The sequence below is a fragment of the Sinohyriopsis cumingii genome, chromosome 1 (genome assembly GCF_028554795.1).
Source record: "Sinohyriopsis cumingii isolate HCF-2022 chromosome 1, ASM2855479v2, whole genome shotgun sequence".
Lineage (NCBI taxonomy): Eukaryota > Metazoa > Mollusca > Bivalvia > Unionida > Unionidae > Sinohyriopsis > Sinohyriopsis cumingii.
Genome location: NC_142961.1, coordinates 75,918,761 through 76,062,939, shown reverse-complemented (window position 1 = coordinate 76,062,939; position 144,179 = coordinate 75,918,761). Strand labels below are relative to the sequence as shown.

Below are 144,179 nucleotides of genomic sequence, written 5' to 3'. Positions count from 1 at the left end.
TGTAAGTCTACAATCTTTAACAAAAATATGTCACACACAACCTCCCAAAAATAAAACATAAACAGCTTCAGTGTTGGTAGCAAGCTCAGCCTATTCAAAACCAGGTTATCTCATTAATATGCTGGAATGTTGCTCAACTCTGAAGTTGACTAAGATCTTGATGGTGTAAGCCAATATACAAAGTTTGATCATAATCTGATTAAAAAATAAAGCCTCTATTATAGAAACAAGCACAGCCTGTCAAAGGCCAGATAAATTCATTAATATGTCTTGATGTTGCACATGATTGACTTTATCTGAGATCTTGACAATACTTGCTTATATTTTAAGTTTGACCAAAATTCTATTTGTGAAAAAAGATACTTTAAGGTGGTAGCAAGGAACTGGTGACAGAAAATGGATGCAGGGCCATACCATATGCTCACCCAGTGATCTAAAAATAATAGTTACAATTAATTTATGCTTCAGACCTCCCTTTGGATAACTTTGATGGGAAATGTGTCTTAGCTTTCTACAGAATGATTATGGAAATACAAACAATATACAGAGAGAAGTTCTAACTTAAAGTTTAGATCAGCAATTTAAAACCTTCCTCACTTGACAATATTATTGGTAACTTTGAGGCAACTGAAAAATATGTTCAATGGATTGGGCCTAGTTTTATTTCTACAAGTGATTCAACTACTATATTCACATCATTATTAGTTGCCTTTTCTGCTGTTATCATTGTTATCTCCCTTTGATTTATTTGCCAATTTGTACCTGCAACAAATTTTAATTATTTTTCTCTGTGAATGTTACATCATAAATATCTGCATTATTTCAACTCATGAATATTTTGAGTTACCACTAACTACATTATTAAAAGTCAATATAAAATTTATTTAATACCAAAATTCACATCTTTCAAGTACTTTATGGATAGTTGTCTGTAAGACATCCACACCCTTTTCCATCAGAAACACCTGCACTTTGTTAACACACACTGGTTTTCCTTGTATGCAGATGTCATGGACTGTTTCAGTCACAAGATCCTCATCAAAGTCATCTAGTTTCCTCTGTACTTCTTGCTTTGTTAAGCTGGTGCACTGAATTACAACATTTTGGACTGCTAGGTTATCATCATATTGCTTGAGGTGGTAAAGAAAAGTTGGGCCAATAGAAGAAAAAGGTAATTATATACTTGTAAGAATTTTTACCTCACCTGACCATAGGATCAGTTTTTACCTCACCTGTCCATTGTGTCAGTTAATTCATGGTTTAGTCCTGCATCTGTCATGTGTAGTGACTCGTATGTTGTCCATCCATCAACAGTTACTATTTATATCCACATATTATATTACTTTCTTCAACCAATTGATATTCCACAGTCCCTAATGTACATACTGTACTATATAGTTCACTATGAAAAACCAGAAACATGTTGTTATGTTCTTTATAACTGAAAATTTGTTTTTTTCAGACATAGTGGAAATAGTGTGTGTGATGAACATACCATAAAGATGAAGACACCATCACCATACTTATGCATTTTTGAGAGAATCCTAAAGAAAGATGATTCATGTTGGGCATTGTTAAGTTTGTCATATTACATACCTTTACATTTAATCTAATTAGAGTTTCATTTACCTTAGAATGTAGTTTACCTGGAAAGTGGTGATATTTAATGTAGTCATCCTTTTCATTGTCAGAATCAGATATTTTACCTGTAAAATAATGTATACTGCATCTTCAAACATTACATTTAATATAGATGAAAAATAAATATGTAATAAATCTCTCATCCTTATCTGATAAAACCATCTTTTTATCTTTTTGCATCATCATGATGGATTTTCTTCAGGTACAAACATTGTAGTCTTTCAGGGGTATTTGGTAAATAAATTTCATGCCATTCTTCTGTAATTATGTTTTAATTATAAGGTGAGTTATATGTATAAAAAAAACTTCTTAACATTTATATACACCCCTAGTATACAAAAAGGCATTTCTAAGGTTAAAGAAATCCTGAAACAACCTTCACAGTCTTTGGCTAAATGAACATAAACCCCCACTTCTGTTAATTTTTTTTGCACCAAATACAAATGTATAAATTGCACTAAGACACTGATGCACTTTCATTACCTACAGAATGTATTGAATGTGTCTCTGTTCCCTCCAAATTGTTTATTTCTTTTTTATTTTTTATCCATGTTTGTGTGTGTGTGTATGTGTGTGTTGCATGTGTAGACAGTATTTACTATTGTTACATTTCCTGTTGTCAAGGTGTATTTTGCTATCATTGAAGATTGTATTGTCATATTTGTAAACGGAAAATCTGTTGACCCATTGTCCAAGAAATACATGATAGTAAAGCACCTATGTTTTACTAATCATTTTTCAACTGATGTTTGTTTTCTTATTGTCACCATTGTTTACACAATTGTTTGCTGTGAGTCTTATACAAGTATTATGTCTGCGTACTCATTATGTGCTGGTGTATATATTTTAGTTACACAATTAACCATGTGACAAGTTAGAGCAATCTATACCAAAAGCTAGAGAAAACTTATATTTGCATTTTTACAAGGATAAAAGTATAAACAAATAATGATTGTGCCATGTACTTCAAGCCATTATTTCTTTTGCAATGAAGGTCCTTATAAAAAGTGTTATTATTATTATTATTATTACTATTATGTTTAAGTTATTATAATTTTCTGTTACCTGTTTTAAAACACTCAGTATATAGAATAATTCTTGTAACTGTGTGTGTGGGTGGGGGTAAGTATATAGTAGTGATCAGTTTTGAAAACCACCAAAACTGATGAAGTTTGTGGGAAGCATTAGATTTCCTCATGAGTTATCCAAATCCCCATTTTACCTTTCTCTCTGCCTTCATTTTCACCTGCTTACAGTTTAATTGACTGGTTTCTTGATGTTACATTTTTTTTAAAGTTCCGTAAGTAAGTATATTCTATGCACCAGTCAGTTATTATGGTGATTGGTTACTTTTTCCCTACCTTTCTCCACAGTCCACACAAAAACTCATCTTTCAAAGATTATCCTCAGACAATTTATTTTCCATATGATTTGGGATCTGGATTTTTCACTAACATTCATAAGGATTTGGCAAAATTCTAAATCATTAGTACTTCTATTGTCAGATGCTATATTGTCTTGTTTATATACATAATCTGATTTTTTTAAAAATTAGGCCAGTTGGGACATTAACAAACATAGCTTAATATGATGCCAGATCACCTCATTAATATGTTCAGATGTCACTCATAAATCACACCTGCCTGAGATCGTAATTATATGTACATCATTCGTCATATTTGATTGAAATCTGAACACACCTCTGGTGTAGTAACAAGCTCAGTTAATAAAACGTTAGATCTCCTCTTTAAAATGTTTCAAATCATTCAAACTCAAAATTATGCAAGGTCTTAATTATATAAACCTATATACCAAGTCTGATCAAAATCTAATCTGAAAAAAAAGCACTGTGCCAATCAAAGGCCTGGTCACTTCATTGATCTGCAATAATGCCATTTAAAATCAGTCATCTGATATCTTGAAGATGTAAATCTATATATCAAAATCTGGTTTTAAAAAACATCTAGAGAGGAGGTAATGAGGTCAGTCGCTCATGGCAACCAGATTACCTGATTGATATATATATATATATATATATATATATATATATATATATATATATATATATATATATATATATATATATATATATATATATATATATATATGTGTGTGTGTGTGTGTGTGTGTGTGTGTGTGCAAATCTGGCTCATTATCAAACTTGCCAGAGAGACCTGGATGATATAAGTCACTATTTCAAATTGCAGGACAACCTCATCAATATGCCTAGGTCTAGCTCATTACAGAACTCATCAGAGACTTTGATAGCTAGTCAATATTGCCAATGTGGTCAGTACTTAATTGTAAATATGGCCCCCACTGGTCCCAAGCAACTGTTGATGGACACATGAAGCACAGCAAGCAATGGATGCAGGACAATACAATAATATCACTAGGCCCTATGGCCAGTTAAGCTAACAATATGGATAACAATAAATCATCTCCAAAGGAAGTGAATGCTTCATTTTTTCAAATGATATACTATATATGTGTGAAAAGCTAATTCTATTGCTATGGGAATGCAATTCATCAATATTCATGCAACTTCAGGTATGATCAATAAATCATTTTTATGACATATAATGTGACCATCAGGTTTAAAACATTGTTTTCTTATTAAAATTTGGAATTCATTTTGGCAAAGATGCTAACACACTTCCTACATTTTATCTGCCACAACTTATGAAAAACTGAGCACTTCAACAAAGCCATATTGTATTGAACTTTAAAATCAAGACAGTATTTGCAAGTGTTTATGTAAGCAGTAGGATATAATCTCAGCAAACCAAGACAAGAGAGCAAATGTTGTAGTGAAAGGAGCACTACAGTTTGTTATTTAAGTAGCATGCTATTCACATATAGGTTATATTGGGTTATCAAAACTTTTTACAATAAAAATAGACCTTATGTAAACATGTGAATCTTTACCTTTATTATTTATTGTCTATCCTTTCATCAGCTATTGAAAATCTATTTTGTCTCTCTACCTGCATATATGTGTATAAGGAAAATAAACCACATAATTCTATATATATAAAATAAACCACATAATTCTATATATGCTTACTGTATGGTATGTGCCTTACATTGTGTTGCTGCCATTACTAACAAGCAACTCAGCAGGTTTCTGTTTAGAATATCTCCATCACTGTATTTGACAAATAATATGTACTGCTACTTCTCAGTCTAATTTCTACTTACCAGTCTAATTGCTATTTACCAGTCTGATTGCTACTTACCAGCCTAATTCCTACTTACCAGTCTGATTGCAACTTACCAATTTAATTGCTACTTACCAGTCTGATTGTTACTTACCAGTCTGATTGTAACTTATCAGTCTGATTGCTACTTACCAGTCTAATTGCTGCTTACCAGTCTGATTACAACTTACCAATCTGATTACAATTTACCAGTCTGATTGCTACTTATCAGTCCAGTTGCTACTTACCAGTCTATTTGCTACATACCAGTCTAATTGCTATGTACCAGTCTAATTGCTACTTACCAGTCTCATTGCTATGTACCAGTCTGATTGCTACTTACCAGTCTGATTGCTTACTATCAGTATGATTGCTACTTACCAGTCAGATTGCTGTTTTTCTAGACTTACCTATACAGCTTTAAAGTAATTGCCAAAAAATCCTCAGGAAAGCTGGCCGATGCTTTAAGTGCAAAGTCTTAAAGTCAGAGTCTGTGACTCTGAATATTAGTCAAAACTGAAGTACTTAGAATTTTATAATATCAAGCTAAATACCATATTTACCAAATTTAGTCTAATATGTTCTTCGAAAATAATCAGATAGGTAGAGATCCCTATACTCACAGACCAGAGTCCACATGTTGCACTGTATTTAAATAAATAACACAAACCTTGAAGAAACATTCTTAGCAAGGCAGTCAATTAGTGGCGTATGTAACTTTATTTTGGTATTTACATTTAGTTTCCAGATTTTAGCAAAATTCAAAGAAAACATTAAGTTTTCTTTGAATAAGTCTGTATCAAATATTACAGTGATACCTGCATGTAGTAAAATGAATGGTTTCAAGTACAAATCGGTGTTGGAACCTTCTGATCCATATGCAGTTCCTGTACAATCATTCTCTTGTACAATATACTCCATGCAGTTCAGAAACAGTCAAAATAGTTTTGGCAAAACAGTAACACCTTGCCTAACACCACTAAGAATTTGATGAAGGGCCATTGTTCCACGAACATCACACACCATCTGATATTTTTATAAAAAATGAGAATAAGTCTAATAAAAACTTACCATTTAAATTGTTTTTCAATATCTTTCTACAAAGACGAGTCTGCCAAACCAAATCAAAATTTTCTCTAAAATCACTAAAGGAGAGATTTTGTTCCCTTTGTGTTTGAAGACTTGTGATCTATTGTTCAGTAACCAGCATGAAATCCAGCTTGGTTTCCTGATGATATGTTCTGATGGTTGAAAAAAACGTTTGACCCATGAGTTTAAAAAGGCGGTAAATAATGAACTGAAACAGCCAAGGATGTTAATTGGTCCTTAATTTTTGGGTTTGTTGGGATCTCTGCTCTGCTTTGTTATGACTCAAGGGTCTTCAACAAATAGTTTATTTCCCTAGAGATTAGTGTTCCAAGTAAGTTCAAGTATTTAATGTGTTGATGTGCCTATAATCTTGAATGTATTGATGTTCCAATGGCCTGGAATGTGTAATGTATTAACAGTCTTTTGATGTATCACAATTATAAAATCCCAAATTAATGTTTTAGTTTGAGAATATTGTTGAGCACTTTATACTGCAGTAATATAATTTCAGTAAATAAATCCAACCAAATTACAAACTGAACACAACAATAAGACTGATTCCACTTTGGATGTTAAGGCAAGAAAGAATAATTCTTGGTTTAAAAAAAGATTATTTTCTCCTGTACCTGATCTAGGTTGCAAGTACCATCAGGCTGGCTGGGTATTTTTATGTGGAATACCATTGTCCTTGAATAAACATGTCTGCCTTTATTGATAATTGATCTTAATATTTAACCCTCATTCCTAGGTAAATATTAACTATGTATTATTTGTTTACAGAATGATGGGCTTTAGTTAGGTACACAATGAATTTGATTTTGGACAAGGTCATGTCCAACATACAATTATATATACCATATAATCTTGGAGAGAAAAAAAACATAAGAAGAATACAAATTAAATGTATATAACAATGAATATGTATAGATAAGTTTATTCTTGTAAGTATGTGTAATACGTTACAAATATTATTTTTCATAATGTACTATTTACGTTGTGCAATACAGTAATCTAACACAAATGTGTACTATTTAATAAAAAACAGAAACAAAATAATTTTAGTGATGCATATTGTACAGTGATCTTCTGTATCAGTATTGAAGAGAAAGGATGAAAGAAACAAGTATGTATTTTTGTGAACAGAGGCATTTTCTTGTAAAAGATAGATGTTTATGAACAGAGCCAGTTTGTTGTAAAACATGTTTTCATAAGCACTGTTTGTTGTGGATAGCAAGACAAGACTGCGTGCTCAATGCATTTCCTCAGTAAGAGGAGTCCGTTGTTATTTGCCAATACTATTTTTGCCAGTGACACGCGGCCATATCTGGTAATCTATGCCAGCTCTAGCAGCAAAGTCACCAAGGATGATGAGCTTGTCTGTCTTTGACACCTTTGCAATAAGAGACTCTCGGTCTTCATAAGACTTATCTTTGATCTCCTATGGGTTGGTTATGGTGGGTGCACAGGCGCTGATGATATTCGCATGTAATTTTATAGTATGAGTCTCATTTGCATGAGCGTGTCATTCATGCCCATTTGGGAGATTTGTGAGCTTGCTGACCAGTTCTGATTTGATGGCAAACCTAATACCCAGCTTTACATCTCTCTTCTCTACGTCGGTTACTCCAGAAGAAGATGTTACTGGCTCCTATTTTAGTGAGTTGTCTTTTCTCAGCTAGGCAAGTTTCACTGACGGCTACAATTTGGATGTTGAATCTGGTCTTTACCAATTTAAGCATTTCATCTTTCTGGTCCATCTGCTAATGTACTGTTCATTAGTCTGTGTATGTCCCAGTCACCGATGGTGAGTTGCGTCATTTCTGTATTCTTGCTTGGTGTTCTACCGCTAAGGTGAGATTACCAGTACCCACATTATGCTGACCATGGTTAAAATGAAACAGGCAATGTTTAGAGAACCGCCCCTTCCTAACCCTATGGAAGGAAACAGTGTGATCCAAAATGGGGATGCTCTGGTGGCTGCAGAGTTCATTGCAGCTTTGATCCAACGAAAATAAGTCAAAAACACTGTACCGCCTGTCTGCAGCTACAGCTCCCAAGTATCCACATCTTCTTGTTTGCCATTCTCTCATAGCTACATTACAGGAAGGAATCTGTTTGAGGTGGGGAATAGTGTCATGACTTGTGCACGAGTTGAATTTAAATGAGGGAAACGTTGCACAGAGTCACTCTCACTCTCTCGTCCAGGCCTGTCTAAATCCAGTGGCATAACAATGTCGAGACATCTGGAGACCAGTCCGAATGCAGTCGATGGCCATCAGTTCTTACTACACATGAGCTGATACCTTGTGCTTCCCACACAGCTCTTGTCATCTTCCTTCATAACCAGGATAATGAGCATATCTTTTCGGCCACCTGATCTACAAGAAAGGATTTTCAGAGAGAACCAGGTGCAGCCATCCACTCTGGGCTAACAGTCACAGATAGTTAACTACTGTTGCTTACGGATATCAGGAGATGTCTGACCTGACACCTGTACGTGTACTAACTGGGTGCAGTCAACCTATCATTGCTTGAAAAGATACCACTGTGCAGACAATGCCTTTAATATGGAATTGTTTATTAGATACCTGCAAAAAGCAAGAGCAACCGTATCAAAATATTTGCATCTTGTGGACCAAAGGAGGTAAAACTCCTGCTACCATGCAACTGATTGGTGCATCACAAACCCTGGTCCTCGTGTAAAAGGAATCTCTGAAAGCCAAGTAATGCACTGGATGTACTGCCTGGGCATGTGGTGTATAAAATCAAGAACATATAGTAGAATAAGCAGATGATCGTAGTTTGAAAAAATAAAGATGACAAGATCAAATATTCATCAAAATTATTGCTGCATTTATTTCCCTGCTGAGAATCATTACTCAAGAATGATGATTTTAAATTCTGGTACGACATGTCTTTGGTTGGGGAAGATATTGTTGATATGTGTTTGAATGTGATTCAGTAGGTAAGAAACAGGTAAGAATATGGGTGACTCCAGTAGTTTTCCTAATGATTAGCCTAATGACCCCACTATTGGATTCAGTAGGGGCCCTTTCCATTCCGGGGATGAACAAAGGATACGTTTGGACATGCTACAATAACTAAGAATCTGCAGTGGCTTACAACCTTGAAGCTGTGATTGTATCAAATAAAATGCTTCTACCAAAGGTTCTGTCAATGAAGATGTTTGTCACAGATGAAAAATGTAGCTTAAAGAAATATATTTCGTTAGCATTATCTGTAAATTAACCTGTTGTGTATTATGCGATGCAACCAAAGTCTTAGTGATACCTCCTTTTATGCGAAATGTAGCCATACTTTATAAAAAAGAATTAACAGAAAAATCCAACTAAAATGCCCTTTTCTGGAGACATAAGATTTAATCGAAATAGGTAGATCCTGCATCGATGGCAGCCTTCTTAACGTTCATCTACACTGTTACCGAATTTAGCAACATTTACTGGTAATAAACTATACTAAGGTGTTTACATAATGTAAGCAGTGTATCCTGTTAAGATAAATCATAGGCCCCTATGCTTTGCATACTCTTGCTGTATGATTGCTAGGCCATGGAATCTATCAAATATTTGATTTCATGATAAGCAGGATAGAGTACTTTAAAGCCGTTTGTCATCCACTTGTCATATTTGTTTATTTTTACTAGGTTGGGTCTACTTCAAAACAAAATTTTTTCGTAACTTACATGATGTTCAAGAAAATTAGTCTGAGGTCAGGAAATTTAAAATTAAGATATTTTTCAGTGGTACATATCGGCAATTTCACTATGGTCCAGTTCTGAAATTTGAAAAAATAAAACAAAATATTCAATGATCTAGTGGCATTCTTGTACTTCTGTACAGCATGTGAGAAATACATAATTGTGAGTGGCATAGAGTATATGGTTCATTTCGAGTGGCATAGAGTATATGGTTTATTTTCTTCAGATTTAGCCCTAGATGACTTGCATTTTAGGTATTTGTCTCCTGAATTGTTTCATGTTATTTTTTCTTTTTAATGGTAGCATGAATCTATTACGCACACATGTACATTCAAGTACGAGAAAAATAATAAAGCAGTTATTATTTCATATTACGAAAGTTGTGCTTGGATGCCTGGAATGACTATTCATAGACCCTTTTCAAATGAATAAGAGATCTCTGTAGCTGAAGAGGTCTCTAGTTCTTTTGAAGATCTCCTTAATTCATTTAAAGAATTTTTTTGATCCTATGCAAATTGGAGAGGTTTCAAATTCTATTAGAATTATTGATCCCTTTTATTCATTTGGAGAGGTATCAAATTGAATTAGAAAGGTCTACAATTCAATTATAAAGATTAATAAACATCAAGAAATATTAATTGAGGGCAATAATTGCATTAGAGAGGTTTCTTATTGATTATTAGAGCTATCTAATTGACATATATGGTTCTCTAGTTCAAAGCCACCATCCAATGTCGAACAGGGAAAAGTGATTTTACATGTTACTTCGTACCAGATAGAACCAATATGTTACACTGTTGCATTTCTAACCATACACTAATGTAACATCTGTGAACGATTTTAGACATTACATCTTCAAGTCACAAAGCCATAGATGGCGGCCTAATGTTAAATTTCCATTAGAGGATATAGTAATTGTACCCTGTTTAACATAGGATGGCCATCTTGAGGCTATATAGCCACATTATTATACTACTCATGGGGAGTGCACAAACTCCCAACAAGTACAGCTTACCTCATAATGTTTTTTGTTTGACTAGTGTGAGTGTGTCCCATATGTAGGCCTTCTTGCATGCTATCAATTAATCAATCAATCAATCAATTAATCAATCAATCAATCAATCTAGTTTGAAATATTACTTAACTTGGTCTTTTACTTGTCTACAAGATTCAAAAGATTCAGGTTCCACTACCGCATTCATCCATGTTTCAGGACTTAAAAATCAGTTTAACGTAATACTTGTTCTGTATTTTCTTTCTTCCATCCTAAGTCGCTAGTAGAAATTTCAATAAAAACCTATCAGTTTTCCTGTATAATCAGTAACAATATAGATTAGTGTTATGTACATTTGATTTAATTTGTATTTGATTTAATTTAATTGTTTGTTTGAAAATTTTAATTTTATTTTTACTCCATTACATGTTAAAGTAATGTAATATTGTTTATTGGAATTAACATTTTTCAGAAATCAGTTTCACCTGACTGTTTTGTCGTCAACACCTAAAAATAGAACTTTGCATCTTTATGCTGACCTAGTTCTTGGCCTTGATTCAGAATTAGTAACAGCTGGTGTAAACAACTTCATTTTTATTCATTTTTATCTTATTTAAAGAGTAAAATCGATGCTGTACTCGCGTATGTGATGCAAAGCTTCCACCTTCTTCTGGAAAGTGCTCACGTGACCCTCATATGGGAATCTGTTTTGCACAGTAGATAGGTTTACTGCCAATGTTTTGAGAAATAATCTCAGTGGGGCTTCTAAACATTTAGACATCAAGGTGGGTTTTTTCTATTGTGACCAGTTGGAGTTACATTTTAATTTTTCTTCACATTTTCAGGATTCTAAGAGATTAATTCTTTTCCCTGGATAATATTTTAGTGCTCATACAGAATTCTTGGACAAAGACATTTACTGAAATTTTATTCGGAATACAAATACCGGAGTATTATTTTCCATGGTAAAACAAAGAACTGTAGACATAAGTATTACACTGGCTATAGCATATATCATCACCTTTCTATTTTGGATTGTTTGTTGGGACTCGAACTCAAATTCATTGGAACATTTTATTACTAGGACTTTTAATTTTTAATTCTTGGATTATTCTTGGATTGATTTGATTCTTAAAGCCGTAAGTTCCTTTTTCCATTTTCATCTTGGTTTTTTAGAGAAATTAATCCTGTGTTAAATTTTACCAAGCTTGTTGTCTTCACTTTTTTCTTGTTGCAATTATTAAGAACCTAAATGTAACAAAAAATGTGGTTGGCTTGTCCTTGGTAATATGAATTTTGGCTAAAATATTTCAGAAAACTTGGTTTTTTGAAATTTGAATTCCTTTGATTTTTTTAATCCATAGTATTATTTTACAATTTTAAAATCTTTAGTGAAATCAATGTCATCAAAAGTGGAAATCTTTCAAATCCTACCGATTAACAATTAGACCTTTTTAAAAAAGATGATTCGATTCATCTTGCTAGAAAATATGATCTTTCTGAGGCAAAAGCTTCCTTAACGAAATCAAGAAATAAAAAATAGTTTGGTTCAGTATTTGGTAGAAAAGAATGTTTTAAATTAAAGTGATTTGCTTTCGATTAGTAATTCTGTATCAGACTCTGACATAAAAGTAAAGGAATTAGAATTAAAATACAAGATGGAATTAGTGTTAAGGAAGCTGGAACTTTAAAAAGATAAAGAAGAAAAACAAATGCAAATGCAATCAGATAAAAAAGACAAATAGAAAGAAAGACAAACGTAGTTATAATAAAAACAAATGCAGTTACACTTTGAGAAAGAGGAGAAAGAGGGACAGAAAAGAGAGAAAGAAAAACAGATCCAAATGCAGTTAGATTGGAAAGAAAGAGAGAAAGAAAGACAAAAATAACAAATCCAGTTACAGAAAGAGATGGAAGTAATGCAAATGCAAAAGGAAAAGGATGAAAGAGAATTCCAAATTAGGATAAAAGAAATGAAGCTGGCAAGTGAAAAGCACATTCCCACTTCAAAAGCAAATTTAAGTTTTGATGTTGCAAAGAATATTAGGTTAGTGCCCTCTTTCAGAGAAAGAGAAGTATTTTACCCATTTTGATAACGTTGCTGAAAATTTGAAGGGAGTATTAAACTCAGTTATTACAATGTGTACTCATTGGTAAAGCTAGCGATATTTACTATTCAATGTCAGTTCACCAAAGTGGTGACTGTGATGCAGTTAAGGAATGCATCTTAAGGGGTTATGAGTTAGTCCCTGAAGCTTATCGTCAAAAAATTCAGAAACTATAAAAGATGAAGCTGGACAAACTCATGTCGAATTTGCTACAGAAAAAAGAGCAGTTATTTGATGGATGGTGCTTAGCCAAGAAAGTTGAACAAGATTATGAAAGTCTCAAACAACTTGCAATGCTTGAAGAGTTCAAGAATTTTGTCCACAGAGACATTAAGACTTAACTTGACGAGCATCAGATCAAAACCCTGGAAAATGCTGCTCGTGCTGTTCATGAATATTCTTTAACTCATAAAGTTCATTTTGTAAGTAAGATTTCCACTCAACACTATTCTGACAGAAAAGTATTTCAGCCTAATAAAAGAAGAAAGGACACATTATTTATGATTGTGCGAATAAGCTTCAGATCAGTTTGGTCAAAGATCCTTGTCTTTTCCTTCATGTACCTATTGCAAAAAGAAAGGGCACGTTATTTCTGATTGCTACGAATTGAAAAATAGGCATATGAATCAAGACAAACATATTCTAAATGCATTTGTTGAGACTAATAAACCCCAGTCTGATTTTATTTTCGAGAATTATGAACCATTCATATCAAAGTGTTCAATATCACTATTGGATGGATCGGCCAATCTTTTGTTGTCAGGTACATTGCCTTTTTCTGAGAAATCTTCTTCCAATGAAAGTGTTCTTATGGAGAATTATTAACCATTCATGCCGAAAGGCTCTATCTCACCCTTGGGTGATTTGGCCAATCCTATCCCTATTAAAATTTTAAGGGATACAGGAGCTTCTCTGAGTCTTTTATTGTTAGGTACTTTGCTTTTTTCTGAGAAGTCTTCTTCTAATGAAAGTGTTCTTATTCAGGGAGTAGAGTGAGGTTTTGTTAATGTTCCTCTCCATTGTGTAAATTTGTCATCAGACTTAGTCTCGGGACCCATGACAGTCGGCACAGTGTCTGTTTTACCCGTTGATGGCATTCCTTTATTACTAGGCAACAGCCGAGCTGGAGAGAGGTTGAGGTTAATCCACTTGTAACTGACAAGCCTTGCTTGGATCAGAAAGTCGATTCAATTGAAAACGAATTCCCTGATTTATTCCCAGCTTGTACAGTTACCAGAGCTATTGCAAGAAAGCTCTTGAGAATGATGTTGATAAGGAGAGTATTACTTTAGCTGACACATTTATTGGTCAGGCTTTCAATGAGGTCACTTTCACTTCTTGTTTGGATCAATCAAAATATATTGATCAAAGTGATCCTCTTTTAACTACTCATTCTCTTTATTCTAATCAGGGAGAACGACAATCACTTGCCGTCGAACAGGAAAAAGATCCTGAGATATCCTGTTTGTTTCAAAGGGCCATTAGTGAAACTGAAGCCACTGAAGTTCCTGTGTGTTATTTCATTAAAAATGGAATTCTTATGATAAAATGGAGATCTCACGATTACCTGTTGGTGACGAGTGGTCAGTGAACTATCAACTTGTAGTTCAAAAATCTTACAGACAGGAAAAATTTAGTCTGGCCCATGAAACTCATTTGGCTGGTCATTTAGGGATTAATAAGTTTAAATACTGTAGATCTTGTCATACTTGTCAAATGGTAGGAAAATCTAATCAAAAGATACATAAGGCCCATCTGCAACCTATTCCTGCATTTGACGAACCATTTATAACAATTATGGCAGATTGTGTTGGTCCCTTACCGAAGACCAAGTCAGGTAACCAATACTTGTTGACCATAATGTGTGCATAAACAAGCTTTCCAGGGGCAATTCCTTTAAGGAATATTAAATCTAAAACAATAGTAAAAGCTTTAATAAAGTTTTTTTTTAAACTCAGTTTGGACTTCCCAAATTTCTCCAATCTGATCAAGGCTCAAATTTCATGTCTGGAATTTTCCAGCAAGTTAGGTACGAATTAGGCATCCAACAATTCAAATCTTCTGCTTATTACCCTGAGAGCCAATTTTTCATTAGAAAGATTTCATCAGACTTTGAAAAATATGATTTAATCATACTGTTTCGATTAACGTTAAAGATACGGATGAAGGCATTCATTTGCTTTTGTTAGCTTTTAGGGAGTCAGTTCAAAAATCTTTAGACTTCAGTCCCTTAGAACTGGTTTTTGGACATTGTGCATGGACCATTGAAGTTTTTGAAAGAGGAACTCCTTTCTAATGAAGATACTGAAATTAATCTTATTTATTATGATTCCAATTTTAAGTATGAGTTGTCAGAGGCTTGTGAGGTTGTAAGAGCAAATCAGGACTCTACTTAATCAAAAATGAAGTTAAGAAATGATAAAAACTCAAAGGAAAGGAGTTTTCAGCCTGGTGATAGACTTCATGCTCTCTTCTCCATACCACAAAATCCTCTTCAGGCCAAGTAGTATGGTCCCTACACAGTTGACAGGGAAGTAAATAATTTAAATTACATCATAAATACTCCTGGGAGGCCTAAACAAAACATGCAATTAATTTAGTTGTACATGTCCCACTCGGTGAAGAATTAAGTAAAAGAATATCATCGGATTCTACTGATATTGGAGTGACTAATCTTCGGAATTCAGAAATTTTGAAAGATCTTGATCTTAAACTTTCGCATTTGCAACAGCAAGAAAGAAATGAGCTTAAACAATTATTATCTGAATATGAGCACTTATTTCCAGATGTTCCTACAAGAACTAATACAATTTTCATGACGTTGAAATCGTAAATTCCAAACCTGTGAAAAAGACAGCTGTACATGATGAACCTTTTCAAACAGGAATACTTGAGAAAAGAAATTCAGCATTTGCTGGAGAATTATTTCATGGAGCCCAGTAAAAGTGATTGGAGTTCACCATGTATACTTGTTCCGAAACCAGATAAAACTTTATGTATGTGCACTGATTATAGGAAGGTGAACAGTGTGACAAAACAGATTCATTTCCATTAACAAGAATCGATGAATGTATTGTTAAGATCGGAAATGCCAAGTATTTCACCAAATTTTACCTTCAGAAAGGATTTATATTGAAAAATTCCATCCGGAGTCACGAATGCCGAAATTTCCTTTGCTCTTTCCGTTAGTAGAATTTGCCAAAAAGTGATGCCGTTTGGGATGAAAGGGTCGCCAAGTACTTTTCAACGTCCCATGAACATGATCACCTCTGTTCTAGATAATTGTAATGCTTACATCGATGATGTCATCATCTACAACGACACCTGGAAAGAACATCCAGCAACAATTCGGAAATTCTTAGACAGACTCACAGATGCAAGTTTGACAATTAATTTATCCAAGAGTGAGTTCTGTCTTGCTAGTGTAACTTCTCTATGACATATCGTGTGACATAGATTAGTTAAAAATAAAGATGCTAAGGTCAAGGCTATCTCCGAATTACATATGCCTGTTAGTAAAAAGCAACTTATGGACACTATCGGAAATGTTGTTCCAATTTTGCTATAATTGCTGAACCTCTAACAAGTTTATTGAGTAAAAAATCAAGTTCCTTTGAACTGAAAAATGTTAGAAGGCTTTTGACAAGTTGAAAGCCATAGTTAAAAGCGCGCCACTTCTTACAGCTCCAAATTTTAGCCAATCATTTAAACTGTCTGTTGATGCAAGTGATGTTGGGGTTGGAGTGGTATTGATTCAAGAAGACGTGTGCTATTTTGTCTAAGAAATTAAAAGACGCCAAAGAAATTATTCAACAATAGAGAATGGATGTTTGGCTTTGTTACTGGCATTACAACACTTTGAAGTTTTCATTAGTTCAGCTCCTTCGATTATTGTCTTTAGTCACCACAACCCCCTTAATTTCATCGGCAAGACAAATAAAAATCATAAACTATAAAGATGGAGTTTGTTGTTACAGGAATATGATATTGACATCAGGTACATCAAAGGAAAAGATAATCTAATAGCAGATGCGCTTTCCCGTGTATAAAAATATATTATTTCATGTATTCTGTGTTTAATTCATAAGAGTTCTTGTGGGGTTTTTTTTACCTCCTGTGTAATTACTCTATGGTAAAAAGAAAGCTTATATAAATCTTTAATTTTCTTTATGGGGGAATCGTTATGTATATTTGATTTGATTTATTTGTTTGTTTGAAAGTTTTAATTCTTTTCAGTCCATTACATGTTAAAATAATTTAATTTTTTGTTCACTGGAATTTTACATTTTTCAGAAATTCTTTTGACCTGACTGTTTTGTCGTCAACACCTAAAAATAGAACTTTGTGTTTTTATGCTGACCTAGTTCCTGACCCTGATTCAGAATTAGTAACAGTTGGTGTAAACAACTTCTGTTTTTTATTCATTCTTAATGTGTTTTTAAAGAGTGAAATCTATGCTTTACTGGAGTACGTGATGCAAAGTTCACCTTTTTCTGGAAAGTGATCACATGACACTCATACAGACATGTTCTGCGGCGTAGATAGGTTTAATACTGCTGTTTTGAGAAATAATCTCAGTGGGGCTCCTAAACACTGCGATATCAAATTGTTTTTATCTGTTGTGACCAGTTGAAGTTACATTTTAATTTTTCTTCAAATTATTTGGATTCTAAGAGATTAATTCTTTTCCCTGGAGAATATTTAAGTGCTCATACAGAATTCTTGGACAAAGATATTTATTAAACTTTTATTCGGAATTCAAAACACTAGAATATTATTTTCCGTGGTACAACAAAGAACTGTAACATATCAGTACTACACTGGCTATATCATACGTCATCGCCTTCCATTTTGGATTTTTTGTTGGGACTGGAACTCAAATTCATGAAAACATTTTATTATTAGGACTTTTAATTTTTGATTCTTGAATTATTCTTGGATTATTTTGGGATTTGATTCTTAAAACCGTAAGTTCCTTTTTCCATTTTTACCTTGGTTTTCTAGAGAAATTAATTTTTTGTTAAATTTTACCAAGCTTGTTGCCTTCACTCTTTTCTTGTTGCGTTTATTAAGAATAAACTTAGAAATTCAGAACGGGAAGCCTTTAAGTTAATATAAAAATATTTGTTATCGAGCAGTAAATACGATACAAATCTAGTCTTATAAGCAAATATGGCTGTGATAACGGAAAACAGGAAAAGTATGAAGAGAAATTACAATCTTTTTAATAAGGATCAGAATTATTTGAAAAGATCTTATTCTTTTGTTCTATTCCCATGCCATTGAAATTTTGAAGGGTGTCAGATAAATCGATAAACAATCTAATACATTTCGAAAATTATTTTTCGCAATGTTCGTGCATCAATGTTTGCGACATAAGGCCAGGAATAGAGATGAACAGTGACAGAGAAAAAAAGTATGGCCTTTAAGGTCACACATTGGCAGAGAGAGAGGCAACATCCTAGCCATGTCATTTGTCAATATGTGTCAAATACGTCCAGTAATCGATTACTCATCAGTATTGTAGTTCACAGGATTTATCTTAGCTATACGAATGAGACAAACCTGTGCAGTTTAATGAAAACATAGATGGACTTTATTCTACCGTTATACCCATATGTAACACTTAACCATCCATTTCTGTAAACTATACACTATGCTGCTTATTTTGTTTGCCGTACTCGTCTGATCTTAGGAGTCCAGTTGGTATGCAGCAAAAATTGCATTTGACACACGAAATTAATGATGTTAATATATTTTTGGATTTCTCTAGCGATCTAGTGTACATGGACTGAATTAATAATCTCTTATCATACAGATTGATGTATTGACCTATTGAAAACGTCAGTCGATATTTATTGTTTAGTGTTTCTCTTTGTTCTCATTTGCGCTTCAGAGACCCCACATTTTTCATATCATTCCCAATTTTGATACCAAAATTAGTTATTTTACTCAGTCTGACCCCCAGTTTTGACACCAAAGAGATTTTTGACTCTCAGTCTTGCACCCCTAGGGGATACACACTTGCGTGTAAATAGATTTTTTCAGTCAAGCTATCAAAGATGGTCTTTCACTATATGGAATAAGACTAAATTGTTATGAATATTTAGATGTGTGCTTAACGTTTAACCATGATTGAAAGTTGTACTTTTGATAATCTAAACAGAATGTTTAAATAGCTTACTTTTGTCCATGATTGCAAGTTGTAAATGGAATGTTTACCTACCATTGTATCCAGTCTTATTTATAATTAGATTGGAAGTTTACGTTAGAATGATTCACATCTCGATCAATTGAAAATGTGAAAAATAGGAATATGATAAACACAAAATTAATTCCTGTTTTAGGTCAGTCTGGTGGAATCTATTCGTGATCATCATTTACAGTTGTGTTCAGAATGATGTATTGGATTTACTAAAGAAAAACTTTGATTCTATTGTTATTTAATTAGATTTCATACATATTATTAGCTGCTTATATTTGATATACATTTAATTATTTAACCCTGCATGATAATATCCAACCCGTTAGTCAGTATTGAAACCAAAGTAGTATACTTGGATTGAAACGTAGTTTTAAATGTAAACATCGTGTTCAATAATTTAAAATATCCAGTTTTCGTGAAACAAATGACGTTCTCTTAGGGCTTGATGTATGATAAACACATCTTCCATCTATCGCCCTTTAGTATTTATACATCTGTCTGAAACATTCATATTAACAAAAACGTCATCCCTACCAATTTTGCAACAGGCAAATCCAATCTGAAAGCAGATACAACAAAGCTTTCGAAAACGTTGTGTTGTGGGTGTGTTATCCATGGGTACTGAAAACTCATATTGGAAAGCCTTTATGTTAAGCACACATCCATGAGAAAACAAAGCTTCGAATGAGCTGTGTGGATCATGGCTACATTCAAGACGAGTTCTCTTAGTAAACAAAGCTTTCGAATAAAATGTGTGTTTGTGATTCATGGGTACATTCAAGTCGAAATGCATAAAACACCCAAATCTTTCTAATGAGATATGTTGTGTGTGTGACTCATGGGTGCATTAATTAAACTCGAAATCCGTTTGGCTTTATTATTTTCAACCACTCTCCTGATTGAATAGCGTAAGTGGCAGGACAATGTGACAATCCATATATCCATGACGAAAAAAAAACAGATATCGCTGTGTAGTACACAATATCGATGAGGGCAAAGATGAGAACAATCACGAGATGGATTCGTCGCACCTTCCGCGTGGTAATCCCTTCAATGTTTTTACATAAATACTCACTAGACATCTGTGCACACTATGCTCTTATTCGATTAATCTTCATTTCTAAGAAAAAGTTATTTAAATCTCCGCAAGACCAATAGCTTCGTAACTCTTCATTTAAACTTTGTGCGCCCTACATGTGCATCAATGCTAAGGTGGACGTACATTTCCTACATACGGTATGTCGTTGAAAGGTGAATATTATTTTACGTGCCTGCGACAAACCTAGTAACGTTATTATACACATCAAAGCAAGATGATCTCTTTGTGACTCCCTTGGACCGCACGCAATGATATAGGGATCTCTGCTGAGAAGTATGTACTTTTCTATTTCTATAAATAATTGTGAATAATTATTTGAAAGGTATTTATAAGATATGTATGTTAGTTAATTACATTTACCTTCAGGTGCAAAAATATTCACAGCATGATTTAGATAAATTGGAAAAGATTAAGCATATATTTAGAGTTTTTAGTTAACTATGCATGCTTCTTGTTGTAATACGTTTAAGAATGTCAGGTTTAATAATAATAATGGAGAAGAAAGTCATGATAATGAGATAGCAATTATAACAACAAAAACGCAACAATACAACAAAGATGGTGTAGATGATGATACAAGAAGAATACTAAGAAATAGAAAAACGATTAAAAGAAAGAAAAATTTAGCACCATTGTCATTTTTATCGTACATGAGAGGGACATTTAAAAAGTTACTATATCTAGTAATAATAATTCACTTGATCACTAGGTATACCGTTTACAATTTTGATACTGCTAGTTACGTGAATAAATTAATATGTATTCGAAGTTCTTGGGAGAAAGGTTTTGTAGCAAAATTGACATAAAAATTTTCATTCTTAAACCTGTGTCAAGGTGCAGTATATGACCGCTATTATATTTAACATCACGTGACACAAAGGTTTATAATAAAATACAACTTTAACATCACTGACCTCCGTGAGGTAGTAGGGAATTCGACCCTAATCCCCCGCATAATGTAATTCTTGGTTGGAACCGCTCCCTATGTGAAAACAAAATTTGCTTGATGGAAATTGGGAAATTTCGGTTCCCCACTTCCCCTGGTCCCACCCCCACCCTCACTCCACCCCATTCCCAACAATGGTGGGGGATGCTTGTGCGGTTCCTATGCCACTGATTGACCTGCTTTTGATGTTAGCCAGTTTCATCATGTTAGTATTATTCATTAACATTTTTTCTGAACAAGGTTTCATCACAACAAAACTCACATAGAAATGTTTCGAAACGAGCAAAGAGGTTTTTATTATACAAGTATGGAATATCTATGCTCGGGTCCCTTGATGACCGAGTGATCTAAAGCTATCGCCGTTACCTATCGTTGCCGTCTCACCTCTATCGGCGTCGGTTCGAGTCTCGGGCTCGGCGAAGGTGAGTGTGTGAGAAAGCTGCCAGAAAATTCCCATGGGTCGGTGGTTCCCAACGGGTTTAACAGGGTTCTTCCTCCACCAGTTGTACTGGCTGCCATATAGAGCACATCCTGCGCTGAAAAATTGCGTTAAACCAAATACAACAACATCAGTTACTTTCACGGCTGAATAAAATTAAAATATATCCACATTTTAATAGCATGACTCGTTTTAACACACACACACACACACACACGCACGCACACGCACACGCACACACATTTATTTCAAGGGCCCCAATTGACAGGGTGGTCTAAAGTACTCTCCTTTACCAATCACCGCCATTTCATCTCTGCGTGGGTTCAAGTCTCAGGCTCGGCCAATTTGGGAAAGCTTGCCAGTATCTTCCCGTAGATCGGTGGTTCTTTCTGATATTTTCCCGGGTTCATGACAGCCTATCGTGGTGTGTTGAAAAGTGGCGTGAAACCCACAACAACAACAAAAAAAAAATATTTCTTGATCGTGTTAATATGCTTCAGATGCTTGTCATGTTCTTGTGATAGTTAAAATTACTATATAAAAAAAACAACAGCATGAGCGGTTTGGTTACGGTATTTTTTAGTAATTTTAAATATTCTCAGCATGTTTCTTTTTTCTTTCTAATTTCATGGTGTTTGTTTTTGTAATCATTAATTTTAAATATTGTTTTTGTAATCAGTAATTTTAAATATTCTCAGCATGTTTTTTTGTTTTCTAATTTCATGGTGTTTGTTTTTGTAATCATATCATTATATGTTTTTTATCTTATAAGTGTTGTCTAACGTTGTAAAGCGCTTAGAGCTTCTAAAGATTGGGCGCTATACAAAGTCCTCATTATTATTATTATTATTATTATAGTAATTATAGTGGACGAGAAAAAGTTTCCCTAAACCATTTAGCGAGCAATTTTATTTAGATTAAAAAACTACAAAATGTTCCAACAATTGTTGATGTTTAATCTTCTTTTCTTATTCTTCCATATCTGGAAACCCCGTATAAGTGTTTATAATAAATTAATATTACATCGTTTACGAATAATTGTGTTAAAAGATGCAGCCCTCACAAAAAAATGACGTATGTATTAGTATCTATATTTGGATATGACGAAACAGTTAACAACGCACTGACTATTGTATAGATTATACAATGTATGGAATATGCGATAGGTTATTAAATGAACAGTGATCCTGTAGAAATATTTAGAAATTACAGCGACTAAAAGTAGTCAGGATCAATATAGTCAGCGATAGAAAAAGAAATGAAAACAAAGAAAACTAATAATGAAACCTGTTAGATGACTTCTTGAAGAAGAAAAAAAATGCATTCAAACGCAGAGATAAATTTCGACGTACTTTTTATTTTACTTTTCTAATATGTCAGAGAAAATAAATTTACAAAATTTACGTGCTTTTTTTAGCTACAAAATTATCAGCATTAAACTCCTTAAAAATACATTGCAGGTCTTTATGCACTGGAAACCCGACCCTTATCTCCCTGTGTAATACACCGCCATTGATATGTACTGCTTGTATTTCTCTGTGATAAATATATAAAGGAAAAGGTTTTATGGAATAGAACCACTTAGTTTTAAATACTCGTCTTCTTCTTCTCTTCTTCTCGATCTCTTTTTGTCGCCGGCTGTCTCGCTTTCTCTAGTTGTTTGCCGATATGATATGCTAACTCCTTTTTACTGCGTTTAGGATTTGTGGTGATTAATAGACTTGGTGAAGAAAAAAACAGCATAAGCGGTTTACATCACCATTATACAAAATCTGTTTTAAATTCTTTTTATACTAAAAATACCGTAACCATACAATCGGCACTCTTTTACATTAGTGGATGGTCTGGTTGTTCAAGTGTAACGTGTCACATAACGGCAAACTGAGTCGTGAAGGTAATGCAGTCAGTAATTTTTGACAATCTAACTCGTCATTCACTTTAATGTTGAATCGGGGCGACTTGTTGTAATAAATTTTGCTGAATCTACACGAATTGTTCTTAAAAGAGAAAAAACATTAATTTTCTCCGCAACTGACCTTTAAGAAATACCTATACTGAGAGTTATCTTCTTAACTTTGAAGACATAATGGCACAGTTTATATCACTTCTAAGAATAGAAACGAAGATATTTTAAAAGAATCGGAGAGAACCTGTAGTTTGGTGATGTTTATGAAATCCAAGATGAAATTCGTGTTTCTATAAATTATTGCTCATATGGACACGTGAGTATGCCGAACATTAGTATGTTCAAAACATTGAATGTTTTCTAGGTTATCGACGATTAAAAAATTTATTGAAAAAATGTTGAGATTTTTTCCCAGAAAGACTACAATTTTTTCATGTCTTTTACGATCAAAATTGGTAATTTTACAAAGGATAATGGTTACAACCTGTAGATGTGAAACACAACTTACATTATATTTATTCAGTATATTCACAAACTATTGAACGTTCCAATCCTCAGAGTACTAGCTTGGAAAGACATTAAAATAAATGTCGTTGCCACTGACAATAGAACGCAAATATTGTATATAAAGACAACCTATTAACTCTTGCTTTAAATATTCTTATTTATTTATAGTTAATTACTAATCATGGAATTCTAATATCATTTATGTAGTTAGAAAGATTTCACAAATAGGTCTCGCTAGCTTGCCCCTTTAGATGAGCCAACACTATAGTGTGAAGATAAAACCAATGTGACCTATTTCTGAGCAGTGTGGAGTACTTATAATGAAATGTGCACACTTTCAATCAATATGAATGTTGTATAAGCATCCCGAATCTGAACTTATTATAAAATATTTCTGTAGTCATTATTTTTTGGCGCTTAATCACCTTAGTGACCTACATTAGATATCAGTGAGTGTTTCGGTAAATGTAATGCTAAATATTCTCACGTTTTACGGCGCAAGTATAGGTGATGCTTTAGGATTTGGGAAGTAGATGCTCAGGCAAAAAAAAAAAAAATATAAAAAACAGCCAAGGTAAATAAATTCGGCTTCATTATCTTTGGTGTACAACAACCTTATTGCAAATCCCCCCGCTCCCCCCCCCCCACCAAAAACTGCTTACAGTAAACTTTGGGCAAACACTTGCTTCGAATCGTATTCTACCATCTTGGAAAACATTATACAAAGTAAGCTTTGCTTCAAAATTTGCTATAAGCAATGTTTTGTGTAAAACGATGCTAAATTTGTACACTATATTTGAAATAAATGCAAGCTTTGTTTTGTGACCAAAAATTCACAGACGGAGAAAACTACCTTAATGACCATATGACAAACAAGATCTGTTCATTTTTGTTTCTTTTGCTAACATATTCTTCCTAATAACAGAATAAATCAACATTTTACTGATTTGTAACGAAATACCATTGAAGTGAACACAGCTTAATGGATATATCCATACAATAAAAGGACCAATTTCTATTTTCTGAACAGCGAAACAGCTGTATTATCCTAATAATTTTGTATCAGAGATCTCACTATCTTTGTGATGTCCTTTAGAAATATTTTTGTTTTCAGTGGATTTTAAAGCTCTGGGGTAGGGTGATATCGGTTGGGACTAGTAATAATTAAAAAGAGGAACAGCATGGAGTGAGGGTGACATCGGTTATGATTAGAAACAATGAAAAAGATGAATGGCATGGGGTGGGGTAACATCGGTTAGGACTAGTAATAATTTAAAAAAAATCAATGGCATAGGGTGGGGGCGACATCGGTTGGGACTAGCAATAATGAAACACATGGATGGCATGGGGAGCCAGTGATGGCGGTTGGAACTGATAATAATTAAAAAGATGAATGGCATGGAGGTTGGTGAGGGGTCTAGTTACAATTTAAAAGTTGAATGGCATGTGGGCTGGTGTGGGGGTAGTTATAATTGAAAAGATGAATGGCATGGAGTGGGGTGGGGCTAGTAATAATTTAAAAGGGGTATATGTCATTACAAATAACGTTATGTTAATTATAAAATGAATCGTTGGAAATAAATTAAATATAATTCAACTATATACAAAATATAACTATGCAACAAGACAAAGAATACCGAGTTAGCTACGTAAAACAACAGACTCACACACACACACACACACACACACACACACATACTTGTTGGAATTAATATTCCGTTTGTAAAGGGTCATTAATAAGGTGAGAGTCCTGGTATGCGCGAAAAGGAAAAATAAAGGAGCAAAAACAACTCTGAACAACGTATATTAACATGATCGATCGAACCTAATACAATAAAAAATGTAGATAATGACTGATGTGTTGATTGGTACTGGCTACATGTGTTCCTTTGTGTTCCCTACACGTGAGTCATACTATAAGTACATACACGTATGCCTCAAGAAAGCTTTCTAGTGCTGTAACCAACATGACTAATTTCAGACGAAAAATACGCACGTACTTCTAAGGGGTTAATGGCACTCTAAGAAGTCATAACTCTAAACTATGGATGAACATGATACAAAATGAATAAAAGTAAAACGATGATAGGTCACCTAAAGCCTTTAGGCACATTCTTGCTTGGTCATACTGTTTTTTCTCATTTCCAGTCTTGTGCCCTGAATAATAAGTGATCATATATTCTCTCTATACTATGATCAAAGATCGTCCCTGTTTTAATTGGACAGCAACTTTTGATTGAAAAAAGGAGGAATAAAAGACATAGAAAACGACAAAAAAGAGCTAAAGAAAAATTAGACTGACATACATTAGAAACACTTAGTAACTATTTCCATTATGAAAATTTGACGATTCACGTGACTTCTAACAACTGCTGATGTTACTTTTCATGCCATTATTCCTTTTACGTATGTTATTGCACTCATCATCCGTACAACTACTACTTTTGTTGCTACTACTACTACTACTAGAACTAGTACTACAACTACTATTACTGATGATCATGATGATGATGATGATGATGATGCTAATTATGGTGCTTGTTTCTGAAAGTTTGTCGCACGGCTGAAAAATATGCGAGAGAAAAAAATAGAAAAAATATGTTGCTTACCTTTTTCTATAGAATAGTTTATTTATCGCGTTTTATGTGAGAAACTATGATTTTATAATCAATTGTCTTCGACAGCAGCAAACTCTGAGATAATATTTCAATTTGACTGAAAAGCCAGACAAAAATTTTAGTTATTAAAGCAAACTGGTCATGGCTATTTTAAAATTACGTATGTTCTTGTTATTATCCAGACTAATAGTCTTTTTTTTAAAAACGTTTTTCCTTTCCACTACTTGTATCTATGTGTTTTATGTAGAAAAGTTGCAAGGGGTTTTCTTGAAAGTAAATACTCTAGCATGGTATTCCAATATTTTTTTTTTGTGTTGTTGTTGACTTTTTTAAAAAATTTCTTAAAGGGAAATGAAAACAAGAAAAGACCAGACAAAATAAGAAAAGACGGGGCAAGAAAAAGCAGATTGAATATTCTGGCACGTGTATCCAATACGAAATATATCGTAGCTAACATTGCATTTTCATGGATCATTGAGCTATAGATAACGAATGTTGTACAGACATTAACCCTGACACACAGAATACTAAGATATGATAATACGAAAGCAATTTCCGGTCTATAATGAAATTTGGTGCATCTTGACATGGCGTGCTCGCCCTGTAATATTTCAACTAAACTGAATGCCTCTTCGTGCAATGCAGATGAATCAGCAGCATACTTAATCTTTGTGTACAACAACTTGTTTAAACTCATTGAAAAAGGAAATCATTCCCTTAAGCTTCCTTTGTATCAGGAAGAACAATTCACTGATGTGAATTGATGAATGCTGAATCAAGTGTCTCTTATGAGCGGGATCGTATGTGACACGCATGTGTCAAGTGCTTGCATTTGTTTGCTCATTAAAACAATTAAAAATATCTGAGCAGTAAGTGTCCAACTTTGACATATGATACGATGGACTGATGTACTCTTTTTTAGTACCCACATTCCTCAATATACAATGTGTACCTGGGTCGAATTATTTACACTGTGGACCCAGAGCTGCCAAAAACTAGAAGTAGAATCTGGGCCTCATCTAAAGACATCGTTTAGTATTGTTACGGGAAAGCGTAAATATATAGGCTACAGATTTGTGCAACGGAATGTGCCGTGTAGACCATAAGGTCTAAACCCAAGAAACTCCTGCATTACAGGCGTTTCCTTGGCATAATTTTAACATTCTAACTGTAAGTTGCTACAACGTTCTGGCTGTTTCGGGCTCATTTGTATTTGTGGATCCGCGATAAATACCGATCGATACATATGCAATCAAGAGAGGTCCACTTTCAAATCATATGTGCCTGTTTCAGTGTCAGAATATTTTCACCTTTTCCTGTGGGTGACAGAGATAAGTTCATAATGCTTGTTGCTGTGATATAACCTGTTGTCGAGAAGTTACCAAGCCTTCATTGTCAGAGAGAGAGAGAGAGAGAGAGAGAGAGAGAGCAAAATAAATTCGCTGGTAACAAATGCTATTCACAAAATGATGAAACGACGGTGTAAAACGATATGACTATTGGATTAAGAAATATAATTATATTTACTTTACATACTTAGGGAACATAACAATCGTTGTGTGAAAAAATAATGAACCTTTCAAATGATTGCTTCAAACGCTAAAAGTACAAGAAATAATGCTGTAGTGACTCAAAAAGGTAAGTAACAATAAAGATTCTCAACAACTCACTAGTATGCTATGGATCCATTCTTTCCAACGAGTGTTGTTTTGACCATGAATGATATTTTAATTTGTGGATCTTGAAAATAACTGATTCGTATTTCTAGTTATCCATTTGATTGACACAGGTAGACTAATCATGAGTCTATTTTTGCATGCAGCGGTGCTTTGTTATTCCGTTTTCATTCCTCTGTGTGTGTGTGTGTGTGTGTGTGGTAACTTCAACAATTTTAGTCATATCGCAACAATGTCTGAACTGTAGCAGTTTATAATGATGTATGGCATTGGGGGCGTCATGTCAGGACACATTACCCTAATACCAGTCCTACCAGTCCTAACACTGACCTCTTAATGTTCATCGACAATCGAGGCAGATGTTAGGATCATTTTTGGGTACGACTCGGCAGTGTTCGAACCCGCGACTTCCCACATCAGAGGCGGACGCTCTAATCACTTAGGCCACCTGAGCGGTTCATTCTATATAGAAAGGAATAGTGTAAAATAGTGAATTAGCCCACGCCCTCGAAAAAAACAACTTTTTTTGTTTAAAGAAAACAACAACAACAATGATAAGAAAGGGAATAAAAATTAAATGGTTGCGAGGCTAACAAATTGTCAAGATACATTTTGTTTGGAGTTATATTATCATTCTATATCATCTATAATGTATCGTGGCGCGTCCTATTTTCATGCCCCTCCTTGATTCGTTTCTCGCGACCTCATTCGCATATTTCGAGATCATGATGTCATCAGCTGGGTCAATACCTTTCGTCGACAGTGACAGTATGTGCTGATTAAGAAATGTTTGACAAAAATAGAAACCACAGTGGAAATGTCAACTGTTAATAATGCCATATTTGTCACAAGTTTGTGACCCCAGAGTGAATATTGGATAACCAAGACAGAGACACTGTTCACATGTTGGTTTTCTTTATCTTTTTACTAGCGGGAAACCCACGACAGAAGCTTGTATGACGGCAAAGACAATGCAAAACTTGGTTACCATAACATGCACATCTTTGATATAAACTAAGAAGAACAAAATCTGTTAAAAATGCAATGGATGTATAAACATGATAATTTGATCTAGAGTTTGAAAGAAAACATTAAAAATTAACTCCTATTTTGGGAGGGGGATATTTTTGTCATCATTATTTATAACTGTTTTTTGCAGCTAATATGCGTTTGAAAGAACTGAAATATATTACAGTTGCATATATTACTAATACACTGACATCCTAAACAATTGATGTATATACCGTTGCCTAATTGTCAAATTCCAATCGTAGATGACGTGCATTTATATCGGGGGCACGAACCATAGACGTACATCCGAATATATACAATTTTGACACGCTTGGTAAAATTGCAGCTGGCAAAGAATTTAGATTTTTTTTAAAAAAAAATCAGCCATGAATAAATTAAGTACATATAATTCAACACTTTCTATGTCGATTTTACTAGTTTCACACAATATTAAAATATGAGCGTTACAATTCAAGCTAAGGTTACGAACCACTGCAGGTCGAGGACACGGTAATACTAAATTAAAGGGTATGATCATGTTACTAGTTACTTAACTTTCTTTACTTACCTTTTCAGACAACTGAGGTCAGAAATCGGAATTCTATGATATGTACACAACGCTGAGCCTGACAGTTATTTTTTGTGCCATCCGATGTAGAAACGTGCTGGGTTACGGCACGGGTGCCCCGACCACGGCATGCCGAGATATGTTTCCCCGACACGGAGTACTGGCGCAGGATATACCAGTACCCTTTCTCGTGGAGGTCTCGAAAACCCGATACTCACCGAATGAGAGGCTTTTCGGTCACTAATTTTTAACATATTCGTTTTTTTAAAACTTCTCGTACAAATGTTTTACAGTGTCAAACACGCTCGATCCTAGCTAAATATTCTAGAACACTAACTTTGATACATATGGCTGTGATCCTGTAATAATTTGAAAATATGACTTAGTAATCTAATGAAGTATCTTTGGTTTTGCTTTTTTAAGAGAACGTAAGAACATAAGCTGTGTAGAAATATAGTTTTTAACACTGATCCTCCTTGAGTTGCTGTGGCCTGTAGGTACGTCAGACCACATGCTAAAAACCTCGATGGTTGTTCCACAAAACCCTTGTTTTAATATATAGGTATACAAAATAAATAGATTGTTATGCGTGCTTAATTTTACTCCTTAGTATTACTCTGAAATACCTTGATGATGTTTAGGTGCATCTTTTGTATCGTCTTTGAGTACTAAATTTGCATTCAGCCAAGGTTTAATAACTGAATACCATCATGCACTATTCTTTTATTAAGAATCTATGATCTTTAACTAAGTAACAACAAGAGTTTTGTAAAATTCAAAATGTAATTTATTTCCCTAAAATACAGGTGAAAATAAAAAAATAATTTACAGTATGGTGAAATAAATCCTCAGTAGTTCTAAATATTCTATCACAAGTCCAAAAGTATAGAAGAATCCAAATGAGTTCCAGTGGTACTCCGAATTAAGTTCACACTATTGTATTGATGCGCCAACAGTAGTGATGAATCACAATGCTATTATCCAATTATGTCTTTAAATGACTTCACAGTAATTCCAAAACAGCCATTAAATCCAAACAGTCTAAACACTTTATAAGTCCAATGAATGGTTGAATTAAATAAATAAAATCCTCTCAAATAATTACAAATAAATGTCTTCTGAGACTATTAATAATGCTAGGAACATGAAACTTTCTGTAAATAATCTCTAAGTAGGAATCTAAAACAAAAAAGGGATATATAACTCATTTACAGTGCACTCAAACTTGCAAACAAGGTCAACCACTTTATCAGCCAGATAATCAGGAATCAGGTCAGCTTTACTTTTCAAGAAAGTATGTGGCCGGAAGAAAAAGATAATATGAACATGTTTACGTGAATACGAGTACAACTCAATCTTGAAACCACGCACGGTGTTGTAACAATGACATCAGCTTAAGGTACTGTCATTAAGAATATCAGTATTTAATATGTTAATTAGTAAATGACCCTTACAATCTATAATCATGAAGCTAACACACATAGTATAGACATACATAGCTCTTTTGGGCAATAGGACGTAAATGTTAGTGGTTTCAAGTCGTCGTCTGCGAACTTGTTTATATCTTATTTTGATTTGCAAACTTGTTTATATCTTACTTTGATTTTGTTGGACTTATTGGCTGAATTTAGAAGGTTATATAAATTCACTTGCTTACAGGTTTACAAGGATGTTCATGGTCTGAATGTTTTGATTACAGGTTTCCAAGAACAGTTAAACTGACTGAATCTTTCGATTACAGGTTTCCAAGAACAGCTAAACTGACTGAATGTTTTGATTACAGGTTTCCAAGAACAGTTAAACTGACTGAATGTTTTGATTACAGGTTTCCAAGAACAATTAAACTGACTGAAGGTTTTGATTACAGGTTTCCAAGAACAGTTACACTGACTGAATGTTTTGATTACAGGTTTCCAAGAACAGCTAAGCTGACTGAATATGTTTTGCGTTATTGTTGCTTTTGATGCAAGCAGCCTTGCACGGGATTGGTCGAATGCTTGTGTATGTTGAACTATTTCTTCGTAACTTGTTGCTACAGTAATAAGAACGTGGTCTCTCAAACGATTTTTAAAGCATTTGACGAAACAATGAAATCGGCACATGTAATGTTTGATTTGCTGTAATGTTTATATGGTACTGTGGCTTAAATCACAAGGATATCCTTCTGTCAAATTTGGCATGAGAATATTTTTATGTCTATAAAGCCAAGCGAAAGAAACTTAACCATATGATTATCTGCACCATTTTAATCAAGGTAGTCCATATAATACAAGTGGTTTTATTAGAGTAACTGTCATCTGACATGAAGATTTACTGATAATGCCCTTTATTTGAAAAGGTTGACGTTAAGCGGACATGTATAGCACCAAAATTATTTAGCTGCTATATGTTCGATGCTGGCAAAATTTGTAAGATTTATTACCTACTCATAGTTTTGGTTTTCTTCTAACAGTTACTTACCTCACATCGTTGATGTTAAGGTTTTCTTCTAACAGTTACTTACCTCACATCGTTGATGTTAAGGCTTTCTTCTAACAGTTACTTACCGCACATCGTTGATGGTAAGGCTTTCTTCTAACAGTTACTTACCTCACATCGTTGATGGTAAGGCTTTCTTCTAACAGTTACTTACCGCACATCGTTAATGGCAAGGCTTTCTTCTAACAGTTATTTACCTCACATTGTTGATGACAAGGCTTTCTTCTAACAGTTACTTATCTCACATCGTTGATGGCAAGGCTTTCTTCTAACAGTTACCTACCGCACATCGTTGATGGTAAGGCTTTCTTCTAACAGTTAATTACCTCACATCGTTGATGGTAAGGCTTTCTTCTAACAGTTAATTACCGCACAACGTTGATGGCAAGACTTTCTTCTAATAGTTACTTACCGCACATCGTTAATGGCAAGGCTTTCTTCTAACAGTTACTTACCACACATCGTTGATGGCAAAGCTTTCTTCTAACAGTTACTTACCACACATCGTTGATGGCAAGGCTTTCTTCTAAGAGTTACTTACCTCACATCGTTGATGGCAAGGATTTCTTCTAACAGTTACTTACCGCACATCGTTGATGGCAAGGCTTTCTTCTAACAGTTACTTACCGTACATCGTTGATGGTAAGGTTTTCTTTTAACAGTTACTTACCGCACATCGTTGATGGCAAGGATTTCTTCTAACAGTTACTTATCGCACATCGTTGATGGCAAGGGTTTCTTCTAACAGTTACTTACCTCACATGTTTGATGGTAAGGCTTTCTTCTAACAGTTACTTACCGCACATCGTTGATGGTAAGGCTTTCTTTTTACAGTTACTTACCGCACATCGTTGATGGTAAGGTTCTTGATAAATAAACATATGCTATAGATACCCATTCTTCCCACTATGTACACGGTATATCAGTATATATCTAGGTTTGGATTCCAGCTCTCTTAACCTGGTCTATCCAGTTGACGTCTTGTTTCGAAATTTTTAAAATTAATATGTTACCACCAGCCATATTTTATTTTGAAAACTCTGGCTAGATGGTTGTCACTTTTTAGATAAACCTGTGTCAGTAGTGTTCGTCCTTTTTTTTGGGGGGGGGGAGAAACATGTGAATTTTTTATGTTAGTATCATCTAAGTGGTTTGTGAGAAAAATTCGGCTCTTTGGTCATCAAATTATTTTAAAAAGCTTATATACGGATTCTGGGTAAATGGTCATGAAAACTTTTATGAGAGAAACCTGGCCTACTAATTTCAGGTCCCCCACCATCCAAATATGCCAAACTAGGAGCCAGGCGGAAAGCTGCCAGGGCAGCAAAGGAGGTCATCTCCCGTCCCCATTTCCGGAAAATGATCTCTGCGAATACAGGATCAGCCTCTACCTCATACAAAATGAGAATCAAGGCGAAAAAGACAACACAAAATCCTAGTCAACTATCAAGCTACGATACCACCTAGACAACCACCAAACGACTAAAACATGATATCTGAATGAAGGGTGTTACATTTAGAGTACAGGTTATGATGGAAAACTATGGTTGAGGGGGTTATCTCACGGTCCATATACTTAGCGACTGAGTGATCAGAAATGGCGCTCTCGGCTGGTGACTGCAGATGTGTTATATCGACAAGTTATTCTGCTGTGACGATTTTTGCACGAGCGGTTTGCTCATGTTGTCTTTAAGCTGTATGCAGTATATAGCAATCTTGTGAACGCAACTAGTCGTACACTTATACATGTTACAGTGATCATTTGAAGATGCGCTATCGCTGTGCTTTCTCCGTTTTTGTTAGTGCAATTACCATATTGTGTCCAGCAACTTAGAATGTAAGATAGAGATTTGTCAGCGAGTATTGTCTTCTATTTATTTATTTATTTATTTATTGTTGCTTTTGATTATGGTCGTCATCGAAAGATGCGTAATGAAAAATCTTTGTGATCCCGTGATTTGTGTAAGAATTATCAGCCTTTTTGACTTACAGCAGGATATAATATATAATTTAACAAACTTTGGGAATGTCATTGGTCTTGTAGTCTTTAGCTGATTGCTGTGAAACAGTGTACATATTATGTTTATTGGAAGATATGCATGTGGACCGGTCATTGTACTCATGCCATTTTAGGAAGAGTTATATACTTGCTTTAAGTACAGACTTATTTCCATCATGAAGTTGGGGATACAGTGAAAGAGATGCACCATTAAAATTATTATTATTATTATTATTACAGTGCGAATAAGGGGTTGCAGAAGCAATCGATTTAAAGGGTTTTATATACAGCCCCGTCTTGCCCAGTACCCTGATGCTGCCATGTTTCTGGGAACTTTCGGCAGGGTAGGAGGAACCCAATACACATGTGACCAGAACGGGGTAAAAGTGCAGCAGATTTGAGAAAATACTTTGAAAATATTTAGTGTAGTTGCAATAAAATGATGTTGCGTATGCTAATTCTATTGGGGACGGACCACAAAATTAAATTCCAAAAAACATTATTTTAATATCTCTAGCTAGATCTTTTCTACAGCATAAGGCTGAGCTATAGGTAAAAATAAAAGTACACAGTCTATATGAAGCAACATCATTAATTAGAATACCGATGTAACCTATTTTGACCCACTTAAATCTGAAATTTTGCTCCGTTATTCAAATATGGAGGAACTAAAAAATAACAAGAAATAGAGAAATATACATTAAAATAAGTTTTGCCACGATAGTTTATCCAGAGTTTACCCATTGTTCGCGAAAGTACGAGATTAATTTAGCGTGCTAATGTAATTGGGGATGCAAGTCATGTCTAAATAATTTACATTTATGCAGTAAATTATATAAGCAGGTGCAATCTTGACCTATACTAGTCTTTAACAACGACAACAACAACAACAACGACAACAACACTGGCAAGGAACTGAATTTTTAATTTTGTAATCGTGTTTAATAAACCTAAGCAAATTATACATGTCATCAAGTGGTCATATATTTCTTTGAAAATGATGTATAGTTTTAGAAATCTATACATATACACTTACTAATACTCTGCTACTCTATATCTAAAAATAAATAAAACGATGGAAACGAATATGCAATTGTTCCTGTTACTTTTTAGGGCGTTTTGACGCACATTGATCCTAGTGAGAAAGAGTCCGTCACCCTTGTCTGGATGGCGCCACCAAGGCCTGTTGGTCATATAATCTTTAGGTAAAGAACAGTTACAAATTAGACACGATAAATTAAATTGAAAGAAAGGTCAATTTAATTCAATTTTAACAGCTGAAACGAAATTTCACTTACGTTTTAAACCTACAGATGTATTTGCTTTGCAGCGGTATTTAATTAAACTTTCTCTCTCTCTCTCTCTCTCTCTCTCTCTCTCACACACACACACACACACACACACACACATCTTTTATTTACAAATGCATATATTTTTACATATTTATATTGTTAAAATAATTTATTAAATAGGTCAAGTTGTTTTGAGGACATGGTTCTTGTTTTAAAGAAAGTTCTTGAATTGCTGCATCTGCAGAACCCGAATTTACATGTAGAAAATTACTACAGAAAACCGATTCTAATAGTTTTCATGGCTTTGTGCAATGTTGAATTGTCTCTACATCACCTGCATTTGACACAATTTGAATAATATATTTAAAGCATCATTTGAATACTGTAATTACAGCATCATTTGAATACTATAACTACAGCAGCATACGAACTATTTCTTTTTTAGAGTAACATTTGTGCAGTCATACACAAAGTTTTGGGTCGGCGTAAATTCTCCAGTTGTGTTTGATGGCGTTTCCAGCGAGTTCGGTATGATGGAATTATTTTCACTCCAAACACCAACTGATTCTGTCTGCATACCGACAGCTTCAGTGCCAGCGTCTAGGCCAACTACGACGAATAAAATAAACCTGCAACCAGTCATATCAAGAACACTAATGGAACCAACAATAACTACCAAAACAAGGAGGACAACCACAACCGAAAAGAAATCTACATCTGAACCAAGTACGACAACTATTAGACCGATGACAACTACCTCGACAACTACATATCTAACTACTACTACTACCACAACACCATCAACAACTTCGGCTACTACTAAATTTACTACCATTACTATATCCACACCAATAACTGCAACAATAGCTAGTGTTAAACCAGCTATGATGAAACATACGCCCAACACCACGCAAGAACTAATTCCAACAGCTACTTTAAAAACTGCAAGTACACAACAACCGATGGCCGCTATGATTACAAGAACCACAGCTGCACCAACAATCAATGAAAGATCACAACCCACAAAAACTAGTGTGACACCTACCCGGCTAACAATAACAGAAAAGAGAGAACCATTGGAAACAGAAATTGTACAGATACCTACAACTGGAACAAATAGGACAAAGAAAGTAGTGACGACTACATCTCGAAACACATCATTGGGACACATTCAAACATCTCAAATAATAACAAGAACTACTGTCGAATATCTTAATACAACGCCATCCACCCTTAATCAGACTGATGCTCTAAATTTGTCCCCTAACATCAGGTGCGGTTCCCTTCAGGGATGTTTTGACGATTGTGAAGGCGAGTTTTGCAACTTTATCGTAGCGTGGCAGTATCTTGGCGCGCACATTCGATTTGAGATCAAGAAAAAGATGGACACAACAACCGACCAGTGGGTCGCTATAGGATTCTCAGATGATAGGATGATGGTATATTGGTGCTGTTTGTTGACACTTTTTAAAGAAAGATTGCTGATTTGATAATGGATTCATCTGTTGACTGGTCAACAATATGGCTTCTTTCTTTCTTTCTTGACGAAATGATTGCATGTTTTGTTTGCTTGTTTGATTGAGTTATACAAATATAACAGTGCATCATCACATATACGCCAAATTCAGCGATAAAGTCTTTCAATCATCTCTTTAAACAATAAATATAGAATTAGGCACTAGTATCATTAAATTTCACTGTGGCACTAGTATCATTAAATTTCACTGTGGCACTAGTGTCATTAAATTCCTCTAAGGCACTAGTGTCATTAAATTTCTTTAAGGTACAAGTGTCATTAAATTTCTCTAAGGCACTAGTATCATTAAATTTAACTGTGGTACTAGTGTCATTAAATTCCTCTAAGGCACTAGTGTCATTAAATTTCTCTAAGGTACTAGTGTCATTAAATTTCACTGTGGCACTAGTATCATTAAATTTCACTGTGGCACTAGTGTCATTAAATTCCTCTAAGGCACTAGTGTCATTAAATTTCTCTAAGGCACTAGTGTCATTCTATTTCTCTGTGTCACTAATGTCATTAAATTTCTCTCTGACTCTTACGTCATCAAATTTTCATCAAATTTATATTTTACAATATCGTACTGTTGATACTATAGACAAAGTGTTTGAATCTGAATATTAAAATAACTCGGAAGCTTATGAATTTACCTGGAATTTATAAACGTTTAGAAATCGCGAGGTTTTCTCAGAAAACGATGGGTTTTCTTTAAGAATTCGAGACTCTGTGACTTTCCTTTAATTCTTGTTTAATGGTTAATTGTCTGTGAAAAGCAGTATTATGTCTCCAATGAAGTAATAAGAAAGAGTTTCGCAAGTGCAGCTTGAGGAAGAAAATTTGATTTGTTTAATAAAACTCGGGCCTGCATGCAAGAAGCAGTCTTCGAGCTTACGCCTGATTGCATGTATACTTACCTACGGGGATAATTCGTTATGAAAAATATTCAGTTCAACTTTATTATACTCTTAAGTACAGCAATATGAAATCAAAAGTAAGGCAATAAGTTGGTTAGCACAGAGATAACTCGCTCGCTTCGCCACTTACAAATCCAGCGTTAGGTCCCAAGTATTTACAAGTACGAGTATATTTGGTCACCGTATCCTAGTTTCGTTGTTTTCATCGAGTACTCTTGTTTACTACACGTTAACAACACATCAGACCTTTGCTTTAACCGTCAATAATGGTGTATAAATACGCAGAAGCTATTTGTGCAATTGATGCAGAATGAACGAACTTTATAGGAAAAGCTATTTAAAAATCAAGCATTCTTCATATCCATGCACTTGCTTCATCCTTTAATGGTCATCATCAGTTAAGGTTAAAGGGGAGAAATACAAGATTTCTTTGTATCAGCACTCTTTTACAAGTAATTTGGGAGAATTAGGAACATATTTATATTTTGTAGGCTTGGCTGATTGTTTGCTCGTTGTTTATTTGGGGATGGGGTGGGGTCGTGTTCTTTTGGGGTGGGGTCTTTCTGTATTATAAATAGTATATGCAGGTAGCGCTTTGAAGAATGATAATATGCAGATCGTGCAAGGGTTTTGGAAGATCTTCTCCTTTTGGATTATTCTATACAAGGTCTGTTTTCATCTTGATTTAGATCTATGTATTATGATGCTTTACAACATCACTATCACTATTCATTTCTCTTTTCTTACTTTTCCATCAGGAACAATGACCGTGTCTTTAATATTCCAATTATAGGAAAATATTCATTTTACTTAAAGATGATATTTTACATAAGATTTTCTTGTCTTCGAAATTTGAAGAAAAACTTGGATTGACCACTGCCTCTTAATGATCAAGGTCATTTATTTGGAGATGATGGCTTGCCCGAATCAAACACAAGTTGTAAACAAACAGTCTAGCTTGTATCTGTAATAAATAAATTATTGGAAAATAAATAAATAAAAAACAAATAAATAAATAAATAAACAAATAAATAAATAAATAAATAAATAAATAAATAAATAAATAAAGTCTGAGCTATGTTTGATAGAATTAACCCCAGCAATGACAACACTTCATCCGAATTATTATATGCATAACTCCCGATTTTCTATGCAAATGCATTGCGTGTGGTAGATATTTTCCACATTTTGGTTTTCGTCAAGTACTTATTGAGCATCATCAAACACTTATCGGGCATCAAACAATTATTGGGTGCTATTAAGTAAATACAAGACCCAAATAATTTGTTTCTGCGTAACATGATATCACAGCAGACTCATTTATTAATGAGTTAAAAACATAGTTTAAAAAAATTTGTTTTTTGTACTATTTGTATTGCTTTTAATTTTGGGAACATCGGTGCAAATACATTTCATTATTGTTTTTATGTGAATATATAATAAACAAATGATTGTGTTTAACTATTGGATAATGTGGTCTCACTACAAGTGCACGGAGTTCATAAGCTCGCCCCGGTGTCCTTTGATATTACCCACAACATCCAAAGGTATAAACACTATAATGTATACTGATTGTTCTGCAGTTTCAAGTCTTCTATGCCATTATTAGCATTTATCTTTTCGAAGTCATTTACTATTTGCATGGACGTAAAGTCAAACCTATCTTAAGCAGCCACCTCGTCGAAGTGAGAAGATTTTCATTGTATGACAGGCGATAGTTACTTAATTAAGGTTACTTTACACACTAATTTAGTTCACTCGACATTGAAAAAAAAAGTTTGTCTGTATGAAACGATTCTCATTTACACTAATCGTATTGTTTGGATTCGTAGTTTAATGCAGAATTTCTTTTTCCATTGCAGGGTGTTGACAGCGTAATAGAATGTATTTCAGAATCTGGTATTATTAAGGTGTATCAGTCTTACAACCTGGAAAATTACAGAAATGTCAGATTATTAGAGGTACTATAATGTCTCGTTATAGTGAACCTTAACTGTAAATGACACTCTAGAGACCACAAAATGTTGTCCTTAATTTTGAAAAATGTCCTTTTCTAAAAATGTGATTTATGTAATTTAGCTTAAGAAAAGTAGTTTTAAATGTTAACGGTTAGAGTTATGTGTCCTTTATATAAGCGTGAAATATTTATCTCAAGAAAAGTGGCATATCCATGTTCCTGACGGACAAGTGTCCTTGATATGAAGGTGATAAAATTATTTGAGATTAAGAAAGGGGTCTGTAAGTATTGTCCTTGATGAGCTAGTTTTCTTTCTATAGAGGTGTACGTTAATGAAGGTATCACTATATAAAAGGTTTATAGACCCAAAATTGGCTTAAAAATAAATAATCTTGAAGGAAGCTTTGTTGTAATGAATCCTTGTAAAAATTGTAGTCCCACATTGATTCACACAATAGCTAGGTAGCTAGTTAGATAGATAGATAGGTAGATAGGTGGATGGATGGATGGATGGATAGAATGATAGATATAATTTTTATTAAGGATATAGGTTTATTATATAGTTGTACAAGGGAAGAAAAGAAAGGACATATTCAATTATTTATTTAATTTGCAACATTTCTTTTGTGGAAAATAAATATATGGGCAAATTATAGTCACGTTAAGAAATGGAATACATTTTAGGCTTTGTGTTTTTTAGTGAAGCAATCTTCCACGAAACGATTACAATGTCCTTTTAAGTGTCTAGCTAATCTTGGAAACATTGCTTACCCGGCAACAAAATCGATGTTTTGTTTATGTCTTCTTGCTTACTCGTCAAGAAAATCGATGTTCGTGTATGTATTCTTGGAGCCAATGTATTGTGTGTATTTTGAGACTGTTTCAGCAGAATTATTTTATCCGAAATTGGCATTGTACATCATTCTGAATAACTCTATGAATTTTGTAAGTTTGTATTTTAATCAAGCATGAAATCCAAAATCATTTCTACCTGTGTAGCCTTACAAACAGAACTGAATTAAAAGTCGTCTTTGCAAAGAACGTCCTTGAGAAAGCAGCTTAGATCTCATTTCTTCGGCATGATATATCCAAGAGTCTGATGACAGTGCCTTGAAAATGATGATAATAATAATTAACAATAAATAAATAAGTCTTTGTAAAGAAAAGATCTAAGATGTGTTGCCTTAACATTATCGTTAACGCAGACAAATTTTGTATGTCTGCAAAACATAAGCATCACCTTTCCGACAGCGTTGTCGGCACATGTTTAATTTTTATATTTTGTTCAGTTTCTCTGATAAAGTTGTATGTAGACTCCTGAAGCTTAATGTATGTCTTATCCTTGATGGTGTTTTTTCTATACGTGTCACATGCAATAATTAGTCATATTAACCAATATTTCACTCTTCAGTGAATACATTAAATTTCTGAATTTAGTTCAGTTTACTGAAACTGTCGTATGTAGAGTCTGGTAGCTGTATTGTATTCATATTGGAAGACGCGACCTACTAAAGCACAAAGAAGGAAGTGCGTTTTCACGATCCAGCGATTACGTTTGATGTTTGATTTAGCTCTATTTCTCAGATACTTTGGCTGGAATAACTATAAGCAAAAGCAGGTCTTAGTGACTCACTAAGAAGTTGGCAAATAGGTAGTTTTTAGGTAATTTAGGTAATTGGGCATTTTAGTTTTTAGGTAATTTAGGTAATCGGGCATTTATTATAGATTAGTTTCGTGATAACCCATTTTTACATTTCTGAGAGTATATTGCTAGTATGGTAGTTGTTATGTTATTTCTGATAACCGGATATTTGCATAAGCCAATTTTGTCTTGCAGCCGTCCGTGAGTCTGTCTGATGAATACGGATCACTACGGGACGGAATTTTCAGTTGCAGTTTTACCAGGGAACACAGAGCAAAGAACGAAAAGGAGATTTTTGACCTTCAGAGTGACTGGTATCTCATGTTCGCAAACGGAAGAGCAATACAAGGTTTGTTATACATTCGTTTGTTACTTTCTGTGCCTTTAAACAATCCTGTAAGATACAAAACTGCTTCTAAGAATTGCCATATAGTTTTTAAATGGCAATCGATCATCGGGAGATTCGTATAACTTTCTCTTTCTTCCCCAGCAAATGGAATTGATAAATTCTTTTTACCCGTACGCATCACCGGCTATAGTAGGGGTGCACAACCTTTTTCGGCCAAGGGCCAGATTGCATTTTCGAAGATCAATCGAGTGCCACAAACACTAATTTCTTTAAGATAATTACTGTTCACGGGCCAGATTTCTGTGTTGTTTTAATTTTTTCATGAGGGCCGGACAGAACGCGGGCCACGGGTTGTGCACCCCTCTGCTAAGGTATCGCAGTATGTCATTCAAACCCTAACACGTGCCGATACATATACTGCAGCTGACAAGCGTCGGCGTTACGTGATTTACATTCGTACTGGCAGCTTTTTGGTCATTCAGACCCAATGTCCGTCACCTATCCGGCTTCTATGAAACATCATATACAGAATCAAATCGTTTATGAAATATTCATTGCGCACTAAACTATTATTATTACTAATTCATATCTGGGTTAGTGTCAAAATAAATTAATTATTTTTGTAGGATGTGGTATGCTAATGAATAAGGCGTGGTTATCTCTACTCTGGCGATAGAGTGATTACACTGTTCCGTCACACAGTAAAATGCCGTATGTTGTTTTCTTGAAATCATAATGAGAATGAACGAAATAAGCACTGATTTGTCGGCTCATTATGCGATGGCAGATCTAGTCTGGAGTTCGTGAAACTCTGAGCAAAAGTCAGAGACTGATTATCACTATTAACCAATCAAAACCGAGTTTTCAAAAGTAACGCCATTTGTGATTAGTCTAACTAAAAAATAATGTTCCAAAGTTTAATAAATTCTACGACAGGTTCCATAGTCACAAAATTATCTGAACACAAAATTTGAACTCGTGCTTAAACTTCACAGATGTTTATCTTCTACAGCTTCTTTCTAATTCAGGATTTTACATTTGTCTGTATCTCTACACACATGTCAAGTTTCAACAAGACTTAGCAATTCCAATAATGATTTTAAGTTTTGGAGTTTTTAATCAGATTTCCATTTAGTTATTAGCTTTTTGTGGAAGTGGCTGGAGGGGGGGGGGGGGCGGTGGATGTCATATAGTTTCATTACTACGGGGTGGTCAAGAAGTAAATAAATGTCTTAGCTTGAGCTTTACTTTTGGTATTTCATTTTTTATTGGTTATTGGTGAAACCACAATCTGTTACTCAAGTTTAGTGTATGATATCCATGGAGAATGTTTGATTTCAACTGAGGTTTAGCTGGAGAGTTTGTTTCGAATATGCACAAGTTGCGTTACTTTTGAAAGCTCGATTGTGATAAGCTGATAGTGTACACTCGATCTTAAATTCAAGTTCAGAGTTTTATTATATCCACACCTGACCCACCTGTAATTTAACATTAGTCGACTCGAAATCTTGCTTGCAAGTAATCCGACGAAACTAAGAGCTGCATTTTGTACAATTTGTACAATAGTAATAACCTGAAACCAACTAAAGAATCTATCATTTTTCTGATGATTATAGTCTGGGCGACAATACAATAAGTATATCATACACAAACTGATCTGCAGTGGCAGCGCGAGGGTCCAAGGCGCCCACGGGCAATGTACTTTAGTAGTGCCCCTATGTTGCTACAGAGAACAGTTTTGTGTCAGTTAGCCCATCCTAAATATAAGTTATTAAAGAGTTGCTCCCATTATATTACGGTAAAGGTGAAATACTATCAAAATTTTAGTTCGAAAAAGCTCCCGTCTACCCCCATCTCTGGTGCTTGAGGGCAATTACCCGTCTATTAACCACAACCCCAACTTCTCTCGTGTCGCTACTGGCCATCTGACACGGAGCGTGGTATTTAACAACCTATCTGTGCTAGACAAGGCTCCGACTTGTTAACCTATCAACACCTTGGTGGGTCCATAAGATACTTCAGTACTTTGTACTAGCGACATTTATTTGATTTCACGATTTGCCTCTTAGTAATTTAATGCTAACTTTCTGTTGTTGTTGTTGTTGTAGGGTTTAACGCTGTGCGTGAGTAAGGGTCCACGGTTTCTTTATTTCACTATGTTTCGCCTGTTTCGGGTTAGGCCTTCTCTTTTTCTTATTTATCTTAATCAGCTAACAAAGGTTGTTTTTGTTTTTTTGTTGTTGTTGTAGGGTTTAACGCCATTTTGCAGCACACGATAGGCTATACATGGCGGCCAGTATTAATGGTGGAGGAAGAACCCGGGAAAACCCCGGAAAGAACCACCGACCCACGAGAAACCACTGTGAAGCTTTCTCACATACCCACATTAGCCGAATCCGAGACTCGAACCCACGCAGACAGAGGTGAGATGGCAGTGATCCGTAACGGAGAGCGCTTTAGACCACTCGGCCACTCGGGGCCCCTTTAATGCTAACTAACCAATATCATGTAACAACGGAGCATTGTACATCGGCTGAAAATGGTGAAGGCAATTGACTTCAAAACGATACTTAGTAAGTTTAACATCGAATGTATGATTACGTACCAGAGAGAAGTCATTATACATGTATTTGAGGAAAGGATTTATTTGTACAAGCATGGATCGGCAGTGGAGAATCGCTTATTCATGAGTCCCCTCCAGTTGTGTGCTCCCTTTGTCTCAATCATGTAGGAACAGTGTTCGAAATTCGAACTACTTGATTTTGATTGAGTGCAGAGGCTTGCCGCTGCATCGAATGAAATTCACAGGCCCGAAGAACTGAAATATCTGATCTATCCGCCGAGGAGTAGATAGGTTAACATATCGGAACTTTGCTTAGCGAAGATGTTAACAACCCCAATTGTAGCCCAGCAACTAACAACGTTAGTTCAATAATTTGATTGATAATTGTCTGTAAAATCGGAATTAAATTTATTGCTGAAAAGAAAAATAAATGCGGGAAAATTGTCATCATTTAAAAGACTAATTTATCTGTCTCTGGGCCCAAAGATCGGAAATTGTCAGCATCTTCTTCTACATTTACCGAATACAGCCCTCTCCTCCTATGCTGAATATTGCACTCAGAAAACAATCCAGAGAAACTTCACACTCAACAACGGGAGAATAATGTTAGTCGAACACGTAATTCCACTTCACACGGACTCGAGTAAAATCAACTGCCGATGTTGTATCAATCGGAACATCTTTAGTATTTTCCATCGCATGCTAGAAAATAGGTTATTCGACTGGCATTGAAAAGAGACGACAATGGATATTCTATATGGTCTGGTTGGAATAATTTAACATGTACATTTCAAGTTAAATATCTTGCTAACCGTTGATTGCATCTAGTCTACCAATTAACTAACATTTATTGCAATGAACGTAATGGAAACTTTACCTTATGAAGATGCTTCTTTATTTTTTCTTCATTTATAACGACGTATAGTTGTATAAATTTAAGTACGGTAGTCATTTCGTTAAATAACTGATTTAAAAATGCAATTATGGGGAGAGATTCATATAGAGATACAAATAAAGTCATGCCAGATAGTGATGGCCAAACAACACAGTAATATTTGCAGTCTACCATATGGTAAATTTGCTCTACTCTTCCACAGAAAATCAGGTATATCTGTATACTAAACGACATTTTTTTATAGATCCTATCTTTGGCCGGTTGTTGTATGATTACACGTAATCAGCCTATAAGCATTTCAAATTGCGATGATTTTCCTTTCATAAAAATAGAATTGTTGAAGTTGAAAGTCTTTCCTGTCATACACCCCCACCCCCCGAGAAATACACATTTCATAAGTGAATAAAACCAACAATAGAACCAATCTTCTCATTTATCTTGCTTATGATAAGACTCGTGACACTTATAAAATTCCACAAATCAATTCATGCTATAATTTGGATTTATATTCCGTACCTTTAATACGCCATATCAAAGAAGTTCTTTTCCCCGACTCAGAACAAAATACGAATGTGGTTTTGTACTTATCATTTGACCCCTCTTTTACGCTTTCTAAATATTTTTAGGTTTATTGTATGAATGAAATTCGAAACTAATTGGGATTTATCAAAAAAGTTCGATTCACCGCATCTTCAAATATCTACAAAGACACCAAAAATAGAAACGTTTAAACACTTTCTTTTTCAGAAGCCTATGAAAATAATTTTACCAAATTTGACAGAAAACATATAGGCACTAACGCCTTTCAAATGATTATAAATAATGCCGATATGCAGCCAGAACTGGCCACCTTTACTAAAATTAAAAAGAAGAAAAAACTTCAAACGATATTTTCTCAAAAACAATGACAACAACTGAACCGATTTTGAAAGAAAACATTCTGGTAAGAAGGCATTTTAAATTTATACAGACGACACTGAGTGTCTGTCAGTTGTGGTAGTTGTTACTAAATATCCTTTAAAGACCTCCTTAAAAACTGCTGAACAGAATTTGACCAGAGTTGACCAAAGCATACTGGAAAGAATGTCTTTCACGTTTGTACAAATGATTCCTATCTGATATTAAATTTGGTTGCCTTACTAGAAATAAGAAAATAACAAATTTAATAACTTTTTTCTGATATAAACTGCTTAACGTAGTTTGACCAAATTTGACAGAAAACATCCTAGCATGTCGTCCATTAAATCCTGCACAGATGATGCCGCTCTACTATTCAATAGGCCTGTTCCTCCTAAAACTAGAAAATCAGTATATACAAGCTGACCACTTGTAAAAGTTATGCTAATGTGAGTAGCTAAGAATATGAAAATCTTTAAATTTCATAGAAATACCCACATATACTGACCGACCCTCACTTTTGGCTTTTAGGTTAATGCTGGCCTGGTAAACCTTCTCGGGCCTTTTGTTCAATCGCGAATTATCGTCAATTACATATATACGATTTTGTAAAAATCGAATTAATGTTCAATGTGTCTGGCGCCTTTTGAAAAGTATAAAATTTAATTGAATGAATAACAGGTATACAGTCTAACATTTTAATCACATACAAAGAAGAAGAGTTCACACCAGACCAACCTTTTCATTATGGCCAATATTTTCCAAGCCTATTGCTTATTTCATTGCTGCAATTCACAGGTACGAAGCTTCCTCATGAGTTCACTGTTACACCGCCTGTTTCTGAAATAATGGTCGATTTCCAGAGTTACCCACCCATGCATTTAAAATATAAGCACCCTGTTGCGACCACCACAACAGCTGATCCAAACAAATCCAAAGGATCAGCCACACAGGTAGATATTGTGCTTTTCTAACCTGCAGTACGAAAAATGGATCGTAGAAACTTGTTTTTACTATGATTAGTAACTGTTTATGTACCGTTTGTGCCAAATGTAATTGAAGCCATGCATACAAAGGTGTCTTCCTCAATTTTAAATTAAACATGATGAGAGAGAGAGAGAGAGAGTTTTACTCACCGATAGGCGTTCAGTAGTATCCTAACTTTGCTTTCAGCTGTAGCTGTAAGAATATGAAGGCTACTTTCAAAGACAGTATAATCGCAAAAAGAGGCTAAATACTTCGAGAGTGTTATTTACTGCGAGAGTCGTTTCACAAATATTTGTATTCTATCAACCTCAGTTTTGGTTTCAAGACAACTTGATCATGAACCATTATTGTAGAAACTATATGCTAATTTATGTGATTTGTGTCACGTCTGATTGAATATTACCATATCTGATTGAATATTACCATATCTGATTGAATATTACCATCAAGTAGTCAAGAACCAAGGAATGGTATGATATCATACATATGCAATATTAATTGATGAATGAAGTCTCAAAACAGTTTTTTTCCCGACACAGCAAATCTATATCGCACGCGATCCTGAATGCGGCATCCGGAGATCCTGCTTTCAGAACTGTAACGCACTGGATTGTCAGTTCGTTGTGACTTGGGACGGACGAGATGATCATGTGATTTTCAAAATGAGAGCTGTGACCCTGGAACCGACGAATCAATGGATTGCTATCGCATTTTCAGACGATGACAAAATGGTAGGATTGTCGAAGTCTTCGTATGTCCACCTTTGGCCAATTGATCTAATTTCTCAATTAATCAATATATCGAGAGATCAGTCAATTGATGACTGATTATTTATCTTCTGTCTTCCATCAATGACGGGTACAACGTAAACGTACGGTCCTTCTAGTGATCATAATGCTACTGAAATATGGTTCTATCCCATGTTTTGATTGTTTGGAAGTTCACATCTCTCCAGATTGTAAACAATATATCTCTCATGCCATATTAATCGACTAATAGATATGAAGATGGTAATAATCGTGCAGTATTAAGTTACTAATATTGCTAGTTTATGAGGAAAAACAATATCAGTCAACACCTTTTTTTTTCGTAAGTTACTTAATTACAGGGTTGCCACAAACATTTTCATCTTATGTGGGATTTTTGTTGTCAGGGAGAAGACAGTGTAATGCAATGTGTGAGTGATGAAAGGAACATAATCAGAGTCAAACAATCGTACAACAAGGGAAGAAATAACTTCGAAGTTACCAGTGTGAGTAAGACTTCTTTTTGTACATTTAATAGCACGTGAAGGGAAGCTTTGAGCCTTGCCTATTCTATAGTTCCCTACCATGGTCCGCGGTTAACGTCACCATTGCCTTCAAGCACAAACTTCGGCGCAATCTCGACTAAGCATACATCCACCAAAATGCTGTAACATAGTAGTGGATATAGGCATCTAATTGTTGCTTAGCAACCCAGTAATTAACTCTCATTTAAGTATCAGTCACTCCGGATTCGTGAGACAGAAATCAGTGCATATTTATGATAGAAACTCACAGACATATACCAGACAGAATGGAAAGGGCTGTCCCAGGATCCTACAAGATGAAGCGTAATAGTACGAAGTAAAATTGTACAACGATTAAAACTATTATCATATACACTATTTTATTTGTCCTCTACTGAGATTCAAATTCATGTCAGCGGATAATGTCGGAGAATTACTGGGTTACAACGCGAGTGTGTCTCCTAGGCACGAATGTATATGTCCACACCTATATTCAATCCGTTTTTGAGGACATGCGCTTATCAGAGAGGTTATGGGGGTTGGTGCATGCAGGTAAGGCGATGGGTGCCATAGATCAAGGTTCCAATCTCAGTAAAGGATGAATTAAATATTGCCTGGCATGTATTATAATATTCTTTCTCCATATATAATTTCGCGTTATATTATCACGAATCCTCCTGTATGATTCATGGATAGCAGCTTCTACTCTGAGATATATTTGTAAGTGTTTATATCACGCCTTGATTTCTGGGTACTTTGAGGAGTGGCAATTACTGGTTTGCCTTGCGAGTTATTGGCCGCATCGAATGTAATTGGTTCTTGTAATCGACTCAACAAGTAATGGCTAATTACGTTATGAAAATCAACCTTTTAGATTATTTACCGTCAATAGTAGATACACAAGATATGAAATTTACTGAAATGAAAGGTCTACCATAACGAATCGTCCTGCTCGGGACCAGTAATTTTAATATTATATTTCGGATACAGTTTAGAGAAACTGTTATGTATGTTTACAATGACAACAAACATACATGCTTAGATGTGTAAGGATGCATAAAACAACGCGGTATTTTAGAGGTAAATATTAGAATGTTTGCTAATTGTATTTGATGGTGCTGGAACGGGGGAGTAGCAAGAATTTTATGGTCGTCATAACTGGTTGCATGAGCTAAGTGCTGAGGAGAACAAGACATATTTTCGTGCACCCAAGTTACACAAGAATTCCGTAAAGTTTTTGAACTGTTCAATAAATGCAATACATTCCAGCATTCGATTGTATTGTTATGTTTATGATGAGAACTATTAAAAGGCAACCAACTGATGCCAGTGCATTTTTATTCAGTCAATGCATTTATTTTGGGTATATCGATATCGCTTTATTCTACAGGCGACCAAGGGAATATATAATGTGAACGCATCATTTATTGATGGCATTTTGTCCTGCGATTTTACAAGAGATCGAATTATCCATGAGGAGCCTGAGATTTTTAACCTTGATCGAAAATGGAAGTTATTATTTGCGCAAGGAAGATCAAAGAGAGGTAACTCTAAAAAAATAACACTAATCATTATTTTTCTATTTGCAGAAGTATACATCTAAAAATGATACTTATCGTTCTCTCTTAAATCAGAGAAATAGTACCTGTATTTCTGTCTTAAGCAGTATCATCTAAAAACTGTTTTCTATCTTTCTGTATTCATTGGATAAAAAAATTCTGTTTTGGAGAAATTATGTTTTAAGATGTTTTTCCCTATCTTAAATTTGCTCCAGCACTCCATTAATGACATGAATAATTCGATTGTACTCCAATGTTATCGTCCAACGCTCTATTAATGACATGAACACTTGGACAGTACTCAGTTGTTATCGTCCAACAGCTTATTAGTGACATGAACACTTCGATAATAATCCAATGTTATAGTTCAGCACCCTATTAATTAATTAAATGAACACTTTAACAGTACTTGGCTGTTATCGTCCAGCACCCCACTATTAATGATATAAACATTTTAATGGTACTCAGGTGTTATAGTCCAACGCTCTACTAATGACATTAATACTTGGATAGTATTCCACTGTTATGGTCCAGCACTCTATTAATGAAATGAACACTTTCATAGTACTCCGCTGTTATCGTCCAGTACCCTATTAAGGACAAAAATACTATGATAATACTCAGCTGTTTTAATTTCTGCGTTTTTCGTATTGAAGGCGGGGATTATATAATCCTGAACCCTGTTATGTCGCAAAACACTGTTGCAAGATAGGGACGTTACAACTCTGTGAAAATGTGGAGATGGTCTTCAGATGTGCACAAGAATTTTATAAAATTTTATAAATCCACTAATGACAGATCGTGGTGGGGAGGGCACTGTCCATATGTGTAATTGTGTTTAAAGTCGTCTAATGAGTTTGTAACTTAAGTACTTAAATAATTTTCTGAAACTCTTTCTGCACCCTTGAAAATAACCTTGAAAATTTGGGATATGATTGGGGGTGAGTAGTGAAGTGGGCCACCCTAGCCTCAAGGGAAATTAGCATTACAGAAATTCTTGGGCCACTCTAGCCTCAGTGGAAATTTAACATGGGGAAAAATCATGGGCCACTCTAGCCTCAAGGGGAATTTAACATGGAAAAAGTCTTGGGCCACTCTAGCCTCAAGGGGAATTGAACATGGGGAAAAAGTCTTGGGCCACTCTAGCCTCAAGGGGAATTGAACATGGAAAAAAATCTTAGGTCTGTTGAGGAACAAGGGAAAATGGAACAGGGTCGGGACCCTATTTTAATAGGGTCCCGACCAGATGGGTCTATGGAAATGGAACATACGAAAATTGAAACAGGGAGGGGTCTCTATTTTTTTTTTTAAACAAAAAATAAAAAATAAAAAAATGGGGTAGGCAATTGAAAGTCTATTTCGAGAAATGTGGGTGGCCCTGAAAAGGGCCTTTGGATTTATGTTAATATGCCCTTAACATAAAGGGCATCTGCGGCATCTTCTTGTCCTCAAGCTGCGTCTTACTGCAGGGCCATAAATCAGAGTCCCCTTGAGGCATCCTTGTTTCTCCACATACACTCTTCGTATCCACAGACTGGTGTCTGACCTGTGGACAACTGTCCACTTGGATCGGACATACATTAGCATGTCCGTCCTGAACATCATCGAAGAAACAAGGGTTGATGATTCGACTGTGGTCCACATCTTGAGGCGCCGAGAACAGGTGAATCAATGCAGTGAACTGCGCTTATTTACAGGTAGAGGAAGGATTGAAACGGATTGAGTTCGTTGACCAATCCAAACACGCGTTACAAAATTCAGTCAGCTCGCATCCAATCCGAAGGGAACAGTCTGTGACGTCACGTGGTCTATATAGATTCGCTAGCGCCTGTGCGCTGTCAATCCATGCGACAGTTATTTCAACATGACGGAAACTCAGAAAACGATAAATTGGGGTGCACCGACGGTGGAGACTACCCAAGGAAACCCGGACTTACTTTCAGAAGAGGTGAATTGGGATTTTGTGGATTTTCTTACCTCGCAAGAATTTGTTCCGGAACCTTCGTCACCTTCTTCATTACCGCACGTGGAGAATTTTAGACAGAGACAGAAAGAAGAATTGGAGAAATTTATACAACGACAAAAGGAAGCGGAACAAGCTTTTCTCCTACAGCAACAGCAGCAAGAAGAAGAGGTAAAAAAAAACAAGAATAAGAAGAAGTAGCACTAGCAAAGAAACAAGGGTGTGAAAATCAAACGGTCACGGTACTGTTGGACATTTTAGCGGAGTTAAGAAGTCTGAAACAAATGTATCAGACTTCTTTATCACGAACGAAGAGAATACGAACTTCCCGAGCTAAGCACTCAAACCCTGTGACTAAGCCTACCGTGCCACCCTTAGTGATTTCAACCAAATCATCATCATCAACAGTACGCAGTCCAGAAGTAGGCCTTGGCCGTGGCAAAGGCTTAAGGCAGTTAAAGTTGATTGCTTAAACTCACCCCTACACCAAAGAAAGGCCCTTTTCAGGGCCACCCACGTCTCTCGAAAAGAGATAGACTTTCAATTGCCAATAACTCAAAAAAAACCCATTTTACCCCTATAGTACGTGTCTGTGTATGAGTGTGTGAGTGTACGTTCTTATTTTAAAATCAAAACCCAAAGACACTTACCTTTATATCTAATTTATTCTTTTATAAATATTTACAATCCAATTCACAATTCACAACAAATCACTTTAAAAAGTTCATAGACGTCTTCTGTCTCATTGTTCACTCTCTCTGCTTTTTGAATTTCTTCACCGTCACAATCTTTTCCTCCTCTTCCTCCTCACTTTCTTCGCTTCTTCTTTTCTTCTCCTGTTTCTTTTTCTTTGCTTCTTGTAAACAGAATTGTCTTTTTTCTTCCTCTTCTTCCTCTGAAGAATCCCTCTCTTCTTCCTCTGAAGAATCCCTCTCTTCTTCTGACTCCTTTTGTTTCTTTTTTGGGCAATCTGGAGACCAATGTCCTTTTTCTTGACAATAATAACAGGTATCTTGACTTTTGTCTCTTTTACCCCCTTTTTTTCTTTTTTGACGGTATGGACACTCTGAAGACCAATGCCCTTTCTTCTGACAGATATAGCAAGTATCTTGACTTTTATCTCGCAAGGAAGGAGAGTATTCCGTCGGCTGGTCTGAAGAAAATTTTCTAATGACCCCTCGCAAAGCTCTGATTAAATGTTCGATTTGGGTAGTCTCTTCCATCGTTGTCCTCGGTTTGAGAGTGAAATGAATAGTGAAAGGACAAAACACACACCCTTTTATATACGCTGGTCTACTAGGACAATAAATTAGTCCATGGTGTTTAAACTGTAGTCATTTGACGTTTTTCTATCAAGATGAAACGATCCAATTCATTTGAGAAGAAAGAAGAAGAAAGTAAGAGGCAGAAACGTGATCTATCGCCTCGTACCAGGGCTGAAGTCTTGTCACAAATTCATGCCAGTGATTTTGAAGAGGACATGAGTGAACCAGAATCCAAACCCTCTAAACAAAGTTCACCACCCTTAGTTAACCCTGAAAAGTACTATGACATTCGAGAGACAGAAAAGCGCACCGCTAGAAAATTTAGAACCAAGGCTTACAAATACACGAAGTTTAAAGATTTCAAGTCCGAAGTACCGTTGGAGAAAGCAGAAGGGTTCATCACTGGGGTGTGGGATTCTTTACTCACCACACTCAAGCGACAATGTCAACCCAAAGAACACGATCGCTTGAGACTTTCCATACAACACGACGGTTTGAAATCCCCTGTTTGGATCGAGTTTAGCAGCCCTGCAGAATTGACCGCTTCCAAAGTCATGGACAAGATTCAACACGTACAACAATCCAATGACCAGTTTGACATCACCGATGGAAAGTCACACTGGACATGACCCACGTCTCTCCTCCTCAAGGGACTGGACGCAAAAAGATGTTATTGGTGGACGAGCTTCGCAGCACCAAAACAAGTCTCGCCCGAATTAACAGCCCTGAAGACCAGATGTGTTTAGCCAGGGCCATCGTGGTGGGACGAACCTATGTCAACAAGAACGACACGGCAGAATGGAAAAGAGACTGGAAAACTATTCGACAATCGGACCGAGCCAAACAACGAAACGAAGCAGAACTCCTGTTACAACAAGCTGGCTTGCCCAAAGACAAACCCTGTGGCATTCTTGAAATGCAAACATTGCAAGATGCCCTAGCTCCACGCTACACCTTGAAAGTGCACCCTCAAGAAGTGCGTGGGCCTCTGTTGTTTCGAGGGAAAGACTTTAAGGATGGAAAATATATTCACGTCTATCATCACGATGACCATTTCGATACCATTACCACTATCACCGGATTCCTGGGATACAGATATTACTGTGAGAAATGTGACTATGGCTATAACAATCGAGAGCAACACAAGCATGGTGGATCGAAATGCTCAGGATGTTTGGCCTCTCCACCCTGTCTGAGCGAAGGGCAAGAACCAGTGCATTGTTTCACTTGTCTCCACACGTTTGTCAGCCCTGTCTGTTACCAACAACATTTGAAGACGCAAGGTTCACAGCAGAAATGTGCTTGTCAACTGCTGAGATTGTGCCCCACGTGTGGACAAGGCATACGTACCAATAATGCCAAGGCACACGTATGTCGAGGAAAGAAAAAATGTCACATCTGTCATCACATCGTGGACTTGAAACACCAATGCTACGTGCAAAAATACCAATCCCAACCAGAGAAAGAAGATGGACACAAGAAGAAAGGCAATTTCATCTTTTTCGATTTCGAATGCATGCAAGAGACTGGTATTCACATTCCCAATTTCTGCGTGGCTCATCGAGCGTGCAAAAGGTGCATTCAAGAACCTATCGTGAGTCATTGCCCTTACTGCAGTAAGATTCCTGGAGGGCGTGAAAAAATCCTTCGGGGACCGAACACGCTAGCCGATTTAGCACAATGGGTCTTAGACCCCATCGACAAGACGTGGAGTCAAGAGGACATCGAACGTTACGGAGATTGTCATCGTCATGCCACGGTGATGGCTCACAATTTCTCCGGATACGATGGACAGTTTCTTCTCAGATACTATACGGAACAAGGCACCGAGCGTCCTAAAGTCACTTTGAACGGAGCCAAAATCATTTTCATGTAAGTGGGACAAGTACAGTTTAAAGATTCGATGAGCTATTTGGCCATGCCTTTGAGCCGAATGCCTAAAACGTTTGGAATGACAGAAATGGTAAAAGGGTACTTTCCACACTTTTTCAATACGGAAGCCAATCAACACGCCGTTCTACCCCATTTGCCTGGGGCTCACTATTACGACCCCGACAACATGTGTACCGAACAACGAGAAGTTTTCTACGCTTGGTACCAGGCTCACGCCTCGGACCCTTTCGACTTTCAGGAAGAAATGCTAAAGTATTGTCGTTCCGACGTGGACATTTTACGGCGTTGCTGTGGAAAATTTCGAGAACTGTTCATGGAACACGGAAGGGTTGATCCTTTGAAAGAAGCTTGCACCATTGCCAAATCGTGTTCCTTAGTGTACCGCCAACGATTCATGCCTGAAAACACCGTGGCTGTCATCAGTCCTCAAACGACCAACTATGTCAAACGTCAATACTCGGTCAAAGCCCTACGCTGGTTACATTACTTGTGCGACAAGGAAGACAAGTGGATTCAGCATGCCCGCAACGGAGGGGGCGAAAAGACCATCGGAACGCATTCGGTCGATGGATGGGACATAGAAAACCCCAAGATCGTGTACGAGTTTAACGGTTGCTTATTTCACGGATGTCCCGTCTGTTACCCTGACCGCGGCACTAAAAATCAGTTTTTACAACGAACCATGGAAGACTTGTACCAGGACACTTGTCAGCGACGCCTAAGGTTAGAACAGGAAGGATACCAAGTGGTGGAATGTGGGAACACGAATACGATCACCGTTTGAAAGCCTATCCCGAGTTTAAACGCCTCGTGGAAAGTTACCAGTTCATGGACCCGCTGAACCCGAGGGATAGTTTGTACGGAGGAAGGACCAATGCCACCTGTTTGCTGTACCAAGCCGACGAAGAGAAAGGAGAAGACATCAAATACTTGGACGTGTGTTCGCTGTATCCCTACGTGTGCAAATATTGTCGCTTTCCTGCAATTGTTCACCGAACACATCGACCTGAAAAACATTCGACAATACGAAGGCTTGATCAAGTGCAAAGTTTTGCCTCCCACGAACCAATACCATCCCGTCATACCTCACCATTGCCAAGGCAAACTGATGTTTCCTTTGTGCCGTACTTGTGCGGAAACGTGCAACCACGATCAGCTTTATCATCACACCCAGGAAGAACGGGCCTTGACGGAGACGTGGGTCAGCGTAGAATTGTTCAAAGCTTTGGACATGGGATACCAACTGTTAGAAGTGTACGAAATTTGTCACTTTCCCAAGACACAACAATACCACAAGGGTGACCCCACGCAGAAAGGCATTTTCGCAGACTACGTGGATGCCTTTTTGAAACTGAAGCAAGAAGCCAGTGGCTATGTTTCCTGGTGTCACACTCCCGAAGACCAAAAGACATTCAAAGAGAAATACTGGGCACAAGAAGGCATCACTTTAGATCACATCGAGAAAAACGAAGGCAGGCGATCGTTTGCCAAAGTGATGTTAAATTGCTTGTGGGGCAAAATGGCACAACGACCGTGTTTACCCAAGACGGAATATTTGACAGAACCTTCCCGCTACTTCCAGATGATTCACGACAAAACCAAATTCATGAAACACGTGGACGTCGTTCGCGAGAATTTGATCTTGGTCAATTACGAAGAAGATCTGGACTTTGTACAAGACGACCCCTTTGGAAATGTCAACATTGCGGCTTACGTGACAGCCCATGCTCGCTTAAAATTGTACGAATCTTTAGAACTGTTAGGGGAACGTGTCCTGTACTTTGACACGGATAGTTGCATTTCCATCCATCACCCGAGTCAACATCACCCTGACATCGAAGGAGACCGTTTAGGAGCCTGGACAGATGAGCGTCCCGACAACAAGATTCTAAGTTTCGTCAGTGGCGGTCCAAAAAATTACGGCAACGAATACCGGGACAAACAAGGAGAAGTGCACACGACGTGCAAAGTGAAAGGATTGACTCTGAATTATCGTACCAGTCGTGTGGTCAACTTTGGGATATTGAAAGAAGCCTTGCAATCTGGAGAGGATGAACACTTTAAAGTGACCACTCACCAACCCAACAAAATTGTACGTTTACCCACTCACCACATCGTCAGTCGATCCCTGGAAAAAGTCTATCAAATCGTGTACCAGAAGCGAGTGCGACTTCCCAATCATTTCACTTTACCGTATGGACACGTCGGTATTGGTCTGTATATAAAAAGGAACCATAGGCAAGATCGATAGTTAATTGTGACTACCAAGACCAAGCGAACAAGATGAATACTTTCAGAGAAACACAAAACAAGTTCAGAAGGGCACAATTTAAGTTTGGGGGCTCTGAAGTGGAATGCGATTGTGAGCCTTGCGATGGGAACGATGCTGTACGCTGTGACCTTAGCGATGCCGTAAAGCATCATGGGAACTTTGTTCTCACTACCCCTATCATGGAAAGTGATGCGGTGCGTGTCAAACCTGAGGGATGCGAAAGCGATGTCGCTCGTCCTCTTGGACACTTTACTGGGTTTCGTTTTAAATGTGGATGTCCACCTTCACGTCTACCTCCCTAAGGATGTCATCCAGCCCTGAGCAAACTCCTGTCCATGTCACCCAACCCTCATCGAAACGAACCTGTGAAAGACGAATATTCGTTTCCTGTGCGTTTGTCGGAATACTGCGACTTTGAAAATCGTCTTCAATCGTTCAAAGGAAAATGGCCTAAGTATCTGGGAGGACCGACCCCCGAAGAATTAGCCAGAGCCGGATTTTACTACTTGGGTGAAGGGGATAAAGTCAAGTGCTTCAGTTGCGGTGTGTCACTTCACCACTGGGAACCGCAAGATTCGGCCTACCTAGAACATGCTCGTTGGTCACCGAATTGTCATTACTTACCCTTAGTGGGACCGAGACATTGAAGTAACTTACCATGTCGTTGAAGAAGAAACCAGACTGGCTAGGAGTCAAATGTTGGACATCACCGAGACCAGTATTTAAACTTCATTTCAAAAACGATATTGAATCATTACCTAAAGAACTGCAAGAGAAGATTTACAAGGAAGTTTGGCAGGGGTTTGCCAGAGTGAAATCTCAATGGGTAACTGTAGAACTTCTGTGCCGAGAAATTCACAAGGGGAAAGTGAAAAAAGTCAATCAGTGTGTTAGATTTCTCTGGGTCAAGTGTGCATTCGTCCTATTATATCACTCAAGACCGTTTACATCAAAAGAGTTCAGTGGATTACTTTTGCTCTAGGAGAAGATTGTGAATTGTACGGACTGACCTATTCATGAATACTTTACAAGAGAACATTTGTGCTTTGCCTGTGGACCTGAGAGAACGCATTTACCGAGAGCTGGTCAAAATACAAGTCAAACGTAAAGAACAGTTGCATCCGTTACGTCACCAGATGTTTAACCACTGGTACCTGAATGGTATAAGAGAACTGATTCGTCAGAAATTGTTTCAGTGGTCAGACCTTGTTCAATATTTCCAGAGCCCCGATGATTCACGTGTTGATCATTTTGGTTACTTCGAGATTCACCTAGTGCAACGCATTGAGGAAGACAAGTTAAAGGAGTACCAACATATTTTACGTGGAATCTACTTAGAGGAAGAGGAAACTTCTAAACGAACTTTGACGTTTAGGTTACAGTTTGGAGCATTTAGTTTCCCCACTGGAGAACGAAGATGTCTGGCTAGAAAGTACGTGTATTGCATCCAGAAAAAAGAGAATATAAAAACAGGCTGTCATGCCGAGGTTTTTATCACATGTGATTGAACAGATTCCGTGGAAGGAACTCAATGACCATATTCAAACCGTGGATCATTGCCATCAATTATTACAAGAACTGTATCCAATCAATTTGGGACGACGCATAGTGTGTGTCTTAGTGACTTGTTTTGTGGGATTTCGTTTACCAGCCGATTCCTTGTGGACTCTTTACGGACAGTACTTACCACCCCAATGGCCTTAAATGGTCACGAAAGACTCCTTTTGCTCAAAGCCTTGCGTTTTCATCTGGATACTTCTCGACCTCTACGGGAAAAAAACATTCGTCAACTTTTAGCTACCGAAGACGTGTATGACGATGTGTGTGTAGCTTGTGACTTACACCCCCATTAGACAGATGTTCTTGACTGGAAAAAGGGGGGTTTTGAGGCTTGGACCCAAGAAGTGGCCCAGTATGCACAAGAGTTGTTCAAGGAAAAAAGTTACTTTTCAACCTGTGTTAGTGACAGTGCCAGAAGAGCCCGTCACCGAGAACAACCACTCGCTTCAGGACAGGACTGTCATGGACGTTCCTGAAAGGTCATTCCGGGAGGACACTTGTGTGACAATACCTCATGTAGAGACTGTAAGAACATTACACACTGTCCCTAGGGCATCTTGGTTACCCAAAACATGTTGTACAGAGACTTGTTTATATTCGACTTTGATCGTTTTAATGTGTTTTTTATTCCTATACATAACTATTTGGCTTTTATGTATTTTTGTCTTTGGTGTTGCTCATGTTTGAAACATTCAATAAACGTGTTCTGAAAAAGTATATAAACTCTTGTCTTGTTTGTTTTCGTGTCACAAGTGACATTCCTAACACTATGGCTACCTCTGCTGTCTCTGCTCCCTCTTCCTCCACTGTCAAAGTCATCGACGAACACTTAGATCGTGCCAGTTGGGAGGATTTGTATCTTCGCCATCCCTTTAACATGCTCATTGCTGGACCTAGCGGTTCAGCAAAACCGAATTCGTCAAACGCTTGATCGAACATAAACATCATTTGATCGATCGTCCACCTCAACGCATCGTGTGGTGTTACAAAGAGTGGCAATCGGCGTACAGCCTCTTGCGAGAAAGTCCAGGCGATTCCATCGTGTTTGTGGAAGGCATTCCTAAAGAAGACGACGGCATCGTCTCTGACTCCGTCAAACCCATTTGGTCATTTTCGACGACATGTTAGGAGAAGACGAAGAAGAAATTAAACTGTGGTTCACACGCAAAGGGCATCACCGTAATGCCAGTGTCGTTTACATCACTCAAAATTTGTTTCAACAAAGTAAAGCCCATCGCACCATCAGTCTCAATGCGCATTACGTGGTCTTGTTTAAAAGCCCTCGAGATAAATCGCAAGTGCAAGTCTTAGCCAAACAGTTAGGGACGCCTTGGCTGACTCAGGCGTACGACGATGCCACTCAAACTCCACACGCCTATTTACTCGTCGATTTGAAACCTACGACCCCCGATGATTTGCGATTTCGTACCCACTTGTTTCACCACTGGTGCCAAGACGGAGGGCCTGTCCTGTACACGTCTCCGTCCTCGACTTAATTTCACCCAACAAAAAATCTATAAAAACCTCAGACACTTTTCGTCTGTCTCACACACAGTTTGAACATGACGTCCCTTCAGTCGCATCTTCCCGTCAAATTGATTCGTGCCTTGTGTGGCATCAGTCGAGAAAAAATCCACAAATACGGGCTCGTGTCTTAGAAGCTAGTCTCAAAGAAGTCTTACGATGGTTCACGGTGACGGCACGTCAGTTACTACAAGGGATCATTCAGATTCCTCATCAAACCAAACGCTTTTTGATCGAAACAAAGTCGCTTTGACCCAACTGGTCGATCCTCGCATCGACACTCAAACCAAAAAACAAATCATTTTAAAACCTGGAGGGAGCGGTACTCTAGGAGGGGTCATCATTCGCTCTCTCTTAAGATATGATCCTAATGCCCCCAAAGTTCTCCCCAAGAAAAAAGTCAAATGAAGCTCCAAGAAGAAGAAAAAGACCAGGTCCCCAAGGAGACCCGTGTCTGCAAGAACTTCTCCAGTGGCGGGACCCTCCTCTTACCAGACACCACCCCGGAAAAAGAAAAGCCTCCAGAAAAATAAACAGAGAAAAAGTCCCCAGAAAAAGAAAAGTCCACAGAAGAAAACTAGTCGCAAGAGAGGCACTTCAGCCAGGACGCAACCTTACACTCGCAAACCACGACCTGCAACGGCGGTGACCACGTCTCCGGCAGCCTCAAGTTCATCCACTTCCCCGTTGATGACACCAAGAACTGAAGAGTACTTGGAGACGTTGATTACACCAAGAACTTCTCCGTTGATGACCCCAAGAACTTCCCCAGTGGCAGGACCCTCCAATTTAGTGGCAGTGGCTGCTGCTCACAAAGTACCTTCTCCCAAAATCAAAGTTCAAGAAAGATCGGGCATGTTACAAAGTTTACTGGATTTGTCCAAGCAAGAACTGGCTCGATTTAGTCCGTTACGTACCCCTGCACGACGTGTCATGCCTGTCCTCAAGTTGATACGACGTAAAGACAATCAGTATAAAAAAGGCCTGTGACCAAGTTGGGGTATCAGTGTTTTTTGGTGCTGAAGACTCAAAGATGTCACCCTCCAGAAAACATCCCTCTTCTAAACAACCCCAAGGAAAGAAAAGGAAAGGACTGCCTCCTCGTTTAGTCCAACATTGGGACATGTTATCTGTCCTGTCCAAAGCTTCTCCACCTCTACGAAAAAACTCATTCAATCAGCCTCCAAAGAGGTCATCGATACCGTGTGCGAATGTTGCTTGAACGTGTTGAAAGGCACGATCCTTTTGTCCAAACACCAGAAACAATGCTTAGGCAAACATCGTCACGTTCTTCGCCAAATGGTTCAAAAGAAAATTCCCATTCGTCAAAAGAAGAAAGATGTTGGTCCAACGTGGAGGAATTTTATCCCTCTTGTTAGGCCCATTGCTGAAAGGAGTCTTGGGAACCATGTTGGGAGGACTAGTGGGAACAAGATAAAAAGGCCCTCTGAAGTCCCAAGATCTCAGAATCGACCCTTGACAGCCAATGGAAGGACGAAAACTAGCTTTAGTGCCTTACAAACGATGGATGGAATACCATCGTTGGCAAGAACAACGCACCCCGCATTTACCTCCCAATCCCAATTTGAGCGAGATGTCCCAGTTACAACACGAATTGCAGTCCTTGATGGATCGCCAAGATTTGTCCGAAACAGAAAAATCGCAAAAGTACGGTCAACTCTTGCAACGATTGCAACTCTTTCAACAGAAAGCCTCAGACGAAACAGCTCTTCCCACTCTGAAAGATTTTAAGACCTTGATGAAAAGTCCAGCACCATCACCAGTACCACCACTACCAGTGACCAAGACAGAAAAAGGAGAAGAAGAAGAAGAAGGGTTTCAAACTCCACCAGAAAAAGTACGCAAGTTAACAACACCAACTACCTCCAGAATTGGATGGATTAAAAAGATGATGACCACCCCTTCTTCATCACAAGAGAAAAAGAAAGTGAAGACAGAAGTGAAGACAGAAGTGAAACAAGAACCGATATCAGCTCTTCTGACATCCTCCTGTTCGACACCTATTGCCGGTCGCACACGCAAAGCATTGCAATCCAAGAAAGTACCCCAAGAGAAAAAGAGTAGCATCTTCCAAGAGTGGGTGCCTTATTAACACACAAACCAACAAATGGAAAAAGTCTTAGCCAGCATTTACTACCATCCCTCCTATCCTGCAGGTTACGCAGGAGTTCAAAAATTGTATCGTGCTGCCAAAACGCGACTGAAAAGTCTCCGTTTACCTCAACTGCAACGATGGTTACAAGAACAAGCTACCTACACTTTACACAAACCCATTCGACGCAAGTTTTCCAGAAGTCGCATCCGAGTGGAAGGCATCCATCATCAATGGCAAGCCGATTTAGCCGATGTCTCTCATTTGGCCAGCTACAATCGTGGCTACAAATATTTCTTTTGTGTCATCGACGTCTTTTCCAAATTTGCCTGGGTCGTCCCCTTGACTTCCAAAACCAGCAGTGAGTTAGTGCGAGCCGAGCAACGAGTGTTGAAACAAAGCGGTCGTCACCCTCTTCGATGGCAAACGGACAAAGGTACCGAATTTCTGAACCAAGCTTTCCAAAAAGAATTAAAGAAACGTGACATTCATTTTTTTACCACCGAGAATCCTGAAACCAAAGCCAGCATCGTGGAACGTTTTCGACGCACTTTGAAAGAACGCATGTGGAAATATTTTACGCATCACCACACTCTGAAGTACATCGACATCTTACCGCACCTGGTGCAAGCGTACAACCAATCTTACCATCGAAGCATCGGATGTGCCCCGCAAGAAGTGATTCCCGAGAACGAAGTGTTGGTGTTTGAGCGCCTGTTTGGTACATCTCCGACGAGGGCTGCCCCCAAGAAAAGTGGAGTGTTGGCCGTAGGAGATTGGGTGCGCACTGGCAAAACCAAACGCACTTTCGACAAAGGTTACTTACCTAACTGGACGACCGAATTGTTTCGTGTCACTGGACGAGTGCATGGCCGTCATCCTGCCGTCTATAAATTGGAAGACATGAACGGAGAAGTGCTCAAAGGAACGTTTTACTTACCCGAGTTACAACGTGTCACCAAAAAAGAAGACGACGTGTACGTCATCGAAAGCATTCTCGAACGCAGAACCCGTAAAGTGGGCAAACGACGTGTCAAAGAAGTCAAAGTACGTTGGAAAGGATATCCACCCAGTTTTGATTCTTGGATCGACGCTTCGCAAGTCATCGACTATAAAAAGAAGTGACCATCATGCCCTTTCACACAGACGCAGCTACGTCAACCACTCCTTCACCTAGTTCTTCTCTGCAAGATTTACAAAAACAACCCTTATGGGTGTGGTGTGGAGAACGTGTGCCTAAAAGGCAAATTTTTCTGCCAGATCTTTGTGGTGTATTGTGTCATCGGGGCAGCCATCGCCAATTTAAGTTTGCAACAAGGAGACAAACAATTGTGGACCATTTTATTGAGCAGCTGCATCGGTTATCTGCTTCCCAATCCCTCCCTGAAATTCTCCTCGAACGGGAACAACGGGAACCTTGTGTCCAGTGCCAGTGTCAGTCACCACTCCAATAACAACAACAACAACCCTATTTTGGGCGGAGACACGCGTCTGACGTCCAGTAACCCCTCGGACAGCCACAGAACTCTGGAATTATGAGTCACCAAAACCAATTTAACTTAATCTTACCCAGTGACAGTTCCATGGAGGTGTTTCCCAAGAACACGTTGTGCTGTTACACGGCCAAATTACCTCAGATCATTCTATCAGATCACGAAGCCCATTGGGAAGTGGCTTTAGTAGAAATCATTCACCCGACCCAAGTCCTCAATGTCCTTCCCAATCAAAACTTTTTTGATGTGGAAGTTCATGACGAGCAAATGCAACTGTACTTGGATACCCATGGCAAATATAACATAAAAACCCCTGGCACACAAAATCAAAAGTACACCACCTATCACTTGTTCGTTCCCCCAGGCTATTATTTTAGTGGTCAACATTTGGTGAGCACCATAGCCTCCAGGTTAAATGTCGTGTTTCTGAAAGCTTTGGAAAGTGTCAAAAAAAGTGTCACCATGGAATACCACAAAGCAGCTCGTCGCTTCTTGATGAAATTTGACGGGAGTAAAATCGTGTCAATTTTATTTTGTCCTGAATTGTTTGACATGTGGGGCGGAGACATGGACATGAGAATGGCCATGCTCAAGAAAAACGAATTACCAATCATTTACGACAACGAGTCTTTTAGCAAGTTATTTCGTGCCAAGGTAGAACTGAACCAAGGACTGAATTTGATGTTTGTGTACTCCGATGTGGTGGAGTATAACGTGGTGGGACACACCTCTGTGCCGTTACTGCGTGTCATTCCTTTCAAAGTGGATTCTGCCACGGTCGCTGACGAGGAAGGTGGAAACACCACGTTCACCGCGAATTTGTCCATCCTCACTATTTGCCTGTCAGCAAGTCGTATTTGGACACGGTCAACATTGCTATAAAAGGAGATCTGGGACAAAATATTCCATTCACCAAAGGAAAAGTCACGGTGAAACTCCATTTTCGAAAACGGTTCTCTCACGACTTGTAAGTCATGTATCCAGTGTACCGAGGGTTTGCTCGACAGCGAGAACACGGTTTAGGAGATATGTTAAAATCGGCCTTTCGTTCGGTGGCCCCGGCGTTGAAACCGATGGTGACACGCGGATTGCACGCCTTGAAAGATGCCGCACTGACACAAGGCAAAGAATTTCTCCAAAATGACATCATCGACAAACAAAACCCTAAAGAAGCCTTCATGAGGGCAGGCAAAAATGTCTTGCTGCAAACGGGCAAAGACCTTTTGGGCCGACGAGAAACACCTATAAATGCCCTGCACGCTACCGAGTCAGGCATTCAGCAAGGACACGGCAGAAAGAGACGACGAAGAAAACACCCTTTCACCAGACTTCACACGTCTAGAGCTAGAAAGGCAAAGAAAAGAAGAACCGTTCGAGACTTAGACGTTTTCGATTATTAAGAAAGAGAAAAATGATGCACCGAGAGTCTTGCGCCTGTTCCAAGTCGGAACTGGATCTGTTTGCCATGCCACCCACGATGATGACCATGCAAGAATCCCAGTGGGTGGAATTTCATCCCGTCTCCTCTTTGACGGATTCCGCTCCCATCGAGTTTGAAATCAAAGGACAACCCGAAGATTACATAGATCTGAATAGCAGTTACCTGTATTTGAAAGTGAAAGTGATCAAAACGGACAACACCAATCCAGGAGGCGATGCTAGAGTAGCTCCTGTCAACAATTTAATGCATTCCTTGTTCAGCGAAGTGGACTTGTACTTGAATAACAAACTGGTCAGCAGCAGCCTGGAAAATCTCTTGACGTACGGAAAAGAAGCCAAGAATACTCATCTGGATGCTTGCGTGGTATGGAAACCTGACACGGCAGGTGTAGCCACGTTTAGCGACACAGTCCGGACAGAAGATGACAATCCTCACAATGTGGGGTTTAACGACCGTCGTAAGAAAATTCTGCAAGGGCGAAGTTTAGAACTGATGGATCGTTTGCATTTGGACATGTGGTTACAAGAAAAGTATTTGCTGAACGGGGTGGATATCCGTCTGAGACTGAATCGTAGCAGTGCCGCTTTCCATTTGATGGCCCATGCCAATGAATACAGAACTATCATTCACGAAGCCCGACTTTGCGTGCGTCGTGTGGAAGTGTTACCTAAAGTGGGAAACGACGTCAGTCAGACGTTGAGCAGCACGACCGCCATGTATCCGATACGACGCATAGAAGTGAAAACGTTCACCATTCCCGCCGGACAGCGATCTATGATTGAAGATCATCTGTTCCAAGGACAGTTACCCAAGCGTTTGATTGTTGGTATCGTCAGGAATTCAGCCTTCAACGGAACCCACGATCAAAATCCTTTTGAGTTTCAACATTACAATGTGTCCAAGATCGAAGTCAGTCGCGACGGCAAGACCTTGTGTACCCGACCCTTTGAGCCTAACTTTGGTGTCGCGGAGAATTATGTGAGGTCGTACTTGTCCCTGTACGAATCCACGGGACAGTTAGGAACCAACGCCAGTCACGGTATTTCGTACGACGATTATGCAGGAGGCTATGCTTTGTGGGGTTTTGATTTCACTCCAGACCAAGGCAGCGACGAGGGACATTTCCACCCTATAAAATCGGGTCAGATTCATGTGGAACTTCAGTTTGCAAATCCACCTCCAGATCACACAGTGAACGTCCTCCTGTATGCAGAATTTGACAATACCATAGAAATCAACAGTTTGAGAGAAGTCATTCTAGATTATTAGAAGCTATGGAAGACTGTTATCCCTCTTCACCTAATGGAGAAACTTTGAAGATGGAATGTGAGGAGACCGTGGAAGAAGAAGAATCCCAAGACGAAGAAGTTATCATGATGAAGTCAAGATGGCCAGAACAAGAAGCCCATTTAGTCTCCTGTTTTGCTACAGTCCTGGCAGATATAATGAAAGAATTGATCAAGGAAGAGTGCTATGGATGTCACAACGATCATCCCAGTCAAATTCAACACGACAAATGTCTGATGTTAAGTCAAAAAGAAAAATTGGACGAATATCTGGACAAAGCTTGGGATCACATCGAAATAGAATTCGTGTTGAACGAGTGGTATAAAGGCTTGGATAAACATTCTTCTCCTCCATTAACGTCTCTGGAGTATCGTCGCATCGAATCTCTCTTTGACCAGAGTAAGAAGTCGGATCTAAACGCCTTTTACTTGTCAGACATTTTCAAGCAAAAAGTCAGGATCGAATTGATCATTTATCATTACCTGTGAAGAAGAAGAAGAAAAAAACCCACACAAAACATGGATACCTGGGAACTTTATTACCTTTTGAACCACAGCTCGTACACGGCTTCTTGGAATCCTGTCGTCTGTGCTAAAGGTGAACTCCGTCATCGTAAACCTCAAGACCATCTAGCTTATGTGATCAACACGGACGACAGTCATCTCCCAGGAACCCACTGGGTAGGCGTCTACTTTGCTCAAGAAGGGTGTGTGGAATATTTCGATTCGTACGGATTGCCCCCTTTGGAAGACGATATCATTGACTTTATGAGAAGAAATGCTCAGACCACCCGATTCAATAATGTGAAATTACAAGGCACAGATTCCTTGGTGTGTGGACAATATTGTGTGTATTTTCTGCATCATCGCAGCCTGGGCTATTCCTTAGAACATTTAGTGACTCAATTTGATCCTCGTTCTTCTTCTAGAAACGATGTGAAAATAGATAAATGGTTTTGTGACCATTATGCTTATCTTTTGTCTCAAGCTAGGAAACGTAGTGTCCATCAATGGCCTAATGACTTCCAACACTGGAAATCACAATTTCATTCACAACGTTGTCAGCCTTGTCCAAAATAATGTGTTAGTTGGAAAAAAATGTTTGTGATTTGAAAAAAATGTTTGATGTTATATTGTTAAAAATGTTATAGTTGTTTGTTAGTGTTAAGTGATTTTGAATAAAAAAAATGTTGTTTTGAAAAAAAATGCCTTTGTCTTTTGTTTGGCTATAAGAATTTCGATTCATGCTCTTTGATTTCTTACTATCCCTCTCATGGCACTCATTGAACGTTCCGGATCGAAAACCGTGTAGGGATGTTTTCCTTCACGTCCGCGCTTTGACTTTAAAGCCGGGGTAGCCTCCAGTCTAACCATCCATTGTCGACTCATCCTCCTACGAAGATGTGCTCCAAACTAGCTAAGCTAAACGAAGCCTACGTGAATTTGCATAGGGTCAGACACAGTCTGATACCGAAGCCAGAAGAGATAGAGAATGTGAGAATCTTAAAAGTCACTGAAGACCTGATAGAAGACCTCTTCAGAGAAGAAGTGAACAGGGAGAAAGAAGAATGGACAGAGAAGTACAGGCTTCAGAAACAGCAGAGAGAGCAGCAACATCAACAACAGCAGCAGCAGCAACCTGAACCTGACAGAGGCTTTGTCGATTGTCGTATCGACACCAAAGAGTTCTTCTTCTCTTTCCGAAGAAGCAGACCTATCGTCAGAAAGTCTATCATCAGAGGACGTCGCATTCTTAGAAACTAAAAGATTGCCATAGCAAACAAAAAGAAAAAACAGCCCTTTTCAGGGCTACCCAATACTCTAGAAAAGAAATAACAATTGATTTGCCAATGTGTGTATGTAGAGTAGTGTGAATATAAACAGTGACTCTTTTGTGGTGTGATTGTAAGAGATCAAGTAGGTTTGTGTGGATAATGATAATGGTTTTTTTTTTTGCTGTTTGACGTGTGTGGAGAGTAGATTTGGGGTTTGATTTGATTGCTTTGCGTATGTGGATAGTATATTGAAGTGATTAATGAAAATTTTTAAATTAGTAATGGGTAGTATAAAAAAGTGAGTGTTTCTTTTAGGTCGGCGCGTTGTTTGGTCATGATCTAGGTAAGATAAATTTTGTTTTAGGGGATGTTTTCCTTCACGTCCGCGCTTTAACTATAAATTGAAAATCGCTTGGCAGTCTAGCTACCCTGTTCATTCGTTAACAAGACAATGAATACCAGAATAAGCAAACTTCTTGAACTCCAGATACATCTGGAATATGCCAGGCGCCTGTTAAATGAACTGGCAGCGGAGGCCATAGTTAGTTAGTTAGTTAGTTAGTTGGATTAAAGTGGTTTTCGTTCTTTTGAACATGTACCACTTGTTTATTCACGCACTGCGTGATTTTTAATTACTCCTGGGAGAAGGAAAAGGAGCCTCATCCCCCAGGCTTTTATGTACTCAAAGAGTACTTTTTAATTTAGCCACTCAGGTGTAGGACTAACTAGTCCTTAACAACCTGACTGAAAGGCTAATAAACATGAGTGGGAATAGTCACACCACACACTCGTGTTTCTTAGTAGGATTGAAATGCCCCAGGTGTCAAACCAAGCAGTATGTGACTCCCGCTACGATTGGTCGGCAGCGATGACGTCACATTAGGACACCTGGTCTTGTGGCATTGACGAAGTGGCCCGCTTTTTTGATATCATCAATTGCTTTTTCCAGTCCCATATTCCGGTAGACAGAGCCTTCCTTTTTTCCACTTTGCTTAGGAGGTGCAGGTTCATCAGCTTCATCGCCGCTGGATGATGATACTTACAGGGCCGCTGCCAGCGTGGAAGTTTCAAATTCTTCAGGGTCATCTGCCAACATTGCCTGGATTTGGCTGAGTATGTTAGTAGAAATAGCTGTGGAAGCTTGATTTAAAAGTTCAGCCAGATGTTGTTTTAGAGACAAGGAGACGGTTAGGAGTATATTTTTTTTTTCCTTTTCTTTTTTTTTTCTTCATGAATTCCTTTTTTATTTTGATTCCTTATCTTATTGGTTTGGATTGAAAACTTGTTTTATGGTTGTTTGTATGTTATTATGGAGTCCTGTTTTAATTAATTCATATTTTCCTATTTTAATTTTTTGTGGCCTTAATTGGTTTTTATTATTCAGGCTATGAACGGCTGTGTCAGTTTATGAACCTACGAGACCTAGCAGGCTGTTATAATTCCCAAACAGTGATTTTTTAATATTCGTCCTTAACTGGTTTTTATTATTCGGGCTATGAACGGCTGTGTCAGTCTGTGAACCCACGAGACCGAGTCGGCCGTCATAATTCCCAAACAGTGATTTGTAATATTTTTAACTGGTCTTTGATTTACTTTCTTAGATTTTTTTGATTAGATTGGATTCGTGTATAAAACTTATGATATTTTTGAATGTTAGATTAATATTGGGGTTTGTGTTCATCAAGAATTCTGGGTATGTTGCAGGGGATCCAATATTATGCTGTTTAACTTTAAACTTAGCCCTTTCTTTTTCAAGTGTACGGCAGTTGTTAAAAATATGCCCTATGTCTTCTGGGACCCTGCAGTGGTAACAGTTAGGGTTATGTGGTTGTGGTCCTATGTACTGTCCGAAACTGTTAGCCAGCTTGGTTTTGCCCGTGAGTATTCTATTTATGAATTTTTGTTCACCGCCTTTTGTTTTGGGTGGTTTCCTATTTCTACATACTTCTTTAATGATGGTTTTTAGTTTCCTGCCTTGAGTGCTTGTGTTCCATAATTCCTGCCATTTATTATCAATGAGGGTTTTAGATATGCTATTGAGTTCGCATATGCTATAATCTAGGTTGATGTGAGTGGTTTCGTTTAGTTTTTGTTTAGCTGTTATATCTGCCATATCGTTACCTGATATGTTAATATGGGATGATATCCACATAAATTCTACTTGTAAGTTATTATTGTTCAGGATTTTTAACAATAAATTGGTTTGCCTAAGATAGTTTTCTCTTGATTTGGTGTTGTTATTAAGTATTGAGTTTATGACGCTTAGCGGGTCACTTTTATTACCGCTTGGGGTATTTTGTTCTCTTTGATCCATTTGAGTGCTTAAAGTATGGCCCAGAATTCAGCTGTGTATATAGAGCAGAGGTTAGGTAGTCTTCGTCCTACTTTAATGTTAAGTTCGGGGATTACGTAAGCTGCTGCTGTTCTGGGTGGTTCTGTAATTTTGGATCCATCAGTGTAAATCTTAATGTAGCTGCAATATTTTGAGTTGATTTCTTCTGTACAGATTGTGTTTAGTTTGAGTTCCTGTTCGTTTTTATTGCCATATTTCGTAATGAGGGTGTTAACTGAGGGGTTGATATTTATCCATGGTTCTTTGTCATAGTGATTTGCAATTTCTGCTTGGAGGTTGTCTATAGGAAGTTGTTCAACTAATTGATGGACTAATTTCCCTGCTGGTATGTTTTGTGATAATTTAGTTCTAAAAGGTATGTTGCATTTATTTATAGCTAGCCGGGTGGGGGGGGGGGGTGTCGGGGTGTGTTGTTAGCCTGGCTGCATATCTGAGGGTGAGTTCTTGTCTTCTAAGGTGGAGCAGCAGTTCTCCAGTTAAGATTTGAAGTTCCACTAGTGATGTGGATGGTAGTGCTCCAGTGCAAATAATTAGGGCCTTTCTTTGTATGCTATCTAGTTTCTTGAGGTTATTTTGGGGTGCCGAGTTGTAAATTTGGCATCCGTAATCTAGTTTAGATCTAATTAACGATTTATATAATGCTAGTAAGGTTTCTTGATTGGATCCCCATAGTAGAAGAGGGAATAATAAAGAAGGAAGAGGAGGAGAGAAGACAGAGGGAAGAGGAGGAAAAGAAAATAGGAGAGAGGATGTCGTACAATATTCCAGAGACAGAGGATTGGGGTGCTGAAGCCAATCATCCTCCCTCTGTGCTCCCAGTCAAAAGAAAAGTGAAAGGAGACTGGAGTCGGAGATGTGTGTGTGGTGCCAAACCTGGAAGGTGCCATCATTAACCAGGTGCCCTGGAGTTCTTAAAAAACAGAAAAACAGCCCTTTTCAGGGCTACCCAAACCTTTAGAAAAGATATAGTAATCGATTTGCCAATGTGTATATGTAGAGTAGTGTGAATATAAACACTCACTCTCTTTTTTCCTAGTGTGAGTGTATGTGTTTGTGTTAGTAAGCAATCACGTACGTTTGTGTGGATAGTAGATTATTGGGTTTTGTAATCAATAACGTATGTTTGTGTGAATAGTAGATATGGCTTTCATTTTAATGCTTTGCGTGTGTGGAAAGTAGATTTTGGATTTGTTTATTGCTGCTTCACGTATGTGGACAGTAGATAATATGAGAAGAGAAAAGTAGGGGGATGTTTTCCTTCACGTCAGCGCGTTGTTCGGTCATGATCTAGGTAATATAACTTTTGTTTCAGGGGGATGTTTTCCATCACGTCCGCGCTTTTCGTATAAGAACCCACAAAGTTCGTCGTTCGCACCATTCTACGGAATAACGGAAAGAAAATGGTAGCTGTATCTGACCTGTTCAACAACTTAAAGGAAACATACTACTGGATGATAGACAGTGAATATATAGTGGAAAGAATTGAAAGAGACTGGAGGATAAGAAACAGTCTGGACTTTGCTAAAAAACTAAAAGTAGCCAGGGAGAAGATAGAGGAGTTAATAGAAGAAGAAGTGAAGAAGTTGAGAGGGTTTATTAATCCTGCATATGTCAAAATTGGAATGTTAAAAGAGGCCTTGGATAATGTTGTAGAAGTAAGGTACTTTTTGGAAGGAATGGTGAAATGGTTAGATTGGCCCTTTGTCAAAAGAGGTCTGGAAAAGCTGTAGAAAGCTGAAGAATTAATAAGAAAAGTAATGGTGGAAGAAGTAAAGAAGATAAAGGAGACATGGAGTAAAGAAAAAAAGGATGAGGAAAACAAAAAGAAACAGGCAGAGTTTGAGAGGCTGAATCAGAAATGGATAAAAGTTCAGGAAACGTTTAGAGCTCTAGGCCATCCTGACTGGATGCCAGAAAAGGAGAAAAAGAAGACAGGAATAGTGACAAAAGTGAGAAGATGGTTGAAGAAGTGGAGATGTTAGAAGAAGAAGAAGAAACCCAAAGGTCCTTTTCAGGGCCACCCACATTTCTCGAAAAGAGATAGACTTTCAATTGCCTACCCCATTTTTTTATTTATTTTTTTTTTGTTTAAAAAAAATAGAGACCCCTCCCTGTTTCAATTTTCGTATGTTCCATTTCTATAGACCCATCAGGTTAGGACCCTATTAAAATAGGGTCCCGACCCTGTTCCATTTTCCCTTGTCGCTCAACAGACCCAAGATTTTTTTTTCCATGTTCAATTCGCCTTGAGGCTAGAGTGGCTCAAGACTTTTTCCATGTTAAATTCCCCTTGAGGCTAGAGTGGCCCATGATTTTTCCCCATGTTAAATTTCCATTGAGGCTAGAGTGGCCCAAGGGGTTCTGTAATGCTAATTTCCCTTGAGGCTAGGGTTGCCCACTTCACTACTGGGGTGCAGTTGTGCACAACGGTTTTAGAATTTTGGTCCATCTTCAGGGAGTGGAGTCTTACGGTTTGGGGACATTTTTGAGCATACATAAGATTATAAATTGGAAGAAAAGTGGAATATATATATATATATATATATATATATATATATATATATATATATATATATATATATATATATATATATATATATATATATATATATGCACACAAGGTATAGATACTATAGAGAGAACTACTGCAACTGACACTGGTTTCCATTATCCCCACCCTTTAACTATAATAAACAGTTAACAAAAAATACTACTTCTGGCGAGCAGCTAATTTCTCCCCGTGGATGACCCTGACCCTAAAGGTCACACAGGAGGGTTGGGGTGGGACAAACGGGCACTGGAATATATGTGTCTTGCAAATATATTTTAAATAACATACTGATGTAATTTTTAGCTTACTGAAGAACAAAAGCAAGAATTTGTATTGTCTCTCCCACAGAGCATAGGCGATACGAAGGTAGTCCTTTTTTCTACGGCATTATTGTTCATACAATTGTTGAGAGGTGAGGGAGGGCAGATGGTCCGCGTGGACAAAGGCACTCCCCTTCACATCTCACCTATGTCCGCGTGGGTTCGAGTCTCGGCTCAGACAACGCGGGTATGTGAGAAAGCTTGCCAGTAGGTTCCCATCATTCAGTGTTTTTCTGTTGGTCCTCCCGATTCCTTCCTCCGCCAAATTATACTGGCTGCTATGTATAGACTATCGTGCTAAAAATGGCGTTAAATCCACAAAACACAAACGCATATAACACTGTTGTTGTAAGTATCTACGCAAAAAATTTGCATTTTGCACCATTCCTCTGAATTTCTTGTATGTATAGCTCAAAACACCGAGAGAAACATTCGCACTGACAAGTATTATTCTTCGTTCGCAAATGTAGGTCACATTGACAAAACTGTTCATTAGGTTTAGGCCAAGGAATAATACATTGATGGTGCAGGCCAAACCGGACATTTCGAATAAACCTAGTACCAATCTTCTCCTTTTAAAATTATCAAATTGACTGCATAAGAACAAATGTAACATTCTGAATTCTATAGGATTTTTGTAATTCATATGCATGCCTTTTATTTTAAGGAAATATTCTTCCGCATGACATGATGAGAAAGCCACAAACTAGTGAAGACTGGGTGGATTTCAGTCACGACGAAGCTCTCCTTATTTCTGCACCGATTATATACATCAAATTTCACAGTGAGTGATTCTTCAGGAGCAATATCATCCCCCCCCCCAAAAAAAAAGACCATTACCTACACAATGTCTGTCAATAAATAATGCAAGGGCATAATGATTACGGAAGTAATTGCGTCCGAAATAAATTAGCACGCACTTTATTACGTATTATCATTTATCTGTCTGTGTAACACTTACTTACGTATTGTCATTTAACATTATGTTTACTTGTTTACAGTTGTTTTGTTACATACTGACATTTAACTGTAGGTATCCATGTCACAGTCGATCATGCCAACGTACACCATATACCTATGTTACAACCAATGTACGCTCATTGTGTTTTTTTCTCAGGCCTGCTTGATGATTTTTTCGTGGCGTTTTTGTTGCATGCTGTTTGATAATTTTTACATGGTGTTTTTGCTGCATGATGTCTGATGATTTTTACATAGTGATATATTACTGCAGTCTGTTCGATGATTTTTTTACATGCTGTTTTTGCTGCCGGCTGTCTGATGATTTTTTACATGGTGCTTTTGCTGCAGACTGTTAGATGATTTTTACATGCTGTCTTTGCCGCCGGCTGTCTGATGATATTTTACATGGTGCTTTTGCTGCAGACTGTTAAATGATTTTTACTCGCTGTTTTTGCTGCAGGCTGTTTGATGATTTTTACATGGTGTTTTGCCGCCAGTATCAGTGCAATACTAGGAAGATACTTTCAGCCGGTCTGTCGGGGAGATAAAGTGTTTGGATCCAAATCTTGGTCAAAGGTAAACAATGTTCTGAATTTTGTCCCCTTTAAGTTGAGAATATATATATATATATATATATATATATAGAGAGAGAGAGAGAGAGAGAGAGAGAGAGAGAGAGAGAGAGAGAGATAACATAAACGCAATTAAAACTGTGTTCAAATTCATAATACCCCCAGCGGGTACAGTTTATAAAGATTGAAAACTCGGGAGACTCATTAAGAAGATTTGGATAAAAGATACCTGTAAAATTGTATTATTATTCTTAACAGTCATATTCGTATTCTTAGTTCTTGACACATAAGTGAATGAAATAAGAATAAAAACAACAACTACATAAAAATTATCAAAAACTGGCTCATAAATTACAAAGACGTTTAGGGAAATTATCCAAAACTGGCTCATGAATAGCAAAGACGTCTAGGGAACATTACAATAATTGTCTATATTACTGTTCTCAACGACTTACGTTTTTATTTGCATTAAAGGTACATCGCCTTTTTATGGTACTCACAGTGCTCGGTTTCATTGCGGGGCTGATTATTGTGTTTGTTGGTGTCGAAGGAATAAGTACAGTTTTAAAGGTAAGGTTTCAATACACTTTGTCGTGTATATTGTCAAAGTCTAGATTTTGGATATGAGAAATGTGTAGAATGAATCGAAACAAAATGTACAGACTTCTTCATAACAGCACCATTTAAATACTAGCAAATGAAGAAAGAAAGAAAGAAAGAGAGAAAGAAAGAAAAAGAAAGAAAGAAATATCACTCGATACAAAAAATCATTTTCTAATTATCACACTACTACTGCGTTAAATACGGTAATATATCCATACCATATTTGTTCTATATATAATATGTATAATACCACGTCATGGGGTCATATGCGGCTGAGATGATAGGACCGAGGCAATTTGATTAAAATCAGATCTCCACTGTCATTCGTGAAGATCTGATATCGACCGTTTAAGGACCAATTTTATCAGCCAATCGAATGAAGTCTTATATCTTTGCGTTTGGGAGACTGAGTACTATGACTGAAGAGCATCAGTGTATGCCAAATGATATGATTCACTTTCAAATTTCCGAAAGCTGCATTTCCATTGGTTATTCAGTGGTCACCAGAACATGACCCCTAAGCGGTCGCTGTCAGATCTTCACTTAGGACGACGGAGATATGATTTTAATCAGATTGGGACCGATGCATCCAATTGTATTTCACTTCCTAAAATACAATATATAATTTTCGTCATGTGATATAAATACAATTTTACAATTTACCATTTTCAGTATGATTTATGAAATTTCTCGGATAATTGCAATATCTAGGTCACCAATACTAAAAAAATTAAAATTTATTCGACTCATTTCAAAACATTTATTTCAAATTAGTAATTCTGTAAAATCTTATATTCATCACATAGCTGTCCTATATGAACATGATATGAATGCTGATATGTGTATCTCAAAACCCTATTTAGACCATGTTAAATAAAACAATCGTGATCACAACTTTTGAAATTATTCCAAAACTTTAATTTTGAAATATATTTATTTCAAATTCATTTTGATTTTGACAAATACACTGCATATCTTTTGCATATCATTTTGATTACTATTAGAAACTTATAAGCAGTTATGGGGAATGATTTGGGATAGAAGGCACGCTACGCTGATTTAAGGAAATGAACATTAAGTATGATATTCTGGGAATCTTTGGGAATTTAACATTAAGCATAACCCTATAGGAATCAATATGAATTTAACATTAAGCGCGACTCTATGGGAATATATGAGGATTTAAAAATTAAATATCATCCTATATCCTATACATAACATGAGGTTATGGACCTTATTTGGATTTAAGACAGTGGAACTCTATCAGTCAAGATCTACCTTGATTGACCAAGACGTATCCTAACTAGCAAACACTTAACCCTACCTAACCACAAATCTCTCTCTCTCTCTCTCTCTCTTGTTGCATGTCACTCTGCACATCAGATTCATCTGAGACCTCATTGTTAAGCATTCTGTCCAAAATATCGCTGAACTCATCAGCTTACTATAATTTCTCGGCCTAGATACTGCGAAATGCATATAAACTGCTCGTCGTTACTTACCGTACTCTTCCATTAACCCAATCAGCACAAGCGCCCATTTTCACCAAATATGGCTGAATTTCTTAAAATTACAAACGTGTATTGCATTTTTTAATAAATTAAAATGTACAGCAATAAATCATTCCGGATATTTTATAAGTGGACAATTACTAAATATTTCGAGTTGTTAATGTAGTTCCAAGCCGGGTGTGCGATACATTATTTTGGGGAAGCAATATGGAATTACAGTTAACGTAAGAGAGTTGTTTGTACGGGTACCGGTGTATCCCATTTAAAGGCAGAAGACTGCAATTTTCTGACTTTTTTAATACTGTTATCGTCTAAGCCCTTCATTCAAATCTGTAGACACACATGATTGTGTAAAATGGCAATCTGTATTGAACACCAGATAAGCCATGTAAGATTAAATAGGTATGTAATGAAACATATATGCTCTAAAAATAGGCTTGGATTAAATTCGTGGGCACTGATCATGAAGTAAAAATTGTGACCCGAGTCCATAACGAGAAATGATTCGAAGGAATTCCCTCGAAAGTTGCTAATGTTCTTACAAACCTGGCGACAGAAAACATCGTAGCAAAGGCAGCAAGCGTGAAATTCATTTTCAAAAGAAATTTTAAAAAATCATTATTTGCAATTTGAATACAAGGAGTAAGGTTCTCTTTCATGGAAATAGAAATAACACCCTGATAGCAGTTTTAAAACTGTGTCTTATGCAAGAAGAGTTTTAATGGGGGATAAATCTTGGTGGAATACATTTATAAGGAATTCCTTATATATATAAAAAAAACCAATATGGCTGAAGTTCCATACGCGTCTCATACCGTCAGCGATGATAGTCTATATATGATGTCTTAATATCGCTTGTGACGTAATAAGTCGAATTATGCGAGTTACATGCATACAAATTGTGATTATCTGCCCTAGCCCGAATTTAGATATAAATACTTTGCATGAGAAGAACCAGTATATTGTCCTCATATTGGATGTTGTCAGGTATTTATTACGTGCTAATAAAGTACACACAATACCAAATAAATTTGTTGCGAAAATGCAACGTTACATAACGTCACAGCCGGACATGACACAACATTATTTGGAACATTATTTCCGAGGCGATTCTCTAAATGAGACTCAGTGGTAATATTTCCAACATTTTTAATTTTTATCTCAGGAATATACAGCTACAGTGTGAAGAAAAGTTCCTTTTAAGAAATAGGCATTGAAAATAAGATTTGATTACGCTTCATCCATTTTTAATGTTATTCCTGTAACTTTTGAATGAACAAAATGGAAGAGATTATCCTATTCAGTAGCCCCAAACTATTGCTTCCTTTGATTTAATGACGAAACGCAATATAGTACTTATGAAGTGTCTAAAGTTATTGTGACGCAAAAGACAACAAAGGTCTTGTGAGCAGTTTGGAATGTCCGATATTTACATCGGAGATCTTTTTATTAACATTCGAAGAAATGAGCAGAGGACGTTCCGATCGGACGCAAGTTTGCACAAAATCAAGTCATGTCATATTATGTATTTATCCAAAAATCAGGTGTAGAGTAATTTTGTTATTATTTTTAAACCTTTTTGGGGTTTCTTAGAAAACACTTGTTATGTGGAAATTAAAGAGAGAGAGAGAGAGAGAGAGAGAGAGAGAGAGAGGGAGAGAGAATTTTACAATTAACTTTTAATTTGAATCAGACGCTATAGTGCAGTAAGGGCATTTTTCATTAGCTATGCAAGTGCATTAATAAGCCGAACACTAAGTAGTTAACGTAAGAGAGTTGTTAGTACGGGTACTGGTGTTAGTACGGGTACTGGTGTTAGTACGGGTACCGGTGTTAGTACGGGTACCGGTGCATCCAATTTAAAGGCAGAAGACTGCAATTTTCTGACTTATAATACTGTTATCGTCCAAACCCTTCATTCAAATCTTTAGACATTTATGATTGTGTAAAATGGTAAACGTTTCTATAAAGTTTCTTTCCCTATTTACTTTTAACATGATGCCAACAGTCCAAACGTTATGAGCATTAACAAATATTAGTATGATTTACAAAGTTTATTGCCTGGCCATATGAGGAAGAAAGAAATATCTTTAAACGGTAAATATTTCTCAATGCAAACAATCCAATTCATCATTTTCTCAGACTACGCATAAGAGTAATTGTATATATTTATATATTTCAGCACGATATATCGAGTTTTAAAAGTGCTCATCCAGTACTCGGACTTCTGGTCACATTTCTGGCACTACTTTGTGTAAGTAATCTGCACTAAATCAAAAAGATAAATAAAACACACACCAGATCATGAGTTCGTGACATTTTGAGCTTTACTTATGCACTTTATTTAGGTAGAATTATTTGGAAATAATTTTAATCACATACAAACAGATTTTTTAAAAACACCGACTGACATGCCCAGAATAGAAGTGATCCTTTTAAAAAAGACTCCGATTGACAGGCCCAGAACTGAAATGATCTTTGCTTTTTAAAAAATTCCAATAGACATGCCCAAAATTGAAGTGATCCTTTTCTATAAAAAAAACTCCGAAAGACAAATTCAGAATTTAAGTGATCCTTTTTTAAAAAAAACCAAAGTCCGATAGACATGTCCAAAATTGAAGTGATCCTTTAAAAAAATATCATTTATAAACATTGCCTGAAATTTGTTTTGCAGCATGTTTTAGAAATAGTTAAAGAAAGTCAAAAACAAACTTTGTGGAAATGCTTATCTGAGATTCAGTCTTTTAATTCTATATAGATAATAATAAGGTTAATTAATTGGTAAATGAAATCAATCAGTGACAATACATAATTGTAAACTTTACTATTTCGCATGATTCAAGCAAAAAAAAAAAAAGAAACTTGAAAATGTCATTATCTTTATGCAATATTATCGTTTTCGAAATCTGTTTCCTTGCGAGCATGAAGAAAGCATATGATGCTTTTCCTCAAAATTTCAAGACGTGCATAATTCTCTTCAATTTCGATAAAGAAATAATCCCACTCAGGTACCGGAACGTAAAACCGATGTATATCCATCATATCAGCAGATGTAAAATTACATCAATCATGTAAACAGATGTAGAATTATATCCATCATATCAGCATATGTACAATGAAATACATCATGCCACTAGATGTAGTTATATCCATCATATCAGCAGATGTACAGTTATATCAATCATATCAGCAGAAGTACAATTATATATACACCATATCAGCAAATGTACAGCAATATCTATCATATCTGCAGATGTACAACTATATCCATCATATCAGCGGATGTACAATTACATCCATCATATCAGCAAATGTACAATTACATCCATCATATCAGCAAATGTACAATTATATCCATCATATCAGCAAATGTACAATTATATCCATTATATCAGCGGATATACAATTACATCCATCATATCTGCAGATGTACAACTATATCCATCATATCAGCGGATGTACAATTACATCCATCATATCAGCAAATGTATAATTACATCCATTACATCAGTATATGTACAATTATATCCATCATATCAGCAAATGTACAATTATATCCATTATATCAGCGGATATACAATTACATCCATCATATCTGCAGATGTACAACTATATCCATCATATCAGCGGATGTACAATTACATCCATCATATCAGCATATGTATAATTACATCCATTACATCAGTATATGTACAATTATATCCATCATATAAGCAGATGTACAATTATATCCATCATATCAGCAAATGTACAACTATATCCATCATACCAGCAAATGTACAATTATATCCATCATGTCAGCAGATATATAATTATATCCATCATATCAGCAGATATACAGTTCCAGTAGTTACCTCTGTAATTTATTCAATTATTGTTTCACAAGATGTATCCATTTAATGCAAGATATAATTGTTCTTCAGCAGCGACCATCGTATCTTGCTACTCTTGATTAGAACACTTACGTAATGCTAATCAGTTTAAACGATGAAAAAATGTACCTCAGACAATATATTATAAATGCAACGATTTTACTTACCGATTTATTTTATCATGATTGCAATTGGAAAAATTTAAATTTCGCTCTAGTAAATTCAGAAGATGTGTTTTTTTTTTAAATTAAAGAATTAATGCTTTCTACACTTGCATCAAGTAATATTTAAGTATATATCCTATTTTTATTGGTATGCTTAATACAGATCTTGGATGAATTTCTTGTACTTGTAAATCTCTTGTAACTATGAATTTTGTAACTATAGCTCCTGCTTTCTAAGTAACTTTAAGTTGAATGATATTATTCTCAGACTGCGTTTCTTTCAGCCCATTCTACTGATTTTTCGGCCTGTGAAAGGTACAGCCTCTCGTTTTGTATTCAACTGGATAGTTTGGCTTGTCGAAAGCATAACATTGATTCTTGCCGGTATGTAACATAAGCTACTATCTCGTAATACATTTTCTCTCAAGAGATTATCAGCTTATAAACTCTGTGTCAAGTACAACAAAACAAAAATGGAACTATAAGGCTAAGCAAAGCGAAATATTTTGCTTTCCTTTTTGTGATATATTGTACCATGCTAAGACGGTGTACATATCCTTCAAATACAGAACAAAAATATCAATATCATTGCCACTGTTAATTGCAATAACATGACCTGTAAAACTGAAATAAAGTTAAAATTATTCCTTATATTTATCATCCTGTTACTTTCAAAATAATAAACGCATTACATTGAGACAAATATTGTCTTCGAATACAGTGTTCCGACGTATTTATTTATTCTTCCCGAAACTCTCTTAGCTTTGTAAGTATCAAGTGGAACTCTGATTCCATGTATCATCCGAAGGGAAGTGTGTTCTACGAATGCAACATTAATTCAGTCAAGGCATGTCTTGGGGAAGCGTTTGCAAGTTGGAATTAATTGTCCAAATAAAGCCAACCGCGATACAGTGGCCCATAGGTCATGAAAAATGAATTTTAAAAAGTACTTTAACACCCAGCCACTATCCCATAGACATTGTATTTTAGATATTAAAATTACCTACATTTAGTGGGTTGAAAAATGAAATATTTGCTTCTCAAAACAATGAAAGTCACGAGAAAGACGTATTAAAAATATTCGCCTTGTTACAGACTAAACACCTATTTTGAGTTTAACACCTACTTAGAGATTAAACACCTTTTGAAATCAGAGAATATTGTTGCACCAGTTGTCCTAAGAAGGTATGTTCCTATCTGTCTTGAAGATGTTATATGGTTAATCTTTGCAAGAAGTTTCTTGACAAATGTTGACACTACCAGCACCGTTGCTATATTTTATTCGATTGACAAGCATTAACTGACCATTAGCATTTATTTGTTATCATTTTCAGTGGTAACAATATTTGCCGGTCTAAAATTAAGTGAGGGATCCTTCCCATCTTATCTTGAATATATGATAATTGGATATGCAGCCTACCAAGTCCTCACTACAATTATATTTGAAAGCATTCGATGTTACGATGTACACAAAGGTAAGTCAACTAAAAGATTTTTAGTGATCATTGTAAGTCGTAGTTTTGAAACAGAAGTGAAAACTAACATAAAGAAAACAACAAAATTAATTTTAAAAAAATTAAAAGCTGCCTTCTTCTTGCACTTAATGATAAGAAGGAACGTACGTGTAACATATATAATTCATTTGATGTTTTCGTCTTTAAAAATTTATTCCAAGAAGTCTGTGATTAAGAGCGAAGGCTAGAATAATTGGAAAAATGATGTCAGTGGATAAGCCCACATTTGGCAAGAAAAGGGGTAGCAGAAGTCGCTAGAGAAACCCAGATTTGGCAACAAAGGAGTAAAAGATTTCGTAAAGGTAATCCCCCAATTGGCAAGAACATGAAATCAATATTCATATTTTCTGTGATAAGCCCTAAGAGTTATGTTTGGCCAGGGCATGCGGGAGTGATAGCATTTATAGTGATGATAAAAATGTATTATATATATATATATATATATATATATATATATATATATATATATATATATATATATATATATATATATATATATATATATATATATATATATATGTATGTATGTATGTGTGTATATATATATATATATATATATATATATATATATATATATATATATATATATATATATATATATATAACTTTTCTGTAAAGTGGTAACTATTTGATTTCCGTTTTTCATTTTGTACATAAAATTGTAGAGAAAGAGAAGAAGATGGAATACTTGTATGAATTATATGTGAAGCCATGGAGTCTGACAAGACAGAACAGTTGGACGTCAGCACTGGATATACATGAAACTGTACGTTGACACAACATTGCTGGTGATATTAAAGCCCGACATGCCCATAAAACAAAGATAATAATAAAGCGGCGAAGTTAGGGTTTAGGGGTTCCATGACATCAATTACAAATGACTTTCGATTTTTGCCACTGCAGTAGCAAAATAAATCGTAATGTACTGCTGCTTTCCATCTGCACACCACTGTGTCCATATCGTATCTGTCTGCTAGTGAATACCGGATACACAGAAACCGCTTAAGATAGGCATATATATATATATATATATATATATATATATATATATATATATATATATATATATATATATATATATATATATATATATATATATATATATAGATATATAGATATATATATAGATATATATATATATATATATATATATATATATATATATATATATATATATATATATATATATATATATATATATATATATCATTATTATTCTCTTAAGGAACTGCTTAAATCTTTCATACTTTTATGATTTTTGAAAGATATTTCTATCTTAGTAAGCTATAAAATTTTCATGTCTTTTAATTGATTTTTTGGGGGGATTTTCTTGTTGTTGTCATTTGATTTGTTACTAACCTTATTAGTTTATATTGCCTTTGAAATGATTTTTTAATTTGCTTTCTTACTGAGATTAGATTGTCCTACTTTTACGTAATTTTTATCTTGTTTTCATTAGCTTTTTTAGTGAGCTGATTAGATTGTTATGCCATTTAAGCAATTTATTTGCTTTGACTTGTTCTTTTAATCTTAGGGTAGTGCAAATCGTACGAGTATCGTTACTGATAAATTTCTTGATCTAGGCAAATAAAAACTGCCAGGTCTCTTTGTATGCACATTTAGACGACTTGATACGATTGGGGCGTATTCAAGATATCGTTTCATGTTTCAAAAATCTTTGCATTTTTATGGACTCGGACTTTACTTTATTGAATATCTTGTTGGCATAATTACTCAGACACTGCTTCACGTGTGGCAGTGACAGCTTTATAATTACTCATACACTGCTTGACGTGTGCCAATGACACTTTTATAATTACTCAGACACTGATTGACGTGTGCAAATGACAGCTTTATAATTACTCATACACTGCTTGACGTGTGCCAGTGGCAGTTGTATAATTACTCAGACACTGCTTGACGTGTGCAAATGACAGCTTTATAATTACTCAGACACTGCTTGAAAGTTTGCCAATGACAGTTTTATAATTACTCAGACACTGTTTGACGTGTGCCATATGTTGATTATCTGATTAAATATTCTAGCAATTTAAATGAATTTTTCATGGTTTATATTTGTCCACAATTTGGATTGTAACTGGGAGGCACTTTGAGGATGATGTTGAGGCAATGTGTTTGCTTGGAACTGGTAATGCAGTAATTGAGTGATTATATCCTCATCGCTAGTTCTGTATTTATTATAACTATTTCTGCCTGCTTAATATGAAGGCTGTGGTCCAAATTTCATTGGCATATTTCTGTATTTGGCAAGATATATAGATTTAGATCTAGACAGAGGGCATTCCTTTGTTTTGCTGATGGATTCCATGCTGATGGGTTCCATACGGATGGGTTCCATGCCGATGGGTTTCATGCATTTCCTGATACATGTAACAAAGGAAAGGGGTGTACATACTGTCAAAATAATTTAATTAGTTGCCTTACCCCTTATTTCATTTCCTTAGCTGAGTAATGACTTTAGTCATTATTGGTATCCACTTTTTCAGTAGAGTGATTTGTTAATTTTTAGAATCAGTTCAGCTTTGTCTTGTTTCTTATTACATTATTCAATTTTTTTCAGAGAAAAGGTGTCAAGAAGGGTATTCTTGGAACCAACGTTCTGACTCTGGCTGTTTTTGTATTAAGCATTATAATTATTATCGCAAGGTCGTGATAAGTAGGACTCAGAAGTTCTGTACGCATTTGCTGACAGCTGTAATTACTGTTTTCTATTCCGAAAGAAATAAATATGTGTGGCACTGAAGGTGCTGAAGAAATATATGTATATAGAGAGAATTCAAACATATACTATATAATTTTTAAGGATTTCTATTAAGATTACATAACTATACCGGCTGTATACAAATTACTGCAATTAATATTTTTAAATGTTCATTTAGTGATTTAGCTTATATTAATATTAAGAACAATTCCTGTGGTCAGTAAAACGCTGATTTAGTATAAATACAAACATTCCTTAAGTTACTGATCTTTATATGTTTTTGTGTAATGGCCGCCATATATTAGGCATCATAGTAATCAATATCCATTTTAATGTCCTTTACTTTTTTTGCCATCTAATAAAGAACATATGCAATATGATCTCAACGTAAAAAGCTCGTAATGATGAAGCAAACATCAGGTTATGACATCTCGCGCATGTGCAAAAGCATTTGTTTCCCAAACCTCTAATGAATATGATATGATATTTTGTACAGACAATGCACGATGGTCAGCGGAAATAAAATAGCTATTTGCCGAATCCTATTATCTTTGTTATTAAACCTTCCTATTGGAATTGTTTATGTTGATTGCTTTAAGCACAAAATATAATCAGGCTGGGGTTACATATAAGCCCATGTACTAAAACAGAATGACCCACAGTACCGTTAATCCAATGTACCCAGGTAGGGTGACACTTTGTGGCTCATTTTTACGTTTATGATAGTGTTGCACTATTGTTTTGTTTTTGGTTTATTTTTTTAATTTTAGAGACCCGAATTATTACACAAGAAATTGCCTACCATACACATGGAATAATCAGGTCATATTCATCTCACTTGACACATATAACAAATTGAGACATCTTTTATATAGCGGTCGAAACTATTCACAACGTTAGTCTTCGTCGACGACGGGACATAAATTTCGCACAATTCCTCATTTCCGCTACAAAGTTATTATTGTTTATGGCTGACATGGATGTGTGATTATCGCTTATCTCATCATTATGCTCTGTCTTGAATCGTCCGTCAACATTAAAAGATTAGAGGCAATATTTCGGATCTAATTCTGATCACAATTGAAATATAGGCTTATATCTTCAATATGTCTGAATAGTTCGATAATGAACGATAAAAAAGAAGCACATTAACGAGGTGATCTTGCTTCTGATTGGCAGAGTTTATTACTATGCACTAAACAGCATTTCCAAAGTTGGCAAATAGGTTTAATTCATCAAGGTCTCGGACGAGTTTAATTATGACTAGAATTTCCACATGATAATGACGTGATCTTGCATTCGACTGGCTGAATTTGCCAAAAATTTCATGGCTTTCGATTTTTTTTGTGTTTAAAATAAACTTAGTAAATATGCGTATATAATCATCGTATCTGCTGTGTTTTGTTACAAAAACAGTACATGCATATTTATGAGATAATTTTGTACATGATTGTTCAGGCTTATTGTGATTTGAGAGTAGTTACCGCAGATGGCACTGTAACAAATGATTATTTAATATTACAGCGTAATTAGGTCGGGAAATAGGAATTTAACATTAGGATACCTATTTCCAATGAGAAAACGGGCGAATTTGTGTCTTTTCGTTCACATATAGTCAGAAGAAAACCAACCAATGAATCAAAATTAACATAAAGTTGTACTAAAGTAATACAAAAATGACTACAAAAGATTTAGAAGTGAGAATTTTATTGAGATTTACAATTATACTGTAAATCATTTTCACGAATCAGCCCCCAAATGTAGTCTCCCATCATGTTCTCGGTATACTATTATTGCTAGTAGCGTTCAAAGTCCAGTATATCCTGATGGAAGCGCTCGCCTTGTTCCCCTGAGTATACTCCCATGTTCTCCTTGAATTTATCAAGATGAACATCAGGGATAAGGACTTTGAGGGACATCCTGCAGCCAATTTTGCCGTAGTTCTTCACCAGAGTCTCAACCAGCTCCACATAGTTTTCGGCCTTGTGCTTGCGCAGGAAGCCGCGAACCACTGTGACAAATTTGTTTCAAGCCGCTTTCTCCTTATTAGTGAGCTTCTTGGGCAATTCATTGCACTTCATGATCTTCTTTATCTGTGGTCCGACGAAGACACTGGCTTTGACCGTTGACTCAGACAGCTTATGGAATAAGTCTTGAAGGTACTTGAAGGCCGCCGACTATTTATCTAGAGCTCCGACAAATTGTTTCATAAGGCCTAATTTGATGTGCATTGGTGGCCTCAGCACCTTCCGAGGGTCCACACCAGTGGCTCCCACTTGACATTGTTCCTCCCCACAGAGAACTCGGTCCGCTGTGGCCAGTCCCTCCTGTAGTAGTGCGCTTTGGTGTCCCTGCTGTCCCAAAGGCAAATATAGAAGGGAAACTTGGTAAAACCGCATTGGAGACCCATCAGGAATGCCACCATCTTGAAGTCTCCGATGACCTCCCAGCTGTACTCATCATACTTCAAGGCGTCCAGCAAAGTACTGATGCTGATGTAATCCTCTTTGAGATGCACCGAGTGAGTCAGAGGAACAGATGGGTACTTGTTTCCATTATGGAGCAACACGGCTTTGAGGCTCCTATATGAGCTGTCAATGAAGAGGCGCAACTCATTCTGGTTACAGGAGATTCCGATTGCCTCGAACAGACTGGTCACAATGTGGCAAAAGCAGAGCCCATCTTGACGGGTGAAGAAGATGAAATAAGCTTGATTACGCGTCCTTTGATCTGCAACTTGCACACTTTCATCCAACAAGTTCCACTGCCTGATCTTAGACATCAAAATCTCGGCACTGGACTTAGTGAGACCAAGATCTCTAATCAAGTCGCCGAGCTCTTGTTGGTTGGGGTAGTATGGGTTTCTCTCCCCAGCTTCACCTCTGACATTTTCATATGGATATACAACGTCTTCCACGCTCTATGACTTGCTGTTCTCTTCTAAAGACGGCTGCTCTCTCTCTCTCCTGTATGAGCTGTCAATGAAGTCACATTAGTACAAGCCAACATGCATTTAAATAACTGAAATAAATAAAATCCTCCCAGCTAAACACTACTAAAGCTGATTCCACTAAGACCGATGTTTAAGATAGTAATAATGAATTCTCGGGTAAACAAAACATATAAAAGTCTAAGACACAATACCAGAACCTGGATGAGAGTCAGATATTCATTTCTAGAACACTCTAACACTTGTCAACAAGGTCATGTCCTTCAGCAGCTAACCAATCCTGAGCTCAAATCCCATAAAATTCGTCAAAGACCACAAAAACATGTTAAAGTAGCAAACTGACTTTTATATTAAAGTACAAATTCACAATCAAAATTGGCTGTTCAATATTATTTACTAAATGAACCTTATAATTTATAATCATAAAAATTAACACATAATATAGATCTATAAAAATACTACAGTAATGTTATATTGAAAAACAATCGATATGTTTTTTTTTAAATGAGATCGAACCGTTGTTGTTTAAACCCCTTCTAGATTAAACAAAAATAAATTTGGAACATTGAAGAAACATGTACAACTCAGTCATAGAAAAGATATAATAATTATGAGATGATGAGAGTGTTATTAATTTTTAAAGCAAACCTTACGAGTTCGTTTACTGGTAGTTCCCTGAATGAGACACAGAGAGAGAAACAGGCAGACAGAGAGACAGAGAGAGGGAGAGGGATGATCGGGTGGGAGAAGGGTGGGATGCCTTGGTACATAATGTCATGCGTACTGGGCAAAAGGGGCATAGAAGTTTTTTAGACCAGCTGATGGCCGAAGATGGTCAAATGTACCAGTAACTAAAAGATAAGATGGACATCAATGAAATGAAAAAAATAAGGAATCAGCTGGAATATACAGACAATGTAAAACCTTACGAAAATATAAATAATTACCTTTAAGTTATATACAGTCAAACCTTGTATTACAATGACCAGTAAGTGGACCATTTGAATACCTGTATGAGAATGAGTTTCTTATATACAGGTAACTATTTGGCCTTAATATATAGATAGCCTTTATAGATATATAGCTTTTATACACATATATCCTTTATATACATGTAAATACTGGCTTTTATTCACAGAATATCCTATTATACATGTAAATACTGGCCTTTATTCACAGATAGTCCTTATATACAGGTAAATACTTGGCCTTTATACACAGATTCTTGATACATAAATAGCCTTTACATACAGAGGTAAATACTTGGCCTTTATACACAGGTAGTCTTTATATACAGGTAACTACTTAGCCTTTATACGCAGATCTTATTTATGCAGAGAGAGTATTTATATCCAGATGGTCGCCATAGCAGATTTGAATGTTATGTACAAGCAAAATTTGAATGAATATACCATTACCTACAAAAAATACAATACAAGTCACTGACATAAATAACAAGGACTTAAAGAATTTTAAATAAAGCATAATACAAATGCATTTTTAATCAATACACTGTTGCATTCCTGAGATTTAACATTTCTCGAGGTTATAAGTTGCTATTTAATATTCACGTCTGGAAGTCTTTACGGATTCAAACAGGCCATGGTTTAAAATTTTGCAAATACAATTTGGAAACAGAATCTCCACGACAGTGCATGCATGCGTAATGTCGAGCAACTCTTTCCAATGATGAGTTAATACATATCTACTGAACACAAAGGTTTTACAATGTTGATCTATCTCATCAGGGGATATCTTGGGGATGAATGACATTTTTACATCCATGGAATATTAAATATAATTTGTAGTAATCTTATGCTTTGATCGTTTCCTACACATTGGAAGAAAGAGAACATTCTACGTATGATTGGGTTGGTCGGTAGATATGAGTAAAAATCTATCATTATAATCCATCCCTAGGAGCAGAACATTTTTCTTCTGTTTTTGGAGGGTGGGGTGGTAGCGGTTGTATTAGGGAGAGACTTGTCTAACTGCGTAATAGTATATGATATTTAGAGGCGTCTTGAGCTGATAAGACGGAGTTCTTAAAGTTCAACAGTAAGATCAATTAGTAGCTACATGAAATATTTCAGGCACTTAAACTGTTTTCTCAAACGTGACATGCAATTTGGGATGTTGCTATTGGTTAGAATCTTCAAATTTATAGAGTTTACGACCCTTTGACTGCAAATGCATTTACTCAACATTCATAATTAAATACCGTTAAATGCATTACAGTTCCCCCGTATCCCAGGCCGGAGAGTCATAATGGTTTTGCCCCGGGTAATATTATGGAAACTATAACATCTCTATCCGAGCTCCGATCCTACGTTCAGGAATTTGGCCAAGATGCTAAAGTTTGGAGATGGCGGTCGAATGGTTCAGCGTATGGATATATTTTATGATCTCAAAATTAAAAATTGTTTATGAGAAGATAACTTTAAAATTTCTTTGGTTATTATTTTACCCTGTAGAATGTGTGATTCTGATATTAGATGGTAATACTAGTATTTTTGAAATGTTGGAACAATCGGTTGCCTCCTGCTGCTGATAATTTTGCAGTAAGTTGAACAGTTCAAAAGTTTGAAAGTAGCATTTATGCAAGGTCACATCCATCCTTGCTATATTTGCCCTTCTTGTCAAGCTGAATTTTCACGAATGTTAAAAGATTGTCATGAAATACCGACCTTTGAAACGAATACATGGAGGACACATTGTTTCCTATAATCCATGCGAAATACACGTACAACTATGTACTAAATATCATATCTCTCTACGTCATCATATTGTAATATTACTTAGCAAGTCACGATTGCTTTTATAACTTCATTAAATGGAAATTAATGTTGAATAGGATGCCATTCGTTTGAAATTTTGTTTTGTTCCATACTTTTTTTCTGACACAATTTTCTTTCAATATACAATTGACAATAAATCAAAATGTCCTCTTACATGTTCACCAAAGACGTTTCTGACATGTGAGAGTGTAGATAGATCGCAAAATTACTTTGCCTAGGTCTTGATTTCTACAAGCTAATATATTTATTGATATATTCGTGACCATTCTTCATATCCTGCTCACTCATTAATTTTAGATAGATAGTGGGAGCAAGCTCTAGCCATTGTGTAACAATTAGGTCAGTTATATATGAAATAAAAAAACCAGCTACGAGCGTATTTGTCGTTTTGGCGAATAACACTGAGTCTGATGATACACTATGCGAGACAAAAACTTTCTTGTTCTGATAATTGACCAATTTGTTGGCATTTCGTTCTTCCTTTAAATCATTTGCTCCTTCCCATTTCCTGAATAATTTCCAGTAAATATACCATCGTTCATAAATCGAAATTTCCTTTTGACCGTTCAGCAAAGATTTTTCTAGCGCTTAAACACTCCAAAAGAGATCAAAAGCTCTCTTTCTGAATTATGCTTTATGCAGCGATGAATTTCCTTTTTCGCTAATACAGTGATACAATAACACACACAAAACCATTCTAAGTTTTGCGTCGACAATAAGCATTTAAATGAGAAAGTCGTCACACTAACTACGTGAATATAAAAATAAACTCAAAATCAACTGTTCAGTGCAGGTATAAATTTGGGCAAAAACATTCTGTGTTGTTTATATGTTATGTGAAAGCAAGACTTTTTCCTGGTAGTACTTTACCGAGTGTTTCAACACAAGATTTTGTTTTTGCTTACTCAGAATAATTTGCTCATCATAATAAAAATGCATTATTCCTGCTGAGATTGTCTAATTACCGTAAGATATCCGTCATTCTGTCCCTCCAATGACCAGTCTCCAGCATTATTTATATGCATTCTTTCTGAGCGACAAATTTTATTATGGGTTCCCACCTCATAGTTTGATACGCCACTCGATGTACAATTCTGAGCATGAAAACTTGAGAAATCTGAATTGTTATGAATAGTACTGGAGTCGCTGGAACTCGATTCTAGACTGGTTGAAGAGTTTTGACGCGTGAGTTTAGGCACAGTAGAACTCTTATTGGTTGTTTTTACGCAGTTGCCAGAAGTTATTTTATCAACCGGTACTTTAATTTTCTTCGTCGGTGAGTTTCTATGATTATTTTCATTCCAATCTTCAACATAAGTTTTATTTTGAGAATAAGTGTCTCTGTTCGATGTTGTGGATAGACTAGGAGTCCTACTGTAAATTAAGAGATTGTCCGTTGAACTGGTACCCTGAGATCCGTGTGTTGTTAAGGTGGATGCGGACGTGTCTGACTCTGAATTGTTCTCAAAATGTATAGAAATGTCCTCCTGGCTTGGCAGGGAGGACGATGAGGTATCCATTAGCTGATACTGAGAAAGTAATTGAGACCTTCTTTCAAGACGTTCTATTTCACGTGTATCGTTTTGATTTAAAAAATGCTGCCCTATTTCCGAATCAAATTTTACTGATGATTCATCGCTTCGTTGGTACCGTCCCCGTTTTTTCCTCATTCGGACCGGCGAATTCCTGTCAGATAATTGTTGATCAGTAGATGAAAATGAACATTCAGGCTTTTGCAATGTATTATTAGCGGCCCTCCGAACGATGCCTCTTCCAATCGGCAGGTCATCAGAATAGTCTGTTTCATCTGGATAATTCTCGCTTGAGGAATCTTTGCTTCCAAGCGTAAACTGGTTAACATCGGATACACTGAGAATCCCAGAAACACGTTCTTCATTACCATATGAACCGATGCAGGGAGGAGGTAATGAAGCGAGCGACATGTTGCCTCCAAATGATTTAAAAAGTGTCCTTCGCTGAAATCTTCGTTGTGGCACGTCAGGGGGCGATTCCAAATCTTCTTGATCATGGTTGGTAGACAATTGTGTATGTTTTTCATCATTCATTTTGCGGTGTAATGGCCACCTAAAAGAAGAACGTTACACATGTCCATTATCAAGCTAATATATACGTCTAAGGACATTTCATTTACATTTACCTATTGTGCAAGACAGAAGACCCAAAAAAAGGCTGATATCGCTCATAAGGCAGGTGCCTTTGTTTGAAAGACTCCCATATGAGGAAATATCCAGATTTTTGGCAAACACTGTAAAAAAGGTAATTCCAAATTGCATTCACATTAAAGACAATTAAGCAGTATCACTATCCATGCTAACAACAATTCATCACTGAAGCAGCTGAATGACGGTATGATGACGAATTTCTATCGCTACAAATACTCAGAACAAACGCTCTGTTATGAAGTCACCACTGTACAAGAAAAACAAAGTTACATGCACTGGAATACCATTCTAATTAAGGGCATTGGCTGTTTGGCTTTTACTTATAATGGATTTCTTGAAACTGTGTGAAAGTATCAACAATAGATCTAACACCAGCACTGCGACAGCATAGCCACCCTCGGTATGTAGCATACTTAGCAGTGTCAGTCAAATAGACCATAGTTCATTATGCCATCAATTGCACAATTATACAAAAGCTGTGGAGTGCCAAAATACTTAACTCCTCCCCCTTCCGAAGCCTAGATAGACCCAGATACTCTTCATGAAAGTGTACCAGACAATCGAACTATTTATAATCCATGAAGTGCCAGCCACGTAAGACTCCAGCTCTTTACACCTTCACTTGCACAGGCATATAGAAGCCGCCCAGTACCTAATTATACAGCACATCCTTCGCTCCAATCCCGTATAGACCTGGGTACACTTAAAGTGTAGAAAACAACGACAATGATCATGGAGATGAAACTTCTTTTAAACATAATGCAAAGTCACACTGCAATGGAAAATTATGTTCTTAGTGACTTGAAAGTTCCGATCAGGGATCTTCAATCTGAATTTCATCATCTAAGATTATAAACTGAATCTTTCGCTGTAAAGAGTAATACTAGAGATAATGTCACTTGCTCAAGATCTGAAACCAATCATATAAATACATCAGCTCAATAATCTAAACAGTTTGAGGATTGTCATTTCAAAGAATGATGAAATTAAATAAACAAATCATCCTCTTAATATAACTGAATTACTTTCAAGATTGGTAGTACTACTGGTAATACTACTAAGAACATCTAAACTAAGTCTTCCATGTTATTTCATCTCTTCATAATATCTTTGTAGCTCCAAAGTGTTTGATGACGGTAAACGTTGATTAAGTTGACAAACTGTGCAATAAGATGATATATAGCAGACTGATTTATTGGAGTGACTGGGGGAAGACCAATTGTGCGAGTTCTGTGTATGGACATGCAGAACCGCTGTAGTCTGTAATAGAGTTAATATTAATAGGAGTGTGAAATTTTATTATTTATGATGATGGGCATTCATACTAAGAGGCTTCCCAGTTTGTATGCTTTCTGAACTTCCTAACTGATGGAACTGCTTAATGAAATAATCAGATACATTCAGAAATTTAGCAAATTCTTTAATTTGCCTTTGGTTCTGAATTGAATACGGCTGAAACGATTGCAAAATGTTTTCAACATATACATCATATACTAACCGAAATAATGTAATTTGTTTTAAATAATTCGAAATGCACCCTTTCTTCCATTCTGAACATTAGGCTTAGACCTGAGAGAGTTTTAAAGCAGAGTTTTTCACGTAACTGGCGCGATGTAAGTTTTACTACACATTTCAGCTCTCTAGCCTGACACTGAAGTGGGTTTGATATCACGAACAGTGAGAGTTTCTTTGGATTCAGAGCGCTTTATATCAACAGAAGCGAGACCTATGATTCTCTTTATTGGAACCAACGATTAGAAATCGAAACCAATGTCCTTAATTAGAAATAACTTCCTCTTCTGAATCAATGATTGGGTGTTCCTGGTCCTACTGAGTCTAGATTTACAATTATTGGTTGTGGTTTTGTTGTGTTTACCATAATTCAACACTACTGTTTCTTCTGCTTAAGATCCAGATAAGTAGTGTTTGATATCAAATGTAGCGAGACCTATGATCCTCTTTACTTGACCCAACGATTAGAAACAGAAGCCAGTGTCATTGATTCAAAACACTGTTTCTTCAGGCTTACTCTCACTCTGCCGAAGAACCAAGTAAGTCTCTCTCTCTCTCTCTCTCTCTACATATACATATATATATATATATATATATATATATATATATATATATATATATATATATATATATATATAGTTTCTATCAATGAGTTGTCATGTGTCAGGGTTGACAGGCAACATCACGGCCTTTCACCTGCTCGGCTCTCAGGATCCTACTCCCAAAATATCTCAGTAACAGCGAACAGGTTGCACCCCTCAGTAGCGTGTTAAGATATGCAGGAAATTTGTCCCCATTACTTTTTAAAAGTTGAAAAGAGCAATGTTGACGAATTAAGCACTTTAGACAATGAACAGAACACGTCGGTCACAAAGCAGTTTCATAAGGCTCACGTAGCACATTGAAATCAAACTGCAACTTTTTATCCATTGTGTCAAGCAATAACATTGTATATTCATTATATGTATTATGACACGAGTACCACTTCATTGTTTATACAACTTGTTAGCGTAAAGTAATCGAAAACTTTGTTTTCATTTTAGACAAAGGCATGCACCTTTTTTCCTGTGACATGTAATAGATAGTTTAAAAATGACGAATCCTACAAAACAATTTCAAAAAGACTTACGTTTCTTCTATTTGACTGATAAATTCTGTAATAGTGAGCCTTCTGATTTTTTCTCTGTACCAGCATTTTTTAAGTATTTCATACAACCATTTAGGACATCTATTGGGGCGTTCTGGTACTTCACCACAACTTAGGACATCTTCTATCTGAAATTCAGGAGGAATTACTTTTATGAAAGTGTACAATGTACTTATTTGAACAATTAAAATTTTCTGTATTCCCAATATATGTTCTATTTTACGCTAGCAAACCTCTCAGCGCGCTGTGTATTTGTTGAGTAGTATGAATCTCAGTGCACTGTGTATTTGTTGAGTAGTATGAATCTCAGTGCACTATGTATTTGTTGAGTAGTATGAATCTCAGTGCACTATGTATTTGTTGAGTAGTATGAATCTCAGTGCACTATGTATTTGTTGAGTAGTATGAATCTCAGTGCACTATGTATTTGTTGAGTAGTTGAGTAGTATTAATCTCAGTCAGTGCAGGCATTAGACAAGGGCAAGAACCGTCTTCAATACATTGCATGAAATTAATAGTTAGATAAATTAATAAATATGCAACGGTATACGTTATTCTTTATATGGGTCATCAAGCTTTTGCGGTGTTTTTGGTATTTAAGTGAAAGACAGTATTGTTGGGACTTATTTGGATGTAAGATGTGACTGCCTCTGTTTGGTGCTATCCATATTATGATTTTGATGGCATATGACGTTGTCAACATTGTGTATTTTAATCCACGTGTTCTGATATTATGGAATCCCATAGTTACATGGCGATAATGTTTTTACAAAAATGAAGTATCCCTTTTGACTTTTGGCCTGAAACGTAAACCACTGGTCTCTAAGCTTATCACTTACATTACTTAATTTCAACATATTAATTCCGATAAAAACTTGTACTCGTTGTTCTGTGCGATACATAGTTTTCTTTTAATAAGTTTAAGAATTCGAACTTTTGATATTCAGCTCGCTGAAAAGGATGAAGAAACAGTTTCAGGCATATATATGCTTATTGTTGTATGAAAAGTCCAGCTAATTGCTGAAAACATTCGATATACGCTTTGTTATTTATATCTAAATGTATCCAATGGGAATTTAAATATTACATTTCGTTGTTTACCTCATTGTGAGAAAAATAAAAGAACCTGAAATTAAATTCATAAGAACTGCGAAGTTTAAACTGCCTGAAAATACAAAGAACAACGGATGTAGAATAAGAATGTAATTATTAAAAGGCTTCAAAACCGATGGAACATGTTTTATGATCTATTTGATTCTTTTCATAAGAGTTTTTTAGTATGCTGGCCATCATCTACGAGTAGAGACCACATTAACAGCTCTAACAGAGCTGCTAACAATAGATGTAAAATATTTCCTTGTAGTAACTTAAATTGTTTAGTCTTTGTCAAAAAGAACTCCCATAAAATGTCTGATGAGTCTACTTCCAAATACTGCCACGTTTGTTGACATCAGGAAGGTATATATACAGAACAAGCAAAATGGCTTTATTTTATCCTTGAATCGTGGAGTGCATAATACACAGTCATGAAATTTAAATACTTCCTGTTTGTAAACTAATAAATGCTCTTCTATTCGAGACAGTATCATGATTGTGACATAATTTATAGGAGACAGTGACATAATTAAGGACGAAAGCTGATTGTGTGTGCCTTTGCAGGATAATATTGTTAGAAATTATGACGGGCAGACTTCAACCATGTATATAACAAAATTAAGATATAACAGAAAAGACTAAAGAATATTACCATGGGTTTCTGATGAACGGCAAACGGGATGCATCCAAGCTGATTCTTAACTGGATTAAGCATATGGAGATCGAGCGCTGAAAACATCTCGTATGCTGTCATGGCAACCATATAAACATCCGACTTACGTGAGTAAGTTTTATCTCGCAGGACCTCAAGTGGAAGCCTTAAAGCAAATAAAAAATTAAACATCAGAACCCAAAAAGCTGTCTTCAGTCCATATAGCGATAGTAGATATAATAGTACATATTGCCAGCATGCATTCATAAGAAAAAAGATCATTTTAATTCCGAGTATGAAATTCTTAGAATACGAGCAAGAACTGTAAATTTCAATTTAATTGTCAGCAGGGTAAATTGCAATATATAATATCCAGATTCTGATAACATTATTATGTATGCAACAAAATATTAACAAAGTGTAGGAGATTTCTCTTTTGTGAAAATAAAACAACGTTGCGTCCAAAAGTTCCATCTTAGATTTGCTCCAAACTATAAGTAGGTTTATGACCTTGAAAATACTCTCAAGGTAAACCTACCAGTTAAATCTGTCCTTGAACACATCATCAAACAGCCAGTCCTCATTCGGGTCCACTAGTCGTGCTGTTCTCCCTAATCTCAGGAAACAGATCTGAAATATATATATATATATATATATATATATATATATATATATATATATATATATATATATATATATATATATATATATATATATATATAGCGTTATTCACATAGTACCAGAATAATATTTTAGTCAAATGGGTACTTTGCAGTTCCAGTGCATATTCTAAACCAGAGGTCTCAAACTCAAACCACCCTGAGGGCCGCATGACGGCATTTTCGATGGCCCACCTTATTGCTCATGAAACCTTGTGACGCCAATCGTTTTGCGGACCATCTGATACGGCTAGGAGGGCCGCGTGTTTGAGACCCCTGTTCTACACAAATGTTTCCTCTCAAATAATATTTAAACACAACATTAAATACGAGTGAAGACTGCTCTTAAAATATGAACATAAGAAATAGTACTGACTTAAACTATCCAGATCCACTGACTTATATACAAGCATAAGCGTTGAAAAAGCGTTTTGCTACTACAATGATGTACTAGAGTTACAACAAATATATATATATATATATATATATACGCTACAGCATGAGTTACATCATATATGAAAATAGTATATATATATTATATCATTTTAAGAAAAAATAATTTTCTTGAGAAAATAAAATATCTTAAAACCACTTTGGAATTATTGTGAATTCATTTAAAGACATTCTAGATTACATCATTCTGATACATCAAAAGTATTGGTACATCAGAATTTGTATTACTATTGGTACATCAGCTTATTCAATATTGGAATTCATTTGGAACATTAATTGTGATAGGAAATTTATGATTATTTGGGATCCATTTTACAATACTGCAAGTTTCTCTTAAATTTTTAGTTTGAATTCTATGGAAAGTTATAGGTTGTTGCATTTTTTTTAAACTTGATTTCGCTTCTTTCCATTACATAGTTTAAGACCATTGTGTCGTAACATCATTCATTTGTATAAAGATTATTCTGAAATTCATTAGCAGCGTTCGATTCTTTTGAACTTGAACATAACTTTTCAAGATTTCTTTAGATTCGGTTCATAATACTGTTAAGTTCATCTTACATATTCATTTTTTTACCTTTGATAATTAAACTATTTTGTTAATTTTTACAAAACTGATCGGTTTTGCCTTACTTTCTTTTCCTTAGTTTCTAACCATAGTGTCGTGACAGAGATATATATATATATATATATATATATATATATATATATATATATATATATATATATATATATATATATATATATATATATATATATATATATGCTCTTCTTCTTGGTTTGCTCTATACTTCTATATATCGAAGAATTCAATCGGAAACAACTCTCACATATTAACAGATGTTTCTTTCCTGAAAGTACCTAATTTGTATAATAATGCACCAGGTGGAGAGAACTCTTGACAGGTGATCGGTTTAAAGTTAACATATGAAACTATATAAAATAAAATCAAGACTATTGAGGTTTGCGTTCAGGTGAAATTTTCGAGAGAGCTAAATTAAAATTTGTGAATGAACCGTTCAATGTTAGTGTAAAAATAACTGTATGAGTCAGCTATGTACACTTCTGTTTGCTGCGTTTACCTTCGTGTCCTGCGTGACGCAGATGTCCCGAGCAGTTATACATCGTACTATCCATCCGTCAGAATGGAACCTTTCAACACACTTTGCGATATTCAACAAAATCTCTGTGTACTTGTCAATGTTGGTACCATGCTCTCGCCTCAGCACAAGATTTAGCGGGGTATCTCCATTTGGGTAAGTATATTTCTGGAATTTAAAACGACAAGTTTGATGAAAAATGATCGGGCCCAATGACGTTTGTGAGATTTTCTTGTTTAGAAGCAAAGAGATTTGTTCTGCTTACCAAGTAGCGCATTCAGTCGTTATCTACACAGCTATGTTTTTGTATTGTTATGTCTAATTTTCTTTAACAAGTCGTTTCCTCATATGTTAAGTTTCCGAAAACCGTTCTGTTGTTTTTTATTTAGTATTTTAAAAGTCACTGTCGTCGTTTCTTCAGATTATTCGTCTAGCTTTAGCAAAACATAAACAAGAGTTTAACGTTGTTTTTTTATGAGTTCATCGTGGTATAAACTGTCAGTTACCGACTCACACGGCAAATAAAGCCCGAAGGGCGTTATGTAAGCTGTGTGAGTCGGCAACTGACAGTTTATACCAAGATGAACTCAGAAAAAACAACGTTAAACTCTTATAATTGAAAATTTAATTATTTGTTATGTTATCTTGTTTGCATCATTAAAAAACAGAAATCTTAATTGAGCGTAGTAATACATGTTTGTGGTTTTTCTGTTACGTAGCTATTTATAGCACTTGGGATGTCCAGCTTGATCGCAATAAGGTCATCATAATACCAGTCCTTCAACCAATGGAAGCCAAATTTTTTTAATATGTTTTGTTTGTTTGTTGGAATGTTGTTTTTCTTTAATGCTTACTTCATGTCTGCCTAAACTGGCGGTGTTTATCTTATGCTGTACACGTGACTCTATTTATAAAAGTGGAAAAGTAATTCTCCTTACAGTTCATATAGAAATGAACGCAATTCGTTTTGATCACGTGGTAACATTCTGACCAATAGAAATGTTACTTTCCTGTACCAGCTAATGGCATTGCAATTATAAGATCTTTAACGAATATTTATTGCACATAAAATTTATGAAACGAGATGAATAATAACAGATGCTACGAAATACTTGTACTTTGTTATATAGCATTTTATTCAACGAGTTTCATGTGATATATTTCTTGCCTAATATGCACGAGTTTAAGACGCTATTCTTCACTAAACGATAAAGTGATTGCTAGGTGGCGCGTCAGAACGTCATGGACTTTTTAAAATCTATCGTTTTAAAGTCTAGACTGCTTTGTGTGAAATTGCACCCTTGTTCATCATTTTCGAAATGATTTTTTTGTTTAGCTCTTTCAAAGCCTGTGTTGCATTATAAACCTGAAGTTTACTGCAGCAAAATGTTCCCCATACCATAATTTTGTCCCCATTTGTTTCCATCTTCACCTCGAGCTTTAGAGCTCCCGAAATTCTCTTTAAGTCATCATTGTAAGGAAAGGATCCATCTTGAACCGGTTCAGACACATGCACCATGGCCCGCTGTACAATAGGAACAACAAACACGGCATTCATATTGATAAAATATTATAACGTTAAACTTTCTTTGAATTTAAACTGAATAATACTGAGATTTCAAGTGCAAAGTATTCATTATTTAATTTATTGTATATATCACCATTTCATCAGTATAACACTGCTGAATAAATTTATCAATAAACAAGTTATATTGTTCTTAGTTAGAATGACAATTTTTTCTTTAAAGTAAAATTCTCTTTCTCAAAAGATACCATATCCACCGATACAGGTCCCACCAAAAACTCATTCCGAACATTTTACTCAACATGGGTACGACGACCAACCTACCTAAATGCAAAGTTTTCGAAAGATTTAGTAGGATAAACCGTATTTTTTTCAAGCATTGACGTGAATAAAAATTAATAATGTTAGAAAGGTTGTTTGAATTCTTGCGAATAACAGTCCAAAAGCAAAACATTACAACACTGGAATAGCAAGAAGAGTTGAAAATACGACAAGATGTTGATTAAATGTGGACTTGTGATTTCGAAGCGAAACGATTTTATACCCATTGTATCTGAGGCTGGTCATCTGAGATGAGGTCTTCCTCCGTAATTGGCAGGACAGTCCTTGGAATTCGGCGACTGATTCTAAGGTTGACATACGGTACTACAAAGACAGTTATGGACGGAATTTAAAAGCACTGATTTGAAATGTACACAGGTGGGAAAGAGTCTAGGGAATTTAAAAAAGGGATAATCTCAAGCTATCATAACATTTTTTACTAAATACAAAGTGACTAAAATTGTTGGTTATAGTTATTAACGTTTGGACATCGGTTTGAATTATGTACTTAATGTATATATAAGTTTCTTAAGAGGTGTTCTCAAACAGCCCGTCACACAAATGAATATAGGTTCATTCATATATATATATATATATATATATATATATATATATATATATATATATATATATATGAATGCATTAATGTATATATGTATGCATGTATGTATGTGGGTAGTAAGCTACGTGCTTTCGGGCCTGTCATCTGCAGTAATGTGTATAGAAATGTTAAGCAGTTAATAAGCTAGTAAACTTTTTCTCAACATTTCAGGAATCTCACCTGTTGAGGTCTGGCTGATTATACACTGAGGAATTCCCTGGAAAGCAGAGAAATTTAAAACAATAAAGTACTTCAAGGAAATATTTGATTCGAACATATGTTGTATGCGTGGAGAATGTATGTATGTATGTATGTATGTATGTATGTATGTATAATCCTGGCTATATGGTAGAAAGGTGATACTTACTAAAACTGTATGACGATAACCCCTTCCAAACAACGTATATGGTACGACTACAGGTCAGAAAAACCTGGCTATATACTACAGATGTCAAGATAGTTCAATATTCACGGGACAGAACAGCTGGCTAAATATTTGAATAATGACAAGTTAACAGAAATACTGAATCAACTTACAAAATACATTTACCTCGACAAATAAATGGATATATTAGAAAAATTCATTGAAAGAACAACACTACCGATACAAAAGTTGCACACGACATTGAACAATTTAAACATATCAAATGATGATTCATAGGATGTGATGGACCACTTTATTCTTCAAACTCTTGGAGGTCGTGAGTACTATTACTTAAAGAAAGCTACGCTGATGTTATACGATACTTTGGAAAAATACCAGAACGAAAAATGATGGTCAATATATTATTATATAACAAAATCCTTACACACTCTATGGATGGGCAATTCGCCAATACATGCCGGTAAAACTTTGGATTGGCAACTGACCGATGGTTTTGTTTGATTTGGTTTCATTGAGTTTAACGCCATCTTTCAGTACATGAAAGGGTATACATAGCGGGCAGTATTATTTAGTAGAGGTAGAAATTGGGAAGAATCACCGACCTTCTGGAAGCTACTGGCATGGTTTCTGACATACTCACGTTGGTCAAGGAGGGACAAGAATTCTTGCGGAAAGATGTGAGATGTGTAATTGTTCTGAAGACGCGAGAAACTTAGACCACTTAGCTTCCCCAGGACATGTGAATGGCAAATTGGGCAAATGGAGGAAAATGTCTTCGAAAAATCAGAAATTTATGAAACGTGGTTATTTTAGAACAGATATAGAGAATATCTTGATAAATGATTACAAAGGCAGGCTTCTCTCGTGCTTTGTCCGTTGTCTTGTGATTGCACTTAGGACCGCCTCTATAGTAAGATAAGTGGTCATCTTGTAATTTCTTTTGCATGAGGATCCACCGTAGTTCTCCTGCTCACATCTTTATTAGGCTGGTTTTCTGTTGCAGCCAAGTATGTGGCGACTAAATAATTGGCATTTAAAATATCGCAACTGACTAGGGATGAAAATGTCGACTTAGATATTGTTAGATCTATTCAGACAAACGGCACAATCTTCAGAATGTGAGTACTTGAAGGGAATCGACTGGTCCTTACGACACTTATTTATTCATTTTTATTTGAGTGTTGTTCTGAAATTTCAGATTTTCTTGCATCTCAGACTCACCGCAGTCATCCAAACATCCTTAGCTTTCATGACATGTGACAGATATATCCACTTCCTCCCATTACCCCAGTGGCAAAAAATTGCAATTTTCACCCAATATGACTGCGACAAACGTGTATTGGCATTTTTGAATAAGTGAAAATGTATAGCAATGAATCATTCCGGATATTTAATAAGTGGACTTTTATTTACTATTTCAAGTTTTAAATGTAGTTCAAGGCTAGGTGTGAGTTGTGACAAGTTTAGGTGTGCGATACGGAAACACAGATTGAACATCTGTATCGCACACAAGTCATGTAAGATTAAATGGACATGTAATAAAATTATATTTGTAATTATTCATCATTAATTTTTCACAGATACAACCATTTTGTAAAATAAGTCGCAACAAAGTTCATCGTGAATGTACGTACATTCCTTACTGATGGAAAATACCAACACACCGGAAACAAAATATTGTACAATTTGACAAATAATTTACTTTAATTTTTTAAATGATAAAACTGACAATTTAAGAAGACTATACAGTATTATGAACTAAATAATAAATAATCAAAACATTTCTATCACAAGTCCCAAGAAACTAGAGTGTTCTGAATGAATTCCAAGTCCTGAATAGTGCTGATGTACGACCAGTCTGGATGTATTACAGTGGCACTGTCCAGAATGTAAGTGAATAAATTTGCAAGAGTCCCAACGTTTTTCTTATTCCAGACAGTCTTCTGAGCACTTTGTAATCCCAAAAGTTTAAATAAATACTTCTTCTCAAACAAAATAACATTGACCACATCCATATCTACTGACTGATATTAAAACAACATAAATGAATTAGGAATGAATTAATTGCACCTCTTTCCGTCTCTCTGTGTCTCTGTCTCGAGCTGTCTCTCTCTTTCTGTCTGTGTGTGTGTCTCTCTCTCTCTTTATATATATATATATATATATATATATATATATATATATATATATATATATATATATATATATATATATATATATATATATATATATATATATAGCCCCACGTACCTACTACGACTTTGTGTTACAATATCGCTTTTCGCGACCAACCTCACAGCTTGTCCGACATGACTCAACCATCCAATGGGGAAAAAAGCACCAAACTTGTGAACAGGTAAATTATTAAAACCGATATTAAAAATTGTAAACACCTATTTGTAGCTCATTGCAATCTACAGTCATGTGCCAAAAGTTACACACACAACAAAAAAATTCATGCACATATATACATGTGTGTGTGTTTGCCGCCATACATAAGATACTAAATAACATGCAATGAAAAAACAACAGCAAAGTGGCCGTGGTGAACCTAGTTGTTGCATGTTCTAAATTTAGATTAATACCTATAGTTAAGTAGCATAAAGATTCGTTTTGATTTATACGTACCATTTCTGGTTCAAAGTCCTCATCTTTCCATCTATTCTTCTGTTTCTTTAACAAGCATGGATATCTACGTTGCTTTTCCCTCCCATGCGGTGTGATGATACCTTTCATTCCTAGGATAAATGGATCAACATACAGATAAACTCTAAACATTATAAGTTTTATCAAATAATTTGCACGGCATTTGCACCATAAAGACTACAGTGAAAAAATTGTCAGAAAATGATATTCATGCAAAGGACATATTACACGGCTTTAATAACTGCATTCAACAATATATAACTAGAAGACTGGAGAGTGTGCTCATACGAGAGTTTATTTTATTTGAAAACTCCAAATTTAAATAGACAGATATAATGTTCAGAAGATGTCAATATGTAAAAGAAGTAAAATTAAATGTCACATTTCTAACAGTTAGATAAATCTGTTTGTCACAAGACAACCATATCCTGAGCTAGAATTTTTAAAAGCCAATTTTTTATTCTTCTAGCTTGCATGTAGCAAGCCAAAAGATGTACAAGAATAAATCCCTCGTTACGTATATAGCCCTGCCAGAGACTTTGCTTCGCACACTTCACTGGCAGATTAACTTTAGTGTACGCATATACTTATGTAGCATTCCAACTGGTACTTAAAGGGTTTCCTCTTTTGTGACATTATTTACAAATAGCAGCTGCGACGAAAGCAAACAAATCAGCTGCAAACGAGACATGGATTTTCGGATCAACATATTATGGTAGGTAGTTACAAGCAGTCTTGATTCATATTCACAAGTATTAAAATAAAATGCAGTTTTGTCGATAAGGAATAGCTACTCGTGTGTCAGATTCTGCTGACTAAATGATGGAAGAAGGTAGAGTTATCTATAAAATTAAAATTTTATGAAGCAGAGATGTTGTTTCATAGTGCATGGATAGATGTTGTAATCTAAAAAGTAGATTTAACTTTCAATCCTATTTTATTGAGAAATATAAAGCAGTTTTATATCAAGAGCGAAATCTACCTGGTGACAGAGGTGGCTCAGCCTGTATAATGGAACTCAACTCATCTTCAAGCTTGTCCAAAGTTATTCGTGAATTGGGGTCGTCGTGCAGACAGCGCAGAATCAACTCGTACAATTTATCGGGGATACAAGGAAACTGGGCAGGCTTGAGATGCCTGTATAATACCTGATAAGTAAAACACATGATGTTTTGTATAATTTTTATCATCTCTAAATCGGCATGACTGTAACAGACAACTGTTGGCTTTGAAAGTCGATAACTGATTTAAACGTGTTGTGAAATCTCTTTGGCAACGAATCACTTTAGCCCCGGTATCATTGATCGTTGAACAAAACTGGAAAATATTTACTCTGTTTGATAACACTATAAAATTTAAAAGACAATCCTTTGAAATCTAATCTTTTGGAATGGTTCCAGGAGAATTAGAAAAGTGAAGCCAAGTATAATATTCAAATTTGCCTTATTTTGCCAGAGTTGGGTCGCTCTTGTATTGATGGAAGTATTTGTTCTTATATTCTCTTTAGTTGAGGTGTTACGATGATTTTGAAAGAAAGCATGTTTTTAATTATTCGACATTATTGTTGCAAATTGGGTTTTAAACATGACTCCATCTATTTCATTTACATTATAATATAAACAGACAAGCAGAAAACAATCAACAGAAAACAAACACAATCTTTCAACAACTATCATATCAGAACTAAGCCAGTAACACCTTCACCACCTCAGTAATAGACAAAGTGAAGCTTATTGTATAGCCCTCCCCCGGAAAAAAGTAAAAAACAAACCGCCTCAAATAAAGAAAATCAGACTGTTGAAAACTACTACCGTAATCACTAGCGTTATATATACAGGTTATGGTACTTAAATACGCCATTTCAACCATGGCAAGAGATAAGATAATATCTCACCAACTCCATTATCATATCGGTTGTCTTGTCCGAGTGTTCTGTAAATGGCCAGCAGCCATGGGTTAGAACTTCCCAAATGAGTAAACCCAGCATCCATATATCACTTTGCTGGTAGAAATTTCCATTCCTCATACTCTCTGGGGCCATCCATCTAGTTGCAAACCTGGATTCATCACCTGCGCACAAAAAGATCCCATCTCAATTTTTAAAGGTAATTTGAATAATATAAACATATTAGGCATCAGCATCTAGAACACAATCCAATGGTTGTTATCAACATATGTGACATATATTACCTAACCAGTTTATAAATATATATGATTTAACGGCAATTGTGTACCTGTCTCTTCTTGCTGAAATTAATTTGCATTACTGTTTCAAAGCCATAGTCATTTGGCAAGCTAAAATATCCTTGATAAAAGTATTTATTATCGTCCATTAAATATCTTGAAACACAACAAACAATGGTCGGAAAACATGAAAAACAAAACATATTGTCATTTTACTCCATACCTTTTACGTTTCTTATCTTTGCCAGTCGAAACTGATGGAGTTTTACGGAGAGAGAGTCATCTGATATGACACATCGACATGCTGTCAAGTCCCTGTGAAGAATATCGTTCGTGTGCAAGAACTTGACAGCACTTACTATATCCTTGATCATGAAAATAAGGGTTTCTGATCTCACCCAAGTATTTTCGTTCCTATGACTCAGCAGCCACTCCAGGAAATTTTGGTTTGGTGGATGTTCTAGAATGAAGAAAATCGGAAGTGGGAAATATTGGTATGCCAAGAGTTTGACAATGTTGCCGTGGCGGCGGCCGCACTGAAGAATTTTCAAAGTCTCAAAAGTGTTCCAATTGTCTGCGGTTTGATCTCGGTCAGCTTTACTTTTATAGTCCTCTGAGAAGAGTTTAATAACGCAATGCTTTGTTGGAATAAGGCAATTAATTTTCACTTGAATATCACCAAAATTGCCAAACATTACTATCCAAAATGGATGCCCGACATCTGATGACATTTGGATCACATCCTCCCTCAAACTAAGTCTTGGTAAAGAAAGACTCCTGGCGATGTAGCCTCTACAGATTTCCACATTATTACCTTCCACGCCCAAAAGTGTAACACCATAAAAACGCACAAAATCTTGCTTATTGAAGCACAATTTTTCTACTTCAGTCAGCAGCATTTGTTTTGTGAGCGATGAAGCAGCGGCACACCTTTTTATTATGTCTTCCATAACTTTGTGAGTGCTTTTGTTATCTGAAAGGAAAATTGTCATAAGTAATGCAAACAATAATAGTATTTTATCAAAATAAAAAGATTCCCTCCTAATGTCAAGTAAAAGAGAGGACCCAATTAACAGCCTAGCACTATTTGTGCGTCTTTCAGAGTGAAACATTATGTTTTACTGATGTAATCTTAGCTGTTATTAGAAACGTCTTCCTCTCTGGCTGAAGTAAATGGAAACGTAACACACACACACACACACACACACACACACACACACACACACACACACACACACACACATATATATATATATATATATATATATATATATATATATATATATATATATATATATATATATATATATATATATCTGTGTGTGTGAGTGTGTATGTATGTGTGTGTGAAATACTTATAAGCACCTCAGAACAATTCTGGTTATATAGTGCTGATTAAAACTGCCAAAATACAACAGGAAGATATTTCCTTATATATCTAGGCGTCAACACGTACTCATACAAGATAAAAATAAATATGCTAAACGTATCCAGAAGCTATTTGAAAATATAAAGGAAAACATGATTATAAATATTAACATAAAAGGTCAACATTTCTTATTGTAATTGAGTTTTTACAAGTCCAATATATTTTTTCACATATCGAATGGCTTCTTATACGTGTCCACTTCAAAAGCCTTCTTTTTCAGTGTATAACTGGATAAATTCAACAAGAATGCATTTTACTTTCAATGGCATGACTCGATCTTGTACATCGTCAGGCATAGTCTGTTTGACTCTAATTAAAAGCCCACCTTTTTAAATCAATAAAATTCGCTTTTTCTTGCAAATAATCAAAGGTCTCATTGTCATCGCTGTTCTCATACGTAACTGTCACAGAGATTTTTGATATTTTGCTTTCAAATTTGATTTCCGAATTTTTTTCTCTGTGATTTCTACTAGCAAATTTTAACACGGGCCTTGCCTACATCTCTCAACAGACAGTTATGACCTCGGATTCAGAGCATTTATGGTGGAGATCATTCCAAAATAGAAAGGTATCATTGAAATTAAAAAATTGAAAACATGTTTACGTGATACAAGTTTTGAAACGAATACTAAATTTCATAGGACTATCTCAAAAATTAAATTGCCAGAGGAAATGTTTCGTTCAGAAATCAAAATCGTACAGACATTTGAACAGTTTATTATTAAATTTAGATACTTTGATTGCAGGCCTGTGGAATTTGTTTTATATGTCTGGCTAACGTTTTGACTGATTACAAAATGCCAAAGTCGGACATTGGGAGATTTTGTTAAACCATAAGAAACTCATACTCACTTAATAAAGAATTATTTTAACTGAAACCCATAAACGAGTAATGACCTCAGCTTATACGTTCAGACATACTTTAAAGTAGGTCTGAAATGGCGATAGGGCTTCGGGAACAAGCACAAGGTTACCTGTCCACCAGTACCAGATACAAGGGGAACTAGTTCCATGACTCAAATTTTGAGAGTAGACTATTTGGTTGCCTGGGTAAAGAAGGATTCCAAACAAGCAGTTATGCCATTTTCAGATCATCGTAGGGACAAAAATGTGTTATAATCCACATTTCTCACAATCCACTAAATGCAGCAAAGGTTTAATACCACAATGTTTTGTCTAATGTAAGTGTACCTTTTACGCAAGAAAATAGAAATTGTGTCACACATTCACTACTTTCTAGAAATTCGGCTTCCTTGTGTATCATTGGGAAAGTCACTGTTAAACCGCTGGGTTATAGAAAGCATCAGTTTTGTTTGATAGGTGTCACTCTCCAATGACTAGTTTGGAGTTTTCATTCCACATATTTTGCCAAGTAGATAAGACATGCTGATTTATATAACATTTTAGGTTACTATATAGAATCTTCCATTCAAAAGAAGGGTGATTGCAGTGTAGCTTTTGGTGTTTATTTGCCCTGTCATGATCCCGTAATACCAATGTTATAAGGCATCCAATTCTACAGAATACAGTTTCCAAACTGTATTAGCCAATTATGTTTCTGTAAATTTGGGACACTAATAGGTTATCATATTTGAGGTTTTGCAAGGCTGTTAGGGTTTCGATATAGTTGAACGATTTGAATATGGATGCACTTTGTGCCTTAAAATTGGAGGCTTTCTCGGGCAACCAGCTCGAGATTGTGTCGTGGGGAAATAATATAACATGGCACTATAGCAACAAAAATGGCACTTGGGCGACAATGGTAATTTAGCATGGGAATGACACTTGGGCTACAAGGGGAAATTAAGATGGGAATGACACTTGGGTGGCATGGGAAATTTAATATGGGAACTTAGTATCAGTGTACTCAATACAACTCTAGGTTGATATGGAACAATCCTATGTGAAAGCGGTCCATAGATTTAAGATAGGAACGGGTTTGTAGATTGAAAAAGAGTTTGTGGACTAAAGGTGTTTATGGTGTCAAAAGGCTTTTAAGTTTCAAGTTTAAAAATGCACAAACAAACAAACACACACACACACACACACAAACACACACAAACACACATATTTATACAACATAAGGACAACAATTTTTGGCAAGTGTGAACAACATCCTTTCGAGACAAATTAGTGGCCCTGATAAGGGCCATTCGGGTTTGTTAACCAAAGTGAATTAACATACAGTTCTTCTTCTCTTCCTCAATCTTCGTCTGACAGCGGAGCCGTACAGCAAGGCTTCAGGCAGCCTTGCCTCTGCACATAAATTCTTCTCTCCCAAATATCTGTGTCTATCATCTGGGTGACAGCCCACAATGATTTTACATGCATCAGAGAGTTCAGGTTGAACAGCATCCCCAATATGAATGTGGATGCTTCCACGCTCACTAACATGGTATATGGCTTAGATTCTCCAATGGCCAACATTCTATTCATCTTGATCGAAGTTGAAAACACGCGAAACCATAAGAAGAGTCACTGGTATTTATAGTCTGTAAGATCGGATCGAAACGGATTGATATGTTTCACCAATCCAAAGTCGCATTAAAAATTTCGGGCACAGCGCAGAGTCTCTCTCTTCTACTCAGAATACAGCACTTCCTGACGTCACATGCAGTTTATTGTCGAGCTAGCGTCAGTCCGCAGTGAATCGCTACGGCACAATTTGAGCATCGTGTTAACTAAGAAGATGATTATTGTGGGTACGCCTTAGGGGGATACGAGATGTGATGGCATGTCAGCTACGAAAACAACCATGGTAATGCTTCCAGAAGATAATGATTATAAATGCGATCTAGACGATCTAGACGATTTACTTTCCTATTTGCAAGAATTTGTACCTTCACCAGTACCTTGATCGCCTTCACCGCCTTCTCCTTCCATACGTTTGATAGAGGATGTTAGACAGAGGCAGAGAGAAGAATTAGAGAAATGTTGACAACAACAGAAAGAATCACAGCAAGGCTTTGTCAGGGAACAATAAGACGAAAGAAGAGTAGAGAACGTGCGAAGCAGAGAAGAATGACGGTGAAAGTGTTATTAGACATTTCGGTAGAGTTAGGGTATCTGAGACATTTGTATCAGAATTCTTTAACTTGACCCTATATAAATAGGCCTTTCTTTCCTTGCCAAACATTCCAACCCAGCTATCCCAAACCTCTAAGTTCACTACCATTGATAGGTCAGCAGCAGCAACCACAACGAAATCATGCACAGTAGCAGAAGAAAACGTACAACTTATCCTTGGTAAGAGCATAAGGCAGTTAAAGCTCATCTTGTCAAGTTCATGAATTTGTTAAGAAAACAAACATTCAACGGTCCTTTTCAGGGCCACCCAAATCTCTACAAAAGAGATACTACTTAATATTTGAGAACTCAAGTAAAAAATAAATCTTTGTGTGGGGTGTGGGTTAGGGTTAGGGTGTGGGTGTGTGCGTACTTTAGACAAAGAGACACTTTTTCTTTCGGGTATATTCGTTTTGAAATTACAATGAAATTTCACAACGCATCACAAAAAGTCAATTTGTTTCTTCTTTCACTTATCTTTCTGTTCTTGGTCTGGATTTCTTGCCTTTATTGACCGGAATGGGTTATTCTTCATTGTCGGAAGACCACTCCTTTTCCTACTCTTGCTTCTCTAATTAATTTTCCGTTTTCTTAGGGCACTTTGAAGACCAAAGTCCTTTCTCCTGACAATAATAACAAGTATCTTGACCTCTGTATCTCTTTTCTCCTCTTCTTGTTTTGCTTTGATGATGAGGGTATTCTGGAGCCCAATGTCCTTTCTCCTGACAGATATAGCAAATATCTTGATTATTGTCTTGTATGGAGGAGTAGTCGGTCGTTTTCTCTGAAGTATAATTTCGTATTAGGATACTCAAAGCTCTGACCAGAAGGACAGTCAGTGTTTGCTCTTCCATCTTGACTTTTTGAGAGTTGAATGAATAAATCGACTCTAAGACTCTAAGACACTAGCCCTATCAAGGGGTCTCTCTGAACATTTTGATACCATTACCAGTATCACCGAATCACAGTATTGCCAGTATTACCGAACTGTGTCAGTCATACGTGCTACAAACAACAGCACATGACGCAAGGACGAAAAAAGAAAATAGTTTGCCAATTATTGAGAATGTGCTCTACTTGTGGAAAACTCGTGTCGTGCCCACTAATGGTCTCAGGGCTCACTTTTGTCCATGAAACAAACGATATCATGAATGTTAGATCCAAAACTACCAAGAGGATGAAAAGACGAAAACTACGCCAGTGGATTTCATCTTTTTTAATTTTGAATTCATGCAAGAGTCCTGCATTCACATTCCTGATTTCTGCGTCTCTCATCAAACTTGCGAGATGTGCATCCATGAACCCACATCTTATCAATGTTTCCACTGTAGCAAGATTCCAGGAAGACGTGTAAAACGTTTTCGAGGGCCCAATACTCTTCCCGATTGTTCCAAATGAATCTTAGACAATTTCTCGACGACATTTGGAGTGAAGAATACATTTAACAATACGGAGAATGCATACGCTATTACACTGTGATGGTACGCAATTACTCGGGATACGATGGACAATTTCTGCTGAAATACTTTTGAGAACAAAAGAATGTCCTCAAGTGATCATGAATGGAGCCAAAATCATTCACATTCAAGTGGGACAAGTACAGTTTAAAGATTCCATGAGTTATTTGGCCATGCCTTTCAGCTGAATGCCTAAAACATTTGGAATGACGCAAATGGGTATTTTCCACACGTTTTTAATATTAAAGCCAGTCAACAAGCAGTCCTGCTGCAATTCCCCGACTCGGAGTATTAAAGAACAAACTAACCAGCATACGATTTAAAACTTTCCAGTCCATCAAGCGTAGATACTCAGCCAAATGTCTGTGTTGGTTACATTACTTGGCGGTCAAGGAAGACAAATGGATCCACCAAGGCAGAAACAGAGGAGTTGAAAAGACCAATGTACATTTTTCGGTAGATGATGAGTATTTAGAAAACAGAATCATCGTCTAGGAATTTATTGATGCGTATTTCACGGATGCCCAATCTGTTACCTTTAACAAGACGTGAAAAACCAATTTTTAGATGGTACCTACGAACAATTGTACTAGAAAACCTAAAAACGGTGTCTTAGGTTAGAGCAAGCAAGATACCGAGTGATAGATATATGCGAGCACAACTACACTGACGTTTCAAAACCGATCCCGAGTTTAGTCGCATCGCCAAAAGTTATTGAGTGGTGGCCATGGAACCTCTGAACCCCCACGACGGATTATTTTGAGGACGAATGAATGCCACACACTTGCTGAACGACTTAAACAAATCTCAAGGAGAAGAAATCAAATAGCTGTATCTTTGGATGTGCAAATATTGTCGCTTTCTAACATGACACCATCAAATGTTGACAGAACACATTGACATGAAACACATTCGTCAATATGAAAGCTTGATCAAATGCAAAGACTTGCACCCAACTGTCTTGTACCATCGCTTTTCGGGGCCCCGAGCGGCCGAGTAGTCTAAAGCGCTCTCCGTTACGGATCACTGCCATCTCACCTCTGTCTGCCTGGGTTCGAGTCTTGTATTCGGCTAATGTGGGTATGTGAGAAAGCTTGCCGGTAGCTTCTCGTGGGTCGGTGGTTTCCCGGGGTTTTCCTCCACCATTAACACTGGCCGCCATGGATAGCCTATTGTGCGGTAAAATGGCGTTAAACCCTACAACAACAACAACCATCGCTTTTAACCCTACCATTGCCTAGGAAAACTGATGCTTCCATTGTGCCGTACCTGTGCAGAAGGCTGTGACAAAGACCAACCTTTCATGTCACCATGAACGAACACGCTTTGACAGGAACGTGAGTCAACGTGGACTTGTTTCATGCTTTTGATCTAGGGAAGCCGTTTTCTTAAAGTTTACGACATTTATCATTGTCCCAACATAGAAATGTAACAAAAGGACGACGATTCCTAGAGAGGCAATTTTCGGCTTGCCACACGGCCTTACGGATCCCATCCATACCTGTGCAAACTACTCTAGATATCAACTTCCCAGGCTAATGTTACTTTGAATGTCTATTCCAAACATTCAAAGGGAAATTGACTAAATATCGGGAAGGACAAACACCCAAACTATTAGCCAGAGCTGGATTTGTCTACTTGGGTGAAAGACATAAATTCAAGTGGTTCAGTTGTGGTGTGTCACTTTACGAGTGGGAGTAGAAAGACTCGGCTTACCTGGAAATGCTCAATGATCTCCGCACTATCACCAACTTCTTTTAGTAGGACCCAAGAAGTAATTTCATTGATATTTTACAAGAGAACATTCGTGGTTTGCATCTGGAGCTGAGAGAACGCATTCAAAAACAGTTCAATATATAAGTGAAACGCAAGAAACAACTGCATCCTTCAAGACACCAATGTTCTAAGCACTAGCGCCTGATGGCATGTATACGACCTCTACTTACAAGATGACAATACTACACAGACATCCAGGGGAAGACTTAAAGGATTACAAAAATGTTTGTAAGATCTAGTATTTCTTCAAGAGAAAACTTCCTAAAGACGTGTGGTGAATGAGTGAGTGACTAAAACATTTAAATCCGACACTGGAGTAAAAGATGCCCTGTGTACAAGGTAGTACATTTACTATCTCCGAAAGAAAGACATTGCTGTGAATATATCAGGACATTCAGAAAATGCCCGAAGTAGTCATAAAAGCTTATAATGCTACGACCTTTATCTTTAGAGTTGAATATATGCCGAGGAAGTAGGTCAATGACAGCATTCAAACCTTGGATTCTGTTAAAAGTGTTGTGTTTCATATTGTTACATCTCTACCTCTGTGTGAGGGAACGATTTGTGATGGTTTATCGATTTTGGATACTTACGAAGATGTGTATATAGCTTGTTGGTTGCACAAAGTGGAAAGATGTATGTGACTGGAAAAGTTTTGACTTCGATGATTGGATGCAAGAAGTGTCTAATTATGCCAGTGATGTTTGTCATTGACTTAAAACCCAGAATGAACGCGACATTTACACACGTGTTTGCAGCAGAGACAGAAAAAACCGACATATCAGCAAACCAATTACAGCACAGTACTTTCGTCGAAATCGACAGAAAAATCATTCTGGGAGGAAATATGAGAGACCACGAATAGTGTAGAGGCTCAAAGAACTTTACAGCGTGTCCTTAGAAATTCTATAACACCACACATTAATCGACAATGTTGCACAGTAACTTGTTTATATTCGACTTTGATCGTTTTGATTTGTATTTTATCGATGTACTTAACCATTTGTCTCTTATGTGTTTTAGCATTTCATGTCAAGTTGTAACTTTGAACATTCAATAAACGTGTTCTGAAAGTATAGCATCGATGTTATTTCTGTTATTTTCAGAAGTCTAAACACCGTTATATCTACATCTTCCTCTACCAAATCTCTCACTGCTCTCAAAGTTACATACAAAACGTTAGGTCATTCAAGGTAGGAGGCACTGTATATTCGCCATCCTATTACCATGGTGATTGTTGGACCAAGAGGTTAAAGCAAAGCTAAATTTGTCAAATATTTAATTGAGCACAAAAGCCCACTTGATCGATTGTCCATCCCAACGTATCGTGTGATGTTCCAAAGTGTGGATATCAGCTTACGCACTAATTCAAGAAAGACAATGAGAATACATTGTGTAAGGATATCGACGATAAAAAAAAAAACTAGCAATTATGACATTCAATACTGCGGTAACGAACGCTCCTTCTCAAAGTTCTTCTCTTCAAGACCGACAACCCCTGTGGGGGTGGAACGGAGAACGTGTGCCTAAAACGCGAATAGTCTTTTTTTCTGTCAAATCTCTGTGGTATATTGAGTCATCGGAGTCGCCATAACCAATCTGAGTTTGCAACACATGTATCCTGTGTAGCAAAGAGTCGCTCGAAAACGATGACATGGTTTAGGAGATATGCTCAAAATCGCCTTTCGTATGGCTGGCCCACTTTAAAACCGATGGTGACACGAGAACACTCTTTCAAAATTGCCGCTTTGACGCATAGAAACGAATTTCTCCAAAATGTCATCATCGACAAACAAAACCCAAACAAACTTTCGTGAGAGCCGGCAAAATGTGTTGCTTCAAACTTGAAAATGCTTTCTGGTTAGCCTGGTGACTCATTTAAATGCTCTGCATGCTGCTGGTCGAGGCATTCCTTCTTTATTAACGCCAGAACAAGAACAAGACGGAAAGAGACGTCAACACCCCTCCAGTGTTCATAAACACGTTGCGAGAAAGACTTAGAAAGGAAGAACAACCAGAGATTGATGCACCTAGATTCTTGCGAACGTTCCAAGTAAGAATTGGATCTGTTTGCCATGACACCCACCTTGATGACTACGCAAGAATCCCAATGAGTAGAATTTCATCCCATTTCGTCTTTGACCGCCTATGCCCTTATTGAATTTGAAATCAAAGGACAGATCGAAAATAACATCGATCTGAATAGCAGTTACTTGTACTTTAATATCAAAGTTGTCGGTCCGGAAAATCTCTTGACGTACGGAAAATAATCCAAGAACACACATCAGGATGTTTCTGTGGTATGCAAAACCTGACACGCCGGGAATGTTCAATGAAACGTCGGACGATAATGTGTTCTTAAAAGACCGTCAAAGCAAAATCAAACAAAGTCACAGTTTAGAACTGATGGATCGTTTGCATTTGGATATATGGATGCAAGACAATGTTTGTTGAACGGAGTGGATGTCCGCCTGAGACATAATCGAAATAGTACTGAATTTAATTTGATGGCAGATGCTAATGAGTACTAAATCACCATTGAAGAAGCCAGACTATGTGCGCCGTGTGGAAGTTTTACTCAAATTGGAAACGATATCAGTCACACATTGAGGAGAAAAACCGCCAAGTATCCGATACGGCGAGTAGTAGTGAAAACCTTCACCATTGCCTCAGGACTCCGATCCAAGATCGAAGATCATCTTTTTCAATGACAGTTCCCCAAACGTTTAATCGTCGACATCGTCACAGTTCATCCTTAAACAGAACCATTGCTCAAAATCCTTTTAACTTTGAACACTTCAAAGTGTCCAAGATAGAAATCAGTCGAGATGGCCAGACCTTGTGCACTAGACCTTTCGAAACTAACTTTGACAAGAAGAATTACTTGAGCTCTTACCTCTCCCTGTATGAGACAGTTATGCACCAGTTTCAGCTAGGGCATTTTGTACGACATGTATGCTTTATGAGCTATTGATTTCACTCCTGAGCAAGGGAACAATGAGAAACATTTCCATCCTGTAAAATCCAGTTAACTTCGTGTGGAACTTCAGTACGGTGAACGTCATCTTGTACGCAGAATATAATATTATTTTAGAAATTAACAGTTTGAGAGAAGTGGTTGTAGACTATTAAAAAGCTATGGAAGAATAAGAAGCCTCTTTTTTGAAACACGGAGTATCTTTGGAGATGGGTGAAAATGTCTTTGAGCCAAAGCAAGAAGAAAATACTACTGAAGAAATGACGTAGAGAGAGTCATGATGTCGAGATTTGCCAGAACAAGAAGAATGTTTAATCTCCTGTTTTGCTGGCACCTGCCTGAAACGACTGCAGCTCTAAACTACAAACATTGCTATGGATGTCAAAACGGTCATCACAGTCGGATTCAACGCGATAAATGTATGATGATGAGCCAAGAAGAAAAGTTGGAATGGTGTCTGGATGACGCTTGGGGCATTATATCATTGTTATACGGACTTGCATGACCATCCCTTCCCTCCTTTGACTTCTCAGGAGATCCAATTTATCGAAGCTCTTTTTCCACAGAATACGAAGACGAAGTGTAGAGCCCCTTACCTGACAGAAACATTCAATAAATAGTCAAAATTTAATTGATTACTCATTATTACCTCTGAAAACAAAATAAAAAATAACGAATAAATGGGAACAGTATTACCTTCTGACGCACAGTTCTTCCATGGCTTCAATCATGTGGTGTCTGCTAAAGATGAACTTTTTCACCGCAAACCTAAAGACATTCAAGACTATGTCATCAAAACTGTCGACATTGATCAACTAGGAACCCATTGTGTCGCCGTCTACTTTCCCAACAACCTTGATTCTTATAGATCGCCGCCTTTGGAAGAAGATATCGTTGACCTTATGAGAAGAAATGCCGTATCGATTCAATAATGCAACAATACAAGGAACATATTCCATGGTGTGTGGATAATATTGTATGTATTTTCTTCGTCAACGCAGTCCAGGATATCCCTTCGAACATGTTGGTGGCTTGCTTTTATAGAGAAAATGCTCGGAGCGATGAGAAAGTAGAAAGATGTTTTGTGAACATTATGGTTATTTGTTGTATTTAGCGAATAAAGGAAGCGTGCAACGATGGCAAAATGAACTAGATCAGTGGAAGTCGAGTTTGACTCCAAAATGTTGTGAACCTTTTAAATAGTTTCCTGTTTAAAATTGCTTACTTGTTGAATTATTAATTTGCATTTTCTGTGTTGGGCAAATTTTTTCTTGCGAGTAAACATGTGTTTTGAAGAAAAAAGTGTATGCTGTTTTTTTACGATGTATGAATATATGCACTTTCATCTATCTCTATCCATCCGGGATATATTTTCAGTTGCATTCCCAAAACAAATCGCAGAGATGTTTTCCATCGCGTCCGCTTAAGAAATGTTAATTGAGGAGCTCGCCAGTCTGACCACTTGAGTAGGCGATGCACTCTCTGCGACTTACACTCTGGACAACGGAACTCCCCAGGGAAGCGTAATAAGTCCAACACTGTTCAACCTCATGATCAACAACCTCTGCAACAATATTACCAACAACCTAGTCGAGCTGTCCGAATTTGCTGACGATATTCGAATATGGAAGGCAGGCAACACCAACAGCCAAAACAACATCAAGCAATACAGCAAAGTCTAGACGCCATCAGCAAATGGGCAGACAACTATGGATTCAAAATATCTTATACTAAAACAGTGGGAATGCTTTTCTCCCCAACAAACAGAAAACCTACTACATACCCAAAACCCTACATCCAAAATACACCAATCCCATTCGTAAAAGAAACATACTTTTTGGGAATGCTACTTAACTAAACACTTAATTGGAAAACGCACATAACAAACCTAATCAAAAAATGCCGCAATACATCAACCTCCAAAAAATATAAAGAGGACAAAGTGGGGAGCTGACCAAGAAATTATGCTCATGCTCTACAAATCATTAATCAGGGCTAAACTGGACTACGGTTGTCAGTTGTATGCCTCGGCAAACAAGGACCTGCTTGAGAAACTGGACAGCATACAACATAAAGCACTTAGACTCTGTACGGGGACCCTACCTAACATCTCACTCGAGGAGCTACAAATATTGACGGGAGATCTACAGCTGCACCTCAGACGACAAGAGCACATATTGAGATATGCTACCAGAAACTCAATACATCAAGACACCAACCCAACCAAAATGATGATTAAAAAGTGCATCATTCCGTTCAGGCAAAAACGAGCTCTAAACCACCCAGCAGGTAAGAAAATACACACACTGCACGCCCAAAATAAACCTGCCTGCCCAGAACTTAGCATCTAAACTACAAAACCCACCAAAAATACTAACAGAAATCCAGAAAATCATCGAAGAAACTTACACTGGATTTCTTAAAATCTACACAGGCGGATCTAAATCGAAATAACTAAACAGAACTGCTGCTGAAATAGTGGTGCCGCAACAACGAGTTGAATTTGGTGCAAGACTCCCGGATGGCTGCTCCATTTACATAGCAGAATTCTGGGCAATAAATGAAGCCCTCAAATGGATTAAGACCCAACACCACAGCCAGTACGTCATTATAGCGGACTCTCTAAGCGTACTCCAATCCTTAGAGACTGGCACATCAAAAAGGAGAGCACATATGCTGGAAGACACTATGTTATCCATCAGGGAGATCGAGGATAAACAACAAACCATCGAATTCCTATGGGTACCTTTTCACATCAATCTGATTGGCAACGATAAAGCTGACCGAAGAGCGAAATACAATCTCCTGAACAATGTAACAGAAACACTTAATTACAGTGTGTACGAGATATATAGCCAGATAAGAAGCAAAATGAACAAGAAATGGCAGCAGCTCTGGGACAACACCAACAAGGGCAGACATTTATATCAACTGCAAAAAGAGGCCACAAGTGTAATCAAGACACCTAAAATCCTGGAAATCGTGGACATCCACATTATCAATAGGATCAAAACAGGAAAAACTTTACTCCGAAACAGCTTTGGGAAACATCTCAAGAAGGAATTGAACCAAACTACTAACTGTCCACATTGCCCTGCTGCAGAAACACTGGACCATGTATTCAACACCTGTCCCAGATACCACAATCAACGAGTCGGTTTCCAAGATTACCAAACGAAAATGAATTCCCCTACAACTTACCATGAATTTTTGGACAATGTACGCAACAAAAACATCGATTATACCGCATACATAAACATAATAAGGTACCTCAAACAAATTAACACACAGGGCAACATGTGAATCCAACCACAAGTAATTATAATAACAATTAATAGAAGGGCTAAAGCAGTAAGGTAAGACTGCTAGCTGAAGCGCACGCCCATGGTTGTGTTTGTGTGTGGGGTCTTTTTAAATATTTTTTTTATTTTTTTCCTACCTTATGTAGGTTTGCAGCTAACACACTACTAACCGTCATGGTCTGAGAAAAACAACACATATATTCTCATAACTATGTATACATATTATAAAGGTGACAAACCCCCGCCATCAGACCCAGATACAAACGACAACAAGAGTGGTAAGATACAAATAAACACAAAATATTCTTAGGCCCCAACTATCATAGACAATAAGGTGACCTAAGCCAAATCAAAAGGACACACACACACACACACACACACACACACACACACACACAATGCGGAACTAAATAGACAACAACACAGTCCCCAGTTATTTACAGATATAAATCCAACACTTATACTCAGACCAAACATACTAATTTATACAACAAAAAGTCTAAATTCAATATAGCTATTAAACAAGGAATCGTGGCGATAAAAGACCAGTCGCAAGATCAAGATCTAAGGCAATGGAAATCGAGTCGAAACAGAACAGCAAACTCTAGCAAAACAGCAAAACACTACAACAGCACGAAGAAGAAAGAAAGAGGGACAGAATGAAGGAGTAAAGAAGAAAACGGACATCGACTTTCTAATTGCCAATTTATATGAGGTTCTTCTTTCGACTATTAAAGACCTCTTTCGATACAAGCTCTATACCCACAACCCTAACTCGATCCTTTGCATACCACCTGCAAAATGAAAACCGAAAGTAAACACAGCGTGACCCAAATATGTAGGGTGCCTGACACCCAGCTGATTGTCAACATTTTGGAAAATCAAAAGTACACCATGTACACCAAATTCCAACTTTAATTAAAAATAGTAATGAAATTACACAACTCAAAGGATTAGGAAAATTATACGAGTGACTTACACACCATTGGAATAGATTTCTGTCCACTAGTACAACTAGACTTGAATCCCGCGGGCCCCTTGTTTCCTTTCCTCGGCTGGACATGTTCATGAATTAAAAAGTGCGACACTCGCACATAAAAGCGGGATTGTAGTGGCTCCATTCCTATAGTCCCGATCAATTGAAAATCTCGACCTTTGAGATTTAAACAGTCGCGAAAGCACTAGTTGCGTAGGCGACTTAAATCCTTTAATTGAATTGTCTGACCACTTCGGACCAAATGGGATTACAAATTATACCAAAGGATAACGGTGCCGCGGTCGACTGGTCATGAGAATGCGTTCGGGAATGAGGATCTAATTCCCTCCCGTACCATAAATTAAATAGCCTACGATATGGGCCTTAACCGTTCCTGCATGCCAGAATGGGTGAATAGGTCTTAATTTTAAAATCAGTCAGCCAGTTAGTCTAGCCAACCATCGTTGACTCGTGAACCAGTATACATGCCATCCAAGTTAGCCAAGCTGAACGAGGCGCACGAGCATTAGACTCAGACCGAACCTTATTCCGGAGCCTGAATAGATAGAGAACTTGAGGAAGCTAAAAGTGGTGCAAGACCTAACAGAAGAGGCCTTTTGAGAAGTAATAAAGAAGAAACAGGAAGAGTGGACAGAGAATAATAGACTACAGAAACAGCAGAGATTAATAGAAAGTCTTGATAGACTGTAAAGTCAATGCAAAGGAGCACTCCTTCTCTTTCTGCAGAAGCAGGCTTTATACCGTGGGAATTACGAAAAACAAAAACAACCCTTTTAAGGGCTCACCAGACCTCCAGAAAAGAAATACTGGTCAAATTACCAGAACCGTTTTGTTGCATTTTAATGTGTTTTATGTCTGTTGGCAGCTGCTAAACTGCGCCATCTTTCAAACAGTACGAATAAAGAGACGTATAACCACAACAGAAGGCAACGATTCTTTCAATTTACTCTGAAAAACTAGTGGATTATAAGAAGCAAATGTAATTTTTGTCGGGTTTTAATAACCAAGGTAATAGTTTCTGAATGTTGAACTTGGTGACATTGACAAGCTGGAGTTTTGCTGCTTCTAGATGAGGAAGAAAAATTCATATCAAGAAAGATGGAATGAAATATAGCTTTCGAGCGTTCAAATTATGATAGTCTGGTTTATAATAGGCATAAAATGCCGGGTAACATAAAATATAGGAAAGTTTTGGTAGGATATTGAAAAGCCAAAGTATTATCGTTCGAATTAAAATGGTGGTTCATTTGGTTTTTAGAATATAATTTCTAAATGCTCCGGGACATAATTTAAATCCCTAATTTTCTATCGAATCAAACATTTATGGGTTAGATTTGAAAACAGATCCGTACAAAATCTAACTATGATCAAATTTAGATCTATTAAATATCCTGTAGCACCATATCAAGTCCTACTGGTAATATGTGGTTGCCATGGCTTGTATTAAGTCCATGACCTTTTCGCATTTCTCTCTGAGGTATCTGATATACGGCTTATGACCATGATTAGATTCCAAAACCCGTGTGTTAATTATTTCAGAGGCTGATAGTGAATATCCTCTAGTCCTGCTGAAGTGTTATGGACTAGATTCAGAGGCCCGCTGATAGTGAATACCATCTAGTCCTGCTGAAGTGTTATGGACTAGATTCAGAGGGCCGCTGATAGTGAATATCATCTAGTCCTGCTGAAGTGTTATGGACTCGATCAAGAGGACCGCTGATAGTGAATATCATCTAGTCCTAGTCCTGTTGAAGCATTATGGACTCGAGAAGACGTAATTCTCAACAAAGTGAACGTTTTTGGTAATTATCAATGTTATCAGATTTATAACCTAAAGGTACCTTTTATTTCGGTTTTGTAATTGTCAGTGTTATCAGATTTATAATCTAAAGGTACCTTTTATTTCGGGGTTTTGTAACTGTCGGTGTTATCAGATTTATAACCTTTAAGGTATCTTTTATTTTGGGTTTTCGAACGGTCAAAGCTTTTGGAATAGTCATCTGTTAAAGACATTTTTGAGAATGTTTCAGACAATGAGTTTGAAATTTATTGTAGGGTGGTTCACTATTGCTTCCAAACACATTTATCTGTCATGGGATTTTCGTAAAGGAAATGACGTAAACGGAGCTGCACTAGCTTTAAGAATATTATATCATTCTTTTGTTGAAAAGGAAATGGTATAGATTAATAGTATCTTATAAAGACATCATAACCATTATATAAATAAATAAACAGTGGTTGAAAAGTGACTAAGGTCAAACACGAATATGAATAGATCATACTCACAGTTTATGCTTTGTATGGCTCGTATCAAACCAGTTGCAACAACATTTGCTGACATATGTCCTCTGCGTTGTTGATAGTGCGTATCATTCTTTCCTGTTAATCTTTGCTTCAGATTCAAACCGCATAGTTTGCATTTTATGCTCTGAAGATGAGCCGTGCTTTTTAGTAAAAGTGTCGAAATGTGATCGGAACTGTCAGGCACTCTGTTTAACTAAAATGACGAAAAATACATAATAATTTGATAAATTTTGTGGGAAAAAACACAATCAGATGGAAACATGGATGATCTAGAAAACTTTAAAACACTTTAGATTTTAAAGCAAAGTTGAGTAGACAAGATGGCATACATTCGGTTGAAATTAAAAAGACGTTTTTCCTCCTCCCAAGTGTATCGACGTGTGATTTCTAACGCAGATGGATCGCGTATGACTGATATACCATCACATGATAATTGTCTTCACTAACTTACGAGGAAAAAGTCTCAACTGCTGCCTGTCATTTCCAACCGATCACGATTATCAAGTCTCTAATATCACGAACGCATATTGTTGCTCTAAAATTACGATGACATGTATTTATACAAACTCAAAGTTATCACAGATTGATTCCAAATAAATTTTAGCTTATATTTAGCAGGAACTCGAAATATATACATTTCTTCTGTTGCCATGAATTAATATTTTAATTAATGTTCAATAAACTATGGAAATAGGTCAAAATCACTCACTTTTGGCGGGAAAGACAGCCAGCTGAAGATGCAGTATTGTTAGCAACATATAACATTACATTTCAATATTAAATACGATTGTTACAAAAATGTTGAAAAACTGGAAAGTATATAGCAATGATCCAGTCTACATGTGCGACACACCTTAAATCACTTGTGCTGCAACCAAATGCAGATTTGATCTCAATTAAACTATTAAAACAACAGTTACAACCCTGAAAGGAACTGTGGGTGGACGGACGGATATACAAACAAATTCAATGTACCGCCAGCTTTTCGAAGCAAATGAATGACGGTACAGATATAAAGGTTTCTGAACCGGTTATAAGTCAAGTTGCATTTTACAATCAGACGCGAAAGTGAAGCGCAGTTATCAAGCACGCTTTCAATATAAACAGTTATTCAACCGACAAAATATGCATCCAACTTTAACTGTTGCATTGATCCGGACTTGTAGACAAGGAACAATGTTCACCATTGGTCAGCTAGACAATGAGTAACAGGATATACAACTTGGACATTGCAAATATTATCAGCATGGTCTTGACCGTATCAAATGTTACCAGTACGGCCTTATCCATTGCATACGTTGTCAGTGCGGCTTGATCGTATCAAACCTTATCAGTAGGGTCTTGACGATATCAGACGTTTAGTGGCGAAAGAGAGAAAAGATTCATCATATCGTAATGAAATGGAATTCAGCGTCTCTTTGCTAACTACGATAACAGTCTACTAGTTAGCAATGAAATGGAATTCAGCGTCTCTTTGCTAACTACGATAACAGTCTACTAGTTAGCACGTATGAAGACAACACATATGACCGATATTCTTCATCGTCTTTCAAACAAAATAACGAATGTGTCAATGCATTGATAAATATAACGATCAATGAATTCCCAAAGAAAATGTGCATGGCCCTCAGAAGTAAATAATAAATAAATAAATAAATAAATAATAAATAATAATCAATTCCGCTGTTTTATGTGTCTTGATTGAGTAAAATGCTGTAGCAAGGTCAAGGCAAACAAATATTAATGATAATATATATTTATTTAGCCATTCAACAAAAACTCCAAGGTTCAACAAATAAAAACATGCAAGTGAGCATAACATTATCCGGAATGTTTTGTGAAACTTTATTAAATATTCAAAAGCATAACTTACATAACTAACAATGTTGGTTTTGTATTTTAAGTGGGGGTCCTTCAGAATTTAGTAGATAGAAAATCTTATCGTATAACCTTAATGATTCAGTACAGAAAAGCTTAAAAATTCAAATATTTAGATTTTTAATAATAAAAAAATACATGAATTCATGAAGAAATACAATATTATAGCATTCGAAAAAAATCATAAACTGGTTGCATTGTGGAAACAATGATATGTTTTAAGTTATCAACCAGTTAAAACATGCAAATTTATTTGCCATGATACGCTATCTTTCGACAAAATTTAAACATGCAAATAAATTTGCCATGACATTTAACCTCTCGATACAATTAAAACATGAAAGTTGATTTGCCATGGCATGTTACATCGCAACACAATTAAATCATGCAAACGGATTTCCCTAGTTATGTTGCCTTTCTACACAAAAGTTGAAACATGACAAATAGATCTGGTACGACATGATAGCCTTCGACACAAAACTTTTATGAAAAAACTTACCAGATTCAGAAGCAGAACAGATAGAACAATCAGCTCACTGTACACCATTTTGATAACATTGCGTTCAATTATACTCCTGTTTTCTTCCACAAGCATAGACTGCTCCCATTCGCCAATTTGAAGGATGCTTGGACGCAAGCAGTTTGCTTCTAGACAGTGTATGAAACATTTTAATGCCCAAAGAAGACTTTTCGATGATTCATCCAAAGACCTGCACAAACGTTGGTCAGGGAACCCGGAGATATACTGTTTCAAAGTAGCCTTCACATTTGAGGCCTCTTTATCCCATTTTTCGGAGTTGGAAATTCCCCAGAGGTAAACTGTAGACAGAAGAAGAACCATGACATACGACAAATGTCTAATAAAAAACCGGCTTAGATTGTTCCTCAAAGCACCCCAAACGACGTCAGCACAGACAAGGAGCTCAAATCCTGGACAAGAACTGATGCGATGACGGAAAAGTAGATCTGCTATTCTGTTTAGGGCTAGAATTTGAATCTTATTACATTTACAGTGGACCAGTTTGGCTAGTCCTATTGTATTGTTCTCTTTGTAATACTGTGGTATGACGCATGACGTGATGGTGATGGCAAAGGTTTCTCTGTGACTGTCAGACGAGTTGTTGAAATACTGAACCAACCGATCTGTGTCTTCGGGAACATCAGAGTTGTTGCCTTAAAAGAAAACAAGTGTATATGCGACCAGAACGTTTAATGAAATCACTATGCTATATATATATATATATATATATATATATATATATATATATATATATATATATATATATATATATATATATATATATATATATATATATATATATATATATATATATATATATACATGGTATCGGCCTGTGTATTGACTAAATGAATGAATCCCTCGCATTCCTGCCGAATGTGTCCTCTACAAAATGTAGTTCTGTGCCTTTTGTGGCTATTCACAATCACCGTTGCATATTTACAAACTTCTAACTTAAACATGATAGATGATTTTATTGAAGAAAGTAGAGCACTACAAATACATGGTTATATTCTTGAACACTGAACGCTGAATGATTCACGTACTGGGTATGGAAATTTAAATGGAATAGAAACAAAACGAAAAGACGAACCAACAAGAGATAATTAAAATATTTTAATATATTTATAGTTGATCTAAGTCATTATTTTGTTTTAATTAACATTACCATAAAATTGTTTCTCTTTCTCTCTCTCTCTGTATATGTCTCTGCCTGTCTGTCTGTCTGTATGTCTTTCTCTCTCTCTCTCTCTCTTAATTTTATCAGTTTGGCTGAACTTTTACCATCATTCATAGGTCCAGAGACATGGCCGTATGACAAGCGAAAATCCTTTACACTAGTCTTTTCATGATGTTTCGCTCATATCTTGATACGATGGTCGATCGATCGATTTTCAATACAGAGAGAGAGAGAAGGGGGTGCGGCCTTTGGACATTTTCATATTTAATTATGAGAATCAAATTTTAGAACCATATAATAAGTTTTTTTTAAAAAAAATAATAGTCATTAAATTACAGTATGTGTGCCTAAAATTTGCCGTACAGTGTCGACAGGCTATTGCAACATTGTATCATTGATTATATAAACACTGCAAACAAATTATACGGAAAGTGTACACATACCGTTACGACGAAACATATTCTTGTTGGTTACTTAGTGTAAGTTCAGTTTCAAGGTTTTCATCGAGCACAGATTCTTTTTTCCTCTCAATCCAGATTTATGCATGTTTTGTCCCTTTTGCATGGTGAGGGGGGATGGACAGCAGAAAGGATTGTGATGAAATTGTGTATCATATTAAATTCAGTTAAAAATCGGTCATTAATAATACTTTTATAGTTCTTTTCACACGTCACTAATGATTAATGAGTGGCATTCATCATTCATCTATAGGCCTAGAATCGACAGCACAAGAATGTCTATATATGCATAATATTGCGCCATGGGCGGATCACAATTTGATATACCAACAGTATTGGTATATCAAATTGCTTTATACCAACACTTTAAAAACAATGTTATTATATATATATATATATATATATATATATATATATATATATATATATATATATATATATATATATATATATATATATATATATATATATATATATATATATATATACACATGTGTGTGTGTGTGTGTGTGTGTGTGTGTGTGTGTGTGTATTATTCATGTTTGTAGATTATAAGGGTCATTTTAGTAAACACATTACATGCTTTGAGGTTGTGGGTTGTAGTTAAATTTAATTTGTGATGAATTTTATACGTCATTGTTTCCCATAAGGAATACATTGGAAATCTGATTTCTGATTGGTTGGCTGATGAAGGACCTGTTCTTGTTGCTAAATTGTAATGTTCTGGAAATGAGCGGTTGACCGTCATCCTGGTTCTGAAATTGCGTCTTAGTTTTTTATATAAAGTAATGAGTAACATCATTAATTATTCCTATCTTAAATATATTAGCGAAAACAATCATTTAGTTGTGTTTAATTACTATTTGAGAGGATTTATTTCAATAATTCATAGGAATTGCAATGTGCTCATAGATTTTAGGTCTACATAACTATTTTGGACATATTATGAATTCATTTAAAGAATTTGTATGTCATTGTGATTCATCAAGACTGTTTGCATATCAGCAATATTTTTAAGGTTATTGGCGCAACAGTACATTTAAAACTGGACTTATTTGGATCACCACCGGTACCCCTTTGGAATACTCTAATAATTTTGGACTTGTGATAGAACTTTTAGGACTATTTGTGATTTTATTCACAATAGTATAAGTTATTTTTCGTTTTTCACTTAGTATTCAAGGGAAGTAAATTTTTTGTTCAATTTTACAAAATTTGTTGGTTTCGTTTTGTTTCTTCTACTTATTTTAAGACCATAGACTCGTAACAACATCTATATGTCTGGTGACCTTTGAAATCTGAAAGTGAATCAAATTGTTGAGCTCATATCGATGCTCCTCAGCCACATCGCTCAGTCTCCCAAACGCGAAGATATAAGACTTCGTGACCCCTAATCGGTCACTGTCTGATCTTTATGTAGGACACTTGGAATCTGATTTTAATCTGATTGACCTGAATTTATTTTTAAAAAAAAACAGTTAATGTACATTGAAACGATAAAAATGTTGCATACTTGTATAATATATATTAGGTGTTTAAGCACAAAGCAATCACTGATGGGTATCAGCTCATTGGATTAGTTTGATCATGGAAACGACAATGGATCATGGAACTGGACTGGATCGCGCCTGCATACAACCCTACCAAGTGTACATGATGATGGAAGAAGTGATTTGCAAAAACGGGTCTACTTATGCTACCAGAGGGGTACATTCTATCTCAACTACCAGACCGACGTTTGCCTACAATATTCAAATATCAATATCAAGAAAGAATAACCGGCAGGAACTGATGTTTGGGCTACCATAGGTAATCAGCTGCAGACGTATATCTGGTCCTGTCCCACAAGTTCGGCCCAAATTGACTGGTCACCGTTGGGATACCAAAGGGACGATGGCATGCCCAGTTACCATAATATATATGTATCATTTTTTTTTACTATTGGGCTTCCTCTAGCAGTGGCCTAATTATTTCAGCATTTATGACTTACCAGTTCGTTTTAAACTATTGGGCTTTCCCTGGCATTGGCCAGATTATTCAAGTATTTATGTCTACGTGTTGTTATTTCAGAATAAATACCAGTAGTGGGTTTGATCTTAATTTAAATCCGGGGAATCATATGAGAAAGAAGACATCCTTTATATAGGAACATAGCCACCTACCATACTGGAGCTGATAATGCATTAGTGGTTAAACTATTACTCCATATTATGGACTCCATCAAGTTAGTAATAGAGCAATATATACGACAGGTAACATTGTGGTTCTCAAACATGAGGACCATGGTCAATATACTTGACGGATAACATTGTGGTACCCAAACATGAGGATGAGGACCGTGTTTAATATACCTGACGGATAACATTGTGGTAAACGAACATGAGGATAAGGACCGTGCTTAATATACCTGACGGATAACATTGTGATACCCGAACATGAGGATGAGGACCGTGCTTAATATACCTGGCGGATAACATTGTGGTAAACGAACATGAGGATAAGGACCGTGCTTAATATACCTGACGGATAACATTGTGGTAAACGAACATGAGGATAAGGACCGTGCTTAATATACCTGACGGATAACATTGTGGTACCCGAACATGAGGATGAGGACCGTGCTTAATATACCTGACGGATAACATTGTGGTAAACGAACATGAGGATAAGGACCGTGCTTAATATACCTGACGGATAACATTGTGGTAAACGAACATGAGGATAAGGACCGTGGTTAATATACCTGACGGATAACATTGTGGTACCCGAACATGAGGATGAGGACCGTGCTTAATATACCTGACGGATAACATTGTGGTACCCGAACATGAGGATGAGGACCGTGCTTAATATACCTGACGGATAACATTGTGGTAAACGAACATGAGGATAAGGACCGTGCTTAATATACCTGACGGATAACATTGTGGTACCCGAACATGAGGATGAGGACCGTGCTTAATATACCTGACGGATAACATTGTGATACCCGAACATGAGGATGAGGACCGTGCTTAATATACCTGGTGGATAACATTGTGGTAAACGAACATGAGGATAAGGACCGTGCTTAATATACCTGACGGATAACATTGTGGTACCCGAACATGAGGATGAGGACCGTGCTTAATATACCTGACGGATAACATTGTGGTACCCGAACATGAGGATGAGGACCGTGCTTAATATACCTGACGGATAACATTGTGGTAAACGAACATGAGGATAAGGACCGTGGTTAATATACCTGACGGGTAGCATTGTGGTTCCCATACATGAGGACCATGGTCATCATCTGTAGGTTGCAGACTTTCTCCATGAACAAATCTCTCCTTGATCATAATGGTAGGGCCAGTTTTATTGTTCAGTGTATCAGCCGATTTGCTGTCAACCACTTGTTTCACTTCAGTATTATCACGCTCTTTTGGCTTAGTCTGGTCACATACTTGATCGTACAAAAGACTAGTTGCAGCCTCAAACCTTGGTAGCGGAAGTGGTGGTCTTTGGATATAATCGTATTCATTTAGCTGAAGCGAGTCATACATAGTTTCGTTGTTGAAAGGTGGCCATACATATTCATTCTGTAACACTCGTTCCATATCTCCTGCTAGCCACGGCAATGTCAGTCTGGAGCAATGTCAAGTTAAACATTCATAATACAGTACAGTCATGAATGTTTGGTGGGGGGGGTGTCTTTCGGGTGTATCACTTTTGGATACTGTAAAATGAAAAGAAAATGTACTTCAATAATTATGTTAAAAGAAGCAATGTAAATATATGGGAGAAATAAACAAAAACATGAAAGTATGTGTATTACTACTCCATGGTCTTAAAATAAGTAACAGAAAAAGCGAAAACCAACAAGTTTTTGTAACATTCAATAAATAATTTATTTCCCTAGAATCCAAACTGAAAATTTAAAAAGCACTTACAGTATTGTAAATTAAATCCCAAAGAGTCTTAAAAGATCTATCACAAGTCCAAATGTATTAAATTGTATGATATTAGTTTTTCACTTGGAGATTCCATTGTATGAAGTTCCAACAGGATTCCGTTGGTATTCCAAATAAATAGAGGATCTCAACATGGCCAATGTTTACGTTGAAATTCAACATCACAACTAAACATTACATTGTTGCGATATTATTGTGAAAAGAAGATTACTGGATGCAGAAATACACATATTTACTGTAATGTATTTGTGACCGGATATTTGAAGTATTCGATTTGAAATATTAGATTGTACAGAAGACGTAAACAGATCTCTTTTTTGAGTCGGAATTGCATCACATATTTATCGCGTAAATAGGCTGTGGTTGGATAAAGTCCTGTCAGTTGGGGAGACCGTTTTCTGTTTACATTCTTCTGTGAACAAAGATGAGCTTATTTACTTCCTTAAGTTCACATTTAAACCAAGCTTGTATATAGGGTGGATTCTATGCTACAGATATACCGCTCATCCATCCTCACCCCCACACTCGCTATCATCTGAGCAAGACCAATAGTTTTACTTGTTGCTATTGTTCTTGTCTTGGGGGTTTTGTCATTTTTCATGTTATGTTATGATAATTATACATGACATAACAAATCTCTGTGGTGGTTAATTGGCAATATTGAAACAGACGAGACCACTTATTCCCAATTCTCTTTCGTGAGTCGAATTTAACAAAATGGCGGCCAAAAATATTCAGTGAAAACAAAAACTTTCAGCAGGCCGGGTTAGAAAGGTTTTCCAACTATCGCAGCCAATCAGTAAAGAGAATACTGCACAATAATTTCATGGGCCTTTTTGGACCAAACAGAATCACATAAAGTGATATATTCACATGCTATAATATCAAAAATATTAAACTGCACACACTATAGGCAAAGTGTACCGACTATGTGATAAAGTCCAAAATTGAATGAGTTGATGTGGCTGTAGTCTCCAATTTGCTATGTGCCAATGGCCTGGAATGTGGTGATGTGTTAACAGCCTTTTGATGTATCGCAGTAATATAACCCAAAATATTCTGGACTGAATCCATAATATTTCCAAATTAATGTTTTAGTCCAGGAATATTACTGAGCACTTTGAAATTTGAAATAATAATTACAACCAAATTAAAAGGTGAAACAGAAACAAGACTGATTTCGGTTACAGTGAGTGATGTTTCAAGTAAACAACATTGTTAGTAAAAGCTAGAACACAATAATAGAGTCAGGATGTAGGTCAGTCTCCTCCTTCAAACATTCAAAGTCAAGAATCTCCCAGTGAAAAACTAATATCCTACAATCAGATGAACTAAAAATGTTTACACTTACATTGATAATGATCTGAATCTATAATCATTGAGAAATATTATATATCTGTTACAATGTTTACAAAATAAATGTCACTAGTCAGGTACATCATTAATATGATTTTACAAAACACATACATACCTAACATCTAATCATTAAGAAAATCCAACAAACAATACAAATTCAATATAAATAAATATGTGTTATTGGATCATATTATATATAATGGTGGAAAAATCACGATGTGTTATTGTATCATATTATATGTAATGGTGGGAAAATAACTACAGATAGCAAGATATTTATAATCTTTTAGAGGTCTCATTTCACTCTTCTGGTTTACCTCCATGGTTTAACCTACAATTATTGCAAACTTATCTGGTTGTATACAGCCACAATTTCTTATTTCGATTCTTAAACTAAATTCATTCTATTTAAATTGTTATTGGGCCACCAAATGTTCTAACTTTACTGCCAAGATGAATGAAAAATGATTAATTTTTTTGGTCATTATTTTCCAGTGACTTCGTCTTTACCACTCAATTTGTTTTTAAAGAACAACTTTCAATCTCTATAAGTAATGTATCCATTCAGATCCTCAGTATTTTGAAAACATCGTGAAAGAGATTCAAACAGCCCGAAATCATACGGTAAATATTTGTCTTGGGCGGTGTTTTGTTCGTGCTGACCAGGAGATGGGTGCCACAGAAAATTGTGTGCACCGGTACATCTGAACAAACCACGATACGTACCAAAGTTTATCGCAATTGTAATTTGATGGTCTGGATCTGGAGCTGGGGGAAGGGTTTGAAACATTCATTTTTTTAATTTAAAAAAAAAACAACAACCTCATGTCAATAGCCGGAACAAATAACTTGCAATGACTTATAGCAATAGAATATCTTATTATATTCACTGTATTATCGGAAGCAAAAATATTTATCTTGAGATAAAATAAAATATCTCAACGCAAAGAAAAAAGCACCACTCCTACCCCCAGATATATAACGATTTGCAGTCTTGCAAAGGAATGTATGTAGTTGACACGTTAATATATGCTAGCAAATAACTACAAAATCTGAGTTGTTGTTTTTTTTTTTATATCCAAAGTTAGATTTGGCCCATATATCGTTAACAATATTCCATTTGTTCACCACGCTGGCATAGGCGACACTTGTAGGACATGTGTTTAAATTTTCATAAATATAATTATCTTTGTAATATTCAACATTAATTTGTGACAAATACAATTGTCTTGTTAAAAAAGAATAATAAGCCGTTGAACTATGTTGTCTTGAAAAATGAAAACATGATCATTAATATCATTAAATTCGCTACAAGATTACTCGTGAAGTTCCGTCAGATCCTTATTGACGGAAACTACCGATGTACAGTTACAGTAAAACGGTACCATAATACGTTACTTCATAACAAAATACCGCGGTAAAATATCTTTTTAGTAATACAGCGATCCTCTGCCAGGAACTTGTTTTACTTTTATCATTACATGGACAATATGATCACATCGGTTTTGATCGTGTGACGTCATTGTTCCTGTCAGGGTATTCAGGTCTTAACGTTGGATACGATACTTATTAAATGGTGCATAGACTGGCGTCTTTGAACACAAGCAGGAAGCATGTCGACGGAAAGCAATTTCATGCTTAAAGTCATGAGCACGAGTAATACAATATTGTCATTTCATGTAGGCAATACAGATAAAATGGTTGGAAAAAAATAATTAAATTTAAAAAAAATATATTTCCTGCCTCATTTGAACAGGGATGTACTTTGACGCTCTGACTAAAAATGATTGGTACGCCTTAGAATTAGTCAACAGGTAACATGTTTCTGCTCACGTGCGACAACTCGTAGAGGAGTAACAAGATGGCAACCTTTTTCCCTAACCTATTAGTTAATAAACTATGGCTAAAGATGGCGGTGCACTGTATTCGTTATCTTCCATCTACTGAACCGAGTTTAAACCTTAGTCGCATATTTTAGGAGGCATTGACGTCACACTACTAAAAATAAGTTTGCCCAAACGTATGATCATTTATTAAGGTAAAACGTGTTCCTCGTTTGAGAACCTCCAATACATAACCCAGAGCTGTATTCGACCTTAAGCAAGTACATTGGTTTCTAGTCACAAGATTTCGTTTGGACCAAAGTCATCCGGTGATACCACCACAGTTCACTCCTGGTCGAACTGGCTCTTCTTTTAGAAGTCATTCTCCAAGAAAGATAGAAGGTGCATAAGTTCACTCTCAGACAATGCCTAACCGCCATCGCATGGTCAGAACTCTTGTGACGAATGCCTTACCGCTTTTGCACAAAACTTTTCAATGCCTATCCGCCACAGCATCAGCCTTTGCAATGACTAAGTATCATCGCATCAAACTTTGCAAACCTCCTTCGCCAGATTTTCTGAAACTTTCTTAACTATATTTAAGAAAGATAGTATGGAAAAGGAGTCAACTTTTTTCCTTATGAAGATTTGTATTTACAGGAGATATAGTCTCTTCACAATAAGGTGATGAAAATTCCGATCCGTTGTTTTGACTTTTTTACATGTTAAAACATTTAAACAAAAGGTGTTTTACGGATCTTCCCCGCCGATAGTCAGTGTTTAGGAAATCAAGGATTGTATATATCTCCGAACAGTGTTCAAGAACCTACATTTTTCTTTATTTTGATATTTAAACGATGCAGCGGGGCTTGGGTTTGAGAGTATATTGTTGGGCTTTGTTTTTCATTTGCATTTCTACGAAAATTGCGATTGCCGCTTCCCGCGGTTACATCAAATTAGTTGTCTTCCGGCAGCAACAAGCTCATCTTGACGAAATGGCCACATAACAAGTTGCAAAAAGAACGGCGGCAGTAAAGGGTGTTGTACTTGATTTATCTGCAGCACTCCTAAAGAGAAAAATGGATTTTTATCACTTTTACCATTTTTATGCTGGTAGCAAGGTGCATAGTTGTCATCTTGGCAAGCTTTCGGAGGTGGTACGATCAATAATAAGAAGAACGCGAGGACTACAATATCCTGGAACAACACGCCACTAAGCAAATTTTGTCATCGAATCAAAAACATAAAGTCGTTTTCCCCCTAAGGATAGCCTGCCAAAACCAATGAAAAATTAGGAATGCTGCAACATAAATATCAAAAACTATTTTAACGGTTCTTGAACACATTGGGTTGCAGCTGTCAACGAACCAGGTGGTAATGATATCTAATAATTTTACTCCTTTGTACTGCCACTATGTAATGCGATAAAAGATCTGATTCTGGTGCAGGTTTTGAAACGCGTTTTGTCCGAGCGTGAGTTACAAACTGGTTTCGAAACACGTTTTTGTCTAATGCCAGTGACAAACTGGTTTTGAAACACATTTTTGTCTAATGTCAGTGACAAAATAGTTCGAAGCATGTTTTTGTCTAAACATCAATGACAAGTTGGTTTCGAAACGCCAAATATAATGACAGCTTCGTGGTGCTTATCTTACCGAAAGATTCCCAACAGCCATGAAGATACGCAATCTCAAGCAACATAGGGAAGTCCTACCTATATAATAAAGTCGCTATTACAGCAAAGAAAAAATCTAGGTTGGTCAAGACCATCTCAGACGGTTGCATCGAAGCCTCTAATAAACAGCCAATTCTTGTTTAGACACTAAGTTTATGCACATAAGATGAATTTCACACGTCTACAGCCGATATAATTATTAAGACAAGAAAAATCAAATAAAGGTGTCAGCGTTGAAGGATCACGACCACATAAATGACTACAAATGCACGAATAAAATATGCCGGGAAAAAAAGTTTCAACAATAAGCAGCAACTGCAGAATAAAATCTGCAAACGTATTTTATGAGGTGGTTAATGTGGTAATATCCAGTATTAACATTCTGTTGCTGCAAATATAGCTACGATGTCGTAGCCTCAACTTGATTTGTTGTGGCTGAGGCTACGAACTGATCCCATATCATGTAATGGAGCAAAATATAAATCGTCACTAAAGTCAGAAAAACAAACAGTGTAGAAATCAAATACATAAGTATAATCATGTTGTGAAAGAAGTGTGGCTTATTTTGAATGTATTAAGCCCTTAGCGATAAAATAAATTGGCATGGTTACTCTAACCTTATCCTGTCCGCCATGACAGATAATGCGAGACTCTCGCCGTGACCCTTTTTCTACGTAAGGCTTGCCAGACCATATTTTGGATATTCTACCCTATATAATTATCAATCAAGTGCGAATAATCGCTTCTTGGTGGAATTTCAAAGCTGCCAATAATCCGTATTTACTTTTAATGCGCATTGTGAACAAAGCCCTTAATCTTACTCAACATGAGGCTTTAAACACAGCAGAATGTAAAATAGAGAGAGATGTAATTCCTTTCACAATACAATATAACCCTTCATTACCTAATATAGGTCGTATAATTAATAAATATTATAGTCTCCTAAATTTATCCAATAAAACTAGCTTCAAATCACTTTTCAAAATTAAACCAGTTCTCGCTTATAGAAGACCCAAAAATTTGCAAGATATTTTAATCAGAACTAAACAGACAGAAAATAAAAAAATACACTTTTCGTCATCTAAATGTAACAGACACCGGTGTTCTCAATGTGCAAACATAAGAGAAAGTACTTCTTTCAGTAGTGCTAATACAAAAGAGGTATTTTCTCTACGCGATAACACTGGACAACAAATTTTTACAAAAGTCATGTTACTGAAATAAAATTAGTCAATTCTTATCAATTTTTATGTGCTGAACACGAATATGACAGTCAAATTGCAAAATTGGCTCTAGTTTTTTTGTAATCTGCAAGAAATTAATGTTTACATAACGAAATGCATTCCAATAGTAAAAGGTCAACTGTAATAGCCTACCTATAAAAAATCAAGTCATTGACTACATCTTAGATTTCTTCGCCTGTCTCTTGTACAGCTGTTCGGGAGCATCTCTGAGGAGTGTCCAGCAGTAGTCAGCCAGCATTGTAGTGGACCATTTTCCCTGGAATCTTTGTTCCATTGTTGCGATATCTTGATGAAAACGTTCGCCGTGTTCATCACTAACAATACAACAGTTGCTAGGAAAGAAATCCAAATGGGAATGAAGGAAGTGAATCTTTAGAGACATATTGCAGCCAAGTTTCTTATACTTCATCAACATGTCTTCTACTAGTTCCTTATAGTTTTCTGCCCTAACATTTCCGAGGAAGTTTGTAGAAACTAGGCGAAAAGCATTCCATGCTTGTTTCGCGTCACCTTCCAGCAAGTTGTTGAACCGGTCATCTTTGAAAAGCTCTCGAATCTGAGGACCCACAAAAACTCCCTCTTTAATCTTTGCTTCGCTGAGTCGAGGAAATTTTTCATGCAGGTATCGGAATGCTGGCAAAGTCCGGTCAATGGCTTTCACGAAGTTCTTCATCAAACCTAGTTTGATGTGAAGGGGTGGTAGCAAGATTTTCTGAGCCTCAACCAGAGCTGGGTGTTGGATATTCTTCTCTCCAATGGCTACATTCTGCCTGTGAGTCCATTCCTTCCTCATGTAGTGCATTTCCCTTGCTCGGCTATCCCACTCGCATAAGAAACACATGTATTTTGTATATCCTTGCTGCAGTCCCATTAAAAGGGCAACTACCTTCAAATCACCACAGAGGTGCCAGCTGTACTTGTTATACTCAATGGAATTCAGTAGCTGCCTTAAGTTATCGTATGTCTCTTTCATGTGGACAGCATACGCTACTGGAATAGATGGAAGAATGTTTCCATTGTGCAAAAGCACAGCCTTGAGACTCAGTTTCGAAGAGTCCACAAATAGTCTCCATTCTTGTGGGTCATGAGTGATTTTTAAAGCATTCATGAGGCCCTCAATATCGGAACAGAATATCAGATTACTTTCCTTTCTGAAGAAAGGCTCCAATTGCTGGTGGCGCTTTCGATATGCAGTAATTGTGACATCTTCTTCTAGAAGATTCCATTGTTGGAGTCTTGATCCTAGCAATTCTGCCTTGTTCTTTGATAAGTCCAAATCACGAATCAGGTCATTTAGTACTTCCTGTGTTATTCTGTGTGGGGTTGATGATGCACCACAGTGAAAATCTGGATCACTGCATGCTGATGGACCAGGAGAAGAACAGGTCGACTCACCTTTGTCTTCGTCAGATGAATCAAGAGAATATTCTGCTGGAGGTTCTGGAATAGGAAGTCCCTCACCATGTGGAACTGGTCTCAATGCAGACGGAATGTTTGGGTAGACTATTCTCGACTTCTTTCGCTTCGTTATTCCGCCGGAAAGAGGAGAAACCAAGCAGAAGTAACAGTCATTTAGGTGGTTGCTTGTCTCTCTCCACACCATTGGGACTGCAAACGGCATTGTGTGATTTCACTGTTGACCAGTGTAACACTAACTGCATATCAACTGATGTGATTTATTTAATAAGCTGTAAAAAATGTAGCATGCAATATGTTGGACAAACACTACAACAAGTCTCTAAGAGAATGAATAATCATCGCTGTCATATAAAAAATTATAGAGATCCTCAGTTTTCCTCTAATGTTTCAACACACTTTAACACCAATAATCACTCTCTACTTGAGTTTTCTTTCATGCCAATAGATATTGAGCATGGTGACATGAATAGACTCATAAAAGAAACTTATTGGATTCATAAGTTAGATACTCTGTATCCTAATGGACTTAATGCTAATGTACTATATAAAATTGTATAATTTACATTGATATATTGTATATCCTTTATAACAATATAATTATATGTATGACTGTTTGTCTCTAGTTTATTTTATTATTTTACTCTTTTAATGCGCAGAATTTCTGACCCAAACGGCGCCAAAATTTTACTACGATTTGTTTCCAAAAAAGGCGCCAATGTCCTTATATGGCACACAAACAAACGAGGCTGAGAACTGAAGTAATCATTATTTGAAATAATATGGCGGACGATCTAAACGAAAATATCGGCTAAAAAAGGTAAACGAGATTTTACAACTATTTCTACAATGAATTTCGATACTTCCGGTATTAAATAATAGGACTACTCAATTTATTGGATTACATGCAAGGAATATGTTTAAAGTGTTATTATTAGGCTAAAAGAGCGCCGGGTGTGAATCACACCCGGCTTGCTCCATTAACACGTATATGCTCATGTTAGTACCCTGTCCACGAGGTACGAGTAAGGGTACTAATATTAGTACTACTGCAAATGGTCTGACAGTTACGGGTCACCTAAGGTCAGCTGTAAGCTCTCACTCAGTAATAACCCGATATGCCTTATGATAACATTAGTGTGAGAAACTAGTGTGGGTGTTCTCACTGTTTCAGTCGATTGTAACGTAGCCATTAAAGTAGTTAGACCAAACCATGTTTTGTGTTATTTAGCAAAACATAACATGGCGTCAGAAGTGAAAATTTTAGAATACGTTGGATTTATACCATTAAGAAGTATATCTCTATAACAATACTAAAATTTGGATGCAGAAGTTTATATGTTAATCGTGACATCACGGAAAAACTCAATCAACCACCTGAAATGGACTTTACGTCACACCATCTAGCAGAAACTTTGAGGAGGTGGAAGCAGACTATGAAGTTTTACTTAGATGTTGCGCTTGAAGATAAATGCGACAAAACATTCAGTGCTTTCCTAGTATATATTATTGATCAGGATGGTAGAGACATTTACAACACATTTATATTTGAGGACAATGAAGCTGAAAACATTGCTCCACTTATCAAGACGTTTGAGGACTATTGCAGTCAGAAGCAGGACATTACAGTAGAAAGGCACAGATTCAATACACAGAATCCAACAAAAGAACGAAACTATTGACCAATATGTAACTGAACTTAAATTGATTGTAAAGAACCGCAGATTTGAAAATCTACAGGGTGAAATGATTATAGATAGAATTGTATGTTGGACTCATTCTGAAAAAGTAAAATAAAGACTTTTACGAGAAGATCACCTGACATTACAAAAGCACTGGCTATCTGCAGATCAGACGAAGAATCCAAAAAGAAGATTCAAAAAGTATACAAAATGAAGCATCTGCATCAGAAGTTATGATTTGAAAATGAAGAAAAAAGAAAAGAAAATGGCACAACCAAAGAAAGCAGAAATGTTTTATATGAAACCAGACTCCAGATTATTCATCTGTGGTAAATGTGGCAAATTACATGAAAAAGGTAAGTGTTCAGCCTATGGAAAAACTTGCTACAGGTGTCGAAAGCAGCATCATTTTCTGAAATGATGCAGGACCAAATGGGTTCATGGTATGCAAGAATACTCAAGTAAAGAGGAAAAAACATCTTTAGCATGAACTGTAACGAAGACAAGCACATATGAGATGGACATGGATAGCGAAATTGAGTGTTATGTGTACATGATCATATCAAATATACAAATTGCAGATACACATTAGAAGCAATAAAGAATTGAACTAAATGTGATAATAAAATGACCAAATTACGATGATGATTCAAAAGGGATGGCCAAATGATAAACAACTCGTACATTTTGAAATCAGAAATTTCTGGAACTGCAGAGATGAACTTAAATAAATGGACGGATTAGTTCTAAAAGGAGAGAAGATAGTAATATCAGGTGCTCTTCAGAAGGAAATGCTAAAAGAGTTGCACAAAAATCATACGGGCATTGAGAAGACTAAACAAAGAGCAAAACACATTATGTATTGGCCTGGCATAAATGTACACATTGCAGACACGGCATCGAATTGTTCTACTAATTACCAGGAATACAGAAAGCCAAATAAAAAAGAACCATAGTTATCTACACAACCTACTGCACCATGGGAAATAGTTGGAACAGATTTATTTACGTGGAATAATTACAACTATGTCTTGATATTAGACTATTGATCCAAATATTCTGAAATTGCCAAGTTAGAAAATACACGCGCAAGCATAGTAATAACACACACAACGTGAGTTTTTGCAAGATATGGAACACCACTAGATGCAAGGAGTGATAATGGACCACAGTTCTCCTGAAAAGAATATTATCAGTTTGCAAAAACCTGGGGATTCAAACATACTACGTCAAGTCCCAAGTATCCACAGTCGAATGGTTTAGCAGAAATAGCCATTTAAACTGTCAAATGAATTCTCAATATGGCAAAGAGAGATGGAAAAGATCCATATTTATCGATATTGGAGTATCGAAATACACCAATTGATGACATTGGATCTCCGGCACAAATACTGATGAGTCGACTTTGCCTGCTACCAATATACAGATACATCCGCAACTTATAAAAGAAAGAAACCTAAATTGGAAAATGGGTAAAAAGAAAAATCAGCAAAATAAACAGTATGACAGAACAGTTAAAGAGCTTCCAAATGTGACTTCTGGAGACAAAGTTAGAATCAGAAGTCAAGATCTTTGGGAACCAGCTGTAGTTGTCAGAAAAAGTAGCACTCCAAGGTCGTACGATGTGGATTGGTTCGCCATAGCGGCGTAATTTCAGTGACCTTGCATATTTTCCAAAACAGGACCGCTGTTAGTTTTTTTA

The 144,179-nt window shown here is 36.5% G+C and overlaps 3 protein-coding genes across 4 annotated transcripts; 2 read left to right on the top strand and 1 right to left on the bottom strand.

Moving 5' to 3' along the window:
- Positions 1–27,402: 27,402 nt before the first annotated feature.
- Positions 27,403–37,164, top strand: LOC149807148 (uncharacterized). Its single transcript, XM_089934536.1, has 5 exons — positions 27,403–27,640; positions 29,734–29,961; positions 34,443–34,582; positions 35,316–35,407; positions 35,940–37,164. Exons 2-5 carry the CDS (start codon positions 29,766–29,768, stop codon positions 36,982–36,984), a joined length of 1,473 nt encoding a protein of 490 aa, XP_089790662.1. The 5' UTR covers positions 27,403–27,640; positions 29,734–29,765; the 3' UTR covers positions 36,985–37,164.
- Positions 37,165–47,043: 9,879 nt separating this feature from the next.
- On the top strand, positions 47,044–86,622 carry LOC149807147 (ferric reductase 1-like). Its single transcript, XM_089934419.1, has 12 exons — positions 47,044–47,183; positions 47,757–47,948; positions 48,371–48,469; positions 49,878–50,031; positions 74,523–74,639; positions 75,276–75,391; positions 75,862–75,957; positions 79,684–79,755; positions 81,822–81,921; positions 82,872–83,012; positions 83,717–83,817; positions 85,633–86,622. Exons 1-12 carry the CDS (start codon positions 47,079–47,081, stop codon positions 85,723–85,725), a joined length of 1,386 nt encoding a protein of 461 aa, XP_089790545.1. The 5' UTR covers positions 47,044–47,078; the 3' UTR covers positions 85,726–86,622.
- Positions 86,623–89,048: 2,426 nt separating this feature from the next.
- LOC149807146 (uncharacterized) lies at positions 89,049–133,012 on the bottom strand. 2 transcript variants are annotated; one of them, XM_089962725.1, is made up of 15 exons: positions 132,576–133,012; positions 127,670–128,343; positions 125,275–125,485; positions 108,208–108,957; positions 107,695–107,870; positions 106,783–106,948; positions 105,783–105,892; positions 102,950–102,986; positions 102,392–102,492; positions 101,722–101,847; positions 100,305–100,490; positions 98,649–98,740; positions 98,111–98,276; positions 96,346–96,491; positions 89,049–93,606 (listed from the first exon to the last, which is right to left on the bottom strand). In XM_089962725.1, the coding sequence occupies exons 1-15, from the start codon at positions 132,925–132,927 to the stop codon at positions 92,460–92,462; spliced, it is 4,440 nt and encodes a 1,479-aa protein (XP_089818851.1). In that variant the 5' UTR covers positions 132,928–133,012; the 3' UTR covers positions 89,049–92,459. The 2 variants fall into 2 exon arrangements, 1 of the variants encoding a protein (XP_089818851.1); XR_016421883.1 differs by lacking the exons at positions 89,049–93,606; positions 96,346–96,491 and having other exon boundaries at positions 98,139–98,276; positions 98,649–98,721.
- Between the last annotated feature and the right edge of the window lie 11,167 nt (positions 133,013–144,179).

What these genes read in the sequence shown, in the direction of transcription:
- LOC149807148 (XM_089934536.1), top strand. Translation starts at nt 29,766, where the DNA reads ATGTACACAACGCTGAGCCTGACAGTTATTTTTTGTGCCATCCGATGT. An exon ending in ACCGAATGAGAGGCTTTTCG is followed by an intron (nt 29,962 to 34,442) that starts GTCACTAATTTT and finishes TTATTATTACAG; the next exon opens with TGCGAATAAGGGGTTGCAGA. An exon ending in GTTGGTCATATAATCTTTAG is followed by an intron (nt 35,408 to 35,939) that starts GTAAAGAACAGT and finishes TTTCTTTTTTAG; the next exon opens with AGTAACATTTGTGCAGTCAT.
- LOC149807147 (XM_089934419.1), top strand. Translation starts at nt 47,079, where the DNA reads ATGGTCGATTTCCAGAGTTACCCACCCATGCATTTAAAATATAAGCAC. An exon ending in GCAAGGAAGATCAAAGAGAG is followed by an intron (nt 50,032 to 74,522) that starts GTAACTCTAAAA and finishes TTTTATTTTAAG; the next exon opens with GAAATATTCTTCCGCATGAC. An exon ending in GATCCAAATCTTGGTCAAAG is followed by an intron (nt 75,392 to 75,861) that starts GTAAACAATGTT and finishes TTTGCATTAAAG; the next exon opens with GTACATCGCCTTTTTATGGT.
- LOC149807146 (XM_089962725.1), bottom strand. Translation starts at nt 132,927, where the DNA reads ATGGAACGAGTGTTACAGAATGAATATGTATGGCCACCTTTCAACAAC. An exon ending in AGGACTTTGAACCAGAAATG is followed by an intron (nt 102,987 to 105,782) that starts GTACGTATAAAT and finishes TCTGCTTTCCAG; the next exon opens with GGAATTCCTCAGTGTATAAT. An exon ending in ATCAGTCAAATAGAAGAAAC is followed by an intron (nt 93,607 to 96,345) that starts GTAAGTCTTTTT and finishes TTCTTCTTTTAG; the next exon opens with GTGGCCATTACACCGCAAAA.